The sequence below is a fragment of the Rousettus aegyptiacus genome, unplaced genomic scaffold (genome assembly GCF_014176215.1).
Source record: "Rousettus aegyptiacus isolate mRouAeg1 unplaced genomic scaffold, mRouAeg1.p scaffold_m13_p_1, whole genome shotgun sequence".
NCBI lineage: Eukaryota > Metazoa > Chordata > Mammalia > Chiroptera > Pteropodidae > Rousettus > Rousettus aegyptiacus.
The window spans coordinates 120,490,273-120,634,451 of NW_023416284.1; the positions used below are offsets into that span (position 1 = coordinate 120,490,273).

At 33.5% G+C, this 144,179-nt stretch overlaps 1 long non-coding RNA gene and 1 pseudogene across 1 annotated transcript; both read left to right on the top strand.

The window, feature by feature from the left end:
• The first annotated feature begins 32,208 nt into the window (after positions 1-32,208).
• On the top strand, positions 32,209-96,950 carry LOC107509277. The gene is made up of 4 exons (XR_001596489.2): positions 32,209-32,341; positions 41,868-42,036; positions 77,340-77,643; positions 96,829-96,950. It is a non-coding gene; the product is annotated as an uncharacterized LOC107509277 (long non-coding RNA).
• A 9,520-nt stretch (positions 96,951-106,470) lies between these two features.
• On the top strand, positions 106,471-106,589 carry LOC118605496 (annotated as a pseudogene).
• The last annotated feature ends 37,590 nt before the right edge of the window (positions 106,590-144,179 follow it).

Consider the following 144,179-nt stretch of genomic DNA (forward strand, 5'->3'; position numbering starts at 1 on the left):
TTTAAAATGTTGTGTGGAAGAAGTCGAGGCTATTTGTTAGAATTCAGATGACCTTTGTCTCTTAATAGGTCCTGAGTTTAAAACATTAAACTTGGCCTGTATGGCAGAGAAATGTTTTAGGGGAGTATCCTTTAATTAATTGAGGTCTTTTTATTCCAACATTTTATAACTACCTTTGGTTTAGGAATTCTTTACAAATATTTCCCAAGATAAGGATTTTTGTATGTGTCAAAGCTATAGAATATGAATTTATGTTAGAATATATGAAAATATTCATGTCTATCGATATAGATATTAATTACATATTTACCTCTGTTAACTGACTAAAATAATGGTAGAGCAGGATTTTAACAAAATATATTAAGCATTATTTGGGCGTCTAAGAGAGTCAGAGAAAATGGGTGGAATTCAGTATTCCACATTCTATCAATTTATATGTCGAATTACACCAAATGAGGAGATGCAAGCCATCTCAAGGCAGAGCTGTCTTTTCTCCAAGAAACATGTCCACCAATCTGTTCTTTCTCGGAGTTCAGGAAAATAATTTGCATTTGAACAATCATACATGTAGGACTTCATTCTTCCACCCTGAAAAACAATATAAGCACTAGATTAAAGTTAAAAAATACATTCTGAGCCACTTCCTATCTCTTTCTCTGTGTTCTCTAGGCAAATGATGCTGAGATAGAAATAAATATGCTTTTAAGTAGTAACTCAGGCACCTGTGCCTTTTTTTTCTTGGTAATTGTGCCTTTTCCCTTGGGTACCAAACATCCTTGTAAGAACTTTAAGTTCTATCTCATCTGATATATCATATCACATAGCCTTAGATGAGGTAGATCTTTTACCATGCCCATCTTATAGATGAAGAAATTGAAGCCTAAGGTTAAATAATTTAGCAAAGTCCATACGACCAATAAGTGGTGGTACTGGAATTTGAACCCAGGTTCTCTGGTTACAGGGCTATGCTTTTAACCATTAAGTAAATGATGAAGTATCCTTTTCTATTAAAAACAACAACGACAACAACCAAAAAATAAAACAAAAACCAAAACAATATTGTATATTACAGCTCTCAAATTTGAGGCCTTATTCTTTAGGTACACCAGATATAAAGATGATTCAGTGATTTCTTTAAGAAAAAGTTCAATTCAATTTATTTAACTGTTCATGATTCGATCCTTATATTTGGCAGAATACTGGCCTCCCAAACATAACCAATTTCTAATTCTTGGAACTTGTATCTATGTTAGACTATATGACAAAGGGAAATAAAGGTTGCAGATGAAATTAGTGTTGCTAATCAGCTGACATTAAGATAGGGAGATTATTTTGGATTATCCATGGAGCCCAAAATAATCAGAAGAATTCTATAAAGTGGAGGAGGAAGGCAGAAGAGGTCAGATTGGTGTGTTGTGAGAATAGCTTCACCCTCTATTGCTGGTTTTAAAGATGAAAGAAGGTGATCACAAGCCAAGGAATACAGTGGCCTTTGAAAACTAGACAAAGAAACAGAATTTTCCTTCAGCCAACCAAAGGATTGCACCTCCATTAACACCTTGATTTTAGCTCATTGAGACCCATTTCAAACTTCTGACCACTGGAACTATAAGGAAATAGTTTTGTTGTTTTAAGCTGCTAAAATTACAATCTGTTACACCAGCAATTAAAACTAATGCAATTTTACAGACAAACAAACAAATAAATCCCTAAAATATTTTCAATAATGGGATTTGCCTAAAAGAATTTACTCAGTGGATAAGAGAATTCTTTCAGAGACTCCATTCATACTCCAATGTTAGGGTGTCTTATCTTATCCTTGGCCTTACAGCTCTCTCCTGAAACTTACACACCTTAAGATCAAACAGAAAGTACACGTTTGGATTGATTACCTGTGATCTCATTTAATCTTTATCTAATCTTCATTTTTTCTCTATATTAATTAGCAACAGCACAGAGAGTCTCTCTTACCAACAGGTCTCCTCAAGCCAAGATTCGTTCTCTTGAGAATAACGATTAATTGAATATAATAATTAGGGAAAATTGGCCATCCTTACTGATGATATTATTTCATAGGAAATTTATCATATGTATCATATCCATCATCATTCCACTAAAAAGCTATGAATCAATACATTATAGCTGAGCTATTTATACTAAAAACAAAGGTTATAATCAATTTATGGTCTTAAGTCTATCCACATGAATAGAATCGAAAACTTTCATCAAATTATTATTGCAAATATCAATGATTCATGCTAGCTACAGAAACATAATAATAAACTATTTCATAGATTTGTCTTATTTAAATCACAATATTATAATGGTATATAAAAGGAGTCAGCAAAATACTGCTTATGGAATCAAATCTAGCATATCACCTGATGTTGAAAATAAAGTTATATTGGAACACAGCCACATTTGTTTGTTTACATATTCTCTATAGCTCTTTTCATATAACAAAAGCAGAGTTAAGTCATTGTGGTAGAGGCTATATCTCACAAAATCTCAAATATTTATAATCTGACCCTTTATGGAAAACATTTCAGACCCTTGAAATATAGACATAACAATCTTACAGATACCATCTTATTTTTAATCTTAAAAAATTAGTTATAATTTAGATTGTGAATTAGGCTAATTTCTCCAACTTCTTATGTTAAAACTCACTTAAATATTCACAATTATCAAAAAATGAGAAATGCAATATATTGACCAATGGTTTGTCAATTTTCATGAGGAGTCAACCTGACTGTAGAATTAATATGCTGGAGAAATGATCTTTGGTTGGACTATGCTTAAATCTCTGGTATAGAAAAAAAAAAAAAAGACCACTAAAGAAGGAAGCAGAAGTGGGTTTTTTCACCTCCCCCAAAAACCCATTATCATCTGTATGTCTCTAAATACAACTGTTTTGAACATATATGTCAACTAACAAAAAGATGAATGTGAATAAGAAATTCAAGAAAGTAAAAGCATCATTGAAATAGGATGATAGCACTGTTAATACACTGAAAATACAAAAATAAATTTACAATATACTTAATGAAATAATGATTCAGTGATGATAATCAGGTCTCAGTTTGAAATTAGAAAGTAGAGAGATGGGGAAAGTAATAGAATGTTGAATAGTATTGATATACAAGTGGTTGTCAAATTTATACTCATTTTGATAATTAGAAAAATATGAATTAAAAGTTGTTTCTCAAAAACTTGAACATTAGTACTATAAAATTTTAAAACATATTATTTTATGTACATATTATTATCTTTGGAGATGATTAAAGTAGTTAAATCATAGTTAATACAGGAAAAATAAGACAGTAGCAAATGAATTTTAAAATTCAGACTGCCTTAAAAATGTACTAAGCATTTGTTATAACTGTAAGGCCCTAATATAGTTTAATAAATGGAGATAAAGATTTCTTATATAAAAATATATAGGACAAAAAAATTAGCATACAGAAAATAAAAAGATTCCTAAATCCAAAATGAGGCTATTTGAGGAAAAAAAAAACTACCAATGACACAGAAAAACTAATGGAAAGTATAATAAAATTAGGGAAAATAGAAAATAAGGAAGAAAAAAACTATGAAAGTTGAAAGAGAATGTAGAGCAGTTAAAGAGATCTGTCAAGTTTAAGGAAAACCATGTAATAGTTTTTTCTAATTACTTTAAAGAAATGTGTGAAATATACGGGCTTACTATAAATTAAAAATACTAAAAATTATCAAAATACATCAAAATGAGAAAAAAAGGATGTAGCAGATCGACAAGTAATCATGCAAATAATTAAAGTTTTCAAAGAATTGTGTATAAAAATAACTTCAGGTCCATTATAGGATATTCTTTCACATTTAAATATGATATAAACTCTCCCAAAGGGATAAAAAACAATGTAGAACCACTAATCTACTTTCTTGAATCAACACTGTTATACTAAAATAATAGTATCATATTTGATACTATTTGACAATAGCAGAAAAAAAGAGAAAATTATAGAGGAAATATACTTGTGCAATACAATTCTAGATAAATACTTAATTAGCAAATTTCTGTGGTTCTTAGAGCTATTTACTCTAATAAAATAGACTTTATTCTAAGAGGTAAAGAATGGTATCATATTATAAAAATTTTGGTATAATACATTGCTATAAATTAGAGAATTGTAGATACATAGTAATTGCAATAGATTTTTTTTTGCTCTTTAGTGATGAAATAAATGCTGGTTCAATAATTATATATATATATATGTATGTATGTATGTGTATATATATATATATATATTCCTAAAGAAGGAGTAGAAAGCTTCATACTTAGGGTAATAAACATTATCTTCAACTAATAGTCAGAGTCATACTTAAAGAGGAGCTAGCCTAGAAGCTTCATTGTTGACGTCGATTCTGAAAGATAGTGTCCCATACCATTGAGATTTTTGAATATTTTAAATATTATTCCTTATCTTTGTCCTTACCAAGTCCCTTTGACTTTGTATGTTCACTAATATTTTTTCTTTACTTTTATAGTTTGTAGCATACTTGGCTTTTAGTTCCATTCAACTGTTTATAACCTGTGATCTCAAATAAATTAAACCACGATGCTTAATAAGTATCCTGGATTAGAGCTACAAATGATTCTCTATTATTTTAATTGTATCTGTTATGCCATGTACATCAGTTTCACAATATGTAATTCTTGCTGACTCTGTTGGTAAACTGACTGGATGTTAGCATACATACATAGTGTTACAGGATGATAAATTATATAGTTATCAGATTTTTAGAGGTTATGCTTATCCTCCATATACACAATTTTTTAGGAAATTGTTAAGCTATCACTGGCCCTCACTATATTACTGAAATGTACCTGGGGACAATTTCTACCTAGGGGACATGGTAACCCAAATGTCATTGCTTTTAAAAGGCAAAAATAGGAAAACTTGGAAGTATTGTCATACAGTGTTTAGCTTGTTTTTCAGGGAATGAATGCTTTGAAAAATATCACATATCCATAAAATGCTGGAATAAAATTCACTTTAACATGCTCAATTAAATTTATAAACCAGAAGACAGAAAGTGTTATGTTTAACTGGCCAGACCGCCTGGTGATCCATAGCTAGTTCTGGACCAGGGCTGCACATTTGACACACACAAAAAAATGTCTCTTTGGACACCTCACTTCGCAGCATGGAATGTTAATGATGATTATCTACCAGATGTGTGAATTATATACTGCACAGGAACATTATGAAACGTATATTATGAAACTTTTTTCCAGAGAGAAAAGGATGCTAAAGTTATTGTAAATAAATATATTTCGAAGTATATTATGGTTACATTAGAGATTAATAGCCTTAAGTTCAGTTTGATAAGAGGTACAAATTAATTGTGGCCATGTGCCTACTTCTGGCCAACTGAATATATTTGGCATTATAGGTGGCCTCTGAAATTGTCCCTTGATTCTCTACTGGCCGTCTCTCTCCCCTCATCTCTTGGCCAGACTCATAGGGGCCAATTAAATACTTGGAATGGCCACTATATGAGTGGAAGGAGCCTAGGTCCCCAAACCATCTGGTTGGCCACCTGCCAAATAATTAATTGACATGAATGAGAAACTTACTTGTGCTAATAAGTAAACATATATATTCATAATATTTAAAAACATGCTATCTATAATAAAATATAGAACTCTACAAATGTCAGAAGAAAAAGAAGCATCCTGTTGGACTTGAATGTAAAAGAAAACCCATCTAGAGTGGATATAACTCAGGAGAGACACTCTTCTAGGAAACATTGTCTGATAACTCAGACTTGATTGGAGCCTGTCATCTGACCCTGTGTGAAGCCCACAAGCTTACTGGTCTGATCCCTATTTGTATAGTCAGCTAACTACAACAGGCCCATATTTTATTTATCTTTGAATTCTTAGTACTTGCTCAGTGCCGGAGACTTAGCAATCTTTCAGTAAATGTGTCTTTAAAAAGTAACATGTGAAAAATGAGAAACACTTCAAGGTTAGAGAGTGCAGTAGAAATGAAATAACAGAATTCTGATGGGTGGAGACTGTGGTGAGAAGGATATTTTCCAAGCCAAGGAAACAGCATGAATAAAGGGCATAGAAACAGGTAAGCAATGCTGTATGATAGAAAATAGGCTTGAAGTCTTTGTAGATATAACAGGAAATGGATCTTTGGCATTTTATTAATATACAGAAATTCACATCCCCTCGTGATTACTAGTATGATGAGTGCAAGCCTTGGTCTACTTGTATTTGCCTCCTTATTTATGTGTATGGCTGTTAATGTGTATATGTGAATTTACATGATAAACACAGAGAACATGGAAACATTCTAGACAATAAAACTATGTAAAATTACAAGTTTCAAAATGCCAATGACACCTGCTTGTAGAAGTTAGTGAACCTTCCTGTATCATTAACTCTCTACTCTGATAACTGATAACTAAGAAAAAGGCAAATAAAACATAATAATACTGTAGATCTAAAAATAATATACCAATAAGATTAGCATTTTGTTAAATTAAATAGCTTACTTTTTTACTAATAAATCATGTAAAATCACTTATTTGTACAAAGTATATTTTGTACAGATATATTAAGTATGTATTTATTAAGTGTATATAATGAGTTAGGCACTGTTCTGAGTGCTATTTATGCACTAGGAATAAAATAAACACAGTCCCTGCCATATTCTGAGAGTATAGTATGGTAGATAGAAATAAAAGTAAATAAACAAATGGTATAAAATGATATATTGTGATGAGTACTATGAGAAAAAGTCACAGAGTGCAGAGATATAAAATAATTGTGGAGATCTTGGACAGAATCAGTAGAAAAGTCTTTTTATCAAGGTGACATTTAAGATAAGATACATGAGGCAACAGCCAAGTGGGTAGACGGGAGATGTGTTCTTAGCAGGGTAGGTCATAGATATTATTTATCCCAGATATTGGTCAGAGTAACTGTCTTTCCTTCCCTCCCTGAATGTTTAGGGTGCAGCTATATTAGGTAAATCATCGTGCTTAGTACTTAAAGAGATAGAAAGGTGGCTCGGACACATTTATTATCTTCAAGAAGCTTAGAGTCAGTGGAGGGAATATATAAATTTGAAGTTATGACTGACAATGGTATGCTAGAACCAGCTCTACTGACTTTTCAGAGCTGCTTGTTAAATACTCAGAAATTTTGCAAGCTGGTTATTAAACTGTTAGTAGCTTGAAATTGGCCGTGGCAAGAGTATTTACAGTTGGCTGCTCCCCACTAATCATAGTGCTCCCCTCACCCCCAGAGAATTTGTGATTAAATATTTACCAGCACTCCACTGGTTACGAGCAAAACTGACTTGGAAGAGCAACTGGAACTGTTCCTGGACTTTAGACTTTTGGATTTTATCAGCTCTTTAAATGGAGTATAACTCGATAATGCAGAGTACTTCCAAGATCATTTAAGGTTAGAAACCTGAGACTGTAAACTTGATAAGATCACAGACAATGTGACTTATTCTCCACTCCACCCTTAGCATCCACTATACTTGTGACCACAATTCACCTGTGTTTGCTCTCTCTGGAGTACTCTCCCATCGCAACCAGCATTTGTCCAATCAGGCTGTCTTTCTTACAAGTATGGAATAATACTCCCATCTAGGAAAAAAATTCTCTTTACCTCACATGCCCATCCTTCAGTAACTACATTTCTTCATTCCTCATTCTTATAAGGATAATTTATAATCTATCCTAAAGTTATTATTTGATATTCTTTTGAATCTACTACTCCACTAAAATATTTCTGTGAGTGACAGAGAGTACAATGGATGATTTTCAGTCCTCATCTTCTTGTCTTGCAGTAGTATTTGACACAAGTGGTAACTCATCCTTCCTCAACTACTTGCTTAAGTGAGAAGCACATTCTCCCCATTCTCCTCCTTCCTCTTCAGCCAATCTTGAGTTTCCTTGGCTGTATACTCATCCAGATCCCAAATTCTAAATTCAGGAGTTCCCCAGAGTTCATTCGTTGAAAACCGTTCTTCTCTATTTACTTTCACTGGTATCTATATATAGATGTCTAAAATAAACTTATTTCTAGACCAATCTGTAGTCTAAGTTCCCAGTTTTTGGTGGAAAAAATCTCTTCCATGTTCTGGCCTCTGCCTAGTTCTCCAACATCATCTCCTGCTCTTCTTCTGACTCTTCATACTCAGGCACACAGAACTTTTTATTTGTTTTTGAAGAAATAAAGCAAAGTCTTTCCACAGGACCTTTCATTTGAGATTTGCTCTGTGTAGAATACTCTAGTCCTATTTCTTTCATGATTTACTGTCATACTTCATTCAAGTTTCCACTCAAATGTCACCTCTCCGACCACCTCATCTAAGACGGCAACACCATTATCTTTTAACAATTTATTTTGTTTTTGTGCTCCTTAGTATAATATTACATATGTCATTACTTAATATAGTATATGTCAATATACTTTCTGAGATATCAATCAACACAGTATGATCTAATATACAGCATACCATATAGCATAAAGTGGAAAAGTATACTTGACGTATAATTGATATAATAATATAAATCACTAGAATGTAAGTTCCTTGAGAACAAAAAACTTTACTTCTATAGTTCCATCAGCCATAAACAGTTCCCGACATGTGGTAAGAACTTAAAACATGTTTTTGAATGACTACAAAAAATTACCTGAAAAATCAATGATCTTTTATTCTATTTACATAGTTTTTTTTTCACCCTTCCTCACCCCTCTTCTGCCCTCACCCCCATCTTTTTTCCATGGAAGACGCAAGGCTTACCTCTAGGCAATACAGCAGAAATTTATAGGGACCAGATCTTGAACGTAGATCTTTTCACTACTTTTTTTTACTTCCAACTCACTTTTTTCCATTATAGTACTACTTCTAATTATAATATTTTAAAGAATAAGCCCATTTATTTACCATATGGTTCCCCATTGGCAGTTTCAGCCAAAGATTTATTTATCAGGAAGATCTATCAAATATCTACTATGACCTAGCCTATTAGTGCTTGAGATTCGAAGACAAATAAAATACTGCTCTTGCATTCAAGGAACTCTGTCTTACAAAAGTAAGCATGCACAAAAATTTTGCAATAATTTTTGGAAAAATTATGTATGATGTGCACAACAAAAGCTAATACTTCAACTTAAAAAATTATGTCTGCAGGATGAATTTCTCCACACCTCCACACACATGCTATCACACATACATACATGCATACATACATACATACATACATACATACATACTTCATAACAATCTTAAGTGTATGGATATTTGATATTAATTTTTCTATTCTTTGAGTAACCTTCAGGGACAGATATGACCACGGAAACCCTTGACCTCAGCAGAAAAATCATCTCGTCTTTTTATTTGTCAAAACGTGGGTATCAAAATCAGAAGCTAGCCTAGGCAACAGCGGTTTCACTTGCAGGTATATCTACAGTTCTTCAAAAGAAAGTAAGTGAAAACAAAAAAGCAAAAGCATTTTTGGTTATTCATTTTTTCCAACTTGGAAAATTTTTAAATACTTGTTCTTCACTCTGGATATCAGCCATTCCTTTCACTGACTTGCATTATCTTTCCATATACGCATTTTTTCCAGGATCATATTTGGCCTGTGAATGACCTCACAGGTAATTTATTTTGCAAGCAGTTCATGTTTGATCTATGTGGCATGACAAATAGTTTTCATATTATTTAGCTGACTAAGATGGAAGTTTGAAAAGGAAATTCTATTCGACAGTTTTTGTCTTTGAGCTGCTAGTGCATTTAATGTGTTGGAGTGCTAAGAGCAGAAACTGTCTGCGTAAGTAATACGACCGGCATTCCCAACTTTTCAAAGGCTATTAAATTCTTTTATCCTATTATAATCTAACTACCTCTCTCTTTTTAATTTTTAATTTTATGCTAGTTTCTGATGTACAGTAAGTACATTGGTTAGACATTTATATAGTTTAAGAAGCAGTCCCCCTGTTGTCACCCATCTGACTCTACATATAGCCATTACAATCCTACCCATTATATTCTCTATGCCGTACTCTATGTCTCCATGACTATTTTGTAACTATTGATTTGTACTTCTTCATCCCTTTACCATTTTCACTCAACACTCAACTCCCCTCCCCTCTGGCAATCACTAGATTGTCCTCTGTATCTGTGAGACTGTTTTTGTTTAGTTTGTTCCTTTTGTTTCTTAGATTCTGTATATAAGTGAAATCGTATGGTATTCATTTTGCTATCTCTTAATAAGCATGGTGTTGGCAATATGTCCTTAAATATATCAGAATGTGTATAAGTGTTGATTAAATAATCTCAAGCACTTAGTATTGGTCTTTGTAAGAATTTACTTCAAAAAAAAGTATGGACTTGAGATTGTTTTCATCCAAAAAACACTGAAAGTTTTTATTATAAAATTTGATATCTAGCCTCTAAAGTTTATGTTGCAGTGATTTGTTTTTGTTAACATTCTGAATGTAAGAATTACATTAAAGATTAAAGGTTTAAGTCTTTTTATTTAGAAATATAAGAATAATACTAAAATAATAGTGGCAATAATAACAATATATTTATACCATCGAGTACTCTTTAGGAACTCTGGGGACTTTAAGAAATCCTTTGATCAGAGACTGTATAGGTGATGTGTACATCCTCCATAGATACAAGCTTACAGAAAAACTTCTGTGTGGAATAGAATTCCCCCCTCCCCCGCCATACTCCTTTTCACCTTAAAGTAAAGCAAGCTGTTCTACCATGTACAGAAAATAATGAGCAGACAGAAAAATGTCAACAGTTCTTGTGTGATGTAGAATAAATAATAGGGCCTGCATGATAGAAGACTAGATGGCATAAGGACTTTGGGGAACTGAGGGAGAAGAAGGGGTAATACTAAAGACTGACTATACATACCCTATGGTCTATGTGTACCTCAAAGAGATGTACCAAAGAAAATAAATTCATTTGCTATGCAAATATAGCTTTGAGCTAAATCCACTATTCAATGCTTCAAAAAAAAATTTGCTGCCCATTAAGTCCCCCTTTAAGATAAGTTCTGAGCAGTACTGGGAGGAGTAGGCAATACAACAATGCAGTGTCACTGTTTAAATCATTACCATCTAGAAGCTTTTGGTTTACGGTGAATAATTTTTGCACAAAGGAAAGTTAGGTATAAATCCCAGGCCTCTGGAATCTTGAGGTAACATAAAAGTAATAAATAAAATTAATGAAACTTAAGGATTATCATGGACAGCAGAAAAAAGGAGATTTTATAAGCAAATTCAAGTTTCAAAGTGATCAATTCAGCTTATGTTTAATTGCAGGGAATATTTTATTTTTTGTGATGTGAGAATAACTTTCTGGTAAGAAGATTCAGCAGTTCAGGGCTTAATTAGATTCTATTCTCGAATAGAAGAGCTAAGAAGTTTCCCTAAAATACAGGAATACTTGACCTCAATGGCATAGTTCCCATTCCATGAAGTTTAATTTGAATACGAGGCACCAATTTAATAAAACTGTTCATTTAAATTGGTTATCGACGAATCATTGTCATTGTATTTTTAAATTTTACCTGGTTCTTTTGGGATCTCTACATGCATAAAGTTGATTGAATTTTGTTTTTATGGAACTTTTTCCTCCACAGTTTGAACAGAATTCGTTGTGATCACAGCAAGTTATAACTGGTAGCACAAAAACTTCCCATAGGAGCAGAAGATAAAGTGATTACCAAAAACAAAGCAAAACGAAACAAAAATGGGGGAAAGGTGGATCAAATTGTTAAAAAGCTTTGTACAACACTCAGAAAAATTAATATAACTTTATTAATTGGACTATATTATTCAAATATTTCATGCTTTCATGTTTTTAAGCAAGATGGGCTCTGCCAAATTTTACCTTTAGTCAGAAAAGCTTCAAATTCCCAAAGACTCCCTTTCACTAGAAAATTTGTGTGACATTTCAGTAGTGGATTTCAGTTTATTGTGAAATGCCATGTGAACTGATCATCTGAATCCCCGATTTTCCTGATACACTCTAGCATGTGATTTGAAAATCTGATTCCATTTGAAATTTAGTCAACAAAAGTGATTAACAAACAAAACGGTAAATGCCATCCCACACAAAGGATGACTTGTGAACGAAATAAAGTTTGCCTCCTAAACCAGACATTCGGAAATTACCTGTGGTGATCAATATACTATGCAAACTAATTCTGTATATAATTAATTTAGAGATCATTAGACATACAATTATATTGTAATTTAATTTTTTTTAATTAACTAATTTGCCATGTTAGCAAAGGGGTGGACAACCTATACTTATGCATCAAACCTGATGTAAATTTTTATGGAACACAACCACACTCCTTCATTTCTATGTTGTCTATGGCTACTTTTGTGCTGCAACAAAGTTGAGTAGTAATTGCAGAAATTGTTTGACACGAAACACCTAAAATACATACTATTATGCCCTTTAAAGAAAAAGTTTGTTAATTCTAGTTTTTGTCCTTAATATTTGTTAGATAAACAGATTTAACATTTATCACAATGAGAGCCACCTACCATTTATTACCTTGCAGGTACTGTGCTAAACCCTTATTATATTTCTTTCTTTTTTTTAATTGAAGAAATTATTTAAAATTTTTCCCCTCGTCTACCTCTTCTCTTCCCCTCCTCCTACCTCTGGTAACCACTAGTTTATTGTCCATGTCCATGAGTCTTTGTTTGTCCTGTTCATTTGTTGCTTTTAGGTTTATATCCCACATATAAGTGATATCATGTGATTTTCAACTTTTTCTGTCTGGCTTATTTTGCTTAGTATAATTATTTCAAAGTCTATCCACGTTGTTGCAAATGGCAGTATTTCATCGCTTCTTATGGCTGAATAATATTTCACTGTATGTGTGTGTGCGCGCGCGTGTGTGTGTGTGTGTATTACAGCTTCTTTAGCCAATCGTCTATCGTAGGACACTTCGGTTGCTTTCATGTCCTGGCCACTGTTAATAATGCTACTATGAACATTAGTGTGGAAATATCTTTTCAGATACGAGTTTTCAAGTCTTTGGGGTAAATACCCAGTAGAGGGAATGCTGAATAATATGCTGGATCAAATCTTAGTTTTTTTAGGAACCTTCATTCTGTTTTCCATAGTGGCTGTACCAATTTGCAGTCCCACCAGTGGTGTAGGAGGGTTCCTTTTTCTCCACATCCTCTCCAGCATGTGTTATTTCTTGTCCTCTTGATTATAGCTATTTGAACAGGTGTGAGATGGTAGCTCATTGTGGTTTTCATTTGCATTTCCCTAATAGTTGGTGATGTTGAACATCTTTTCATATATTCCTTGGCCATTTGTATGTCCTCTAGGGAGAAGTATCTGTTCAGGTCCTTTGCCCATTTTTGATAGGATCATTTTTATTTTTTTTCTTATTGAGTCATATGAGTTCTTTGTATATTTTAGATATTAGGCTCTTATTGAAGATGTTGCTTGCAAATATATTTTCCCATTCGGAGGGTTGTCTCTTTACCTTGTTGATGATTTCTTTTGCTGAGCAGAAGTTGTTTAGTTTGATGTAGTCCCATTCATTTATTTTAATTTTTACTTCCCTTTCTTTGAGGTCAAATTCATAAAATCCTCTTTAAGTCCAAGGTTCTTGAGTTTAGTTCCTACATTTTCTTCTATGCATTTTATTGTTTCAGGTCTTATATTCAGGTCCCGAAGCCATTTTGACTAAATTTTGCTGTGTGGTGGTAGACAACAGTCTAGTTTCATTCTTTTGCAGGTAGCTTTCCAGGTTTCCCAACATCATTTATTGAAGAGGCTTTTCTTTCTCCACTATATGTTTTTTTTTTTTTTTTGTCAAAAATTATTTGCCCATATAAATATGGGTTTACTTCTGGACTGTTGATTCTGTTCACTGGTCCATGTGTCTGTTTTGCCGCCAATACCATGCCATTTTGATTACTGTCGCTTTGTAATATAACTTGAAGTCAGGCAGAGTGATGCCTCCAGCCTCGTTCTTTTTAATCAGGATGGCTTTGAAATTCTGGATCTTTTGTGATTCCATACAAATTTGATGATTTTTTTTTGTTCTATTTCTTTAAAAAACACTGATGGGATTTTGATGGGGACTGCATTAAATCTGTATAATGCTTTATGTAATAAGATCATTTTAACTATCTACCCATCCAAGAACATGGAATATCTTTCCATTTCTTTATATCTTCAATTTCTTTTAATAGGATCTTATAGTTTTAATTATATAGACCCTTAACATGATTCATTAGATTTATTCCTGGGTATTTTATTCTTTTTGTTGCAATTGCAAAAGGAATCACTTTTTCCACTTTTTTCTCTGACACTTCTTTATTAGAGTATAGGAACGCTCTGAATTTTTGAATGTTAACTTTGAATCCAGAGATTTTACTGTATTTGCTTATTGTTTCTGATAGTGTTCTTGTGGAGTCTTTAGGGTTTTCTATATAGAGAATCATATCATCCACAAATAGTGACAGTTTGACTTCTTCGTTTCCCATTTGGATACTTTTTATATTTTTCTCTTGTCTCATTGCACTTGCTAGGATCTCCAATGTTATATTGAATAACAGTGGCAATAATGGACAGCCTTGCCTTGTTCCTGATCTTAGAAGGAAGATTTTTAGTTTTTCACCATTAAGTATAATGTGGGCTGAGGGCTTGTCATATATGGTCTTTATTATATTAAGGTATTTTCCTTCTATGCCGATTGTGTTAAGTGATTTGATCTTAAATGGGTGCTGTATCTTGTTGAAGGCTTTTTCTGTATCTATTGCCTCTGAGATGAAGCCCACTTGATCATGGTATATAATCCTTCTAATATGTTGCTTTATTTGGTTTGCTAGTAACTTATTTAGAATTTTTGCATCTGTGTTCATGAGAGATATTGGTCTGTAGTTTTCTTTTCTCTGTTATCTTTACCAAGTTTCAGTATCAGGGTGATATTGGCTTCATGAAATGAGTTGGGAAGTATTGCCTCCTCTTCAATTTTTTGGAAGAGTTTGAGGAGAATAGGTATTAAATCTTCTTTGAATGTTTGGTAGAATTCATTGGTGGAGCCATCTGGTCCTCTACTTTTAATTTTGGTAGGTTTCTGATGATTGTTTCAATTTCCATACTGCTGATTGGTCTATTTAGATTTTCCAGATCTAGATTCAGTCTAGGAAAGTTGTAATTTCTAAGTACTGGTCTATTTCTTTTAGGTTATTAAATTTGGTGTTATATACTTTTTCATAGTATTCTTGTATAATCCTCTGTATTTCTGTGATGTCAGTCTTAATTTCCCCTCTTTCATCCCTAATTTTGCTTATTTGTGTCCTTTCTCTTTTTTCCTTAGAAAGTCTAGCCAAGGGTTTGTCAATTTTACTAACCTTTTCAAAGAACCTGCTCTTTATTGCATTTATTGTTTTCTTTTAATTCTTTTTTTGGTTTGTTTTCAATTTTATTTATTTAATGCTCTAATGTGATGATTTCTTTCCTTCTGCTAACTTTAGGCTTCATTTGTTCTTCCTTTTCTAGTTTTATTTGTTTGTTTGTTTGTTTGTTTATTTATTTTTAAGATGAAGTGTTAGGTTGTTAATTTGGGCTCATTGTTGTTTTCTGATATAGTCCTGTAATGATAAGAACTTTCCTCTTATGACCACTTTTGCCATGTTCTAAAAGTTTTGATATGTTGCACTATTATTATCATTCGTTTCTATGTACCTCTTGATTTTTCTTTTTATTTCTTCCCTGACTCTGTTATTCTTCAGTAGCATGTTGTTTAATCTCCATGTATTTGTGGTTCTTCCTGATTTTTTTTTTTTTTTTTTTTTTTTTTTTTTTTTGCAGTCGATCTCTAGTTTCAAAGCATTATGGTCGGGAAAATATGATTGGATATGATTTCAACCCTCTTATATTTTTTGAAGCTATCTCTGTGGCCCAGTATGTGGTCGATTCTTGAGAATATTCCATGTCCACTAGAGAAGAATGTGAAAGCAGCTGTTCTGGGATGGAAGGCTCTGTATATGTTGATTATGTTCAATTGGTCTAATGTATCATTTAAGGATGTTATTTCTTCATTGATTTTCTGTTTGGATGATCTGTCCATATCCGACATTGGGGTATTTAGGTCCCCAACTATAATAGTGTTTTGGTCTGTTTTTCCTTTTAGTTCTGTCAGTAATTGCTTTACATATTTCGGGCCTCCCTGATTGGTAGCATACATATTAAGAAGTGTTATGTCTTCTTGGTGCATGATTTCCTTTCTCATTATGCAGTGTCACTCAGTATCTTTATTCGCCTTTTTGATTTTGAAGTCTATTTCATCTGATATTAGTGCCACTACTCCCACTTTTCTCTGAATGCCATTTGCTTGAAATATCATTTCCACTCTTTCACTTTGAGTCTATATTTGCCTTTGGAGCAAATATAGATGTGTCTCCTGGAGGCAGCATATGGCTGGGTTTTATTTTTTGATCCATTCTGCAACTGTGTGCCTTTATTGGTGAGTTCAGTCCTTTTACATTTAGGGTGATTATTGAAATATGAGGTCTTCTTATACTTATAGCCATTTTCTCTTTTGCTTTCTTGTAGCTCGATGTTTCCATTGCTTCCTTGTCCTTGTGTTTCTGTTTTCTTTATTTTGGTTGGCTTTTGTGGGTTTTGCCTCTGGTCCTTCTTGTTTTCTGTTATATACTTCAGTTCTGAATCTTTGGCGTGTGGTTACCATTATGGATATGTAAAGGGTAATTATGTATATACAGTTGTTCCTTTTCTTCTGTGTGTGCCTTCTCTCCATTCCCCTTTCCAAATTTGGATCTTTGAATCCTCCTTTTTCAGTCACCGTTGTCTCAATTTGTCCCTATGTATGCTGAACGTTCGTTATTATCTTGCTATAGCAATTCTCTTCTTATTTTTAAGATTATAATGGCCTTCCTAGTAAGGGTGCACTCCTCTGCTTCTATTAGTCTGCTAGTCACCTTACTCCTAATTATGTAAATTTTTTTTGTCATTTTGTTTTAGGTGAGCTGATCCCTTTCAGTATCTCCTATAGTGCAGGCTTTGTAGTAAATTCCCTCAATTTTTGTATGTCTGGAAAGGTCTTAATTTCTCCTTCATATCTAAAGAAGAGATTAGATAGATACATTATTCTTGGCTGGTAGTTTCTTTCATTTAATAGTTTGAATATTTGATTCCACTCCTTTCTGGTTTGTAAAGTTTGTGCTGAGAAGTCCAATGATAATCTAATGAGTTTTCCTTTAAAGGTTACTGTCCTCTTTTCACTGGCTGCCCTGAGAATTCTCTTTGTCATTAATTTTTGATAATTTTAATACAATGTGTCTTGGTGAAGGCCTTTTTGGGTTGAGATAATTGGGTGTTCTGTTGACTTCTTGAATTCCAAACTCAGCTCATTCCTTAATTTGTCTGAAAATGCTTTCTAATCCTTGCTCTTTTTCTTCACCTTCAATAATGCTCATTATTCTTGTTTCCTCTCCTGATGGAATCAGCTAGTTCTTGTATTTCTCTTTCACTATTTTTCACTCTTCAGTTTCTCTCTTCTTCTTTCTGATTTATTTCTATATTTGTCTTCGATATCACTGATCCTTTCCTCCATTTGGTCGACTCTATTTCCCAAGCATGCTATTTCATTTTCAACTCTTGCAGTGTGTTCTTTATCTCAGAAAATCTATTCATTTCTTTTTAAGGGTTTCAATTTACTTGCTAACGAACTCATTCTGCTTATCTAGTTATTTTTTTCAGTTCTTGAAATTGTTGATATGATTTGTTTTAGAACTCACTGAGTTTTTTTCAGAAGTACTATCCTAAATTCTCTGTCATTTAAGTCACATATTTCTATGTCTGTAAGCTTATTTGATGGAAATTTTTCTCTTTCTTTCTAATATGCCTTGTCACCTTGGTTGTTCATGTTGTTTAATGGACTATTTATTTGCCAGGGGACTAATGGAAGTATATTCTGATTTTTTTTTCCAGAAAGAAGATTTATTAGATAATGGTACCTAGCCCGTTGCAAAGAAGGTGTTTTTCTCTTGGTTTCCAGTAGGCAGCATCTAAGCCTCTTGAATCTCTGCTGTATATAAAGTCTTAATAATGTTTTTTTCTTCTTCTTATAGATACTTAATCAAGCTTGCTACCCACAGTCTCAGTTCCTGTCAGTGTTAGCGACAGTTTCGATAGCGTTTGCTCAGATTCCCCTGAGGTTCCGTGATGTTCCATCTCAGAGGATATGGGGGGGAGGGGCCCGCTGGGTTGGGGAATGGGGGCTGAGGCTCAGCCTCTGTTTTGCAGCTGTGGCTGGTAAAAATCAACTGTTGTTTCTCTGCCACCCCCACTTTTCTGCCGTTCTCATTTCTCTGTCTTCTGCGCTGATTACTGGGCTCTGCTGCCAGCTACATGGAACTCACTGCTTTCCCAGGCAGGGCTGTTCAGGAAAGTCCCCACACCTTTTCCTATCCCCCTCCCCCTGCAGAAAGATCCAGAGGCTGTGAGAGGCAGCTTCTTATTTCTCCTAATCTGCTGTCCAACACCAAGGGTTCTGACCTGTGGTGGCCCTTATGTGCAGATCCCACGCTCAGACATGCTGGTGTGCAGTTTTTGTGTATTTGTTGAGTTTTAGATGTTCAGCTTATTGTTGTTTCAAGGGGAGAGATCTGGGGACATCTCTCACTCCACTATTTTTATGATTTCTTGTCCAGAATTTATTTAAGGCTGATCTCCCTAGGTATCAGGATGACTACAGCAGTTCTAGGAATCACACGTATATAACAATGCCCAGAGTCTATTATATTTATTTTATCTCACTACAGTCCTATGAATATTGTTATTGCCATTAAAGGTATGATGGAGGAGAAGTTTTGGAAATTTAAGTGCCCTACCTATGTAAATGTTGGAACCAAGATTCATCCTCAAGGCTGACCCACAACCCATGGTATTCCTCTTCCAGGCGATCTATATGATTTACCTATGAGAAATAGTGCCAGTGGATTTAACATAAGCCTCTTAGTCACCTGGATGTGAAATTAAGTTTAATATAGAACAGAGGGAAAAAATAGCTTTAAAAGTTTCCTTGAAGGGTAAAGAGTTCAGTCTAAGTACTCAGGTTAGTCCTGCAACAGTCTCTTTCAAAGCTTTCAAACTAGCCTGTGTCTGGGAGTCACAGTTTGGTCATTAATTAGTAAGTGGCTTTTGGCAAATGATTTACATGACTTATCTGAGTTTCTGCTTCTTCTTATTTTAAGAAGGAATGAGAGCTACAAGGATGCAGAGTTATCACTAGAATACCTACATGTGTGTTCTGTCCTGTCTTCTTAAGAGGTTATCCTGTAGGTCTACTCTTTATTCCCGGATTCTCCCTTCAGGTTTTTGACATTATACAAATTGACATTATACAAATTTAACCATTTCTAATTTAGAAAGGTTAAAATAATATTGTCAATAATAAAATTATATTGAAGAGCTAAAATCATTATATAACCTGAGGTGATATTATTAGTAATCATCTTTTCCTTCCTCTTCTTAAAAATATAAACTTAATAGTATGGTAAAAGGAAATTAAATTGTGGAATTTAGACATAATAATAAAGTTATTTTTCTCCAGCCATGAAGTCGACTTCAACATATAGTTAAAATAAAGTAAAATAATTAATATAGTTAAAATAAAGTAAAATCACTTCTAAGTGATTTTTTACATCCTAGCAAAAAGCCTGGTGAAAACAAGCTTTGTTTATAGAAACAGTTATTTTCTTCATCTTTTCATCTTTCTTTACCCTTCCCTCCAACCCCAACTTGCTGTCCTCCCTAATTGGGTTCCCTTTGTGTCTCCACCCAAGTGGGAAATGTTGTTTCTGAAACATGGAAACGGAGAGACTGAGATCAAGAGATTTCTGGAATTGTTATTTCCATGCTTGAGGATTCTTTGCAACAGTGGCAAAAGTTCAAATAGTAAGTGATACATTTAACATTATATTGACAGAACTCAATGAGCATATTTTCACTAAATGAAAAGCACAGGTCTCTTAAGTACATATTTCTTCATTTGGTTCCATTCCTCAGACTAAGTTCACATTATTTTTTTCAGTGCTAAATGTGCACAGAGCTTCTAGCCAGACTGTGACACCCCACTTGCATGTTCCTTCCACAAGTTAAGTCATTAAGGACATTTTCATGCTCGTATTCATCATTTACGTGTCCTTCTGGTATTGCGCTTGATAGTGGAAAATATTATCGGCATATTATTTCTGTTTCTTTGGCAAAGCAAATTCTCCTTAATAGTATTCTATTACACACATGGTGTGAGACCAAGAGACTTGCAAACTTTTTTCCCCTGTTCTCCCTGAGTCATCTTGTCTGGCATTTCACAATACATTCCAAGAGGCAAGAGTGGGAGAGTAACCGCAACAGTAGCAGAGGCAATTCTTTGGAAGGAAACGCCTTCGTTACAGGGAAGGGAAGAGAAAGAGAAAAAGGAGAGGGAGGCTGAGAGAGGGGAAATCAGCACTGTTAGAGATTAAGACAATAAGGAATATAGGTTATTCATTATTCACCTCCTTATAGGGTGTTTCTGACAACTCAGTAAGTGAAATACAAGAAGAACAAAGAGATTTAGGGTAAGAAAATTATGAATAAAAACTTAAGTCTCGATCTTGATATCGGTTTGTCTTCTATCCCATTATGCTGGGGTTCTATTATGGGATAGACCAAGAAAATCTGTCATGAGCATGTGTATATATACACGAATATGTGTAAATGTGCATGAGCTTCCAAGTTTAAGTTTTAGTCTTTGATATTGTGATAATATTCAGTCTAAGGGTTTTTCTACTGTTTTCAATGGCATTATATGTGAATGCCATTTGACCTTCCAAAACGATCTCCAGGTGAGGATGGCAGCAACAAAGTTTCTGTTAGTCCAAGAGACATTAATCTAATTTTAAAGGAGAATCAAGGATGACTTTTTTTTTATCACCTATCAAGCAAAGTTTCCATTACCTAAATAGCAGAAAGTTTTACAAATAAAACTTTGTTTCATAACAGAAACAAAGGTCCAGAGTTTGCAAATATAGTTAAGCTAATTATTGAATTATTTTAATGTCACACGGTTATATGACTGCATGGACAGGAAATGTAAAGGATGGTATGAGCAGCAGGGAACAGATGTATATTCTCAAGCTGTTCTATACTTTCCAAAAGATGTCCAAGAATTGCACATACTGGCCAAAATGTTTTTAAGACCACTATCCTGACATCTTTCTGAACTTATGTTTCTACATTTGAGTTTCGCAAAGACAGCATAGTTAGAATTTCCCCTACTTTATATGAGATATGCTTTGTATAAAAATAACATCTTACAGAAAAGCAGACAAAAGCCTGGAACTAGCTCCAGGGCAATTGCTCAAATGGTTATGTTGCCCTTGCCTGGAATACTTTGGGTTAGGGTCAGGAAGGGGAGGCAACTTCATCTATTGGTTTCATTGCCTCCCATAGTGGAACATTCTGTGATTGTGGCTATGCTGTACCCAGCCATAAGAAAAAAAAAATAGTTATCCTATAATAATTTCCCAGACATATGGGGCTTGAGGGCAATAGGAACCAGTAGTAGTTGAATGCACTCACACGGACAGGGGCAGGGAGCAGAAATGCAGACAGTGATCCCACACTTTCTAGTTTATTCATTTGCTTACATTGCAGAATGTGGAGCTAAGGAGAGGCTGGTTAACAAAGTTTCACCAGGAGGAATGTGCAGTGATTTGTCTTTCTACTAAAAGGAAGTTCTCGAAGCATTTATACTGTTTTTAAGCCTAACCCCCAATCTTCATGGAATTGGAGAGAGGCAGAAATGTAGGATCTACTAACAATCATTAGGCTGAGTTAATTTTCCCACCCAGCCTTGAAGGGGGTAGGAAGGATAGGAGAGGGGAGAATGTTGTGCCCTCGAAGAGCCATTATATGAGGTTGGGGGCCCCAGGAACATTCTTCACTCTTTCTGAGTAAAGTCCTGCTTCCATCTACGGCAGAGCAGAGAGGCATTTTTAAGGGGAAAGTTGTGAGTAATTTAGTAGAAGGCAGGAATAGCTTCAGCAGCACCCTAATGGCAGTTAATAAAACTCTCAATGTTGACAGAATTTATTAGTTACTTATAGTGAAAATAGTATTGGATCACAAACTCCTCCAAACTCCATGCTAGGGCGACTCCACATCTCTCATCCTTCAGCAGGTGAGCCCAAGTATATTCTCAGGGCGGTGGCCAGGCATAAAAGGGCATAAGTGTTAACAAATACTTACTTTTTAATCCTCTTGTAGTATCACGTTTGTTAACATCCCTATAGCCAAAGGCAGTCACACCTCCAAACCACACAAAGGACATAGATACAAAGTGGGTGAAAATGGGGGCTATTGGTGCAGGCTTCCACTTGAGGCAGACACCTTTAGGCAGCTCATGGATCCTCAGCTTCATCAGAGTGATAAGATTCTGGCAAGAGAGTGATAGAAGTGAGAGGTAAAGAGTTTGAAAAGGAAAGAATTGCTTTCGGTAGAATTAGAAGAGCCCTTGGCCATGTAGGAGCAAACCATGAAGATTCGTGTGAAATCACCTGATATTTAATTGGCAGGGCACCAACACCTGAGCTGGCTATTTAGACAAGGAAGGAAACATTTTTTGTTTGTTTGTTTGCACCTACTACATGTATATCTAGAGCCATGTTAAGATATTTGTATTTATCATTTGGTTAACCCTTTTAGAATTTCTAATTTTTTTTTTTGGTGTGATTATCTTTTATAAATGAAGAAATATGCTTAATTTCTTGAAATAACAGTGCAAGGAAATGTGGAGTTGCCTTTTTCTGACTTCTAAAGCTTATACTCTCTGTATTCTGCCATGTACCCTTTGATTCTGCCTCTCTCTTTAGCTATCATTTTTGTTTCAGTTTTCTCTCATTTTAAATATTTAAATATTTGGAAGAGGCCCTTGTACTTGTTGCTCCGCTTGCTTATTTCTCATTCATCAGAGAACAGTAGAGTTTGGTAGTTAAGATGGATTCTGAGCACAAATGGTCTGGTTCAAATCCTGACTCTCCTACTTTTCCTAATCTGTGTAATGTTCATAAATTAACTGTCTTAACTATACTTCATTTTCCTCATCAGAGAAATGCAGATGATAATGATAGTAGCACTGACTTTATAAAGCAGTTGTGAGGATTTAGATGCATTTATACTCAAAGAAGATGTAGAAAAGTGCTTGGTACTCATAAATATGCAGAAAATGTTAACTATTACTATTAATATTTTTCAACAAATGAAAGCGTTTGGCCTTGTCAGTCTATTGAAATGGCTCTGCCAATGTCATTAGAGCTCTAAATGTTGTCAAAGACAAAGATATTTTTCCAGTTACATCCTGCTTGGTTCCAGTGCAGTTCTTTGCCCAGATTTCCAGTCTCATTTTATGAACCTCTCCTCTTAGCCCCGCAGCAATTATTTTTCCTCTGATTACATATTAAAGGTTGGTTCTCTGTGAGATGTAGATCAATATTTAACTACCTATGAATATTTATACAGATACCTGAAACTTAGCATGTCCAAACTGAGCTCACTGTGTTCACTTCCTGGAAGTCTACATTCTTTTTCCAGATGCTGTTTCTTGACCAACTGTTCAACTAGATCCACGGGATTCAAAGTTGGGAGCATTTCAGATTATGTCCTTTCTTTCCAAATTTTACATCTTACACCAAGTTTCTTATAATTTCCCTCACAATCATGTCTTAATCAACATTCTCCCCTTGATTCCAGATGTTACTTATTTAGTTAAGATTCTACCAATTTTTTCACTTTTATTCTTACAAAATCTTCTTAAGGGTCTCTTTCCCTATGCTCTCATCCACTCCAAATCTATTCTCTACACTGAAGGGAAATTTATCTTTCAAAAATGTGAATTGATAAACATCACTCTCTTACTATAAATACTTCAGTATAAAGCCCAAATTCTTTCATACAGCCATAGCGTACTTCATGATATGCCTACCTCTCTAGCCTCATGCTACCCTTCCCTATGATCCTGTCAAAAAAAAAAAAAAGGATTAATGAAGAGTTGGGTAAGTTTGGAAGTGTAGGAGAAAGAAGTAAGTTAATCCATGTGTCTTTACCATGACACACAATAACCTAAGTAATGTGTCTTACTCTTTTTCATTCACCCATTTTATCAACAAATATTTTCTGTGAGCCTCCTAATAAGGGCTAAAGTGCTACAGATCTAGCAGTGAAAAAGTTTATCTAGTTGCTAGGGATATATTATAAAACAAAAGAGACAAATTTCTGCTCTTGCAAGGGAAGAATAACAGTTAATAAATATATAAACTAATAACATAAAGGACAGTGACACATGCTGTAGAAAAAAAATAACAAGATAAAGGAGTTACAGAATTTTGGAAGAGGTGATTGGGGTGGCTATTTTATATAGGGCAGGCAGAGATAGCTTCCCCGAAAAGGTGATATTTCAGAAGAAATCTAAAGAAAGTAAGAGAGAGCAAGCTGTGCAGATATGTGTGGAAAAGGTATTCCAGGTGTAGGGAACAGTAAGTACAAAGGCTCTGAAGTAGGATTAGGCTAAAGGTATAGTCATCAAGTTAAGACATAATTAGAAGGAAGGAAGGAAGGAAGGAAGGAAGGAAGGAAGGAAGGAAGGAAGGAAGGAAGGAAGGAGGGAGGGAGGAGAGAGAGAGAACAAGAGCAAGAACATGAGAGAGAGAGAGAGACAGAGAGAGAGAGAGAGAGAGAGAGAGACAGAGAGAGAGAGAGAGAGAGACAGAGAGACAGAGAGAGAGAGAACTTAGGCTATTGTGACTGGAGCAGAAAAATTGAGGGGAGAATAGTCAGAGGTAAATTCAGAGCAATGTCCAAAGACAGACCATGAAATCTGAAAAATAAGGATTTGGGTTTCTATTAAGAAAGAAATGGGGATTTTTGAAGCATTTAGATGTAGGAGTTACATGATCTCTCTGGATTTTTTTTTTCATATCTTTTCTTCCTAATACACTAATTACTTGAAGTTCCCCATTTTTCCTTTCCCTCTAAATCTCTATGTGTGCTGTTACCCTACCTCTGCCAGGAATATATTTCCTACTCATACCTGACCATATCAATCTCCTAATAGATGTTCAAGTTTCATCACAGATATTACTTCTATACAAAGCCTTGAGTAGGTCCCCTTCCTAAGCTCCCCCATGACATTTTTTTTTCAGCCATGATACTCCTGAATGCAAATATCAGAAAACCTAAATATCAATGGCTGTGAGATGTGTAGAGGTAGACAGTATTGTCTACTTACGTATATTCACAAAGACCCAGGTTCTTTCCATTCTTCTGCTTTACCATGATCATGATATTGGCTTTCATCCTCTACTTTGTCTCTACTGGTTGCAAGGTGAACCCATTTTATCCTCACAGGCATCTAACTTCAAACAATAGAATCCAAAGTAGGGATAAAGGGGAAAGATTCCAAAAGCTTTCCATTTGCAGTGTGCTTGCCTTTCATCAGGGGAGATAATCTTTCCCAAAAGTCTACTAGAAATTTCTTTATGTCTAATTAGTCAGGACTGGGTCACATATTTTTGTAGGTGCCTGTTTACCTGTGTCTCATGAACATTGTATCCTATCACCTAGCATAGACTATGACACAGAGTAGGTATTCAATAAATATTTATTGAATAAAAGTTCAATGCCTTTTATTTTCTTTATAAAATAGAATGTGAGGTTGAGGGGTGAGAGTTTTATGAAAATAACACGCTTCTCAGAAAAGAACTGCAGACTAGAAATCAGTTAAAGAATTTCTAAATCAATTGTGGTTTCAAATATGTTAAATAGCAAAATAAAAGTTCTAGTTTTGTACTTTAGAGTTTCCAAATAAAAATTCACAAATCCCCAAAGTGCTGAAATTAAGTTCTCATTATCTAAAACCATGGAATTTAAACTTGCTTTGACTATTTCTTCCACCCTAGTTTTGGTTCATTGATAATGATCTTTTAAAAACCTTCCCTGATTCTCCTGAACTACACCTGAAACTCACTGGTCAATTACAGACCAGGAGCCCTGAGATATAGGACAAGCAAAAACACAAACACCCAAGAAGAGAACCCTGGAGAGCTAGTTGTTGATGGAGAAGTGTGGAATTTCTAAATTGGTACAGGAATGAAGGATGTTTAATAGTTCAACAAAGGAAGTGACAGAGAGTCAGTGACTTTGGCTCAATGAAACAGCATTTTGCAGTTATCTCTTGCTAAAAACTGGTGTCCATTCCTGCTCAGTCTCCATAATGGCTCTCTTCCATCCATGAGCAGGACAGCAGGTAGACCATGAAAAGTTCCCTTAGAAGCAGTCTCCAGGCTCTGCTTTTTACTTTCTACTCCAAACCCACTTGTTCTGACCTGGAGTCCTGATTTCCTGTCTGGTTATGAGTTTCTCCCCATTTCCTAATGCCTCAGCAGAAAAAAACCACTTATTCTGATCCAAGCTTCTGCTCTAGATCTCTCATAGCTCCATGCTTTGGAACCCCTGGCCAGAGCAGCTCCACTCAGACACCAACTCAGGTTCTAAGAATAGCAGCCCAGATATAATACTCATTTGTCATTTTAGAGTTTTAGGAGCAGCTTCTTAATCTTTTAGAAGGACCCTTAGGGCTCTGTAGAAAGGCCAACAAAGGGCCTTAGACAGACAGACAGAGAGAGAGAGAGAGAGAGAGAGAGAGAGAGAGAGAGAGAGAGAGAGACCTGGGCTGGCTTAGGTCACCTACCACTCAATAATGATGTAGAGAATGAATCTGTTCAAAGTCAAAAGGAATGTTGCAGGACTCACTAAAGGAATGTAAACCTACTTATATACCATAGTTTTAAGGATGTCTAGTAGCAAATTAGGAAGAACAGCAACTAAAACTATCAAACAAAGTGATAAAGAATCTTAGACTTAAATTATGAACCAACACAGAAATCAATATAATGAGTTTCTTAGCTCTGATATGAGAAAGTACTTCTAATGTAGATGTGAACTAGTGTGAAAACAGATAAGCATCAACAAATTACATAGAATCAGTTCCAGACAAATATGGGATGAGTACATGTTTTCTTATGCAATACTAAGAATTTCACCAAATTTCCTAGTAGTAGTAATTTGGATTTAGTACTAGAATTCTGTAACTTATTATTTGTTTTGTGATTATATCTCAGGATATGTGTGTATGTACATCGTGTTTAATAAGTTATATGCAGTACCTTTATTCTCTGCTAGAATTCTTTCATTGACTCCTAAGTTAAAAATCCTCTCCCCACAGCAAGCATACACACCTGTCTTTAAATATTATTGAAGAGTGGTATCTGAGTCAAGAAAGACCCAAACTTCCATTGAGCAAATATTCTACAGCCCAGAGTAGGCTGCCATGAAAAATATCTTCTTTTACAGAATTCTTCCTTAACCAATTTTTTTCATGTTCAAGTGGGCTATATATTACAATTAAAAATTATGATATCTCATGTTTTAAAGACATTTGCGACAGCCTAAGACATTTTATAAAGTGTCTTCTGATTTGTAAATCAAATTGGCAATTTTTAAATTATCAAGTCGTCTCTGATTTGAGCTAATTTATATCATTTAAAAAAAACACAAAATATTAAATTATGATTTTCTTTGCTTATTTTGTTGTCAGATACACAGAGCTTATATATCCCTTTGATACAGAAATTGATTTTATCACACGAGATCATATTGAAATAGAAAGATTATGTACTATCTCTAAAGGATTTCTTTTGAGAATTTTGACTAAAGATTAAATGAATGGTTAGAATGCAAGTAATATGCACTATATGTCAGAAAAGACAAATAAATTGAGTCTGATCTTTTAGCCATTCGACTTTCTTTGGCTTATTAAACACACCATTGCTAATAAAGTTTTCATGTCAGAGAGTTTTATGGCAGCCATTCAGACACAATACATGATATCTGTTTTCTCTTCTTGCCTGTCTTTTATGCTATGAAACCCTGTTTAAAGAAGAAACAATTATAGCATATTTAAATACTACCCAAATATGTTCCACATAACAAAAAATTCTCCATTTAATTTATAAAATTTTATGCTTTCCTATACTATAGTTTTTATATCATTTTTCTTTTCATATCTTATTTTAGCATGCTAACCTTGGACTCTATATGATGGAATTTCTATGTTACCAATATCCCCCAAATAAAATATTTTTTCTTTTGATTAACTATTATTTTAAATTCTATATAACATTCTGTTGTGAAAAATAAATTTTGTCATTTAAATAACATAATTAAATTAAATTAAACTTTATTCAAGCATTACCATTACCTGACTTAAAGTATTTAACAATAAGTAAAATAATATTTACACAAAATCGTGGAGTGATTTATAAATTTAAAAAAACAATGTAAAGTGAAACTATGACATTGGCGGCATTCATCTCATAGTTGACTCAGTTACCAGTTTTATAACTATATATAGATTGAACTAATTTCCTTGAAAATCAAACATGATCCAGCTTTAGTCGATATATTAATGTCACATTTAGTTTTCAATTAATTCTCCCAATTATCTTGTGAAGGCAACTTTGTAGTTTTTATCTTTATTTTATAGTTTGCAAAACTTGAAGCAGAGTGATATTATCTTTAATCATTTAGCCAGATTTTTTTAAATGGGCTAAAACATTGATTTTTTACTTTTTTATCAAGTTAGTTGAAAGTGTTCTTAATTAAGTTGCATCTATTTTATGAAAAAAGTAAACTAATTTTTATCTTGCTGATAAAATTTACTATTTCCTTTTACTAAGTGATAATAGTTTCAAATTTCACTATTAGTAAAAAAGACCAAGACTATTTTTATTTAAAATCTATGTAACATGGTTTATGGATATGATTAAAATAAAGTTTAGTGTACTTTCATATTCCTATAGTATATTGATCTCTATCTAAGAAATTATAGGTATGAACACAAATTTAGTCAGGTCATAACTTGAAAAACTAAAAGCACTTGGTTTTTCTGATTCAATAAATTAATACTTTTTAGAGTATTTTTTTAAAATGAGAAACTACTTGTACAATTTTATACATATGATAATACAATTTCTATATCAGCTTTATAAACATTTCCGTTATACTAAAATTATCTAATTACTGTTCCTTTTCTCTATTAGAACATATTTTTGCTACATGTGATTTAAAAAAATCCCAGAAAAAGCAGTCTATATTCTACCTATTCTGTATAAAAAAGATAGTGTAAATGACTCAATAAGGTAAGGAATTTGAATATATCTGTCTGATAATAAATTAATTATTTTTAATCTTAAGTTCAGCTAAGATCTTTGACTATATAAGTTTGCTATATTTATCTTACATTCCTTTTGGTTTGAATTTGAAGGAATATTCTATTCACTATTCTTCTTTGGCTTATAATTTACTCTCCTTATGTCAAAAAACAATATTTTGCTCTATATTTTTGGGGAAAATAACTACTTTGAGTACTTGTAATTGATAATTATTTTGGTATGAAGTAAATAATTATCAGTACATTTGAAAACAAACCAACAAAGCCTTGTTAATTCTGCTGGTTAAGGATGTATTCTTAGTAATTTCATTTTTCAGAATATATTTTTAATGAGATGAATTAGGTTATTTTTAGCTAGTTTGTGTACCTATGAATATTTATTTTAGCATAAAATAAAATTTATTATAACTTCTTTTTCTTAGTTTTCATAGATATGAGATGATAGAGAGATAGACAGACTGATAGACAGACAGACAGACAGACAGAAAGACAGATGATAGATAAGTAGGTAGAGATTTATGGAACTTGTTCACATCAATGACTAAATAGAAATAGAAAGAATTTTGTTATGGCATCACCACTCAATTCTTTGAATCCCTTCTAAGTTATTTGACAAAAAAATCACATCAAAACTTATCCAAAATGCTTAAGTTGATGTTCAATTAAATTTTTCTTCAAATTTGTTTAAAAGTCTGGAAACATCTGATTTGCAAAAGATTCTCTTACACAGTAAAAGTATTCGTCTTCTGGGAAGTATATGAATTAACATAACTTTGGAAATAATTATTGATTATGACCTTTTCTTCACTTAGAGGCATCTCATTTAACAAAATATATTCAGAAACAGTTGGAGAAATTTAAATATTATTAAGTTAAGTGTATTTTTGCCAAGATAACATTTCAAAGAAATATTTTTGCATGTCGAACCTTCCAAATGAGGCCTATAGCTTTATTTAATATTCCAGCTCACACTTTGCATTCCAATTCCAATTTTACTCTACTTTTCCTTTCAAATTTTTTTTTGTTTTTGTACCTCTTAACAGACTATATAATTTGCTTATTTAGTATGTTTATAGTTTACTTTCTGTCTTCCCCAGAATGTAAGGGCTCATAACCTCAGTCTTTTTTTTTTAACTGATGTATCTAAAACTCTTAGAATAATGTCCGACATGTAATACATGCTTAATAATTGTTTTTTAAATAAAAACTGGGACTGCATGTATATTTTATTCAGTTATGAAAAATGTTTCCATCATAGCTAATTGCTATCCAAATCCATCTTGAATGTAAAATATCAAGATTGAACCCTAATGTAAACTATAGACTTTGGGTGATAATGATGTTTTATTGTAGGTTCATCAGTTGTAGCAAATGTACCAATCTAGTAGGGGATTTCAATGGTGGGGGAAGCTGTGTATGTGTGGGAGCAGAGGGTATGTGGGAAATCTGTACTTTCCACTTAATTTTACTGTGAACCTAAAACTGCTTTAAAAATAAAGTCTACTAAAACAAAACAAAATAAAACAAAACAAAACACACATCAGACAAATCCCAATGGCAGAGCTTTCTGTAAAATATCTGACCAGTACTCTACAATACTCTCTGGGTAATTAAAAATAAGGAAATTTGAAAAATTGTTGTAGTCAAAAGGAGCCTAAGGAGACATGATAACTAAATGCAATGTGATACTTTAGATGAGATCCTAGAACAGAAAAAAGACACTAAGTGAAAAACTAAGGAAATCTAAATGAAGTATGGACTTTAGTTAATAATAATGGATCAATATTAGTTTATTAATCATAAAAAATATGCCATACTAATATAAGATGTTAAGAATAGGAGAAACTGATGACAGGTATATAGGAACTTTCTATGTTTTTCAATTTTACTGTTGATCTACAACTATTCTAAAAAAAATGAAGTTTATTTTTTAAAAACTGAATTCCCCAAACTGGTCCCAATTATCAACCAAACAACTAAATCTGGCTTAAGTTCTTTCCAAAAATGTCTGATTTTATATTTCCTTTCAAATAATTGTGTTAAGTAAAAAGGTTGGGGATAGGCAATTCAATAGATGGCAGTGAGGGTAAATGAATAAGGCTCAGAGCCTTGCCTAGAACTGGTCACTTAAAGGGACTTGGGTGCTGCCACTTATAACATTTTTTTTAATTAAATTTATTGAGTGGCATTGGATGTGAAATTATATAGATATTAAGTGTACAATTCACTAATACATCGTCTGTATATTGCATGCCGTGTTCACCACTCAAAGTCATATCTCCTTCCATCACCATATATTTGCCCCCTATTCCTCTTACTTACCTCCCCTTTTCCCCCTATTTGCTTTGCTTTGCCTACACAGGGCCCTTCTTCTAGAGCACTGCATTCTTTGAAGGCAGTCCAAGGATAGAATCAGTGAGGGCAAGAGTAAGACTTCTCACTACTCTAGGCATTCAGAACATTTACACAAATAACACGATCCCAAATTTCTAAAATCAAATGTTGACCTTTAGGAGATGCGTATAAAGCAGAGAAAAACAAGATGCCCTGGCTTAGTTTTCATCAATATTTTGAATTGTCCCTTTATTTGCTGCCAGATGGTTTTTATAACTTCCACTCCCTCTCTTCTCTAGGACATTGTTTTTAGTCAGATTGAAAAGTGAAAGTTGCAGCTTTCTTTTCTAAAGTGGGAGAATTAAGACTGGGAAAAGGAGTAGTATGTAAAGCAATGTAAGACAAGCTGCAGAATTTGTGAAGCTGCAAAATAAAAATGCAGGGCCTCTTCTTAAAAAATGATTACAAATTTCAAGAGCATGACAGCAGGGCACTGAATCAAGCATAAGGGCCCTATGCTACTGCACAGATCACATCTGCCTATGAAGCCGGCCAGCCCTGCTTGAATGCCTTCATCATAGACATTTCAGGAGCAAATCAGTTTTGGGAAAGACTACCAAAGGTGAGGACTTAGAAAATAGATTCCCTTACTACTTTGGATATTTGCTAGTCCCTTAGAAAATCTGTGTATATACAGAGGTATGTGAACCCCACATTGCAAACATGTTTTTAACTAGTTTTTAAGATCCATTTTAACCAGTTTGAGATTTCCAACTAATTAAATATTCAGCTAAACTCAAAATTGCACAATGCATAGAAGTGTTTATTTTTTTTGTAGACATTTATGAAATCAAGCAGTTTGAGAAAATACATTTATAGCTCATTATGTCATAATTACTTCCTAACATCAAAAAGCTCAAAAAAATTATTTAGTTTTGTTTTGAGTTATGTCTTTTGACTGCATGGAAAAGTTATAGCTCTATGTAGCCCAGAGTGCATTCCTTATTTTATATCTATGAAATATACAAGATAGGAAAGCCAACTAAATCTTAACAGATACAAAGAAAATGAAAAGCAACAGACCTCAAGAAATCCTATAAATATTGTACACATGTGATTAAGGCCTTTAAATTTATGACCATTATTAAAATTTTCCAGCATTAAAAATTGCTTTAAAAGGAATGCCACATGTTTGAAATCTTCTAAAAGAAAATAAAAAAGTAAAACTAAACAACAAAATAAAAATAGAGCCATTTGAGACTGAGATCATGGAACAAAACTGCAATTCTAAATGGTCACTTTGTGACCTAGATTTGTTAAAAAAGACTTGGATAATTCTTGAAGATTTACAGGACATCATTCTGCAAGCTAATGTCTGGGCTATATTAAAACCTGAACACTAGGTGTCTGGGCCTCTACTTTGAATGATTACTGCCCTCTGGTCTCCAGAACTGTCCAATAGTTTGTGAAAATTAATTTTGTTCTGTTATTCCAATATTCTATTAAGTTCATCTAAGTGAAAGAAGCTTAGGTTGAGGTCCTTGTGTGTTTAGTGCTTCAAAACTTAGAATCTCAAAGGATTATGCAGTGAACATTTTATCTGAGCTTTTTTAAAATTGGCTTCTTTTTTTAAGTAAGATTATGACATTTTTGAGCCTTAGAACATATATGCTGTATGAATAACATTCGAGCTGGCCTAATTATATCCTGGGCTATTCGTTGATGCTATTTTGACTCACAGAATTCAGAAGGCACTGTAAATAATATATAAGCTAACTTTCCTTACTTCTTATTTTGCTAATGAGTATATCTAGACTCAAAGAGCTTATATAATTTATAAATGGTAGGTCTATACAATAAATATCTATTGAACATACAAACAATGTGCTAAAGCTCTGGAGGACCCATTTCGAACTCTGTTCTGTTATCAATTGATAATTTTCCATTAGGAGAACATGGTCAAAGCTGTTTTTAAGGAAAATTAATTGGTATTTAGGATGATTTAAAAATAAGTATTACTCTGGTTATTAAAATCCTCATGGTTATTCATCAATAAGATTTTTTATTCATGGGACATAGTATAAAAAATTAAAATAATGGCTTTGAAAGAAATTTTACAGCTCTCTATTCCACATTCCTAGTTTTATTATAGCTATTTGAAGAGATCTGCTCCCAACACCCACGAAGATTGTAATTTCTATGACACTGGCTAATTTTGATCCCTACCTACTTTTCCACCAATATCTCTTCTGCCCTATAAAAATCTTATGTTCTTACTAAATGAGAAGGTATGACATAACCCGGATGTTGTCCCTGAAATCCCACTCTTGCTCATGTCGCTGTCTCATCCTGAAGTGTCTTCATCTGATCTATAATCATTCAAGTCTTATCATCTTTCATCTTCTCCATAAACTTATAGCTAGTTTGTTTGTTTGTTTACCTTGACCGTGGCATACCTCGAAATTACTCTTTTCTTTCTCCAAGTAGTTATCTAATTTAATCTTGTTTGGTGCACAGAACATAGACTTTGAGATAAAGATTTACATTTAAGGCACAGTTCTGAGTATAACATCTGTAAATCTCAAAAGATTATCCTGAACTTTATAAAGCATTGCTGCAAAAACTGAATTAGGTGATGTGTATTAAAACACTTTGCAATACGAGAAGCTCTACACATATACAAGTGACAGTTGGCAAACTGGTGACTCAAGAGAGCCAATGGGGTCATTCCATTTGAATCTAATAGCCTGAGAACCAAGTGAAAGATTTCATCTTACTTTGAAGCTCAGAGACAGTCAGGAAAAGAGACTGTATTCTCTCTTATTCTGCCTTTTTGTTCCATTCAGGCCTCCTATGGATTGGATGAGGCCCACCTACCTTGGAGAGGGCAATCTGTTTAACTCAGTCTACTGATTCACATGCTAATCTTGTCTAGGCACACACTCATGGACAGACCCAGAATAATGTTTAACCAAATATCAGAGCACCTTGTGGCCCAGTAAGGTTGACACAAAAAATTAACCATCATACACAATATATACAAGAACTGATCTTATTTATTTTTGCAGCTATGAGGGCAAAGACTTTGCTATATTTTTTCTAGAATCATTAGCACTTAACACAATGCCTAACATCTTTAGGGTTAAATAAATCTTTACTGCTCAATTACTTGGTTAAAAGATGAATTGAATTAATAAATTAGTAAATGACCAATTAAATCAATTAATAAGAAGATGTTGAATCAATAAATACAAAAAATGCTTTCTTCCTTCCACTTTATTTTTGGCCATTTTTATTAACAGTTGATTTTTCTTTTCCTGAATAATTAATAGTACCCTCATCTGTATTGTCATAGTATTTTGGAAAATAACTTTAGACATAGTTTTATTATTTATTTATTTATTTATTCTAGACATGGTTTTAGATTTGATAACTTTTCTTGGCATGATTTTTAATACTGATCATATTGAATAATAACTGCTCATGTTAGACTGAGACTATTTTTTGTTAACCTTAGCATTCTCATGTGTCAAAAACAAAATAGACGTTCAATAAATTTTGCTTCATTGCATCAAATTAAATGTGTTTCTTCGCTCCTTTATTATCATTCTGCTCTCCCTATTGTGAGGAACCCATTCAGTTTCCCTGCTCTTCACGTTTGCCACCTGAGCCCTGGCAGTTCTGAGGAGACAAATAGGGAAGCCTAGAAATTCTGTTTATGTCTTCCAAAGCAGTTCTTCATGTGAGGTGTATGTGTGAGAGTGAAGTGGAGTCAGGGGAAGAGAATGAACCCTTTCTATGTTTATGTACTGTATTGTGTGATATCAATTTGACATTTTTTTTGCCTCATTTTACAGTGAAGAACACATTTTAGATTAACTGGCTTTCTAGGAGATCAAACATCTGGCATAGGAAAATCTAGTCATGTGCTCCCCTAATTAAAACACTTGCCATGGTCCTAGGGATACAGTCCAAATCCTTTAACTATTTGCAAAGCCCTTCTAGACTTGGCTGTCTCTTATCTCTAAGTTCCAGTCACCAGCAACCTCTTATAGACCCTTGAATCCACTATTTCCTTTTACCTAGCCCCTGCCTAGAGTAGTCTAGAAGTCCCTTTCCCTTGCTCACTCCCTCCTGACCTTTGGAAATGTCTATGGGCTCCCAGTGGGAGACTTAGAAGGAAGCTGATGTGAGAACAAGAGGCCCAGAATGGAAGCTTCAGAGCAAGATGATTAGTTACAGAAAGTATAGGTGACCCAAATTTTTCACATTCTGAAAGTTATAACAAACTTATTCCTCAGATATGAGCAGCTCATCAATGTCAGCAGCAAGCTCATGAACATTGAAAAAAATTTTTCAATTAACGCTAGTCTTCATTGGAAGAATTCTTAACTAAAGGACTCCTTCCTTCTTAATTTAATTCTTGCATTAAAATCATTCCTTTCTCAATCCTTTTCTTTCACATACAAAATGCAAGTAACCCAAACAGTTAAATAAGCTTGTGTATAGAAAACAAAATATTGACACAAAACACCAGTTTAAATCCATTGGAAAATGCTGAGAAGGAGAGAGAAAGGGAGAGAGAGCAAGGCCTGCTCCCAGCCACAATTTCTTTTACTGTTGTCTCTACTGCTTGTTACCAATGAGAGAATTTCATGTCACTTTTCTTTTAATCTGATTGCCATTTCTTACTAAGACTTGGCAGTCAGGATTTAGCTCACTTGGATACCAAGAAGAAGCCTATCATTTGGAACCCATGTAGAAATGGGAAAAGAGAGGCTAGAGTTAACCTCAGGTCACTTGAATTTTACCCCTTTCGAACATGAGAAGGTCCGTTGTTGGGGAGAAAGGGGAAAAAAATTACAGCATAATGGTGTCCTTTAAAAATGTAATGTGTTCTAGAAGTTGATCTTATAAATGACCTACCTCTTATTGTAAACAGAACTCCCTCCCTGACATCCTGAACATGTCAGAGAGAATTCTTGCTTGAGGTAAAATTAATAACATTTTATTCTTATGTTTCTCTTTTTCAAATGTATGTATATACATTTCTCTAAAGAGAAAGCACATTTTCTGTATTATTACCATCTTTATTATAGTATAAAACTTTGATTTTTATTCAAAAAAACTTAATTATTTCTTTCTCTTAAGAAATTATTCATTGGCAGCAACTTTTACTTTAAAAACTTTTGTCTCAAAAGTAAGCAAGTAAGCAAAGGAAGTAAAATCCCTGCCTTGAAGCTTCTTAGGTATGATCAGATTATTTGGTTTTGTCTTGCTCAAAAGTATGGACTTCCTCAAATCTAATAAAATAGAATTGTTTTAAAAAGAATTAATACAAAGGGAAGAAATCCTAAAGGAATGAAAATTATTTTACTCAGAGATTTCTCTGCATCAAACCACCAACTAACTATAGACCAGAAATAGACACAATGATTAACCATTAGTGGGTGAATAAATAAAATTGCAGACATCTTTTACATCGTTATAGACGTACAAAAGCTTCTGTGTATTTTTTCTTCTTCACAAGCACACAGTCAACATCTCTGCAGTCCTTTGCAATTTGCAAAGGGTTTTCAGATCTCACATATCCTGAGCCTTATAACAAAGGCTCCTTTCAGGCCAGTGCAGGTGCTTCTACTAAGACATTTTTATCAAAACATTTCTACTATTCCATTTCAATTTTACTCTTAAAACTTTTTGTGATAACTTAATTTTCACTTTCTTTTAAAAAATTAATTAACTTATCAACCAAATTACCATTTATCGAAAATTTTTCTTCATAAATCACCTTGTTGGTTCTGAAGTAAAAAGATAGACAATATAATCTCAATCTGAAAGAGTTTGTATTCTATTTGGATAAAAAAGAAAAAAAACTAAATATTATAAAACTATGACCTACTTAAATAAAGGTTTATGATGCTTAGATAGTAATGGTAAATACTTAAAGTATCACACATAAATTAATTTATGAAATCAATGACTAAAGAAGAGGTTCTGGTCTGATTGCCCTCAGGCCAAGGATGTGCAATACATATATTTGATCGTTTGAATTTTTAAGGTCCAAGACTTATACATTAGAAATTTCCACATTGACATGGTAAAATTTTTTTAATAATCAAAACTCATAGCAACATTGGGCCCACATTTCTATGTAGCACAAGCGAGTGGGTTGAAGAAGCGGCTCTATTTAGGTGAGATTTGTTCAACGTCGAGGCTCCCTGTAAGGGGCTCTCTTGTTAAACCCAGCCCAGCTCATTCCCTATGATCCTGGGCTCTGTATACAGCTAAGTTTGCAAGCTATGTGGTAAACTAATAGTTGCTGTGGACCATTGGAAGAGAGATATTATAGGCTTGGGTTCTAAGATCCCAAAATAAGATGTGAGGCACTGAGTTTCAGGGGATAGAAGATAGGATGGCATGAATAAAAGCTCCAACACAAGAAAGCAGAAGGTGTGTTTCATGAGAAATAAGTAAGCCAGTTGTATATATCATTGTGTTAAGTGCAGCCTCCACAGTTTCTTAAGGAGGATAGTGACAATGATATTCTCTTTTATCTCATCTAAACTGCTCTCTAAATAATAACAATTTGACTACTGCCGGTCAGAACTTGCTTTTCCTGCTACTCTGTTTCACCTTTTCTTACTAGTCTGCTTTACCTTAAAAGTGGCAGCCCTCGGTGATTTCCACCCAGGCTAACTTATCTGCAGCAGATGTGATCTGCTTGACATGGCCAGTGACTGGCGGTCAGAGGCACCACTAGGGTAATACGCATGCACTCCTATAGGGGATAAACAAAGAGACAATACCTTTTCACACAACTGCTCCCATAAGCCCTTCTGACAAAAAGTTGTTAAACGCAAACGTCTTAAAGTGAAAAAGTATGTTTCTGGATAATGCTGAAGTTGAGAGCACTATATCTTAAATATCTGAGTTTTTGATTATATAATAGGAAAAACAAAATACATAACAGAAAATTTTAAGTGAGCTTAACTGTTCACACTTTTCAGAAAATTTATTTTGCTGGCTTAATTAATCTTACCTGAAACTAAAAGATTAATATGAATAAAGAAAAGAAAAATACAGGAAGACTATTCTTTTGTATAAAGACATGATCCTTGAATGGAACTTGTGAAAACAAGACAAAAAGAGTACCTATGAGGTTGCTGATTGCTATTAAATTTTTCAAAATACTGAAGAATGACAGTCTATAAAAATTAATTGCTTCACTTTTGAGGTAATTCAATTGTCATGTGTAAGTTATTGAATACAATGTCTCTATAAGTGACATTAGTCTATGTGGAAAGAAGTTCAGTGTGCACTTTTGGAATGTACTGCATCTCTTCCCTTTGAAATTTCATGTGGTTCAAGTTTCCATCTGCTCTTAATTTGATTTAGTGGCAGAGAATGAGCTGAGCTTCTGTACTCAAGCTGAAGCACGCACACTTCACCAGACCTGCTTCTTCATATATCAGCTAAAGTTTGCAGAAAACTTTATGTAGACTCAGAAACTTTATGACTTTCTGTTAATAACATCAAAATGTATTTTTGACCTCTTAGCTGTCCAGTTCACTCAAAGCTGTTATGTGACTTTTTAGATAGTTAAATAAATAAATAAATAAATAAGAGTTTCTGTTATAGCTCCTATTTTATATTATTTTAGTTTTTCTTTTTACATCGGAATCTTTACCATAAAGCAACTGAATTACTTGATTTGAAATAGACTGAGTATTGTCTTTAAGGTCTCTTCGAACTTTCTAGTCTCTTCAGTTCAATTCATCTAATATGTAAGGATCATTTCTATGTTCCAGGCACTGTGATAAGCATCGGCCTAGAGCAGTGAATACGACTGACGGAGCGCTTACCTCCCCTGAGTTTTCAGCTTTTGGAGAAGACAGAGATTAACCATGAAGACCTAAAAACCCAGTCTTTATAGTTCAAACAAATTTTTTTTTTTTTTTTTTACTGCTTGCCACTATCCTGTACCCACAGTGTCAAAACAGAACTGGGTGTGATCTGCTCTGGCTGTATTCACCACAAGCATCGAGTGGTGTGGATGCTCCCCAAGCAACAATTTTGGTTCTTAGCCTTCTTTTTCCATTCAGACAAAAAGCCATCTATCCATTTGAGCCAGAGGTTGGCAACCATGGCTTGCAGGCCAGATTTGGCCTGTTGCCTGTTTTTGCATGGTCTAAAAGCTCAGAATGATTTTATATTTCTTAATAGTTGACAGCAAGTCAGGAAAAGAATATTTCATGACATGTGAAAATGTTATGAAAATCAAATTTCAGTGTCCATAAAGTTATATTCAAATAGTTATGTTTATTCATTTGTATATTGTCTATGTTTGCTTTCTTGCTACAACAACAGAGTTGAGTAATTACAACAGAAACTGTAATGGCCCAGCCAGAAATATTTACTATCTGACCTTTTACACAGAAGTTTGCCAACCCATGATCGAAGATGCTATATTATCTCTTTTCTGATTGTTTCCACCCATTATTCACTGTAGACTGTGGACCATACAATATACCATCTCCTCGTCTATCGTTCTCGTTCCTGAATTTTTCTTCAAACAAGTGCATGACAACCTCACTTTACAAAAAGTCTTATGACTCATGTTCAAAACAAGGAGGGAAGATGACATGCCTCTAGCAAGCCAGAGGCATACTCCCCCTGTAAATTTAACTTGACTTCTTTAAGCCCCATAACATGACACAATCATGTATCTATGCTTGGGGTGTTTCAATTTTAAGGACAAAAACTCATTTTTTTACTTAGCTTTCCCATACCACTACTTTGAATAGGCTGATTCTATGATATGGTTTAATAAAACATTTTGGCTTTCTAATTTCTAAAATTATCAGGGGTTAAGTTACATAATTTTAAACAAATTTAGCTACCAGATTTATTTTATAATAGTTGTTCTCCTCTAAAATTTCCAAGAATTTCTATAATTAAGAATATTTAGATAATCCTCATCCTTCTTAGGCATGCATTCTTGGGCCTCAGTTTCCTTTGTCCTTGAAAGGTAAATATTTTGTGACTATTAAACTAAATAGCACACAGAAAGCTTACTTTTACAATTAAAGACAATTTGTGTCTGCTTCACAGTATAAGTGCAATAAACAGAAGTGATTACTTAAAAAAAAAGAAAAAAAAGAATACCCAATAGTTGATATATTCTCCAAATGGCAATGTTAGATGAGTATAGCTAGCTCTACTAAGTGCTTATTTAGTTATCTAGTTATACTATGTACTTATTGAAACTCCCTAATGTATGGCAGTGATAATTGATCCATGGGAGTAGATTATACTATTTAGAATCAATTTCTTCATTTTCCATATTTATCTCCATAAAATATGCATGATTGATTATAACTATCTAATATTTTCACTTTATTATTTTCCTCACACAAATAATTATTGACAATATTTTCTTATATTATAATTTTACATGCCATTTAAATGCTTACTTTAAAATATACTACACATTTCATCTGATTCTTAGTTCCAGATTATATTGCAGCAAGTTGTCATTTAAACCATCTTTATTAGATTCTTATTTTTGGCAAATAATGTTTCTTCATGAAGTAAAACAGTTTGGGACCAAGAGAATATTGTTATGCTTAACCTAATTCTTTGAATAATATCCAAATGCTTTTACTACCTTTCAAAGATACTTCTCCAATTGTTAATGTTGAGTGCAATTGTATATTTTTTTAAAAATGTGTGAGCAGCAGGCATCTTATATTTGGCATATGAGGAAAGGAAAAAAAATAAACAGTAAACTAGTTCCTCAAAAGATGAAAAAAGCAAACTTACGGATCTTGGTAATTTTTACAACATTAGTTAGCGGGAGCTAGGTGACACTGAACTGTTACCTCTGCCAAAAATATTATTTATCCTTGAAAAAACTAGAACAATGGGTCTCATTTCTGAAAAGCATCTTTGAAAACCAATAATAGCTAAAAGGTAGAGCTTTTTAATCTGTGCTTCTGCCAGGTAGTTTCTGAGACTGAAGTGGGTCTTGAAAGCAGCAGTCTGGCCATGCTCTATGAAAGAGCTGATCCTGTAGAGCGGAACTGATACTGACATGTCACAGAGATGGAAGTTGAAACCCAAGCATTTATGTGCTTTTCCCACAGTTTGTGGTTAGTTGGTATCCGAACCTGGATCTCGGGGATCTTCTTTTGCTAAGCTGGGACTAAGACCAAGAGGATACACGGCACAGTGCTCTTGACCATCTTGACCAGAACCACAAAGAACTGGAAATGTCTCAGGAATGGATGTTCTCTACTGATTTCCAAACCATAGGTATGTCTTCTTAGGTAATTGTTAGGAAAAATACGATGCTTCTAAAAAAAGTTTCCAAGCCACAGAAACTACGTAGAACTGAGAAAATATTTGGCCTTGTGATCACTTAATTTGTGAAACATTGATGCCTACTTTTAAAATTCTGCATCTTTAAAGAATGCACCTCCTTTGCCCTCAGATCGTTAAGGAGCTTTAATATACAATTTCTCTAGGATGGAATTAGAGGGAGAAATATCAAAAGATTAACTAGATTCTTGATATTTTAGTAATTGTACTAAATGACAATACCACCCAATTGCAGTATTCAACATGTATTTGAATTGTTCTTAATATACTTGAATATTACTTTCCTAGAATAAGATGTTAACTCTAAACTTGTTTTAGTGACTATAAGTTCAGTGTGAGTCCTCAGATGTTTCTTGAGTACCTGCTACATTCCAGACCCATGCTACACATGGAGGTGAGTGAATTATGAGTTATTCACAGCCTCTGCTCTTCAAAAGCTTATAATCTATTGGAAGAAATAAATTTCTAAGTAAATTAATTTAGTATTATATAATGCAGGCTAACTGAGAAGCACTAAGGTTGTGGGAGAGATACTTAGCTTCATTCCAACAAGAAGAAGGCTCTAGGAAGGAGAAGGTATGTAGCTGTAAGTTAAAATAAAACTAAGCTTTATTCAGGGCATATTAGGAAGGAGAAATAGCCTGAGCAAACCCTTTAAATATGAAATTGCATAATGTATACATTCTACAGTATACAGTGAAATATGGAAGGAGAAAAAAGATGAGGCTAAGGAGCGAGGTCAGGGCTAGGTCACAGAGGGATTATTTTATGCTACGCTAAGGAATTTGATTCTATAGGCAGCAGGACACCACTTAGGAAAGCTATGTGGCAATATCTTCACTTAAGCTAGATTTCTTAGGTTATATCATAGAGAGTGGTTCTAAAAGGTGCAAGACTAGAGGAAGAGAAAAAGGTAGGAGGGTATTGCACTACTCAGACAAGAGATGGCAAGAATCTGGCATAGGACAGTGATAGAGAGCAATGTTGGAGATGGAAAGAATAAGATATGAAAAATATTTGGAAAACATAGTTCCTGGAGTAAAGTGATTGAATTTGATATGATTGAAGGAGAGAAGTCTAGGGCATGCTTCTGACTAAGGAACAAATTGGATAGTCAAAAAATAAAAATAGAGGAAAAGGAGAAGTTTAGAAGATGCATGACTAAAAAGATAAAGAAATTTGTCATTGTTCTATATAGATAGCAACCAATATTTATATTTTGAAATATTTCTTTTTGTCTCTACTTTTCATATATTTTGTATATAAAGTTCATACTATATTTATTCTGCCTTATATTTGACAAAAATATCATTACTTGAAAAAAGCATTTTTTCATAATATTAAAAATTATTTCAAAATAATTTTCAATAATTACATAATATTTTTGTTGATGAAGTTGCTATATTTTCTTAGTATTAAACACCTATGAAATAAAACTCTTCTAGAAATTAATGAGAACTCCTTGCAAAGGCAGTAGCTATAAATCACATATGACAACTGAATGGATGTTACCTAAAGATTTAGTTAGATTGAAATACTTATAAACTGTACCACAAAGAATAAGATCAATTCACTTAAAAATGAATAGTTCAAAAGAGTCTACAAACACAGTTTAAGATTAAAATATACAAATCTTTCTATTGTTTTATTTAAAAGATCAAAGTTCACCATTTATACTAACATATATTCTGTTTAGAATTTGGCCTTGGAATTTAAAAGGATATATATTCAAGAACAAAAGCAGTGAGATTTGTCATTAACCTTTTTCATGTTTTCTCTAGTGGTATGGTTCAGAGAAACAAAATTTGAAGATAAAAAAAATATTTCACTAGAGCTGATCTGAGGAAAATCCACACTGTCAATCGCATGGATAAAATATAGACTAAGCTACTTAGTGTTTTTCAGAATGGATAATAAATGAAACACAAGAAAAGAATATAGCCACACATTTATAATTTTCGCTTCTTGGCATAATCTAGAGTTATTAAGTATGCAGACAATGTTTCCATTATTCTGGGCTTTCTTCTCTTTTTTTCCATCTTCTCAACAGGGGATTTTGGTATAGATTTTTTGCCCTTGGTTTCATCTTTTGGTAGCTCATGAAAAATGATACATAGGTGGTTTACACTCAGTGCCAGAATCAACACTCCTTCTGTTCCGAAAAGTAAGGATTTGAAAGCGTTTTTCCTGCTCATAAGGATTTACTCAAGTATTTATATATCCTGTAATAGTTGGCGTCAGTAATATTATTCCTTCATAATTTTGGATACTTTTATTTAGCATAGCATTCTTCACAACCAGAAAAGCAAACTACTTATAAAGGACTGAATGCAATATTGTTTCCAATTGTTTTTCTTCACATCACTGTGGAAGTTGTATTTAAATATACTTCATGTATATGTCCTATTTTCCTCAAGTTGAAATTCTAGTAGTTCAATGGGAACATAATACATTTAGACTGTTTAATCTTTCACTGACTGATGAAGATCAAGTTCATTCCTTATATACAAAATATTGGTCCATTGTAAGTTTGGACTTAGCAACTTATACCTTTAAAATCTGATGGGGAGATCAGCTGTTACAAATAGACACTTCAGGTACTTTTTATACAAAAATAAGTGGACAGAGAAAAAAATCTTTGCTGCTCAAAAGCATAAGAGTAGAGCTATGCTGTAGAGCACATGGTGTTTCTGTAGGTTTCAGCAGATGGAGGCTATATGATCAAGATTTTTCTGCAAAATAAAAGAAGCTAAGATTTTCAATAATTCCTTTTTGTTGGTTAAGGATATTTCCTGAGTGCAAAGTTAGCACACATGACATAACAAAAAAATAGAAAAGTGCTTGTGGGGGAAACAGGGCAGAGTATCTTCAATGGTACCCTCATAGAAAACTTCAATATAACCTGCAGTGCAGGATCAGGGTATATCCAATATAGATTAAGGCACTTGCATTCTTAACTACAAAATGGCAAAAGACATTGGAAATGACCAGTAATCTTTGATATCTGTGAATCAAGCATCCAAAGAAGACAAAGTATTCACAATTCTACAACACAGCCCATGGAGTTTGCTCAAATTGGTTTGTTGTCTTTCATTAGATCACATATTGTTGACATGTATGATTGGTCCATAAAACTTGGGAACATGTATTAGCCATCCACATTAGTCTACCCCTGTTAGTGTGAGGAAAATACATGAGCCACAGAGACACTTAAAGTCAGGAAATGGAGAAAATTATGGGAAGTTACTATTTGAGTGAGCCTTTAGCATAAAGCAATTCTCTGATGCTTTCTGGTTACCTAGTGACACATATAAAATATAAACATTAAATGTTCATTATTATTTAAGCCTCCTGTGTCTTAATATGGTTTTGTTAAAGGCCACAGTGCTTACAACATCCATCATACATCGTTAGCCTATGGCCTGGGCTCAGTGCCACTGGCTCCTCCATTCTGGCAAAAAAGATGTCGAACACTGTATAAGGAGAATTTGAGTTTCTTGCTTGACTAAGTTAGCTTCTGATTCATACATTAAGTACTTTGTTCTTTTAAGGAATAAAGCATACATTTCTCAGTATTATATAAGCATCGTCTTGAAGATATATTTATTAAAGAAGAGTAAATTATTTTTTTAAAGTTCTGGTAGATCTACCCTAATAAAATTTATGTTGGATCACAAATGTTAACACTATCTAGTAGTCTCTTGATGAATAATGGAATATGTGATGAGTCCTCACCATGGCATAGTTGACTTTATGTTGCCAGAAAAAGTGGATTTTTGACTCTCAAAGCTAAGTCCTATGCAAACAGGTGACTCTTCGTCAGCTTATCAGAGCATGGCAGGAAATGGCCTCCTGTACCTATCAGGCAGAGCACAATTAATAGTATGTCATCAGTCAGAGGAAGCACTGCTCCACTTTCTCAGGCCTTTGGTACTATTTATGGAACTAACCTATACTCAGGAACCTGTTTTCAATTATTTTAGGTTTCAAGAAAAACAAAGTGTCCTTTATTCACACCAAAGGGAAGTCACAAGCCTGACGTGCAAAGCTGAAAATGGCCAATTGATTTAGCTTACTTTCTGTGCATTTGAGTAGAAATATCCTGACAGGTAACTACTAGAACATGGGGGCCATTTAAGATAGTATATCGCCATGATTACGAACAGCAAAATACCTTGTTTTTGTGGGCAAGGATATGTCCAGAACAACTTTTGAGTACCAAAATATCTGCACCTTTTGAGAAATGAAACAAGAAACTTGCATGGTGTTGGGACCATAGAAACAATCAATAAATAGTTATTGAACAAATTAATGTATAAATAAATGTGAAAATAGAAACTCTGTACAAAATTAAGAAACTCATTTTTTTTTTTTTACATTTGTGTGTATGTGGTTTTAATTTCTTTTTAATAGCTTTGTATGGTAAAAATTTAAGTAGAAAAATGCAAAAGTCTCTTGCTGTACTGACTTGCTCCTTTCTCATCTCTTATTCTCTAGGGTTGTTACTAAAATTTTATTCATTTTTAACAAAATGGATCATATTTTGTGCATTACTTTGTACATTGTTTGATTTCACTTATTTTTGGAGATTTTTTCCACATTTACCCAGATTACTTTTACACACACACACACACACACACACACACACACACACACACCCCTATTCCATTATTTTAAAATTTAATCTAAATATTCTAGTCTACTGCTTGGCTTAACAATAATTAATTTCTAGCTCCCAGCTAATAGGCATTAAGGTTGCTTGCAGTTCTTTTTTTAAATAGTAATTATAAGTAATAATGAATTGAACATCCCTCTGTATGCATGTATGTGTGTATGTATATATATACATATATATATTTTGTGAAATTATTTCAGAATAATTGTAGAATAAATTACTAGAATTGAAACAGATGAATCAAAGGAATATGCATTTTAAAATTGGGTAGCTACTGCTAAATTGCCATTCCACTATAGACCTATGAGAATTCTTGTGTCTCCACATCTTTGCTAACTGGCTAGTAACAAACTTTTAACCTTAACTAATCCGATAAATGAAAAATACAAATTTGTTATCTTAATTTGAAGTTCTATCATAATTATTCAGGTTGAGTACTTTGTATTTATTGATTATGTTTTTATTCTGTGAATTACCCAAGAATGATTTCCTTAAAGATATCAGATAACAATCTGTACTGTATGTGTGATAAGATGCTATAACTGAGAAGAAAAGCACCTTCAAACCCAAGATGGAAATACTTTCTTCTTTTTGTACAAGTATTATGCATTTTTGAGCCAATTTAGGGAACTCTGTCCGAAAGCTACAGAAAAGTAGAATGTGGATTTTATCCAGACAACTTCAATAAAATACAGAAGAAGGAAACTTTTTTTTGCTAGTTATTACCCCCAAAAGATGAAATTCCAGAAATAATATTGTACATTTATTATAGTACATGCTTTTTATTTTTATTCATTAACTTTCAGTTATTGATGGCTTATTATGTACAAAACCATCAATATACGAACTAGAAGGGCAAGTAACTATATAAAATAGAATAAGAGAGTGAATTAAACAAAAATCTTTCCTCATAAGGCATTTATAGTGTTTTCGAGAAGAAACAGGAGAGAAAAATAAATAATAGGTTAGGGATCTTACATGAGTACTAAAGAATTTGGACTGCACTTGGGGCGATAAGAAGTGACTGCAGATAAGTGGCAATACTCAAACTTCTCTGTAAGCAAATTATTCTGAAAGCAATGTGGATGAAGAGAAGAGAGGGGCTAGTGAGGGAAAAATTAATTAGGAGGCTATTACCTTTTATAGATAACAAAAAGATCAAGACTCCAACAGTGGCAATGGGAATGACGAGCTGGGAATTATCAATTAGATTTTTGGGGGGTGCACAATTATCAGGAGTAGACCCTGGATATGATGGAACCATCAAAGCCAAGGAAGGGATGAATCCCAAAATGAAAGGGACATCAAGAGTGTAAGATGCTACAGACTAACAAAATCCTTTACTGTAGCATATCTTTTTTCATCATGTGGTAAGAAAGCATGTCATTATTATCTTCATCCAATCAGTGAATACTTATTGAATTCCTGCTGTACCAAATACTGTAATATGTTGTTGATAAAATGGTGAGAAAAATTAGTAAAGTCCTTATTTTAACGTAGCTTAAAACTCCCAGAGAGAGCATTGAATTTAAAGAAATAATGGCACCTCCACTTTGCTCTGAGAGAGCCACCCCTTCATCATTGTGAGATACTATGCTTTAGGTAAAATTCACTTTCCCCAGCCCCCCAAAATAGTGTATTTAATTAAGCCCAGACCCACAGAACAAAGAGAGGGTGACTTCCTCCCTCTGGCCACAGTGATTTTTCAAGGATAGCATAGGATCCGTGGTAGCCAATCATAGCTGGTAAGACTTCATTCTGGGTCATTTATTTCAACTATCAGAAAAACAGACTCTCTTCCTTACACAATGGGAGCCTGGAAGTGTGAAGTACCTGAGCAGTGGCAGCCAACTTACAGCTATGAAGTCAATCTAATCTGTGACTTGAACAATAATTCTTTATAATAAGTAGAAGGCAGGGTCAAAAGTTACAGAGAAAAATCATATTCTGATGATATCACTCAAGTCTGGTCAAGCTCTGACCAAAGCTAGATTTATTCCTGAACTTTTGGGTTAGGTGAGGCAATAAATTCTATTTTGGTTCAAACCAGTTTGGTTTGGATTTTCATTCACTTGTAATCAAAAGAAGTCTAACCATTACAACTCAGCTCTGAAAAAATGTCCTGTCCCTTTCCCCCAGACAGCAAAAGTTTTGTAATTTCTTTTCTCTAAACATTTTGTTGCAAAACTATGGTATATTACAAAAAATTAAAGCATGTGAAATCTAAGAACAATGATATTTCTGTGGAAATAATTAAATGACTATCTATGGAAAGTTATAGTATCTTCCAGTCTGTTTTAAATTATAGTGTAAAGTTCACAGATGAATGTTCTTCAATTACCAGAATTCAGAGAAGTCTGCTATTTAAGTTGTTATAAACCTACATTTATTTCTCATTTGAAATAGCAATAATATTACTGAGTAATTATTTTACTGGAAAAAAATTGAAGTTTACTGTTTATTTTTAGGTAAAATATTTTTAAAATTAGGTAGCTCTTGTTTTTGACACTCTCTCTCATTTTAGTAAAGGAGGTAAACTCATAAAACCACTAAATGTATTAAAATAAGTGCATATGCTGCCTTGATTTTTTTTATCTTCACATTATAAGCATTGTTCACTTGGGATGTCTTTCGTCTGGAAATAATGACAACTGTATTGGGTATTTTGAGAAATTTTTTCATACCATATATGGTCGTCATTCAGAATCAGTGTGGAAATGCCATATTAGACATAATCAGATTTTCAGACATAAGTAAATTCAGTGATGCTTTCCTAACCCAGAATTTCCCTCCTATACAATTAAAATTTACAGTCTTATACAGTGTATATTTTCTGAGCAACCACAAAGATTTCAATTCCACTATTCTATATTCTTTCCTTTTGTGGGTCGTTAGGAAAAGAAGGTACCAGAACTTGGCCATAAAAAGGGAGCATAACCCTGTAGAGTTTTCTTTTTTCTTTCTTTTTTTTTTTTTTACTAATAAAGATTTGAGAGATAAGAAAATTGAAAATAATCACCCAAGTTTCTTTTAACCCAATTTTTAACATACTAATTATGAAAATACTACCTTTCCTAACTACCTCATGGGTATATCATGATGAGTAAATAAAATAATTTTTATGAAAGTGGATTATACATTTTCACGTGTTGCACAAAGTTAGTCAATACCTCCTGTTTGGGTTCCCTAGGAGCAATGTGTGGTCAGGGCCAGTTGGGCAGGCTCTGCATTGCACAAGGGTGTTATAGTATATCACATAGATTTCTATATGTAAATAATTTTCAACAGGAAAGGGTATCTTTTCAAAATACTCACAAGGATCCTTTGTATGGTGACAGAGGAAGCATGACCCTGGCCTCCTTTCTCTCTCTTTCTCTAATCCAATATTCAATTATCAGACTATAGTCTGATAATCGGCCATTCCTATGTCCTCTTTGGAGAAATGCCTATTCAGTTCCTTTGGCCATTTTTGAATTGGATTGTGGGTTTTCTTTCTTCTTTTTTTTTTTTTTTTAGATGATGCGTTGTATGAGTTCTTTATAAATTTTGGATATTAATCCCTTATCAGATGTACCATAGGCAAATATCTTCTCCCATTCAGTAGGTCTTCTTTTAGTTTTATTGACAGTTTCCTTTGCTTTTTAGTTCAATGTAATCCCGTTTGTTTATTTTTTCTTTTGTTACCCTAAGAAGTCATACCAGAAAAAATATTACTAAGAGCAATGTCTGATTTTATTGCCTATGTTTTCTTCTAGGTGTTTTATAGTTTCAGGTCTTACATTTAAATCTTAATCCATTTTGAGTCCATTCTTGTATGTGGCGTAACAAGGTGATCCAGTTTCTTTTTCTTTTTCTTTTTCGTATTTACCTGTCCAGTTTTCTAACACTATTTATTGAAGAGGTTATCTTTACCCCATTGTATTCTCGCCTCCTTAGTCGTAGGTTAAATGACCATAGAAGCATGAGTTTATCTTTGGCCTCTCTGTACTGTTCCATTGATCTATTTGACTGTTTTTATGCCAGTACCATGCTGATTTGATTATGATAGTCTTATAGTATAGTTTGATATCAGGTAGTGTGATGCCTCCAACTTTGTCTTTCTCAAGATTGTCATGGTATTAGAGGTCTTTCATGGTTCCATATATGTTTTAGGATTATTTGTTCTAGTTTTGTGAAAGATGCCATTGGTATTTTGTTAAGGATTTTATTGAACCTATAGATTGCTTTGGACAGTATGGAAATTTTAATGACATTAATTCTTCCCGTCCATGAGCACAGTACATGCTTCTATTTATTTGTATCTTCTTCAATTTATTTTTTCGATGACTTATAATTTTCTGAGTACAGGTCTTTTACCTCATTGGTTGTATTTATTCCTAGGTATTTTATTGTTTTTGATGCAATTATAAGTGGGATCATTTTCTTAATTTCTCTTTATGATAGTTCATTATTTGTACATAAAAATGCAACCAATTTCTGATATTAATTTTGTATCCTGCTACTGAATTCATTTATCAGTTTTAACAGTTTTTTTTTTTTTTTGGTGGAATCTTTGGGGTTCTCTCTATATAGTACCATGTTATCTGCAAATAATGACTGTTTTACTTCTTATTCAATTTGGATGTCTTTTATTTTTCACTTGTCTGATTGCTTCGGCTAGAACTTGTAATACTATGTTGAATAAAAAAGTGGTGAAAGTCGACATCTTTGTCTTGTTCCTAATCTTAAGGAAAATGCTTTTAGCTTTTCCCTGTTGAGTATGATGTTAGTTGTGGATTGTCATATATAGCTTTTATCATGTGGAAGTGTGTTCTCTCCATTTCCACTTTACTGAGAGTTTTTATCATAAATGGATGCTGTGTTTTGTCAAAAGCTTTTTCTGTATCTATTGATATCATATAATTTTTACCTTTCAATTTGTTAATGTATCATATTAATTGATTTGTTGTTATTGAACCAAACTTGCATCCTAGGAATAAATCCAATCCTACCATGGCATATGATCTTTTTACTGTATTGCTGAATTTGGTTTGCCTAATATTTTGTTGAGAATTTTTGTGTCTATATTTATCAGGGATAACCGCCTATAATTTTCTTTTTTTATAATGTCTTTGTCTGGATTTGGAGTCAGAGTAATGCCAGCCTCATAAAATGAGCTTGAGAGCCTTCCATCATCTTAAAATTTTTCAGATAGTTTGAGAAGAATAGGTATTAATTCTTCTATGAATATTTGAGAAAATTTACCTGTGAAGCCATTGGGTCCACGGTTTTGTTTTTGGAAGTTTTTTGATTACTGATTCAATTTTGTTGATAGTAATAAGTCAGTTCAGATTTTTTGTTTCTTCTTAACTTTATCTTGAGAGATTATATGTTTTTAGGAATGTATCCATCTCTTTTAAATTGTCCAAATTGCTCATTGTAATTGCTTATAAAACTTTGTATTTCCGTGGTGTCGGTTGTCACTTCTCTTTTGTTTCTGATTTTATTTATTTGAGTCCTTTGTTTTTCTCGATGAGTCTAGTTAAAGGTTTATCATTTTGCTTATCTTTTTAAAGAACCAGATTTAGTTTTATTGATCTTTTGTATTGTTTTTTCTTTGACTCTATTTCGTTCATTTCTGCTTTTATTTTTCTTATTTCCTTCCTTCTACTCTCTTCGACTTTGTTTTTCTTTTTCTTTTTCCTTTAAGTGTAAGTTTAGATTCTTAATTTGAGAGTTTTCTTGTTTCTTGAGGTAGGCTTGCGTTGCTATGATTTCCCTCTTCGGAATGCTTTTGCTGTGTCCCATAGATTTTTAATGATTGCTATTTTATTTTCATTTGTCTGAAGGTACCTTTTGATTTATTCTTTAATATCATCGTTAACATATTCATTGTTTAGAGCATGATATTTAACTTCTATGTTTTTGTGTATTTTTCAGGTTTTTTCCCTTGTAATTGATTTCTAGTTTCATGCCATCATGGTCAGAGAAGATGCTTGATACAATTTCAATTTTCTTAAATTTATTGATACTTGTTTTGTGGCCTAAAAGGTGGTCTATCTAGGAAAATGTTCCATGTGCACTTGAAATGAAATATTCTAAAAATATTGATTAAATTCATCTGGTCTAGTGTGTCATTTAAGGACACTGTTCCTTGTTGATTTTCTATCTGGAGCATCTGTCCATTGGTGTCAATGGGGTGTTAAAGTTCCATGCTATGACTGTATTAATGTAGATCTCCCTTTAGTTGGTCAATATTTGGTTTATATATATCTAGGTGCTCCTATGTTGTGTGCATAAATATTTACTGGGGTTATGTCCTCCTATTGGATCGATTCATTTATCATTATGTAATGTCCTTCTTTGTCTTTTAGTATAGCCTTTGTTTAAAATTCATTTTGTCTGATTTAAATATGACTGCCCAACTTTTTTTAAATTTCCATTTGCATAAAATATCATTTAAATCTCTTTACTTTCAGTCTTCATGTGTCTTTTGACCTGAAGCTGGTCTCATATACAGCATTTGTATGGCGCTTGTTTTCTTATCCATTCAGCTACCCTATGTCTTTTGGTTGGAGCATTTATTCCATTTACATTCAAGTGATTATGATAGGTACATACTTATTGCCATTTTATGTTCATTTTTAAGTTTTTTTCCCCCCTTATTTTTCTTAAAGAAGTCTTTTCAAATTTCTTGTAATACTTGCTTGGTGGTGATAAATTCCCTATTCCTGTTGGGGAAGCTCTTTATCTCACTTTTAATTTTAACTGATTGCTTTTAGAGTATTCTTGGTTACAGGTCCTTACTTTTCATTATTATGAATACTTTCATGTTAATTTGCTCTGGCCTGCAAAGTTTCTGTTGAGAAATCAGCTGACAGTCTTACATGAGCTCCCTTGTAAGCAATTTGCTGCCTTTCTCTTGCTGCTTTTAGGATTCTCTGTCTTTAACTTTTGGCATTTTAATGTTAATGTTAATCTAATCTATTATTGATTCCTTCTAGTGCATTTTCATTTCAGTTATTGTATTCACTTCAGATTGGTTCTTTTTCATGGTTTATATATTCTTTTTTTATGCTTACAATCTCTTTGTTGAAGTTCTTACTGAGATTATCTATTCTTTCTCTGAATTCATTGAGCATCCTTATAACCAGTGTTTTGAACTCTGTATCTGGTAGATTACTTGTCTTCATTTCATTTAGTTCTTTTTCTGGAATTTTCTCCTTTTCTTTCATTTGAAACGTGTTTCTTTGTTTTCTCATTTCAGTTGCCTCTCTGTGTTTGTTTCTATTATTAGGTAGATTTGCTTTGTCTCCCAGTCTTGGCCAGGTGGCCTTGTATAGTAGGTGCCCTTTGTGGCCCAGTGGTATAGACTCCCTGGTCATTTGCACCGTGCTCAAGGAGTGTCCCTAATATGGGTTATGTGTGCTCTCTTATTGGAGTTAAGCCTTGATTACTGTTGGCACATTAGTGGGTGGAACTGACTCTAAGTTTGACTGGCTATGAGAATTGGCCATGACCACAAGGTATGAAATGCTGTGTGGGCTGTCCCCACAGAGTGAGATTCACCCCAGTGTGCTCATGTGCCTGTTGAGAGCACCCCTTAAGAGTGGCTCCCATGCAGGCCATGGCCAGCCTCTGCCTGAGACCACCAGGATTACCTAGTAGGAGCTGATAAAGCAATCCATGGTTAGTTACTGCCTGTGCTGGACCTGGAGACACCTGGAAGAGGCCAGGTGGTGAACCAAGGTCAGCTGCCACCAGTTCCTGGAGAAGTTTAGCATAAGGTCCAGGGTACCCCAATGCCCTTAAAAGGGATGTCTGGTTTTCAGCTGACTCTCTATCCCCTGGACTGTTAGAATTCCCACTGATTTCCACAGTCAGATTTTGTGGGGGCTCCTCTACATGGCACTGGAACTCTGGGCTGGAGAGACCCATTGTGGGGCTGGACTCCTGTTAACTGCCTCATCAGCTAAAAGAGTTTTGGGTGGTATGTGAGTTGGGTAGGGCAAAGTCCCAGGAAGTCAGCAGGGTGAGGCAAGTGGTGTTCCTCAGATTAGTGCAGATTCAAATTTGGTGCCAGTGCTGAGCCTGTGACCATTCACAATCATCCCATATCACACCAAGGCTAGCTGCTGTCTGCCTTGGGCCCGTAGACCCCTGAGATTTGTTCAAGAAATATGGTAGCTTGAACTGAGGCTGGTTGCCCACCACCTAAATTATTGCTATAGGCATTCAAGTCACGGCCTGTTGATTGTTCCTAAAATAGCCTTCTGATGAGAGAGATCTGGGTGGGGCTGGTTACCCAGCCAAGAATATGGCTCTGGAAATTCACAAGCTGGGGAAGGCGGGGTCCTAGGGAGTCACCGAGGTGGAGCTAGCAGGTCTCACCAGGCCAATGCAGATTCAGATTTGGCTATATAGGGGGAGGGCTTAACACAGGCAAGATGGCACACACCTGTAGGCTGCACATGCAGAGGGCTCAACACAGAGATAATGTTGGCCTTTCCTTAAGCCACACATCTCAGTCTTTCTCTGTATGTCTCTGGCATCTCCTGACCTGCTGTCCCTCCGCCAGAGCAAAGGGTGAGTGCCTGCGAGTGGGTGAGTCTGTGCATGGGCCCTTAAAAGGGATGTCTATGTTTTCGGATACCTTTTCTCTCCCCTGGACCATCAGAATTCCCACTGATTTTTAGTCAGATTTTGTGGAGATTCCTCTAACAGGCACTGGAACGCTGGGCTGGGGAACCCCAATGTGGGGCTGGGGCCCCTGGCTCCTCCAGGAGGACTTCCTCAGCCAAAATATAACTCTCAATGCTCAACTGCCACATGCAAGTGAGGAGCTAGCCTGTTTTGTATCTCTGTTCCTCCTACCTGCCTTGATGTGGTCATCTCTTAGTATCCTTACTCATAGGGCTTCTGTTCAGCTAGTCTTCAGATGGTTCTCCAGGTTGATTGCTCTATAATTTAGTCACAATTTTAATGTCATGGGATGTGACAAGCACAATGTTTGCCTACCCCACCATCTTGGCTAGAACTCAGTTTCCTTGCTTTCTTATAAGAAAGATAAGGACAGAAAAAAGATAAAATAAGGATGGTTGTGAGGGGAGCCAATTGAATACAGGTACATTTTTTTCCCATTGGAGCTCTATGTGGATTGATAACGTGTGTTATTTCTTTTAAATCAGCAGAGAGATCATTTGAAAATGTAAGATTTATTTACCATGAGATGGAATCCCATAGGCAGTCATTAGAATATCTCTCTTTCATACCTTCAAGATCCTTCCATATAATTCACCACCTCCAAGTCCAAGTCTGGAGAAAAACTAATAGATACTCTGATTGTTTTCTCTTTAAATTCACCTTTGTGCTTCCAGACAATCATACCATTTTCCCCTAAATCTCCTGCTTTCTGACTTTTTCCTGTGTTTTCTTCTCCCCTAAAACTTCTAACATCTCCACCCACACTTTGGGGTGAATTTTTTTTTTTAATTTTACTTAATTTTAATTAACTATTTCGGCCTAACAAAGTTCTCCTAACTTACTGGCTTGAGAAAAAATTATTCATTATTTCTTACAATGGGGCATAAGGAATTTGGGCAAGACTTGAATAGGCAGTTCTTCTGTACCAAGTGTAGCAGTTATCATTATTTAGCAGAGAACCATGCTGGCCTAGATTTCCAAAATGACCTCTCATCCTACATAGTTCTGCAAATGTCCCCTATACATTAAGTAGCCTGGATTTCCTTAGAGTATAGTAGCTGGGCTTTGAGAAGAAGCAAACAGAAATAGCCAACTTCTTAATGTCCAATACATCACTCCCATCTTATTCTTATTTTGTATCTTAAAGTAAGATACAAAACAAGGTCAGGTAAATTCAAGAGAAGATAAATAAATTTAACCTCTAGGTATGTGAAACTATGTGAATACAGAGTTGGAAGAACTATTAGTAGACATAATTGAAAACTACAACAACTAATTAAATATTAGTTACCATGCCCTCCCACTGTATCTACCATCTTGCCTATACCGGTGTCCATACATCCATGCTGCCTCATGTTACTTTTGATGAACTATCTCACATCTTACAAAGGTCAACTCCTCCACTTTTACATTAGAATCCACTTTTACCTACTCAAGGCCACTGTTTCCATCATTTATTTCTTTCCCCAGCATTATCAATTTTTTCTTCTCCACTATGTAATTCTTATTGGCACACAAATGTATTGCCATTTCTCTCTTCTTAAAAAACAACCAAGAAACCAAAATTCCCCTCCTGAATACTTATCTTTCTCCAAGTATTTTTATTTCTTTTCCCCTTTATTACTAAACTCCTCAAAGTTATCTCTGTGCACTGTCTTAAATTCCTCTGGATCCATCCTCTCTTCAACCCACACCAATCGGCTTCGTTCCAGTCATTCCGCCAAAACAGCCCTTTACTCTATAACCATATCTATGCAAAAATGCAAAATACAATTTTCTGTTCTCATCCCACTTGACCTATCAAGAGTATTAGGCTCAAATGATCTTTCCTCCTTGAAACATTTCCCGCTTTCCCCCTTGACTTTGAAGATAACACTCTCTTCTGATTTTCCTCCTACTTCACTGGTGGCTCTTTTCAGTTTCTTTTGTTGATTTCTCCTCATTTCCTCAGCCTCTGTTCTGAGGTTCAGTCCTTGGTTCTCTTTTCATCTTTTTTTTTACTCAAGTCTCAAGACTTTAAACACTACCCACATTCTGAAAGCTCTAATACTTATTATCTCCAAACCAGATCTGCCTCCCTAAATGTCAGACTATCTCTAACAACCCACTTGAAATTTCCACTTGGCTAGCTAATCAAAATCTCAAACTAACATGTTCAAAGTGAACTGCTAATCATATCCCCAAATGGTCCTCCCACAGATTTCCCATCTCAGTAAATGACATCTCCTTCTTTCCAGTTACTCAGACCAAAAGCTGAGAACCATCTTGGAATCTCTTTTTCTCAAAACCCTCATTGGGTTTGTCCTGAAATCCTATTGGCTATCTCTTTAAAATGCATCCATAATCCAAATACTTATCAACATCACCTCTCACCTAGATTTCTCTAAATATTATCCTCTCTTGCTTCTTTATGATCTATTCTCACTACAGTAGATAGAAATATCTTTTTAAAATGTTAAGTCAGATGATTTCACTCTTCTACTTACAATGCTTTGGTGAATTCCTGTTCCACTTAGAATAAAGTCTCATGGCTTCCAGTGTTCTACAGTCTGCCCTGATATTATGTCATTCTGTGCCTATGATCTCATTTCTCACCATCCTGACCCTCACTCATTCACTCCAGCTACTCCAAAGACCTTGTTGCCCCCAACTCGCCAGGGATGCTCTTGTCAAAAGGCCTTTGTACTTACTATACCCTCTGCTTATAATGCTCTTTTACCCTTGACAAGCTTTGACTTTACTTGTCTATTTGTTATTGCATGTCTCTCCCCATCACAATATAAACTCCGTAAAGGCAGAGACTTTTAGTTTCATTTGCTGTTGTATCCCTAGCACCAAGAATAGCACCAGCTACATGGTAGGGACTCTGTAATAGCTGTTGAATTAGTGAACTTCCATTTCTTTTTTTCATCTATTTCTTCTATTTTTAAACATAGTTAATTCCTTATGCCCCTTAAAATGTTTTTATTTTATATTGAAATGTGAGATAGAAAATACTAACCAGTTCTTGCAACACATCTTTGTGTGAGACTAAATTATGAGCTTGTTTTATTCCATATTCCATTACTAAATTCTATCTGTTCCTTGCATTTATTTCATGTTGCTTGAGTTAATAATTTATTAATGGATTTTAACAAATGATAGAGGAAGTCACTCCTTTTTTTTCTCAGTCCCAAGTTTCTCGTTCTCCCTTGCTTATTCTTAAACATCCATGGCAAACTGTTCAACAACTACATCCTGGTTAGCTGAGTGACAAGAAGCAGAATCTATTTTAAAGTATTTCCTCACATCTTTTTCTATCTATTATTTACCACTAACATTTTATCTCAAAGTCTAGGATTCAGGATTTGGGGAATTCTACTTTACTTTGCCACCAATTCTGCCTGCCTTCCTGGTATTGAACTTTGTATTATTACACAGTTGCTAATTCTATTCGATCATCTGTCTTTGGAGTCTGCCACTGTCTTAGTTTAGATATTTCCCCATGTGAGGAAGAAGCCCTCCGCATCTTCCCAACCCCAACAATGATTCATGGTGCCCAGGCTTTGGACACGCTTTTTAGAAATGTAGCATATCTGATTATTCCAGATGAATTTGATACTTTTTTGTCATTTCTGCTTTAAATGTTTCTTTGAGGTTATGTTAGTATTATATTATTTTATAAGTTAGAAAGAATTGTTGACATTATTTTTAAATAAGAGCATTTTATTTCTTATTATTCAAATTTTCTTGAAAATGCTCTGCTAAAGTATAATTTTCTTTAACTTGGTAACATGTTTCTCATTAAGGGTAAGACTGGGTATTTGTATATTCACTGCTATTGTGAATAAGAGATTTTTTTTCCATCATGTTTATGGGTCATAGATGAGATAGTAAGTTCTGAGTTTGGGGGACTTGTGGGGACAGGTAAATTTATTTGGCATCTGGGCATCTTTTAAAATTCTTCAGTATAAAAGCATTTTAAAATAATGTTACGGATAATGCACATAATATTTATGCCTTGTTTATGTGTGCTATATAAGAGGGTTTTTTTTTTATAGCAAAGAATTATATAACAAATAATTCTGTATAACAAGGATAACATAGAATTTTGTTAAGGTTTCATAGAAACATGAGCCTTGGTTTTAATGAGATGTATTCTAATATTTTATGTGTTCTGTGTATATATCTGCCAGTTGGTCTAAATTGTAGGACGTACACATATTACCTATGTTACTTCATTACTTCCTTAAACACTATATACTATCCCTACATAAATGCATACTTTAAATTAGAAATAAAAAAATGAAATGATTTAATGGAAATAAGATTAAGAATAATGACCTTTTTCACATTAGTTTTGTATTTTTTTAATCATTGTGTCAAGGCATGTATTTGGAAAGAATCCAATGTGCAGCCTTTTCCTGGAGCATTTACCTTCACTCTCTGGGTGAGAGATGCCTCCAGGAGAAAGGTGCTTTGAGATAGCTCTGAAGAGATGGAACTAGCATGAATACGCTGCTCCAAAGTTGAGAAATTTTATACCTTTTTGTGACACTCAAAATGGAAATAGTTAAGGCTGGCGGCAGAAAAATAGCATCTCGCAGGTTTGTACTTTTTCTGTTAACCTGAGAGTATTGGGGAAAAAAATTGGTGCTGCTGGAGATAAACTCATAATCAGAATATTCCAAATAGAAGTGGAGCTACTTATGAGCCACCCCACCAGGGAAATGCTAGATTTTCTCATTAAACAATTAATATATTTCTAAGAACATGGTTTACTAGGTATGGAGAAAGGGATTGAAATAAGTATCCACTATGATGCTTTTATAGGAAACGTTTCTGGCCCACATGTGCACACAGAGATACATACACACAATCATCTCGATAATTCTGCATTTGTTAAACTAGGAAAATTGCATTCTTTAAAAATGCAACACTTGATGATGGAGCCAGATATCAAAAAAACATGTGGCATTGGAGGAAGATACATTCTTAAGATTGAATATCTGCCATGGAAAATCCAGATACAGATCAAGGAATTTTTCTTTAAAGAAAAACCTACAACAAACTATTGTTTATAGTATTTGGAAGACAAGATATTATAGGTTGTGGAAAGTCACTGATCTGAAAATAAGATTGATTATAAAATCCATTTCTTTCTCATTACTACCTATATTAACAATAATCAATCGATTATACTGGCATTCATATTGTCAAGTTAAACATATACATTATCCAAACTCTTTCTCCAGTTCTGATAATGTCACTAAAACCACTTTCTCTAAAGGCTAACTGACATCATGAACTGAGGCCCAAATATCTGTCAGTTTCACTTTAGGTTCTTTATCAGTGTAAGAGAGAATTTTATTTTTCATCTTAAAATACAACTTGAATACAACTTGAGTTTGAGGAAAACAGAGGGTTTTTTGGATCGTGTGTAAAGGAAGGCACTCATTAATAAACACACTTCATTTCAATATTTTAAGGAAAGCTATCCAAAAATTACAGCACAATGATAAGCTGACACATTGTTTTGTCAAAATAAATCCATGTGTTGGAGTGTCGATTCTAGGATATCTTCCAAAGCTACAGACCTTTGCTGTTGCCCTCGTTGCGTGCATGTGCATCTGCTGAGCCAGCATGCTCTGCTGCTTTGACTCAAAAGAGTTGTCCACATCCAGGCATTAAGTCACTATACCAAACACACACCACTGGAATGCTGTGACCTACATACGGTGTATGTGGTTTACATTTTCAGTAACTGGGAGGCAATTTAATTGTCTGACTCAATTACAGTAAGTGAGAGGCAGACTGCCAACTCTTCATTCACCTCACTGAAAACGGACCCCTCCAAGTCAAGCCAAATTCTCAAAGGAGAAGCTGGGTTAGCAAGGCTGCTGCTGAAGCACATGTGTTCCAGTCTGTATCTTGAGGAAGCTATTGGTTTTCCTCGATCCTTTATTGCCAGCTCTGGCTCTCTGAAACTGGTCAAACTCTAGGATCAACAGTACAATTGAGATTGACTCTAACAGAGTGGGGATCCTAGTTTGGGCCACTGTTGCTTAGATTAAAGCCAAAGGAAACATTGCCCAGTAAGAGGAACCTTAATAAAACTGGGTTTTGATTAAGTTGGAAGTGTACATTTTCCAAGCAGCACTGATACACTTGGAATTCTACACTAACCTTAATCTCCACGAGAAAGGGGAGCCTGGGCTCTGGGGGGCTATACAACTTCATGTCCTCTGGGGTCAACTGCCTGAAGATTGATTTGTCAAATGACTCATTCTTCGACCTGCAAAAACTGGCTTCTCACCAGAATGTGCAGTGTGTTTAGCCAGAGAGGTGCCAGTTAGTGAGAAACACCCAAATGTCCACTGAGAAACAATTGGTCTAACTTTTAGTTCCTAATGAAACAAAGAGAATCTGTTCAAGTCTCTTTCTTTGGAATGTGCCAAGCAGTAGGCATTAGATATGAAGTCTTCCCCTCTTTGGTAGCCATATTAAAAGAAAATGGAGACAATTCTCAATAGGAGTGATAATCAAGCCCAATATCTACTATGAAGAATCCTAGAGAAATGCAGATAAAATTCTAGTAAGAAAAGTAAAGCTAGAGTGAGAGGAGATCCTTTTCTATCCATCACCTCTGAAAACAAATTATCCTGCAGTATTTAGAGGGACTATGAAAATGCCCACACTTGGCTATAAGCGGGTAGGCCACCAACACTACTTAGAACCACTGCTAATTTTCATGGAAATACGTTTCTCTTTTCCTCACAAGGTGAGTTGATATAGCAAAAGGAAGGCCCAGAGTGAGTAGAAGAGAAGGCCGTGAGAGAAAAATCTGATCTGTGACTGATTTTTTTTGTTTTTAATTTATTTTATTTTAATTGTGGTAAAAGACACATAACATTTACTATCTTAACTATTTTTAAGTTCAGTAGAATTAAGTACATTCACATTGTGCAACAAATCTCTAGAATTCCTTCCACCTTGAAAAACTAGAACTCTATACCCATTAAATAATACCTCGCTGTTCTGTTTTTAGGTTGACATTTATTTTTTCAGTGATAAATCATCAGTGAGTACAGAACAGAGGATTTTTATTTTTTAACCTATTAAGATATCTATAAGTACAGTGGAAGACTTTTTAGCTACTAACTGCTTAAATTATTTGAGGAGGTTAAAATATTTATAAAATGGAAGTCCAAGAGGTGTTTTTTTGTTTGTTCGTTTATGTATTATCAACATCTTAAGATCATATGGCTATGTTTGAAAAACCAGTGGGCCAGAAATTACCATAATTTAGGCTCCATGGCATTATGTCTATTTAAAATATGCTCTAGAGAGATGTAATAAAGTATAGTAAACTTACAAAGCAGATATGTCATTGCTCATCATCTCAAATTGTTGAAAACTGTTCTACTTTATGAGGAGAATACTAATCAATGCCCATTGGCTCTTTTAGCATTTTCATTTGCTTTTTCATAGAGTATAATTTTTCAAGAATATCTTGTAATTTATAAAAAAAAATCATTAATGTTCTTTCGCCTTGAAGTATATTCTTAAAATAAATAAATCTACACAGTTGTTGGCTTTACAGTGGCAGAGAGTGGGGAAGTGCGGGTGAGTGTAGTGGCCCTGGCACTGGATGAACCTGGCTTTGGACCCAAGCTCTGCCATTTTGTAACCATTGGCTATAACTTTACTATTCTATCCTTCAGTTTCCTCTCTATAAAATGGTGTAGGGGGAATATTAATAAAATAATCCACATAAAACTGTTAACATAGGGCATGGTTATATAGGAAACAGTTAACAAAAGTTATCGATTATCATTATCTTAAAAACAAGCTAATCAGCATGTACACACATACACACACACAAACACATATACACACTGTCCTTTATTCACCCTTCAGTATTAGAATCTCCACATAATTCTTTAGCATAAGGACTTGTAACATTCTTGTTCTTAGATACAATTTAGAAAACACTGAGCAAATGAAGTAAGGGACCATCTAAAGAATGTGATTTAAAGGTGCCTGGAAGACCCTTCCTCATACGCTGAGGGCTAATTTTTTTGAATACTATCAGCTTTATCTTATTCAAATTAGTTGGTTTCATTTAACTCTATATTTAGATTTAAATTTAAGCAACTCCTTTCTTTCTCTTTCCCTTCTTCTCCTTTTCCCTCTTCCTTACCCTTTCTCTTTCCCTATCTGGACTGTCTCAGTGAACTTCCCAAAGTCCCTGTAGATGGTAGGAAGCTGGTAGAACCTACCCAGAGTCCAGATTCACTAAGCAGGCCTATAGAGTCAGGGCTACCATCTGTTAATTATTCTTTAGTTTATCATTAAGATGAAAATGTTTTCAGAGGAATATACTTTAAGTTCTGGGTGATAGCAATGTCTTTATTTTCTTCATTATTTGTGTGTTTGTTCATTTATTGCAATTAACGTATATTACTTTCATAATTAGAAAAAATAAACTTTCAAGGAAAAGGAAGGAAAGAAGGAAGGAAAGGAAAGGAAAGGAAAGGAAAGGAAAGGAAAGGAAAGGAAAGGAAAGGAAAGGAAAGGAAAGGAAAGGAAAGGAAAGGAAAGGAAAGGAAAGGAAGGAAGAAAAAGAAATTTGATAGCATAATTTAGAGAATTCTATTCTAGGGCACGAATCAATCATTTGTTCCCTTTTTGCTGCTTTTACCACAATTTCTAAGGACCTTGTGTGTATGGAGAAATGATGACTTAGATATATGGGTTATGTATTTTATTGCTCTTCTTTCATCATAACATTTGACAGTTTTCTTTAGGTCTAAAAAAGTCTAGGAAGTACATTGTCACATAACATATATTTATATTTCCTTCCTGGGGTTTTGTACAGCTTGTAAATTAGATTGCAAATGTGAAAATTTGTTTCTAATTTTATCTGCTTTTTGGCCTCAAAGTTTTCCTCACACTTTTAGTTTTTCCTTCTCTGCATATTACATTCCAGAATGTTACATGCTTTAGCTTTTATCTCAAATTCTATGGAACCCTTCAGTATGTCAGACCAATTTCTCAGGTTCGTATGGAAGTATATTTTAGTAGAATGGCACATGGATTTGCACAATGAGTAAGAGTAAACACTTAAAGCATTATCTGAAAATAATGTGCATAATAATATTTACAAATATACCTTTAGAAATTAACTTAAAGTAGCAATTTCTCTGGTACATAGATACATTTTTTCCTTGAAAGTTTTATAAATTCGTGTCTATCCATTTGAAGAAACTGTGAGAGAACAGTTATGATTTCTCTCAGTGAGAAAAAAAATTGCATACATCAGTTCTTCCATAGGCCTGTGTTATGTCAAAGTTTTAACATTTTATTGATTCCGTCTGGTCAGATATCTCAGGAAACACATCAGCTTAAGACACTCAAGTTCAATCCTTGAATCCATTTTCTCACATGGCTTTGAATTAGCTTTTCCTTTGTGAGGCTGAAACATGAGGGTTTCAATTAGCCTGACATTAAAGACATTGAGGATGCTATCAGTCAGCATATGGGCCATCACATCGTACAGGCTTAGAAAAAAAGTAGCGTACTTTTCAGACTCAGAAAAACTCTTTCAATAATAAAAAAAAAATCACTGTCACACTGACAACTTGAATAAAAAAGTGGCACAATATTTTTCAATGTACTGAAAGACATCAACCCAGAATCCTAAGTCTAATGAAAACATTCTTCATTAATGAAGAGACAATCAAGACATTCTTCAGTGAAAAAAGACTAATATAATTTGTTACCAGCAGACCTACTAAAATAGAACAGCTAAAGAAAATCTGCCAAAAGTAAAGAAATTATAACAGAAAAGATCTTTAAATATCAGGAAGCAAGAAAGAACAAAAGAAAAAGTAAAATTATGGGTAAAAATAGTATGCTTTCCTTTTTTTATTGAGTTTTCTTATTTATATTTAACGATTTGAAGCAAATTTTATTACATTGTCAGATGTGATTAAAATATGTATAGAGGAAAATTTTTAACATAATTATATTATAAATGAGAGTGAGTGAAGGAAAGTAAAAGGACATAAGATTTCTAAATTTTACTTTGAATGATAAAATGTTAACAGTAATTGACTATGTTGAGTTATATATGAACAATGTAATGATGGAATGATGATATATATGATATGATTCCACTTACATAAATTCTTGAAATCATGAAATTATAGAGATGGAGAACAAATTAATGGTTGACAGGTATTAGGGATAGTAGAGAGAAGCAGTGAGTGTTACTATAAAGGGGTATCAGGAGAGAGATTTTTGTAGTGATGGAATAATTTTGTATTTTGATTGTAGTAGTAGTTATGTAAATCTACACTCCATAAAATGCATAGAACAAACACATTCATTGTACCAATGTGAATTTCCTGGTTTTGATACTATACTTCTGTTATGTGGGATGGAACCACTGTGGGAAACTTGGTTAACTGGTACACAGGATCTTTCACCACTATCTTTGCAACTTTGTGAATCTATAATTGATTCACTATAACAAGATTTAAACAAAAACTTGTATCATCTATCAACACAGTAGTAAATTAACTAACTTTTGAGAATAGGCTCAGAGTGAAGAGACTAAAAATTTTGGGGGGATTTAGGAAGTTTAAAGCTCAGTAAGCTGGAATCATTCTAGAAGAGGTATTTGCATGTAAAGCTAACATTGGGCTGTGAACTCAGTCACTCTACCTTGCATTAAAAGAAATAATGTACCTGTTTAGTTTTGTTTTGTTTGATAAACATGATACTGGGCAGCAGAATGAAAGTCATATAAAACACAGTCCCCTCCCCCTGCAGAGCTGAAGACTAGTAGGGAAATATAGGCACTCAAGCCATCTAGGGTCCTAAAATGCTATGGACTGTGTATTCTTTGTACAGAATTAAGAATTCAAGGGAGCTGTAGCAGTATTAGTGCTTCCTAGGCATCCCCTAGCATGCTTCCTGGATGAGGAAATCCTCCAGCTAAGACTTGAAAGGTGAATAGTTCTCCAGATTGATAAGGATGGAAAATATGGCAGACTATTTTTCTGTGTAAATTTAGCATCTAGAACCAATACTACTATTCAAGAGGTACTCCATAAATGTGTGAAACTGAGCAATCAGGATCATATGAGAAGGAGGGAAATGGACTTTAAACATGAAAGGTAGAAAAAGAACATTTTGTTTTTTTTTCCTGAGGAAGACTCTGTCAGGTTCCATGATAATTTCTAGAACCTATGGGTGGAAATAGACCAAACCTAAGATATTCCATCTTTTTTATTCACACATAAACATGGAGATTTTGAAAAAGATTTTTCCATCATTTTCCAAAGATGACTTTGGCTTACATATTATTCTGGTGCCCTCAGCCAATTCATTGACATAAAAGTCTAGAGTTACCATAATGCCTTTTTGGAAATTTGTGTATGAATTTAGTAAGTGTGTTATTTTTTAATGCACTTGAAGTTTATAAATGAAGCTTTTAAGGCATACATAGCCAATGTTTAACTTTCAGATTCTGGACTAAAACTAAAAAGGCTATTTGACTATAATGAAATATTATGTTGTAAAATATTTAACATAAATCTTATTTCATAACATAAACAAATGAAATTTGCTGAACTTAAATTTTCCATTGGCTTTTGTATTAAAAAAATTTCCTACTCTTCCTCAGCTTTTAAAATGTTATTTCCATTATTGTCTCCAAATCCAATTATATATTTTGGAAGTTTCTCTCTAATTCAGCTCACCCCCATTTTCTTTCCCCTAAGCAAACCCAATAGCTGGGGGAAAGAACAAAAATAAATGATATCTATATGAGTTGACCTAGAAGGAAACTCTTTTTCTGTAATATAAATTTAAGTTAAGAAAAATATATACTGCTGGTGTTGACAGAGTTGGTGTGTCCTAGAACACCATTCACTTTTATATTTGCTATGAGCCTTGGGAACTCCTTTCAGGTGTTATGTAGACACTCCAATGTTTTAAGCTAGATTTATCTTCTTTTCTCTCAAAGTATACTATAAAGCATTTAATTTCGAATTTATTTAGTTATTATAATCCATTTAGATCATTTACATTATGAACTATAAGATAAGCAACTTCTGGAGTTTTCACATTTTTGGAATTATATATGTGAAATAATGAGATATATATGTAACATTCAATTTTCATCACTAGAAATGACATATAAATGCACATAAAAATAAATATATGCACAACAAATGTGATATACATGTATATATGTGTGCATATATATATAACACAAATATATATGTGTATATTATAAATAGGTGCCTTACTTATGTATGCTAATAACTTCTTCCTCATGCCAGGCACTCCACTCAAAATTGTATTTTCTCATTTCATCTTCATAAAAACTCTATGAGATATATAATATTATTATCACTATTTTATGGAAGAGACAACTGAAGGTCAAAAAAGTTGTGACTTATTCAAGTTCCCCAGCTAGTAAGGGGCAGAGCCAGAATATATTTAGCTGGCCTAACTTACTTTAGAACCCATACACTCATTACTGGGTACCCCACCCCACCTTAAGCTTATTTAGTTAATTTTTAAAAAACAGTCTATATTTTTCAAATGATGTTTAAATTTATTTATTATTGAGAATTCTTTTCAAAAAGTATTTCACAAATATCCAAAATGAAAAAAAAAAGTGATATTTTCAAGGAACAGAAATTAAGCAATCCATATGGCCATGTTTCCCCTGGAAATGACATGTTTTGGCTCAGTGCTGGACCATGCATCAGAACTGGGCAGGCTCTAACACATGTCCCAGAGCCACTTGATGATTGTTTTAGCAGGAGGCACTTGAGCAGAGTTAAGCCAGGCACTTGTGCAAATGAGCTCTGGCTCCTCCTCTGTGAACAGCTGATAGAAGACAGACTTTTTGTGTTCTGCTGTGGGAGAACTTCAAGGCATGACATGGTCTTCTTAGTCACATGTTCACACATTAGCTGCTTCACAGAATGAAGGCTCAAAGACAGGCAGATAATCAAAGGCAGAGTTAGGACGGGAACTAAGGTCTCCTGACTCAAAATACAGTGATTTCAGCCCACTAATATCAGCTGAGAAGTATTCTTTTCACTCCAAGTATGAAACTGTCTAAGTCAAAGTGACTGGAGTTTAAAGGAGGTATTGTTGGTCATGTTAGTAAAACAGCTACAACAATATCAATAGGAATAAGCTTTTCTCTCCATCCTTCACCAACACTTTCCTTATATTGATTTCATTCTCGTATTTCTCTCTGCAGCAAGACTTTCTCTCTATAGCAGCTGTAGTTTTAGCATCCTCTTAGAGGAAATGAGAATTTTTCTTTCTCCAAACAATTTCAAACTAAAATCTTGAGTCTGACTTTCATAGGCCAGAGTTAGATTTGTCCCTATTCCTCAAAAATTACCAATGCCAGGGCAATGGGATGCACAGGTTGAGTAAGGCAGGGTCTAGGTTACATGCCCAGCCTCAGAGCCCTTTTAAAACTACACGACTGAGATTAAGACCTAGGTATTTGTGATGTTTTCAACAGGAGAAATGCAAATGATTGGAGGATGTGAAAACAGTGTATGTATGTTATATGAATGTAAATAACATAGTTATAAAGTGTGGAAGTGACTAGTGACTAAAAAGCCAGAGTGTATTGCAAATTATTGGGAAGAAGAGCAGAGAGGGAAAATGTTATTTTACTCTTACAAAGTGGAAATGCTGATAACATGAAATCAATACTTATTTACCCTAAAAATTCAAATGTTCTTCTGCCAAACATTTATCACATTGTATCTACTTTCCACATTTAACATGACATCTTTTTTCCTGAATATTCTTTTTTATTTTTCTGTAATACCATAATTTAACAGATCACATAGTAAATGTTTTTGTTACTATGTTCCCAGCTAGAATGTAAGCTCTCAAAAGGCAAAGGTCTTTGTCCTTTTCGTTGATATATCTAAATGTTTAGAAGAGTGCCCAACACATAGTAGTCATTCATTAAATATTTGTTTTATGTTATAGCCTACTATGGTAGTCATTAACCATGGGTGACTATTTAAATTTTCATCTAAATTTACTAAGATGAAAATTTAAAGTCAATACATCAGTCACAGCAGCCACATTTTTAATGCTTAACTTAATAAGGCTTATGTGCTAAAGGTTACCATATTAAATGGTGAAAATACAGATAATTTCTATAATTTTAGAAAGGTCTACTGAATATTACTCATTTAATGAATGAGCAAATATTCAGATTAATGAAAAAGACAAGTGGATACCATTATAATAATTGTTAAGCTATTGAAACTAACATTTAAAAGTAGATTGCTATACCAAATTCTAAAAGACCTTTGTGGAAAATCAGAAACAATTAAAAGTATCAAGTTAGAGAAGTTTTTTGATAAAATGTAAATATGAATTTGATTTTAGATCAATTATGTAAAAGCTGAAGAACTAGATGATTTAGAGACTTATCTGAAAATAGAAATTAGCAAATCTTATGTTTTTAGATGAAGTACTCAGAATTTTTTATTTTAAAATAATATAAGTAAAACCTTTCCAGCCTATTAACCTCATTAAACCCACTTTATAAAAATAATAAAAAAATACACAATCTCTATTTTCAATGAAATTATTTGACATTGTAAATCTGAACTATAATATATGAGCATCGAGAGCTAACAAAGGAATGAGATATGACACGTATCAGCTTTTTAGTGTTTACTTTTAATTATAAACAGACAGGCAACAAGGATCACCAAGTACTTATAGAAAACCTCTACCATGGATAAAAGAAGCCAAAAAAAAAAAAAAAAAAAAAAAACTTGATGAAAAATATAATGTGGGAAACAGACAATATAAAGAGCAGAAAAAAATTCTCAAAGAAAGGAGATGATATTACATCCACGAAACAAAAACATGTTATATAAAGGAGAAAGGAAGAAAAGAAAAAAGGAAAGGAGGAAGAAAACTCTTTGAAATTAAAAATAAGATGACAAAAGTTTTCCAAAAATTAGAAAAAAAGAAAAGGTGGGTACAGAAAAAAAGGGAGTGAGGTTAATTCAGGAATGCTAAAATCCAACTAATAAGATTTCTATAAAGAGTAAAGGGGAGATAGAGGAGAAAAATTACCAAAGAAATATTAAAAGTAAATTTCCCAGAACCAAATGCTCCATTAATATGAAAAGGAAAATGAATAACAGAATAATAAAAAATCAATAAGTAGTAATTATATAATCGTGATAATGGATTCTGAAATGTGATATAATAGCATTGAGCAATGAAAGGAAGGAAGGAGTAAAGGTGGGCTAAATATTCCATCTTATGAAAGAGAAAACTCGATAGAAAATCTAAAATTGGTAACTGGAAAAATGGAACTGTGTGCATATTACTTGGAAATATGGTAAATTGAAAAAAACATTTAAATTAATTGGAAAGTGAAGGACTATTGTTTTGTTCTTTTTAATATAAAGTTCTTATTATTTTTAATTTAAATTTTTGCTTTTAAAAACTATCTGCTTGTAGTGATTAGAAAAAATAAGAAACAGTAAACATCAGATATAGCCTATAAGTACTCAAGAACTAAAGACACATTATTCTTTTTGTTTTTTAGCTCATTTTATAGAAAGTTTAATTTTGCTTAAGCCTCTACATTTATTCTATAACCACAGAAAACCTCAGCGTTGCACTTTTAGGGCTGTAGATACATTTAGGTGGTTCATTATTATTATTTAAATGTTTATTTCTAGAGAGTTGTAATAATTATAGGCCATGGAATGGAAGAAAGTAAACTATTTATAGTGCAAGGTTATGTATTACATAAAAATCTCTTCCATTATTCTGTAATTTCGCAAATATTTCCCTGTTGTCCCAATAATTAAAAAAAAAAAATGACCTCTAGCTTCCTACTCAAATTTAAAAATAATTTTTCAGTTAAAATATTATTCATCCTTATTGATTTGTAGAAACCTCCTTCTCCATATGAAGCTGTGTAATGATTTCATTTTCTTCCAGTTAGTGTTTAGCCTTAGTGTTGCACTTTTATGAGGCTTTCTTAGAGTGTGCTCCATAGTCCAGTGAGATCATTCAATTATGCATATTACATACTGTACACGCCTTCAATAAATGCTTACCAAGAGCTCACTGAAACTACGTCATCACTCACTGATAGCTTTTTCAAGAATATCACTAGAATTTAAGCTCCATAAGAGTAGGGTTTTTGTCCATCTTCTCAACTCCATCTTCCTTGCACCAAGACTAGTGTCTGGTGTGTGAAAGATGTTCAATAAATGTTCGTGGCTGGTGACTGGCTCATAAAGGCAATAGAACTTAGTGTTTCAGAGTCAGATGGTCCCAGATTAAACCTGGGGTCTTACACTTACCATATCCTTGATCTAGTCAAATTTCTTAAACCCTCTGTATATATATTTTCTCATTTATAAAATGGAAATATGGTGTATTATATGTAGCTCTTAGGATAATTAAATATGAAAAAAGTGTAAAATGCTTAGGTGGCTAGCACAAAGTAAACTCATTGTATGGTATTTGTAACTATTAAGGCAGTTAACTTTATATAAAAATTGTAATTTATTGATAACAATAAGAAAAGTAAGGCTTACTAGAGCAAAGATATATGCCGGTAAATCCAGAAATGCAATTTCTTAGAGCTTTCTGATTGGATAATTGGCTGAAATAAAATTTCCTACTTTTAATATCAGTTTTATCCTCTTTAGAAGAAGAGTTGGCTAAATTAATATTGGTGACATTTTGAATGCTAAATTTTATAAGTACATGATGTGTCTTCTTATGATCAGAAATCACTCATATCTATCTCTTTAAACCACAACAGTATCAACTAGGAGGTTTGCTAAAGTCAACAATAACCAGTCTCAGACTAACCTTTGAAAAATGCTGCCTTCCAATACCTCACACAAATTTCAGGCAGCCCTTATGAAATATCTGGCCTGTATCTAACTATTTGCTCTGGTAGATGTCCATTCATTTCTGTAAGATGTTAACTGAAAGCTTAAATTAAAGCATTTGATATAGTTTGGGTATGACCTCCCTAAAACAGCATTTGAATAATTCACATTTAGTGAGTGTTAAAAAATAATCAGAAACACTGGGCAAAATCCCCTTTATCTTTTTGTCAAAAGATTGAAGAGGACTTATGCTTTCCTTAATTACAGTAGAGAGATTTGGTTGGGAGACACACACACACAAAAAAATATAATTGAGAAAAGTTAGTTATAAACTAGAAGAATTCTTCATAATATTCCAACTATTCTTTTCTCACTTAAACTCATGCCTAACCATTATAACCATTAAGAAGATGTTTAAAAGTCTAAAAAAAATTATGAGGAAATTATTATATGGCTGAGTCTATATTGATTATAAATATTTATATATTGCTAGGTTTATATAATATTAATGAAAGATATCATCAATTGAAATAGACACAGTAGTAAAAATAATAACAGTTAATGACATTTTTGGGGGGGCGGAGACATTTTATATCTGAATGGATTAAAAAAGGTGGGGGGATTACAGTAATATAGAAATTACCCATAACCTAATCTAGGAACAGAGTCTGAAATATAGAAGAAAATTCTACATGCAGTTTTACTAAAAGAAAACACAAGAATCATATAAATATAATGACACAAGAAGACATCAAAAAACCATAGAATGAAATGAGTCAGATTGCAGTGGAAAACTCTAAAGACCAAGAATTTACTCAAAACTGATGGTAAGTTTCTAAATAAATTAAAAATAACAATGGACATAATAGAGCTGAAATGGAATTACTTTAATAGAGGAAAGGATCAAGAAAGCCAGAGTAAATACAGAGAGAAAAATAATCTATATGAAGAAAAGTTCCCTGAAATGTGGGAAAAATTGCATCTGCAGAATGGAGAGGCATACTCTCTTCCAAGAAAAAATTAATATGGAGAAACCAACTTTCAGGCACATGAGTGAATTAAGCTACTTCCAAGATAGTAATCCATGTAGAAAACAACTCAGAGGAAAAGATGAGGACAAAATAAGCTAGCCTCAGACTTTGTCCCAACCACATTTAATGCGAGAATACAGTGGAGCAATGTCTACAAAGTGTGTGAAAAGGCTCCAAAAGAATCACGTTGTTTTCGTGCTGTCATTCAAGTTTAAAACCAAGAGGCAGACACTTTCGAATATGAAAGAACTCAGAAACCAAAGCACTTTGAAGCCCTTCTTGGTTAAAAAAAAAAAAAAAGTACCATATGATTAAAATAAGCCAGTAAAGTCATTAATGGGGAAGCCCCAGTGAAAGGCATTCAGTATCCTGAGACCATAGAACAATGTCTATAAAACTCCAACAGAAAGCAGTGTGATCAAATTCTGTACTTGGCCATGTTATTCTTCTATTATGAAAGCAATAGGCAGAAACTCTCAAGACCGTAAAGACTCAAGGAATATAAAATCCTAGAGGTTTTCTTTAACAAATGGTAAAATCAATCGAAAGAACATTTAAATTAAGGTCAGAAATGAAAAAGGCACAGAAAGTCTAACTGCAGTGGAAAATCATTGATATATAAATGTATGTAAATGTTATCATGCCCTTTACCAACTTAAAAAGTATCTAACTAACAAAATTTAGGTTTAGGGAACAGAGGTTGGTCTGAGGGAATATTACTAGTTTCCTCACCTTGATACTGGGAGCCAATTGTTATTATCTAAAAATAAAATATGTAGTTAAAATATAACTATGTATGTATTTTTTATAATTTTTTTAAACTTGGAGGGTCTTTTACAGATTAATATCTCTTTTGCAGAACTATCCACAATTAATTCAATTCCCTCATCTTAAATATAAACTTAAAATAGTATTTTTAAAATAGTATGCCTGGTGACATACATTCTCATAAATGTATTTACCTTTCTGTCCATAGGTATGTGTATACACATAAAGATGTTTGGAATTAGAATTATGTTTATCTAATGTTAATAATGTATATTTCAGGTAGTGTGATCTTAAATTTCCTCCTTTTTTTCTTTTATATATTGGTTAAAATTCTTATAATAAGCATATATCATCTTTACAAAAACCATAATATCATTATTCTAAAAAATATATTGATAAAGGAGAAAGGGAAAAGAAAGAATCAAAGGAGGTCAGTAACAAAGTTAGACCAGAAGTCCCCAGGTCTGCAGGTGCCGGTTCAGGTTAATCATTTTGTTTACCTAGGACTTCATTCATCAGAGCACAAAGCAACCATATCCTCATACCCCAGAGAAGGGTCAATACCTACTCATCTCCATTTCTGGGAAAACCAAGCTCAGACTTTTTCTCTGGCATCCAGAGAAACGCTTTGTCCTCAAGTCACCAATACCAGATGTGTGCTGTTTGTCGCATGTATCTCACCACGTGTTTTCCCCTTATACTTAATATAGTTTTATTAATATTTTATTTGATAATTGTACTCAGAGAAAATTAATTCATTCTTTTAACATATCTATCAAGTGCTAACAAAAACGAGGTACTAAATAGTGAATGCTAGCATCATAAGCTTATTGTCTTAGGAAGACAAATGTATGAGAAGGCCATGAGCATCATTAATGATTTGCCAGGCAATTGAGAAACACTGATTTTCTCAACTTGTGCTACCATATTCTTAGACCCAGAGTTGTTCCTTCAAATACATTAAGTTCAATGCCAGCTGGATGTGATATTATTTTTTTAAATATATGTTTCGAGTGTTTCTATTTTGAAATGTGTTGGGAGCATGTGAATAAACTATATATTAAGCATTATTTATATTTTCCTTTGGCAAAACAAAATTCACTTTTTAAAATAATAAATGCTGCAGTTTACCATATGGTCTTTTACAGCATTTTTTACTATTTATGTTCAGTGCTATTCAGTGTATTTTTAAATGGATTTTCCATTGAAAGCTTAAGCTGATGTCTAATGGAATTAATGCATGAAGTTAGGGTCAGACAGCATGAATTATTCATTGTGTTCTCACACTTGCCTTTATGGTTAAGTCATCATAATATATCATAGTTACCATGGAGAATGTTAAATTTTAAAACCAAAAATTATTACTCCTCTTGAAGTACCTTTTATATTTCTTATAAATATATGTGTTTTAAGACTCATTATCAAGGACTAAGAATTATTACATTTTGGTATCATAACTTTAAATAAAATATAATTTCTAATTTTAATGAACTCGGACTTGTACACATATAGTCTCATAATAAATAAAATCCTTTTAAAGTTTTCATCCTCTTTAAATACAATAAGCTGCCACTAAATGTTTGTAAAATGAATTAACTAGGATTATTTAGAGCAAGGGTTGGCGAACTTGTTCTGAAAAGGGGCAGATAATAAGGATTTCAGGTTTAGTGAGACATAGTCTTTGTTTTTCTTCTTACCTCCTTTCCTTTCTTTGGGGGGGGGTGAGGAAAAAGAGGAGGAAGAAGGAAGGAAGGAGGATAGAAGGAAGGATAGGATGAAGGAAGGAAGGGGGGGAGGAAAGGAAGGCGGAAGGCAAGGGGAAAGGAACAGGGGAGAGGCAGGGAGGGAAGGGAGAAGGGAAGGGGTGAAGTTGGGGAAGGAGGGCAGGCACTTTTTCCTTCCTTCCTTTTCCTTTCCTTTCCTTTCCTTTCCTTTCCTTTCCTTTCCTTTCCTTTCCTTCCTTCCTTCCTTCCTTCCTTTCTTTCTTCCTTTCTTTCTTTTTCCTTTAGAAAATGTGAAAACCACACTTATGCAGACTTTTAAAAAAGACAGACATACCATGGAATGGATTTTGTCCATGAGTCATAGAACATGGTTTCCTGACCCCTGATTTAGGTAGCTTGTTGTACAGTAGATTGCTACTGGAGATGCCTGAATCAGACTCTAAAGGCTAAACCTAAGGAATCTGCATTTTCTTCAAGGATATCAGTAGGTTCTTAACCACTAATAAATTTGAGAACTAGGGAATTGAAGTGAAGTGACTGCATATAGTAAAGATACTAGGAAAGAAAATAAAAACAATAAAATTAAACTAAGCAATAAGTCTTTTTTTGGTAAAATGTTAAATAATGGTTTAATTTTTGTAAAAATTTTTATATTAATTGACTTTTGTATCCATATCTCATAAGGAACAGCATTTTACCTACTTTTTTTAGATGCCCAGAAGTAGAAGTTGTCTATTCTATTCCATTATAGAAGTGTTATAAATTTTAAACTTAAATTTAAATGAAAAAAAAAAAAGTGCTTCATTCTATATCTATTTTCAGGTACCAATACTGGATGCAAAGTCAAACTCTTTGTTTAATAGAAACTTGATATGGAATTGCACCACTAAGAAAGAGAAGGCTTTAAAAAAACTTTCTTCAGAAGGCTCTTAAATTTTCTTAGTTGATTGATGTGGTAGCATTTCAGTAAAACGCTCCTACAAAGTGACTGTTCTCACTGTTCTCACTTTCAACACAGTAATCCTTCAGCATAGGCCTTGCAAACATTTTTCCTTTTACAGACTTTTGTGTCAAATTAATTTATTATTTACCATATGTTAGGACCAATGTGAAACATAGAAAAATAATTAAAAGTAACAGCTCTAATCTGTTTTTGTTTGGTGTGTTTTTTTACCAATAATATTCAATCCTAACTATATTTTCTCGTGATTTAACTTCTAACAGTTCTATTCTACAGCTTTGTGATTAATATAGCTTATCACTGTATTATTTATTTTTATACTTTTATTTATTAGTAACAATTATACATTATTTATTTATAAAGCTTATTTTAAACATTAATTATGTTTCAGGCACTGCATAGGGCACTGCCTAGCATGATCTGCTCTAATCCTTCCTTCTGGTTTATACTGCCATGTTCATTTTACAGATGAAGAACCCAAAGGTGAAAGAAGATTAACAAGTCAATCTAGACCACACCCCCAGGAAATGGTGGAGCTGGGTAGGTCTGAAATAGGCCAATAGAAGAAGAAAAGAAGAGAAACAGAGTCTGGACAAAAAAAAGCAAAGGAGGAAAGAGGATAAAAGGGGAAAGGACAAGTAAAAATTAAGCAAAGCTTTATCTTGGATTCATATCATTTGGTAGGACTTCTCAAGACAGTGACAAACAATAGAAAACAGCACTTCTCTCCAGTATCTTCTGTTTCCTGACTTTTTTAACTTCAGTGTGAAAAGTAAGTATTATTACGCAGCTGAATATGAGATGCATCTGATCATTTTTCCTATATTTTGTGTATTTTGAAGAAAGACTTCACCAAAACCAAAAAAGAAACCATACTTACCCAAATCAAATTTACAAAACTTTTATCAATTCAAGATAAGTTTTACCCTAGAAAATTACCAATTAAAGTTTAGATAGATAATAAGCAATCTAGGCTGAAAGTTTGTACATGATTATGAAGTATCTGGATTGAACATCCACTCTTCATGGAGAGTTTCCTCAGAAAACAAGCCACTTCATAATAGTTCCTCAACATGAAGTCATGATATGCTAAGAGGCCAGAATACAATATGTAAAGTTGATTAAAACATAGAGAGTCATGTACATGATTCTGCATGTATGTGTGCGTGCGCGCGCGCCCACGCACGCACGCGCGCGCGCGCACACACACACACACACACACACCCCGCTTTCTCTTCAGAAAATATTTGAAATGTTTATTATTCTGTTACCACATAAACACATAGAAGCATGTTTCTATGGATATGCCAATGATTTAAAAAGCTATCATTTTATATTCAATGTCAATTTTCTAAAACCATGAGCTACTTATTATAAGAAATAAATGATCATAAATAATTGACGTTCTACACCTCTGAAATTTCTTTACTTCAATTAGGAAGAACTTTTATATAATAAAGAAGTGATGACAAGCACTTAAGAAGCTATGACCTACAATTCTGAAGTTAAAGCATTTTGGCATGTAATAATCTCAAAAGCAAAGATATATATGGACACATTAGAATCTCCTTAAAAGCCATACAGTACCAAAGCTTCATCTGATTAAAATACTGTGATGCAACCCCAAATCAGAGAGTAACAAGGGTGACCTCAATGACAGTGTAGCCATATTATTCAACAAATTGGAATAGAAGCAATGACTTTTTTTTTTTTTTGATGATGAAAGGGAGTTACTAAGTAAAATGAAAAATCAGATTACTCAAAAATAATTTCAAGGTATTTATTTGACTTCTGTAGCAATTTGTATTATTATTATTACTATTAATATCTCTAGAACTAGAAATTGTTTAAATTATTTAATGTCATCATAGGATAATGAAAACCAATTGATAATTATAACTAAAATGATTTAGCATGAACATACAGATCTATATTTCTGATAATATAATAAACTAAATCTTGACATTTTTATTTTTATAAAATCTTCAACATATTAAAATCTTTTAAAATTGAATAGCCTAGCTCACAGGAAGGTAAAGAGAATATTTAAAAGGCAAAAATAAAGTGAAAAAGCCAATCCACAGTGGTTAGAAAGATGTTAAAACCCAGAAGCTTGTCCTGGGGACATTTGCTGATTTCCAGGGGAGCTATAAGTCTTAATGGAGCACACAAGCAATGAGAGACAAAGACTTAAAAGTAGGGAGTAAAATTAGACATCCTTTACATAAGGCCAGAATCCTCAGAGGACTAGTACCTCAGGGAAAGGAGAAAACTAAGGAGAAAATTGTCTCACAAGTGGAAATGACAAAAAATCTAGTCTGACAAAGCCTTGACTCTCAGAAAAACTGCAAAGGGAGGATATTAAATTCCTGGGTTAAAATTTACAGTAACTTCAAGATACAAACATTCCCTTCCCCCCACAGATCTTTAACGGATGTTAGTTTGCAGACCTCTAGGTATCTAACAAAGGCAATTATTTTCTAATGAAAAAAGAAAGAAAGCACTTTCAACTCATATCCCACTGATTCGTTACAGATAAATTTCAAATAAAGTTGAAGTCATACAAAAAATACAAAAAACAAAATAAGGTATTGAGATTAAGAGTGAGCAAAAAATAAAGAAAAGAAGACTTTCAAAGACTTAAAATATTGGAATTGCTTTTTAACTGTAAAATTAGTGTGTTTGATATGCCTATAGAAGTAAAGGAGTGGGTTAAAAATATGACTAAAGAATGAAAGGCTGTCACAAATGGTTACGCAAATGTAAAAAGAAATAAATGTAAAATATAATTTAAAATGTAAAATAACTCATTAGAAGAAATAAACAGCAGATTGGAAACTGTTCAAAATATTCAACAAGTTGGGAGACAGTTCTGGAAAAGTACTCAGAATATATCAAGGAGAAACAAAAAAATTTTGAAAAAAATCAGAAACATAGTCTAAGCAGCTTTAGCATAAATTCAACCAAAATTCCTAAAGGAGATAATAGAATTATGGAGAGACTTAAAGATATAATGGCAGAGAATTTGATAAAAGAAACATATTTTCAGATTTAAAAGTACAATGACTTAAACGATATAAATAAAAGAAAATTTATGCCTAATCATTTTATGGTGAAATTGCACAACAAACACAAGTAGCTTTTAAAAACATCAGGAGAGGAAAGACAGATTATCTACAAAATAGCAATAAATAGCCAACATCTCAAAATAAAAATGAAAGCCGGACAAGAATAAAATAACATATTTTAAGGTTTAGAAAAAATAAGTTGACACATGATTGCATACTTACCAAATAAGAATGAAAAAAGATACTTTCAACAACCAAAATGGAGCATTTGTCACCAAAAGAGCTCCACAAGAAGAATTTTTGAAATATGTCCTACAAGAAGATGAAAAATTATTCAAATGGAAGGTTGAAAATGCAAGGAGAAATAAATGAGAGAGAAAAAGACAAACATAGATAATTCTAAACAAACATTGGCTATAAAAAATAATGATAACAATATTTAATTAGGAGGCTTAGATATAGAATTAAAATACTATTCAACAGGTAGCATGCCAGTTAGTATAGGAGGGTAGGGTGTTATCAGGAGTTATAAGGTCTTGTATTATTCAAAAAAAGAGTAAAAAGATTAAATTTAGACTTAAGCAAACAAGTTAAAATATCACAATAACCACTAAAATAAACTAATTGAAATGGATTTAAAAATTTTGAGTGAATAGAGAGAAAATGACAGCATAAGAAAAAAAAAATCTTAATGTAAAAGAAAGATGCAAAGTTGGAGAAAAGTAACGCAGGAAGAATGTGACAATAAATAAGTAAGTAAATAAATAAATAAATAAATAAATACATACATACATAAATAAGCAAGCATAATTTAATCAAAATAAGTTCCAATTATTAATGGTCATAATAAATCTAAATTAATAAAATTCACTATGTAAAAGATAACAATAATCAGACTGAAATGAGAAACATGCAATCAGATATTTTTTAGAAGAGAGACAGAGAAACAAAAAAAATAGAAAAATATAACTAATAAAATACTAAGTCTAAGGTAAACTTCTCTAAATAATTATTATCAAAGATTTTTAGGCAGAAAGCATTATTACAGTTAAGAGCCTCCAGTAATGATGAGTTTCATTTTATCAATAAAAGAGAACAATTCTAAAGGATTCACCTAATAATAGAAGTTTCAAAAAGGTCCGTGAACATGTTTTGTTTCATTTAACTCTTAAAAATTTATATTCGAATTAAGAATTGTGTTCAAACACATCATAAAAAGTTAAGATAAATTGCCAATTAGAAGAAGATACTTATCCATTGTATAACCAACTATTAATACCCAAATTATATTAAAAATTTTTACCAATCAATAAGAAAAAGAAAAATATCCAAAATGTAAAAATGGATAAAAGTAATAAACATTTATTTTACACAGTGTCATACACATTTGAATGCATGCTCAGCCTCATTACTAATGAGGAAGATGCAAATCAAAAACATGGTGATATGTAACTTTGTACTCTAAATTGCTAAAAAATTTAAAGTCTGACAATAATGTGTTGAAAAGGCAATAGGCATTTTTCATAAACTGCTGATGGAAGTACAAACACTTTAGAAATAAATCACCACCTTACTAAATTTTGAAGGTATACATCCCCGTAGTCCAGAAATTCTTAGATAAACATGCAAGGAATGACTAGGAGACATGAATAATTTTCAAGCCAATGAGCAGTATTGCTGTAGAAAAGCAATCACAAAAACAGATAGCAAAATGACTTCACTCAGACTTCCAGAGTTGTTCAAAGACCCTTAAAAGGGATAGGGTGGGGAAGAGATAATCTTTCAGTGTTAAAATTTCTCCTTCATTCACCTAGAGTTTGTGTTGATGATTCCTTACCCTCAGAAAGGCTACATTCTCTGTAGAAAAAAGGATATAAACAGATGATTACAAAATATAAAAACGTACTGAAGCAAAAGATCGTGATAACTAGGAGAACAAAAGAGAGGGGCATGATTTAGATTTGAGGATTCTTTGAGGAAGGACTCAAGAAATGATAACAAAGCTGCAACCTCAAGAATAAGTAGAGAAGAAGTGAGAAGAGCATGCCAAGGAGATAGAAAAAGACACGGTGAAAATATTTGAGAGCAGGAAAGATCATGACACATATAGAAGCCAAGGGCTGGAGCAAATCAAAGTGAGTGGATTTTTTAACTGGAGATGGGAGATGAGATTAGAGAAGGAGACGGGATTCTGACTGTGAAAAACCTTGTAGGCAAGATACAAATTTTGAATTTTATTCGAAAAGGAATGGGAATTAAATGCTTTTTAATAGTGGGTTAATGTGATCTGTATAACATATTTAGATTTAGGAATAAATCAAGAATCTAACTTGGTACATATTGAATTTGAGAGACTTTCAAGTTGAAGTGGCAAGTAGGCAATTATACCTGCATATCTGAACTTGAAAGGTCTAAGCTGGAGCTCTAGGTTTGGAAATTCTCAGTACATGGATGGTGTTAAAAGACATGTGGATGCATGTGGTCTTTTAGAGACAATGTTGACTGAAAAGAAAAGTGAGTCTAAGAATGAGCCTCAATAATATAACATTTATAGGAGGTATAGAGACTATCAAAGGAATCTGAGAAGAAGCGCCAAGGAAAGAACAGAAAGATGGGGAGAGCGTTGGTTAATTAACTAACCAAACCACAAGTATTCAGAAGTTCATCTTTTGATCAAGTTAGCTTACTTTCTAACTTTAAATTTCAATCAATAACTTGAAGCAGACATTAAAACGTTAGGGTATTTCCCCTACTATTTTATCCAAAATATTTCTTTCATTTCATACAGAGCACTAAAAATTCTATATTTAGTGAAAACTTAAACATATTTATACAGTAAAAAAGATATTGCTGTGGCAATAACTGCTTCTTTCCTCCCATAAGCATTTTCCGCTTCTTTAATAAGTGGAACCTCCATAATTTTAATTGGGCACATGGACTACTGGAAGACTACATTTCCTGTCCTCTCTTGTACCTAAATGTAGCCATCTGGCTAAGATTTGATCAAGGGAGTAGGGAAAAAATGTATGAAATTTCCAGGATGTTTCTTTAGATGGATGGGATTTGGCTTTATTTTACTTTACTTCTGGAAAGGCGGTGTGATGGTAGAAAGAGGAGCCATCGTGAACCACATGATGAAAACCTATTTTTGAATAAGACGGACAAGATAGAAGAAATATTCTTTGGCACCACTAGATCTCCAACAAAGCCTTGGTCTACCTAACCAGATCTTAATTAAGGATAAATTTCTATCTGCTTTAAGTAACTGTAGATTTGTCTCTATTAATTACAGTGGCCTAGCCTGTATTCAATTACCACACAGCTCTAGCCACTGAAATACTCTTCCCTACCTCGATTACCTAGAGATTGGTACATACCTCAAACACTCCCCCAATTCAAAGTCCATCTTGAAAAGCCTCTGCCAACAAGCTCACCTTCTTTCCAGCACCTCAAAAATGACTTGAATTTATTTTGGTTCCCATATCATTTTATATAGCCATTGCATTAATTGCAGTTGCTATTAGTAGCCCATTCTCCCCTTTTAAGTTTGTTCCCCCTCAAAGATAGAGACTTTATTGAATTTATCACTGCATCTTAAGAACCAAGCATCATAATATGTGTGTTAAATTAATATACTGAATAAACAAATGAATATTTCTGACCTTCCCCTATTCAAACTGTCCTCTCTCAAGCACTTTGCCATTTCTTCTCTTTTGTAAGAGGAGCCGTTGATCAAATTGCTCAGAATATTAAACAATTGGGTCACACTCAGTGATATATCAATTTATTCTCCTGTATGGGTAACACTGTCTTTCTCACCACCTCTTCTACTACCAAAGCATCAGGCTTTGTTTTCTTTTCTATTTCCACCTGGACAGTGCTTATTCTGGGAGATGTCTGTCCCTTTTTTCTTTCTGATCCCATCCTCACATGAGGCTGTATAGGTAAATAGTTTTGGTCTCTTCCACATTATTACTGTCCAATAACTAACTCTCTCCTTCCATAAGCCTGTGTGAGCATGTGGGCTTTAATATTTAGATTCAGGATATTCAAAAGAAGCCCAAGTTTGATATGATATCTAGGCCATGCTCAAAAATACAGCCTTGCCATATCTTTGTTCTGTTATATTAAGCACTTTCGAAGGAACTCGTAACATTTTTATGTTGTTTCATGTGTAACTTTTACTCTGTGTGCCACCTTCTCTTAGCTGAGAACTCCAAAAGTGTAGGATGATTAATAATAGCAGCATGTGGGTACTCGAACTTTACTCTAAAACTTAACAGATATTTCCTTACACACCTCTCCATACTCAAAGCAATACCTTAATATTTTTGTGTCCTCCTTCTTGTCCTTACAATAACTATCCCCTTGTTTTTAAGAATTTATTTAATAATTGGTAGATATAAGGAAATAGAAAATGTTGATTTTAGGCCAAAACTCGATAGTAACTGTATAAGGACTGACTGACCTTAAAGTTTAACCTGGGAATTCAGGGTAAAAGAACATCAGTGAGGTAAAGAATAGTGAATGCTGAGAGAATTGATTTTTTGGAGGTCCTAATAGGACTGCTCAATTGTTGCCATTGGGATTCTGGAGAGAATGAGCTTAAAATGTCAAAGGTATCGATTAGTAATTGGTATGCACAGTTAAAATTATATAGGAGTTCAGTTATCAGTAATGGCAAGATCTAGGGAATTGACATGGGAGCAAGTAGCTAAGGAAGTGTGAAGAACAAGAGTACTGGAGAAAAGAAAGGGTGCTAGAAAGATAATCTACTTACATAATAAGAGTAAGAGTGGTATCAGAAAGAGTGAGTATGGAATTAAGATCATAAATGAAAGGCAATTACCTGAGGGTGAATAGTAGTAGCTGGGTATTGATCTGATGACCCGAGATTCAAATACAAGTGGTTTTAGGGAAGGGTGTGAGAAAATCAGGGATAGTCAAAAGAGATACCCAGACAATAACTAAGCCTGGTAGAATAAGAGATATAAGGGGAAAAAGAAAACAGAATGACAAATAAAAACAAGCCACAATTTGAGAGAGCTTTAGGGTGACAGGGGACTCTGGGGAGAGCCAAACCTGGCTTGAGGTTAACAAAAGAATTCTTGCTTAAGAAGGACCAAGACATCCAGAGGATGGAGGGAAAGAGTTAGAGTTGGAGAGAGAAGAAAGAAGGACATGTAATCAGGCATGGAAACCTTGGGAGCCAGGGCTTATCGTGAGGCTAACAATAGAGAAGAGGGCATAATGAGGTTTGGCCTATTGGACTCTGGATAGAGACTGCTGGTGGTCAGGTTGTGAGTGTTGTGCAATAGAAAGGAGTGGGTTTCTGTGGCACTCTCGTTACCTAAATGTCTCAGTTCCATAGACTCCTAATGGGAGAGAGATGAAATGACTCTAAATGTGCATGCTCAGTTATGGCCATTACTGAAACTTCTGGAGAAACAGGAGTCAGACCCCCTTCTCCAGTGATGATGCAGTTCCCAAAGATGACCATTGACCCTTGAACAGCAATATGATCTTGGGAACGATATTTAACTTTTCTGAGCCACTGTTTCCTCATTTTTAAATGTTAGTAATAGTTGTGCTAATTAAATGGAGTAACATATAAATCACTTGGTTTAGATCATGGCTTTTAGTAGACACTTAGTATATATTACCTGTTACCCATAGCTTAAGACGACCACTTAGGAAAGAAGATCAAAGCTCATCATGCTTCAGAAGCTGTGCCAGCTCTAGGCTTTGGATGCCCAGAGAAGCTACCTCACTCTGCTGCCTCAGGTTCTCTCAACATTCTCAAACATGTGCTGTGAAGCAATGTCTCTCCACTACAGAGTGTATTTCATGCTCTCTTGAGTTTTACCCCAGAGTCCTCCGCCTCACTCTCTGACTCATATTTCTCAAACTCACTTTAGTGTCCAGATTAGCTTTATATAATTGGTTTTTAAAACATTTCCTTTGTAAATTCTTTAGCTTATTTTCATATCTGCATTTTACTTTGTATATTTTTTATTTTGCTATTTTTTAACAAGTATAAGTTTATAATTTAGAAATTAATGCAAGTGAACAATGACAACAAGAAAAGCAAAATCTTTGTCAACAGTATTTAATTCTACAGACAGGTCATATAAGATAAAGATTGAACAGAATTCAGTCTATTTTAAAAATAAGCACTTCAGTCTGTTTTCCAGACTTTATACATTTACCAAATAGAATATTTACCAGCATAGTTTGTACTGGAGAGGTCTATTCTATTATTAAGTATAATTATTTTAAGTTCATTAATTGTAATAATTTTGCATATAATTACATGTTTGACATAATAAATAATTTACAGCCAACTACTAGAAATTTTACCAAATGGATTCAGGAAATATTATATCTTGGATATCAATAAACTATTTTGTAATAATTTAAATAGAGTATATACCTTCATCCCATTCTTCTATTTAATATATGGAACATACTTCCAAATGTCATAGCAAAATAGTCATTTTTGTTTTTGTTTCATTCCAGACAGTGAAATGACAGTCAATTCTGTTGAAAAGGTAAAGGCAGACTCTAAATGTAATATATTTCTTTCCAGTGGATGGAATCCAGAAAAATATTTTTTAATTTGTACATTTTTAATATTTAAGCTTTTACCACTTTATAGTTAAGAATTTCATTAAATGTATAAATCATGTTTTAGCTATTGAAGTAAATATTTAAACAAGAATTAAATTATTTTAGGGAAATATATGTTGTTTTTATCCTACTCTTTTTACTTCCTATAAACCTTGACTGACTTTATGTAAGGTTTTAACTTTTTTTGAATCTCTGCATTAGTGGATTATTTTTATTTTGAAATAGTCACATTTTAAACATAGTCTGTGATAGGTTTTCTATTCTGACATTCTTACATGATTATCTAAAAAATATAAAATATAGAGAAGTAATGAAGATTGAGAAAATAATCCTGTGCTTAGTACCAATGTAACTTTTGCCAATACTATGGCATAGTTTCATTCTGAATTATAATTTCTTTTTAAAAATGTTTTCTAATTTTCTTGAACAGTGTTCTAATAGGCTACGAATTATAATTTATCAACATGAAAATATTATTTTACCACTGTTTCTCAGTTAAAGTGTACAAAAACAGGTGTACCATGTAGCAGTTATTAAAAGGAAAGAGCTGTTTACTTAGCAAAGTTGTTGAAACAGTCTGTCAGTGGTTCTCCTGGTATATTTCTCAATAATAAAAACCTGAGAAGATCTGGGCTCCCATCCAACTGAATCCAACTGACAGTTAAACTTTTGTCATATGGTAGTGTGGCAAGTTCTTTACTTGAGGACAAGAACTACGTCTTATACATTCTTTTGTACAAGCCAATGTTTTAATTCAATATGTAGTTATTGAGTATTTGTTATATGACAATTACTCTGTATGTGAGGGAAAAATTAGGCTGCTGTAACATCTCCAGCCAAACTGTGCCCCACTATTTTTAATGTTTATTTCAGTATAATATGTTCAATTGGCTGCTGAATTGAAAATTGTATAATTTGGTTAATTTACTTATATAGCAACTATTTTAAGTAATTCGATTTCCAGCATTGATTTTTTTATCTTGAATATATTATGTTCAATAGTGAGATTTGGATTTCATACTCTGGTTAATACTTGTTAGCTGTGAATATTTGAACAAACTATTTAAAACTTCTATATTTACTCTATTAAATGAGAATAATGCATATCTCATAAAGTTGTAAGGAATAGTGAAACAAAATATATAAAGTTTCTATTAAAATATCTGGATTAGAGTAAGTGTCCTTTAAATATAGGCTAATATTATTACCGATATAGTTATTAATATAACAATAATCTTTCTTAATTGAAGATTAATAATGTGATATATATTTCTTCAATATTTAAAATATTGTCTCTTTTGATTACTTTATAATTTTGAATACATATAAATTTTGTTGCAAACTTATTTAACTAGTATGTTAAAAATCAAGAGGATATTGGACAGATCTCAAGTAAGGACTCTTACTAAATCTCCTTTCTGACACATACACTTTAAGAGTTCTGGCATGTCCCTTTTCAAAAATAGACAGTATATATATTTATACATATATCAATATTTCCAGAAATAATCTTGGCAAGGACATTTTAGTTGAAAGACCAGTTTCTAAAGCAAATACAAAGTCTGGGCAACTAGACAAATTACATGATTCATGAAGAGCAAACGCACTCTAAGAATTATTTTCTGCACATTTCTGATGACAAGTATTTTAATTGTGATTCTTGACAATCCAGGTACATATGTTTTTTTTTTTTAAATCTACTATTCCAAATTCCAAAGGGTTCTGAAAACAGAAAAACTGGTTCCTAACCAATATATTAGCAAATGCTGAAATTATCTAATTCTAATTATCATCAAAACTAGCAAGAACTAACTTGAGGGTCTATATAGTCTCAATTTGCCCATGCAATATAAATATTTATAAATATAGGCTGATATAATAATGAACTATAAACAGAAAACGCTGTTGTTTCCATTTAAGTTTATTATAAACTATAAGAATGTCTGATTATTACTGAATAAAATATTTTATTTCATGCATTCTAAAATTGTTAAGTTATATTTAAAACTGTATTTTTAACATCAAGAAAATATTGTACCAAAATTTTTTAAATCAAATTTATTGGGGTGACATTGTTTAATAAAATTATATAGGTTTCAAGCATACAATTCAACAATAATCATCTGTACTTGCCATCTGTGTTCCCCACCCAAAGTCAAATCTCCTTCCAAAATTTAAGTTTTTCTATTTGTAATGTCAATTTCAGTTGGTACTTTCCATACTTGAAAGAATAAATTGATTAATTTTACATCTGTGGTTTAGATTTTCCTTTGAAGATCCTCTTGTCAAATAGAAACATAGAATGCAGTAGCTTTTAAAATAGTAAATTAAACATTAGCCCTCCAGTTGCTGTACCAACTATAATTAAAATACAAATATATGTAAAATGAGTTTTACGGCCTACTACTATTAGCAACATTAAAAATATGTATCTTAAAGTCAATCATTTTATTGTGAACTAACAAATTAACATAATTTTGTACATTCATCATATTTTTATCAAAGATAATGTCCCATATTAACATATTTACATTAATAAGTCAAATATAAAGGTTTTTTGGCTCACACTGATATTTAAGATTTGATCATATTTAAATGGGATCGATACAGATCATTTTATTTTTGCATCTTATTGTTATTTTTATTATTGTAATATTTTCTTATTGTATAAAAATAAAATAGTACTGAACAGTTCAAAACTAATTTAAGCAGTCTCTGTTCCCTGATACATTTTACTCTATCCATTAGCTCTGCAGAAACAATGAATTTTAACTCTTGTAGCTTTTTCTTCTGTGGTTGTTTCTGATTACAAGAAAACAATCACATGTGTAAATTACATAAATTATATTATATATGTAAAATCTAGATGATTTATGTATTTTTATATATAATTTTTTGCTTATTTTTATTTTTATCAGTGTGGCATTTTCTCATATTACAAAACAAACAAAATCGATCACTTCTGGGCCAAGTGTTATATTATGATTATGAATCATGTCTTGAGCAATTTATATCGATTTTCTTGGAACTGATCATTACTTAATTATTTTCTTATACTGTGTTTTAGTTTTTTCATCAGATTGCTCTCTAAGTCACTATTTTGCAACATTAGATTGCTTTTTCCTAGGTCCCATGTCTTTCTCCTTGGGTCATCCCTCATTTTGCTAGCTTCGGACAAGAGGTCACTATGTTTGGAAATGTCTTTATTCTGCTTTCACACTTGACTAGTAAATTGGCAGCGCATAGAATTGTGGGTCTCAGTATATTTTCTCTTGAAAAATCAAAGGCATCGACCCCCCAGCTGCTAGCATTTTGTAACTCAAAGTGTAGATGAAAGGAGGAGGAGCAGCAGCAGTATCTGACAGTTTGTTAGAACAGAAGACCTCTGGTTTTACCTCAGACCTACTGAATTAGAATCTGCATTTTAACAAGATCTCCAAGTGATTCACGTGCACATGAACGTTTGAAAGTACTGGTCTAACTGGCAGTGTTGCCATTTCTTTGTACATAATCTCGTTTCATTCTTTTGGCTAAAGATGCAGTGAGTCACTGAAAACTTGAGAATCATGTCCTTTGTTCCTGGGAAATGTCCTCCCATAATTTTTTTATAATTACTTCTCTGACATTTTGTCTCCCAATTGGTATATTTTCTAAATTCATGTGGAACCTCTCTATTGATCCTCTAACCGGTGGTCCCCAACCTTTTGCCACCAGAGACCAGTGCTCCTATGAGAATTTAATGCTGGTGGAGCTGAGGCGGTGATGCTAGCTAGCTCTGGGGAGCCACTCAAATACAAATGAAGCTTGGCTTGCTGGCTGGCTGCTCACCTCCTGCTGTGCGGCCCTGTTCCCAACAGGCCAAGGACAGACCAGTAAAGTCCGCAGCCTGGGTGTTGGGGACCCCTGCTCTAAGTCCTTATCTTTTCTCTTCATTTTTTCATCTTTTCTTTTTCTTTCTAGAAAATTTTTTACACTGTCATCTTCCAATTCCATTGATTGAACTTTGTATATCAGCTATCATGGTTGTGATTTCATTGGGCTTTTTCTTTTTCCTCATTGTCCTTTTTACATCTCGTTGTCCATAACCTAGTCAAAAGGCACACCTACTTGCATGAGATGTATTTTTTATCCCAGAAAGAAGTGTGACCTGCTAAAAATCAGTATTCTGTTACTAAGCAAAGGGAGAAAGTATAATGTGGTTGGCAAATAGACACCTCTACTCAAGTTCCAAATAACTAACTTAATTCAGATGAATTGATAATGTTTCAACTGTTTTTCTGTTTGATTTACAACTGTCTGTAAACTTTCTGTGAATTAGAATAAATGATGAGTAGTAACTGTTGTTGAAATTATTTTAAATGGGATAATTATTTGAAAACAAAACAGCTGAAGTAAATACCAATTTAATTTTAAAATTCAGAATAAAACTTTAATTTAATCATTCCTTCTAAAGCATAAGGACTGTTAATATAATCAAATTATGCTTGTACCAAACTGCAATCAGAGGGCTGATTCTTGTAGAGGTTATAACAGACCAGTTATAAAGTACCAGATACTTTTATTTCCCTGACCAAAGTCTCACTCCTTTATTAGTAAAAAGATCGTACTCTTTAACTTCTCAGATTTGGGAAGGACACATGTGAAGTTGAGCAAGGAAGGATAAATTGTCTCGTAAGTTTTATTAGCCAAACCAACTTCCGTCCACCACATGGTGACAGATGCTATAGTCCCTTCACCCTCAGTTATTCCTGAATTTATTCAGATTACATTTCTCTCCATATGTTTGGTCAGGTCTTGACTAAAACAACAGAAATCCTAAATAATTTACATTTAATACAAAAATTTGCTATATGGCAGTGAGACAATCCTACAACCCTAAAAATTAAACTTCTCATTGAAGAGACAGTATCAGTGAAAGATGCAAATACAATTATCATTTGAAATCTCTCTTATTATTTCTAAATGCAAAACCCTTGTTCTCAGTATGCTTATTTTATATCTGTCATTGTTATACGTGAAACTTGTTCCCTCTCAAAATTCACATAAGCTCCAAAAATTTAGAGATTCAATTCATAAAGTTTAGCTTTGCTTAATTTATATTTATATTTCTCTTACCTTTATAATTTGTTCTATACAACAGATGTCTTATCTATTCTACCTATCATCTATTTTGTTGCAGATAGAATGATTCATATATTGAAATCTCATGAACATATAGATCTTTAGTTCTATCCAGTCTTTTTGAGACATTAAAAAAAGAAGAAGAAAAGAACTAAGAGGTTCACCCATATTACTAGAAGCTTTTGTTCCTGGCATAGCAATTAAAACCGATGCTTGTGACTGCCAGAAATAATGACATTTTGTATTTATGATGAGGAACTAAGAATTACACCCCTACTTTATTTTTAAGGGTCAAAGATTTACAGTCGATGAGTTTTGACCTGCTCTAGTGCATTTATTCCAGAAATGTGGGAGTAAAAGAATGTTAGCGCAAGGCCAAAACTGCTATTGTGTCCAGGTGGAAGTAGAACAATAAAAAGGAAGGTACTAATTGGGCAATTTATTTTAAAATGCTTTGTGTAAAATGTATAAAACAGCTCTTCAGAAAGAAAATAAAAACTTAAGTTAGAGTTTTATATTTATGTCATCATAAATTTATCTTTATTTTTCCTACAGATATTAAATCTCACAGCAAGTTATTCTTCTTCATTCATCTCTTATTTCCCCAGTAAAGCCAATTTACATTAAAAATAATGTTCAGAAAAATCTAGTCCCTGCTTTCTCTTTTTTTCCCACCCTCCCCACCCCGCCTTGTATTCTTGCCATTCTCCTGACATTTTTATTTGCAGTACAGTTTCTACTTGAACATTCTGTATCTCAATAACCCTGCCTCTTCCTCTGAGCAGGGGAAAAAACTAGACAGCTGTAATAGTTATTATTTAATTATTTTCTTTTTTCTCACATTTCCAGCCTTTTACTTTTAACTACCTTTGTATTGTGGCAAATAAATTTGAGTTGTTTTTCAGGAACTATTTTCTTCATCTGTCTCTGATGCTACCTGGGTTTTCCTAGATGTTAACAATAATGGCAACCATACATTTCGAATCAAGGGACTCAAGGACACAGTACTATAACTCCTACTCAGAGCTTTTATAGAAAAAAAGTCTCTTCTTTATTTTTACCTTTTATGCATATTCTAATGATGCTAGAATAAAATCTCTCTTAAGCCAGGTACAATTTTATTTGGGAAATACTAATGGAGTCACACAAGCTAACATATAGATATAGATAGATAGAATTTTTGAATCAGTAGACAGAGATGCACTGAAAACTGTCACATTTTTTTTCTTCAATCAAAGATTGGTGCAAGATTCAAAGAAATCCAAAATATTTCTATCAAATTGAATGTAGGTTTATGTCATTATTAATGAAGTTCTCCATGCTGCCTTTTATTTTAAATTTATTTTATTTTTAACTTTACTTTAAATGAATATGTAAAGTAACATGTGTGTATATATAGGTATACCTACATATATACACGTGACATATACCTATATAAATATACTAAAGTGCTTTTCTATGGGGCATTTTTTTATTTGCGAGATTCTTGTCATTACATGTTCTTCCCCAAACAGAAAAAGCTAAGCTTCAGAAGAGAAGGGTGAGGCAAAAAATGCAGATGGGACAAGAGCCTGTGCATTCCTCCTACCAGTGATTGAGAGCTGCAGGGGACTAAAGCTGACTTATTCCTGGAAAACATGGGACTCCATTGTAGGTGAACGGCTCAAGGAATCCTGCTGGTTTTGCCAAACTTGCTTTACACTCCATAACAATCTCAGATATCTCCATTCAATCTCCACCTTCTCCTTCACTTGGGGTCAATTTGCATTTTGGTTTCATATCTTTCCTGGCATTTTCCAGCTCCATCCTTATTTTCTTTAATATAAGCCTTTTCTCTAATAAAATCTTTGCACATTTAATCATATCTTAATGTCTACTTCTCAGAAGACCCAAATACAGGAGTCTACATGTGTGGCTCTACCAGCTAGTCCATGGCTCTATGCTTCAATAGCAGCTGGCTTCAGAGAGCTTGAGATGAACTGCATGGTACTCGAGTGGTGAACATACCTATAGGCATTTGTCAAATCTCCTAAAGCTATACATCCCCCCAAAATGAATTTTAATGTATGCAATTAAAAAAATCAATCAGAATGTTGGGGATTTTGAGATGGAGTTCAGACTATGACAAATAAATTTAATTGTATTATAAATGTATGACACTACCTCACTAAAGGAGGTGAGGAAAGAAGGAGCTGATAAGTAAATTTGGATAAAGGTGATTTGACTGGAAACTATAAGGACACATATTTATTAGGGTTGAACAAATACGTCGATGGTGAGTGGTGAGAACTAGGTCTCTCACTTTTGGAGAGAGAGGTAACAGAAAGACAGACAAAAATAATTATAGATATATGTGTACACATAGGTTGGTTTACATACCTGTATTTCCTTACTCTTCCCACTGAAAAGCCTAGAATAGTGATACTGCAATAGCAATAAGCACACTTAGCACTGAGATCTTTATTTCTCAATATGGTTTCCAATGAAAGGAAATGGAGCTCTTTAAAGAAATGACTAAGTCTAAAGCTGGGCAGAGAATATACATGATGAGCCTGGATCATCAGGTATTGCCTCAAAGAAAGAAAGTGCTTAAATAAATAAATAAATAAATAAATAAATAAATAAATAAGATAGGGTTATAAAGTAGAAATGGAATTATTTATCTTATGAGAGAAGTCAGAAAAAAAAATTAAGAAAATGCTGTAAAGTATATGAAAAAATGTTACACTTGCCAAAATTGAGTTCATGGCTAACAGATGGAAATGAATGTAGTATCAAACATGGACTAGATTATGTTAGATTCATGTTCCCATAAGGGAGCACGCTTGGCTGAAACTCATGATCACTCTAGGATTCCGAAGGATAAAAAGAGTCATTAAATTCCTAAAAATTAGGATGGAGGGGCCCAGTATTAAAAGGAACCAGAAAACACTAAAATAATAATGATTGATCAAGGGTTGTAAACATAGACGAATTTAGTTTCTTATGGAGAACCTTGTGACTTGAGAAACAATTCAGTTAAGATGGGAATTCCAGATCCTCACAGGCTAATGTCATGATATCCCATTGTAGCCTTACCTTAATTAAACTGGAAAGTCAAGACATACTTTTCATGAATTAGTAATTTCATCCACAGTAAAGAAATATCAAAAAAAAAAAAAAAAACCCTACATATATTGTTACAGGCTTTTACCAAATTCTATTTCTGTGTTGCATATTATTTAATTATTGAAGATTATGGTTAGAGAAAGTAAGGACTCTAAAAATATCATGTTACTGAAAAAATTTATTTCCTAATTAACTTCTGAAGAAAATAATTTAACCGGTAAGTAAAATCAAGAATTTCCTAAATTCCCATCTTGAAAACTGACCCAGAGATCATAAATGTAACCTAGAAGGAAAATTAAAAATTTCTATGACATGATTTTGCTGATTTCAAAGATTTTCATTCAAAATGTAGTTTTTAATGAAATATTAAGTAATTCTTTTATGCGTGCAACAGGCAGGGAGAAGGTGGTGATGGTGTAGGCCACTTTCCTAAGATATACAAAGGGATTTTTAACGGTCTATTTTTTTATTCTTCCCTTTTGATTCTGTTAATCAAAATGTGCTTTTAACAAAGTTATTTACAGAATCATTAATAATTTTGGAAGGTCATCCATTTTCGTTAACTGCAGAAAGTTGTTCCAAACCTAATCCTTTTGTTTAAAGTGTCTCGTATCTATCAATATCTACCCATTATCAACATTAAGACTTTGGAAAAATAAACCCTAACTGACAAATCGTTTAAATTTGCATATATACATAGAAGTTAATTTTAGATATTTCTATCACCACTATATTTTATTTATTCATTATTTTCTTAAGAAATTAGAACAATATTAATTGGAATGCCAATAAGACACTAAAAAATGTAAATATGATTCTGTGCTGAAGTTTTCAGAATGTTTTAAATTTAACTGATCTGTTTCATAAACAATCCTGTTAATTTTCCTTTGCGAATATGTATAAATCATACAAACTTCACTTATTTCTTTCAACTATGTCAAATGCTTTTAGACTAATAAATGGTTCATGTGAGATAGCCATTTCCAAACATGCAGCACAATTCCTAGAATATCTACCATGTGATAATGACTTATTCAAGACATTTCCTTTGTTCTCTCATTTAATTCATTTTTCATCCCTCTACTTTCACACATTTTTAAGTCTTATCAGATATACATTTCTCATATGAGAAATGTGTGTTTATCTACTTAAGGAACTATGGATCAACTCATCACATCGAACTTTCGAGTTTAAAATTAGGAACAGAAGATGGTAAAATTTGGCTGCATCTTAAAATGCTCCAAAAAACTTAGCAACTATCTTGCTAAGATTTGACTAATTATTCTAAAAATAGATTTAATTTTACAACTAACATCATGAGTTCCAAATATTTTTACTACTCCCATTTGGAAATATACCAGAGTCTGAAATAAGTGTCTTACACAATCTCACATCTAAATTTGCATTTTAGAAGGGTCAGAAAAAGACACAAGAATAAAGTAGTATGACATTAAAGAACATGACCCAGTGGACTTTTGTTCTCTGGAGAACCTTTCCTCTATTGCTGTTAAGCAAGGTACGGGTTTTACTAGAGGAGTTCTGTACTATTTCTCCCACCAGACATTATAAAAATGCTTTTTCTTGTTCGAATTTTATGACGAGCTCAAAGTCTTTTTTTGGAAAAAAAGATGGCTTATTGATTTCGAGAACATTCCAGGGAACATAAACTATGATGTAAAATGAAAGTGTAGTTTTTCCAAATACAAATGCATCTTTTTCTCCGTGTCCAAGAGAGCAATGACTATTGCAAAAATATGTGCATTTAACAGAGGAAAAGAGGTAAGCCATAGGAAGAAATCTGTAATAGTGGAACTTCAGACATCACTCAATAAGACATGAGAGGCCTTACCTGGAAAAACAGTGATGTGGTAGAAAGAGCCCACTGTTAAGAAAGCCATAGCTTGGAACCTGGCTCTCTCACCTACTTCCTGATTAAGGACAAGTTTTCAACCTTTTTCTGAACCTTGGTTTTCTTACTTGAAGAAAAGACATAATAATAACTACCTTATATGGTTATTTTGCCTTTCAAGTGAAATAATGAAGGTGAAGCATGAAACAAGTGTCCAACGCTAATTTCTACCGAAGTCTACTTGACAAGCTGGATTTACCACCATTAAAGTGTGGGGTGCTCTGTCAAAGCCTTGCTCTGGCTAAAAAGGCAAGTATATGTAACTCAAAGTAGCCTGTATGTTCCTGGAAAATTATATTTTAAGGGAATTGAGGGAAAATAAAAGGAAGATCATACGTTTACTGAGTATCTGACAAGTGTTAGGCTCTATTTCCACAAACTTATTTAATGATAATTAACTTAATCTTGAAAAGTGCTCTATGAAAAAAAGTACTATTTTAGCCCTAGTTTTCTTAGCATAGGAATGGTAAGTAATGTGCCTGACCTGAGATGATTGACAATAAGGTGGAAACTAAATTTAAAGCCAGGAAGTCTAGTCATTTTCTCAAGGAATAATATTTATTTTAGTACAAAATTAAAATGATTTATTTTTTAAGTTATTTTATCCTTTGAACATATTCCATTAACCCATTTCCCATTTGCCCCAAGAATACTTGCCAAGCGGTGCTTATGGCTGCAGTAGTTACCCCAAGATAACTCACGGATTACAGTCCTAACCTTACCTCCAAAGTTTGCCATATATCTCCCATGCATTTCAGAGAATTACTTCAACGCAGGACTGATGCAGTTGGAACAGCTCATTTGAACAGAAAATAGATGCCAAATGATGTGGAGAAAAAGGAGCGCAAAGGGGATGACTCTAGTCAGATTCTATGGTGAACTTATGGCACTGAAAAGGTGTGACAAGGAGATGACAATGTTGTCAACATTCCACAATAATACTGTAACTGAAGTAGACAACAGAAATGGAAAGACAGCTAAGAAGCCATGTGTCATCGTGGGTTGTAATGAGAATATGGAAGCAGTGGACTCAGCTGATCAGATGCTAACTTCTTATCTGACTGAGCGCAAAAGGCACAAGTTGTGGTATAAGAAATTCTTTATCTAAACATTACAGTGCTGAACACCTACATCCTGTTCAAGAAGATGATCCTGAGCACACAATCAGCCATGTAAACTTAAGACTGATGTTGATTGAAAGAATGCTGGAAGAGCATCACAAGCTAGGATAGCAACGTCTTAGAGGTCATCCTTGTTCTGATGATGTCACATTTCTTTGCCTGTCTGGAAGACATTTCTCCAAGAGCATACCACCAACATCAGGGAAACGGAATCCAACCGGTCACTGCAAAGTTTGCTGCTTGCACAATCACAAGGATAGCAAGAAAATCCGGAGAGAAACACAATATTTTTGTGCAGAATGTGATGTTCCACTTTGTGTTGATCCATCCTTTAAAATTTACCACATGAAAAAATATTATTGAATACTGATCATCATGTATTTCTGTTACATTAGGATTGGAGACGAGTTCTGTTTAGAAATAACTCAAAAAAAAATTTTATATTTTATTTTCACACATAAAACCGGTCATATTTGCTTCAGCTTCAAGGAATGTGTTTAAGTAAAATTAAATTAACACTGACAGTGAGCTGTAATTTTTTTCTAAACAGAAAATGGCTTAAAAGTGTATAGTCAAACTACTATATTTTAAAATCACTTGAAATATTATTATGTTGTTATAGTACTGACTAAACTGTTATAACTGTTTATTTTTAAGGACTTTTCTTTCATTTATTTAATTTTATAAGTAGGTAAAATATTTACATAGTCCCCTAATCAAGAAAATGTATAATTAAAAAAATCTGGCTTTTGTCTTTTTCCCCTTCAACCTATTCCATTTTATCCCTTATAAGCAACATTTTTGAAAATTTTAAAGAAATTAATATTTTACTTACTTTTAATCCTGTTTGTCATTTAAATATAAAATGTAAACTAATGGTTAAGTAGATATTATAGAGTGATTTATGATGAGAGTTGACCTTTCCTTTCATGTATTTGTGTAGGCTTGATATTTAGATCAATCACACATCTATCTAAAATGTAATAGGCTATAAATAAACTACAACACAATGTTCATTCTTAAAAATTGACTCAAAATCCACAGATCAAAATTTAAAGAACTAATAAATGGTACTTTCTCAATTACTAAAGGATTTCCTTAAAACTGAGGTCTCCCAGACGTCCACAGTATAGTCTTAAAGATTGTTAATTACTCACCTTTTAAACAATAGTAAAAATAATGAAGATACTATTGGTATAGGTCAATACATTACAAAAATATGACATTTTAACTTTCCATTGTCCATTTTTATTTTTAATACGGACATGTCTATTTTGACTAAACAATAGGAAACTAAACACCTTTTTTTTCCTGTCTTGCCTTTTTTTCTTTTGGATGGCTGTACTAACATTTATCCAACTCATCCCCTATTGATAGACATCTGGGTTGTATCCAGTTTGTGATATTACAAATTGCTCTGCTTTGAATAGCCTTTTACAAACAAAGTACATACTCTTGGTAAAATATCTTTGAGATAGGTTCCAACAAATAGAATTACTAAGTCAAGAGGTAAATAGATATGTAAGTTTTCTAGATATTTCCCAATTTCCCAATATGATGATTGGGAAATCATTTTACGTTCTCATCAACAACTTACGAGAGTGCTATTTCCCCACAGGTTCTTCAACAGAGTATATTGAAGTATTTTTAATTTTTGATTATTGTGAGAAATGATATCTCAGTACAGTTTTTCTACTTTTTTGAGTGAGTTTGAGCATTTTTTCCAAATGATTAAGAGATGTGATTTTTATTTTTATGAAATGTTTATTTTTTCTTTTTCTGATTTTCCATATTTTTTCTATTGAATTGTTTTTCTTCTCTACTCTTAGAAGCAAAAACTAATAAGCTTTTCATAAAGTAATATTTTTTTGAAAATTTTTATTGCATGTTTACTTTGCATCATGAACTATACAAAGTACTGGGGAAAATTGCTCAGTTTTAATCTTACTTTCCATTCAAATAACCTTCAATGAAAAATAGGAAGGAGCTTAGAGTTATTTATCAATCATCATTACAATTATATACCTGTACAAGAAATTCAACTTATTTAAATCAATCGGTATTCTCGTAAAAGTAATATATTTGTCCAGATAGGTTAACTTAGGCACCGGTAACAAACAAGCCCTCTATCTTACTGGCTTAACATTACAATGGTTTATATTTCACCACTATCACAATACACACAGGTAGAATTGCTATCTTTGGTGATCTTCTTCTAATTGGTAACTCAAGGACTCAGTTTCCTTTCATGTTGAGATGCTATTATTTTAAACCTGTGGTCCCTAAGTTTGCCACAGAAGAAGAAAGAGCACATGAAGAAGATTTATAGCCAGGTCTAGAAGGGACATACATCACTTATACTCTCATCCTATTGACCAAAACTAAGCTCAGGAGGCTAAGAAACATCTTCCTGTGTGTTCGAAGAGGAAAATTAAGTGGAATTTTATGGCCATGAAGTGTTTTCTCTACCAATAAGTAATCTTAGATTAGAACAAGATTTTTGTGTGTATGTGAATATTACTAATTATTTCATTTGCCATTCACTACTTGAAGAAGAAATGAAAAAGCAGACATTTAAAAATGACTACATCAGCACTTCCACAGTTTACTACATTTTCTTCCTTTGGAAATAATGAACATCCAGTCATTCCTCTGTTACTCAGCAGGGGCATTAACCTTCTAGATCCAAATGTCTGAGTGTTTTTTTCCAATTGGTATATAAAGTCAGACATTATAAATTTAGATTATCCTTCAGTCATCTCCATCTATTTAAGTATATTATTAAAGCCTATTTTTATTTTTGAATCAGAATTTTTGTTTTAGAAATATATAAATCACTTGTTTCTTGTTTATTGTTATACTCTTCCTATAATGTATGACTGGCTACACACAGAGAACAACGAGTTACAGTGTTTAGATGCAGTGTTTACATGTTTAGTCTTTTACCATAACAGATCTCTAGGGTCAGCTAATGAAGAGACTATTGTTACAGATTTCCTGTTTAAGAAAACCTCAAGTGATTGCCTTGGAGGTAACAAGATGATCATCATGCTCTCTTAAATTCTCATTTCTTGAACTCACATTATTTAAGTCTGTTTTTATATAATTTTTACATTACCGTCAAGTTCACTAAATATTCTATTTGTCCAGAATTGAGGTGAAATCTTACTCAGAATGTAGTAAATCACACAAAAAGAAAACACTTGTGAGAGAACATTTTACATTCACATGTTTAGCTTTTTTCTAAGCGAAAATATGCCCTGTGTCTCAGGATATTTTGTTGAGTTGAATGTACTTCGTTTTACTCCCAGAGTACCTCATGCTTATGTGTATCATAGTGCTTGCCACCTTAAATTACAACTATCTCATTGAATTTCCCTCACTAGAATCAAGGGCGTGGGCCATGTCTTTAATGCCAAGAGCCAGAACTTTACACTTACTATGACTGGCTCATAGAAATTGATCAATAACTGTTTGTCATAGTAAGTGGCAAGAATCAAATTTCTTTAGAAATTTAGGTGGTTCTGTTTCACAACAATGCCTTCCTCTCCAAATTTGGGAAAATATCTTTTGGCTCAGCCCAGAAAAAAAACATTTATTTCCTTTCCGTGTGTAGGGAAAACTAACTAAACACATCTTTTCAAGGAAGCCACTTATGTAGGTCACTCAGCCAAAGAATAATATGACTGTTTCCCTGAATTCTCTTTTCCTCTCTGTAAGGAAAGCACACATAAGGCCCCGTGAACCAAAGAGAAGAGTTTGGTGTGCACATTAGTCATCGAATCAAACAAGTCCAATCTATAAATGTAAATGATAGGGACTGTGTTTACACAGATGTTCCACATACACTCAAACTTCTAAACTGGGTAAAATTCTCCAAAATTTTTTAATTTGTGTAAGAGCTGGCTCTTGTGCTTAAAAATAATAATCTATAAAAATAAAAAGTGGAATGGCTGGTTATGATTAAACTGAAAAAGGAAAATTCGGATAGACTCTCTCTGTTCAATGTGGCAGGCATGTGGCAGGCTTTTTCACATGGAGTATCTCATTTAAGTTTCACAACCACTGTGAAGTAGATGTTAGTAGCTTCATTTTTGGAAAGAGAAAATAAGATTAAGTGAGTTATTTATTTTATAATAAAACTATATTATTGATTGAACTGCAGCCCCCCAAAAGATACATTGAAGTCCTAATTCCTGGCACCTGTATATGCGATCTTATTTGAAAATAGTGTCTTTGCAGGTGTAGTCAAGTTTAGATGAGGTCCTACTGGATTGAGGTAGGCCCTAAATCCAATGACTAGTGTCCTTATAAGGAGAAAAAGATTTAGAGACACTCAGACACACACAAAGAGAAGGCAGTCATGTAAAATAATAGAGGCAATGATTGGAATAATACAGCTATAGCCATAGAATACCAAGGATTGTGGGAAACCATCAGAAGCTAGAAAGAAACAAGGGAGCATTCTTCCCTGGGGCCTTCAAAGGGAGCCTGGTTTTGTGGACGCTTTCATACTTCTGGCTTCGAGAACTGTGAGACAATAAATTTCTGGTTGATTTAAGCTCTCCAATTTATGGTAATTTGTTATGGCAACCCTAGAAAACTAATGCAAAAATCCATTTATTTAATGCCTACTAGGTTGCAGACATTCTCCTGGTCATCTATTATATTCTACTTAATTCAATCCTCACACCAACTATCACTTAAATCCAATTTACAGAGAGAACACCAAGGTTTAGAAAGGTTAAATAACACCAATGTTACCCTGTCTTCAAGTGATAGGGCCAGAATTTTCAAGTTCAAAATTGTTTTCTGCATATGACCAGGATTAGTAAAGAAAAATATAAAAGTACAATTATTCATTGTTTATCTGAAATAAAATGTAGAAATATAATTATGCACTATTTATATGAAATTCAACTTTAACTGGTATCCTGTATTTTATCTGGCATTCCAACTGAGAGGATGTTCAGAAATTAAGTTTTTAACTTGCACTTCACGTGGTTTTTGTCACAAGGTCTTGAGTAGAGGCTCTGAGCAAAAGTGCTGAGGAGTTTCCTTTTAAACCGAGCCTACCAATCACTTTACCAAATGGCCCTTAAAAATGTTAAAGTCAGCTGTACGCATGTCATCGATCTCATTGTTAGTTACTATTTATGATTCCTTACTATGTCGTTTAATCATATTGATAGTCGGCATATGTTAATTCACTTTGTTCTATCCTCTGTTGATTACAGCATTAAACCCTGGACTTATAGTTGGTCTTCACATTTTGTATTTCATAATCATTGTCTCAATTTTAAAAATTAGAAAAAAACGTTTCACAGGTCACCCTGGAAGCTATATAAGTGGGTCTTTGGAGGTAGAATTTAGCAGGTTTGTTTGTTTGTTTGTTTGTTTGTTTGTTTGTTTTTAACTTGAATTTATTATATCATTTGAAGTGAGCTGCTTAACGATGTGATGTTGTGAAACTTGATTCACCATTTTGTCCTCAGAGGAGCCTCAACTCTGGAATGTGCTTCTCTTGGTCCAATGAAACATGAGCCTCCTGGCTCAGAGGATACCTTCAAGGGCCAATTGTTTACAAAAACATTTGCATAAAGGCTCGAAAGTAGGGGTCCAGATGATAGATGGCATTTTATATGCATTTACTATGTATAAATCCCAGGAGGATTAAATTGTGGAAACAGTTCAAAAAGTAATGCCAGTAATTAGTTATGTTGCTTTATGATAAATTAGTCTCATATTCTTTGAAAGTTTGACATGCCAATGATTCCCAGATTTCTAAAGTCAAGGTGTGAGAAACAAACTGCCAAAAATATAGAGATGGATTTAATAAATATAAATCTCCAGCTTCAATAGCCCAGAAGCCTAAGAATATTTCAGGACTGGATTTCTCAGTACTTCTATGATTTTTGGGAGCCTTCCATTGAAGAAAAATGAAGCAGATTTGCTGTAAGTAATTCCAGCTTTCGGTGATAAATAAAAGAAATCTTTCACAAACAGCAAATATCTTTGAAAGTTTTTATTTTCAAAGGCTTAAATGTTCTGTAGGGTTTTAAAATTATTTTCATAGCTTTGGAGAAAGTTTTGGCTTCTCGGGGCTAATACTCTGGGAAGAAGGAAAGATATGCTGGGAGACCATTCCTCTTGCAAAGCCTTTGAAATGGAAATAAGATGTAAGATTTAAATGGGTGTCTTTATTTGGGTCAGATTAGTACTTGAAATTCACTAAGATCTCATATGATTGTACAGAATGACTGGCCTCTGAAATTCTCATTCAACTTTTTACCTTTAAACTTTGTTAAAACTTTGTACCACATCTCCTCCCATCCCTCCCGCCCCCAACCTCAAATGGCTTAACTTCAGCAGGAGAGAACATGATTACTTTCGTACGAATAATGCCTCAGGGCTATTTTTCTTCTCCACTGTACACTAAGGATTCCAATTCTCCATTATGCATAAGAATGCAGAACTTCTGAGCTGAAACCTCCTTAAGGGTATATGAAATGCAAGCTAGAACTTTAATAGTAAAATGACAAATTTCTGAGATGGAGTATTGTGATATCTTTGGCAAACTTCCTAATACCATTGGGCTTCTTTGATGAATGTTTGTATTATATAATCTCTGAAATTATTTCCGGCCCTAAATTTTTATCTCTCCTTAACCATACAAGAGTTGTACTGCAGCTTTGGTGGCTCTCTACTTGAAAAGTTTCATTGGAATTGTTTTAAATAATAGCTCTTTGCAATAATAATAATAATAATAATATAATAATAATGAACAAATACAAAACGATAAAGAAATTAACACGAGATCAGCCTAAGTCTAATGTATATGAAGAGATGGGCTCAATATGTCCCTTTCTAACTGTGAATGTAATTAATTTTACTTATGCAGGTATAATTTCAAGTTACTACCATTTGGTCTTCCTGGGTGGTTTCCCATTCAAGTACTAACCAGGACTGACCTTGCTTAGCTTCCGAGATCAATCGAGATCAGGCGTGTTGAAGGTAACATGGCCACAGATAGGCCACATGTAATTTATATCAAATAAGTAAATAAGCCTTACGCAAAGGAAATATTTTAGAATGTCTCACTCACTTGGCAACTACCAAAGATTTCTAGTGACTGTCATCATCCTTGGAGTGATTCTGTGTGTGGTGTGTGTGTGTGTGTGTGTGTGTGTGTAAATATCTGAAATAGATCTGATTGTGGTGGTAATGAACCAGTGTTATAGTGAATAACTGAAAATGAATATAAAAAATAATCAGCATATTTTCTGAGGAGTTCATCCAGACCAGGAATCTCTTGTTTTAGCCATCATGGTGTGCCACAGTACCTGGAAGACTACTTTCTTTGTGTTGAGGGGACATTTCTTGAATTGTCTCGGAATGACTTCTGAAGAGCTTTAGAGAAGATAGGATAAACCCAGCTGGTATTGTACTGGCAGTTTGTAGTGTCTATAAGATGTCCAGGGAGAGATGTGCTATAAATAGCTTACTATACAGGATTGGGAGCTCACAAGAGAGGTGTTCTGAAAAACAGAGAGTAGGAGATATCACGCAGTAAGAATGAAACATAAGGAGAGAAGAAGGTTGAGGACATACTGCTGGAGATTATATCAAATGTCAAACACCAATTGACTCAAATGCACCACGATGGGAATGGAGCTCTCTGGAGTAATGCAGAGCACAACCTGCCCACTGTACCTGGCACTCCTTAGCACTGCACAGAACACATAGGAGTTCTATGAAAGCATTCGAATACAAAGAAAGAAAGTGAAAGAGTGGCCAGAAAAAAGAGAGAAATATTTTCATTGGAAAACTGTTCGATAATAGACTCTATTTTTCAAAAAACATAGGCAAAACATATAGTGAAATATTTTTACTATAATATATGTACTCACTTTTCAGATAAATGTGACCCCTTTCCCTGGGGGGGGGGGATAAAACAAAAGTGTCAACACTATAGTTTAAAGAAAAAGAAATTCTTATGCAGAAAAATTAAAAATCATTGTGTATAAAAAAAGAAAGAAGTAGTACATTAGTTACTTTTAGTCAAGTCACACTATTTATTATGAATTAAGAGTTAGGGATTAAACAAATATAAAAACTTTAAAATGAGTTCCTCAAATAAAAATTATATTAATAAAGAATAGTGAAATAGTCATGAAGGAGAAAAATATTTACCCATGAGTAAATAATGTCTTTTTTTAATATTAACCTATTCAAATAATATATTTGGATTGTTTTAATATACTATTTAAACTATCCATCTCCATCGTCGCTCACTACACACTTATTTCTTCCCTTTTATGTATAATAATGTACCTGTGTATATCCTTTTCTTCCTAATGAAAGGCGTTTGTCACTTTGACTTTTCTTCAAAAATATAATTGACTGCTATTTGTCACCACACACAAAGGTTAACTCAAAATGGATCAAAGACATGAATGTAAGACCTGAAACAATAAAATGCATAGAAGAAAACATAGGTATTAAACTTAATGACCTTGGTCTTAGGATCATATAAATTTTTCCTCAAAGTCAAGAGAAATAAACATAAAAATAAACAAATGTGACTATATCAAACCAAAAAACTTCTGCACAGCAAAAGAAAACATCGACAAAACTAAGAGGTCTATAGCCATGCTACCCTGAACAAGCCTGTACCTGTCTTATCTCGGAAGCTAAGCAGGGTTGGGCCTGGTTAGTGCGTGGATGGGAGACCACCTAGGAAGACCAGGTGCTATAGGCATAAAAAATAAAAAAATAAGGGTATGTAAGCTGACAAAGTCTTTGCAATCTGTGAGGTCAACCAAGGGTTGCCTCGCCTAAATAAAAAAATTAAAACGAAACAAAAATAAGAGGCATCCAACTGAATGGGAGAAGATATTTACAAACAATGCCTCTGATAAGGGGCTAATATACAAACTATATAAAAAACTTTTACAACTCAATAATAAGAAAAAAATAAATAACCCAATTTTAAAAAGGGGCAGAGGACCTGAACAGATACTTCTCCCAAGAACACATACAAATGGCCGAAAGGCATATGAAAAGATGCTCAATTTCACTACCTATTAGAAAAATGCAAATCAAAACCACAGTGAGATACCACCTCACACCTGTTAGAATGGCTATTTTCAACAAGATAAGTAATAATAAGTGCTGGAGAGGTTGTGGGGGGAAAAAGGAACCCTCATACATTGCTGGTGAGAATGTAAATTGCTATAGCCACCACAGAAAACAGTATAGAGGTTTCCCAAAAATTAAGAATAGAATTAACATCTGACCCAACAATTCCTCTTCTGGGTATCTACCTCCCAAATCTGAAAACACTTATCTGGAAAAATGTAAGTGCCCCAATGTTCATTATAGTGTTATTCACAGTGGCCAAGACATAGAAACAACAAAAGTGCCCTTCGGTAGATGATTGGGTAAAGAAGATGTGGCACATGTATACAATGGAATATTACTCGGCCATAAGAAAAGATGAAATACTGGATCTTGAGACTACAGTGCTAGTAAAATAAGTCAGACAGAAAAAGTTGAGAACCATATGATTTCACTCATATGTGAGAGACCAATCTGAAAGCAACAAACGAACAAGACAAACAAAATTTTATAGACACAAACAACAGTTTAGTGGTTAACAGAGAGCAAGAAAGGAGGGCAGAAGTAAAAAGGGTAAAGACAATAAAGTACATGATGGCAGAAGGAGATTAGACTTTGGAAGGTGAATATACAATGCAATATACAGATAATGTATTATAAAATTGTACACTTGAAACCTATATAATTTTGTTAACCAATGGCACCTCAATAATTTAATTAAGAATAATATTTTGTCAATACTCGACCACTAATTTCCAACTTTTCATGGTTGATTTTTGTTATTTTCCAAATTTTAATCCAGATTTTTTAATTTTTTATCTGGATTTTATGTTCTCTAAGCTTCCTTGATCCTAACATATACTTTCAAAGCACCATATACAAAGAAGAAACAAGTATTAATCATAAAATGTATGTGGCCTTTTGATTTAAAGTTTGTCTCTTCCACCAGACTGAATACTCTGATGTCTAGATCTATCTAATATCTTCATTGTTGTGTCCTTGGCACCTAGCAGAGTATCTGGTATGAAGAAGATGCTCTGTAAATCTTGAATGAGGTAATTAAAGAGGAATAAATGAATGAAAGAATGAATGAATGTATCTCAAATGAAGGATCAACCATTTGGTTGTGGGTGAAATCCCTGATGCAAGTTTTTCATGTTAACAAGGATACAATCCACATAAAGAATGATGATGTTGAAAGTAACATATTTTCCTAACTGCATCAGTCGCTGTGTAAAAGCAATAAACAATCTTTAAGCAAATAGTTTGGTTGTTCAGAATGGGGAGGAGCTGCCCACTTGAATGTTTTAAAATGAAAATGATGACTGTTTTTTTCCACAAGGAGCGTGCCAACTCTGAGAAGACCTATGAGTTGAGTCACTGATTTTATTTTTATTATAAGTGTCCAATACTATGTAAATCAAAGAAGGAAAAACCCTAGACATTCTGGACTCAGAACCATGTATTTAATTTTTAAACCTACTTTAAATTTTGCAAAAAATCTTGGCTTTCCTAATACACTGATATAGTGTTTATTTCATTTTGCCAGTTTTACAGAAGGTCAGTTTCCTTGGCACTATTTCAAGGCTTTCTTTGAATGTGAATGGTCTTTTCAATGTTTGACATTAATTCAAAATATAATGAAATCTAGCAATATTTATTTATCACCAACAGTTATTTTCTATTGATTTTTACTACCAAATTGTTTCTCTTTTATGAACAGTAAACTTAAAATTTGGTTGTCTCAAGCCTTAGAAACTTGTTCTACCTCAAAATCCATTTCACTTATTTTGACTCAGTTTATTAATGTGAAATTTTATGCAATAAAATTCACTAATTTTAAGTGTATAATTCAATGAATGTTGGAAAATATGTGTTTATATACACATATGCTTTTATGTCACTTTATAGTCAATTTCTTTTCTTCAGCCCTAACCCTTGGCAAACTCGGATTTGCTTTCAGCCACTAAAGCTTTGCCTTTTCTGGTTAAGTTTTATGTTTATATTTGGCTTTTTTTCACTTATTATAATGATTTTGAGATTCATTCATGTCGGGTGTGTCAGTAGTTTGTTCCTTTTTATTAATGAGTAGTATTCCATTACATAGATGTATCAAAATTTGTTTACCCATTACTAAGTCGATGGACATTTGGGTACTATCAATGATTTGACTATTATGAACATTCACATACAAATATATATGTGGACATATGTTTTAATTTCTCTTAGGTAAATACCTAAAAGAACGCAGTTAGAGATTGTTGTATCTTATGGTAAGTGTATGTGTAACTTTATAAAGAACCTTCAAAATGTTTCCAAATTGGCTGTAGTATTTTTTATTTCCACCAGCAATGTATGAACCTCTGCTAACACGTATAGAAAGAAGAAAGCTACATTGAATAGAGTTTTCATAAGAAGAAAAACCCATCAATTAATATTAATTTTTTAAAAAAACCTGTCATTTCTGAATATCTTTTTATTAATTATTTTTTGTCTTGGTTATGGGTCATATTTTTCTGCTCTTTGAATAGCCTTATAATTAATAATCGGATGGTGAACAATGTGAATTTTACTTTGTTCATTGCTAGATTTTGTTACATTCCCTTAAAGAGTACTAGAGTTTGTGAATGTAGCTAAGTTACCTGGAAACAATTTGATCCCTTGTAGTCTTTAAGGTAAGGCTAATTTAACTCCATTACCAAGGCAAAATTCCTGTGAGGATTCAACCCAATGCCCCAGATATTATGACATTCTTCTAGTCTTATCTGAGGGAAAAAATATTTTCATATCTGTTTGGATGACTTATTTCCAGTGTTTCTTTCCAGATATGAGTGATTTCCTAGTACATGACACAGATAAGCACTCGAAGACTTCAGCAGCCACCTCTGCAGACCTCTGAAGTTCTGATTCTATGCACCTCCCTCCTCTCTGTCCCACAAATTCTAGCTGTTATGGTTTCCCCAACCCCTAATCTTTGTCTCCACAGATTATTAGGATTTCTAGAATCTTATTGAGTTTGTTCTCAGCTCACCACAGCTGGTTCCTGTTACTCCATTCAAAGCCAGAAGTGGAAATCCTCTCATTTCACTTCTGGGTTAAGAAAATAAAATGTAGTTATAAAATAATGTAGTGAGTTGTGAATAATATAAATATAAAATAATTATGTCTTAATTATTATTACACAATATATTTTTCCAAATTATTCATTAAAAAACTGAGACAGATTATTAAAGTGTTCACCTGCTTGTTAGATTTCTCAATGTAGTATTTTCAGAAAAACTCTAATTTGTGTTGCAATAGATTTCCATTATTGGCATTCTTCTTTAACCTTCGTTTCTTTCCAGAGATTTTTAATTTACAAATTTAGGAGGGTTATAATTCTTATATGCAATTATTATTATTTTATAACCTATTCTCTTTAATTGACTGATACAAAATAGTCAAGCTATCCCTAAGTTTTAACATCTAAAAGTGAAGTTCTACTCTGTAATAAATGAAGAAAACAGTACCTGGCTCATTCTGACTTTTCTTCATGAGTTCTTTTAAATTTTTCTCTATAATCTTTTTTCATCTATTTATTCTTTGACTATTTTTTTTTCCTTTGGATCCCCTATTTTTTTTTCCTTTAGAGTCATTACAGAACACTAACAAATAAATTGGCTTGAGGAAAGACTGCCTGGACTGCCTCTCAAGATTTTTTTAGTAGGTTTTCATTCATAGAATAAAAGTATTCTCAGTAATTTCTTAAGTTTCCCTCACATATATGATAGAAGAGACCAGTAGAGTTGAAGTTCCAATGATTGGGAAATGTTAGTTTGTGAGTCCGAAACATGCATCAGCCCCAGTACAAGATAGGTAAATGGTTAGGAGGTGAAAGATTAGCAACTTTAACTACATTCTATGATGCATTAATTTTCTACTCTCTTGAGATCTGAAATACCTTTTGCTTCCCTTGACTATGTCCCCAGTAAGAACTCTAAAGTATCAGTCAATAATAACTTAAAATGTGAATATTATCAATAATAAAAATCTCATTAAAAATATTTCCAATACCACATACTTTAATGGGATACCTACCTTTAAAATAACATATTCAAATTGCAATAACCCAATTTAGTTAACTGTATTTTAAATGAATATTATTTCAGCATTTTATATTTTGATAAATGGAATGTTTATACCAAACAAAAAATACAAATCAGAGATCACAGAAAAAAAAAAATCAGGTGTACATGAAATTTTGATTTATGACTGATATCACTCCAAATTAGTAAAAGAAGGCTAGAGAATCTTTTAAATTATATGAGACAATTCACTACTTACACTGAAAAAAGAAATATTAGAAATTTACCTCATGGTGTAAAAAAATGAATAAATTCCCAGGTCTACTAAAGAAAGACATAAATATGGCAAAACTTAAAACATTTTAAAAATGATATTAATTTGGGGGATAGAAAAGAATTAAGAAAATAAAATTGCACATATATACCAACTGTGAAGCATAAAAAAAAGTTCAATAAATTTTACACTAAATTACACTAAAATTAAAACTTCAAAACAACAAAAGCTACCATATACACAGATGAAAGACTTGAAGGTCTTTAACCTAAACAAAAGGCATGTGATCTCCCTTGTAGCAGGAAAAAGCCAGTTGAAGCCACAATGAGTTACCACTTTAAAAACATAAAATTAATAAAGATCAATAAATTTGACAGTGCAGAATGCTGGTGAAACTATATAGAAATGAAAATTTCCTTACACTGTTGCCGAAAATATAGATTAGAACAATTACTCTAGGTATCAATTTAGCAATACATCATAAAGTTAAAAAGTGTTATTCAATGACCCAGCAATTTCACTTATTGTTAAACTCTGGAGGAACTTTATAGAATATGTTAAAAAATAAAGGAGAATATTTTTTATAACCTCTTTGTAAATACTATTGTTTATAATAACAAAAAAATATTAAGTAATCCAAATTCTTATCAAAATGATAATAAGTAATAAATAAATTAAATAAAGAATTATTCATAGATAAATTAATAAGCAGAATTTATGTCTTTAAAATATATTAACTGAAACCTGTAAGTTGTAGAAGGGTACAGACTGTATGTTAGCATTCTTTTTCCTATTAAAACATAAAAAACACTAAATATAAATTATAAGAATATGCAAGAAGATGGTTACTGACATTCAGTTTATTTCCAGAGAGCATCTCTAAAGGGATTGGTGATGGTGCACAGAAGGTTTGAATTATGCTGGTAGTGTCTTTTTAAAGATAGCTAGTGGCTAGTATCTGTCTTTTTAAAGATAGCTAGTGGCTAGTATCTGTAACTTTATAAATGCTTTAAAATTTCATAGTAAAATTAATTTTTAAAGAATAGTGTGAACAACTATTTTAAATGATGTCATGAGGTCAAATATAATACAGATTTCATTTAATACATATCACTAGGCTGTAAAGTAGCTTTCATTAGCTCTGTCTTATAGATGAATAGAGTGATGTTGTCTTAGGCACAATCAGTTTCTTGCTCAAATTTATATAATTATTTAATGAAGAGAAAGGACTTGAGCCTAGGTTTCTATTATCCTGAACTACATTTTCTTGTACTATATTCTGCTGCTTCCCTGCAAGGATCATTATTCATTCTGTAACCACCAAGCTTCTACATCAGAAAAGGATCTGGGAGTACTATTGGGGCTGGAAGTTGAAACAGATTTTTAAAAAATTGGGTAAAAACTAATAACTCAAATAAATTATACAGTTTCATTAATGACATATCAGCATTGGTTTATTATTCTTGACAAGTGTATCATAATAATGTAAAATGTTAATAAGATGGGAAACTGGATGCAGACTGTATGGGAACTCTCTATTTCACAAATTTTCTGTAAATTTAAAACTTTTCAAAAATAATTTTTTTTAAGACAAGACATTTCAATCTTTGTGTTCTAAGCCCAAGTAAAGATGCCTCCTTTATTCATGTCAAAATGTGGCTTAATTATCAGGAAGTAATTTATATTGTCATTAAATGTTGACTATGCCTTGAGAACACATATAAAAACTCTCTTTTGTGGAGTTCCACTGTCACTGAAAGGACTAAGGGAAATTTACTAAATTACAATTACCTGATCATTAGAGACCCACGATTATTCATAGAGGAGGTCAAGGAGGTGTGTTGCAAAGCAAAAATCAAAATCAACAGATAAATCAATATTAGCAATTTTAGAATGAAGTTCTAAAGTAGGCCCTACAGAACTTCTTTCTCTCTATCTTCTGTAGTAGCAGCAACTTTAATCATATTTAAAATATTTTAAACTGTTTTGATGGAGCAAATGAGTAGCTGATAGCGATTGAGGAGGGCAACAGTAAAGGTCAGATGAGACTAGATAGCAGGCCACAGCTGGAGAATGTAGATAAACTGAAAAGATGATTCATTCTCTGGGTGGAGGTAGGGGGGATATAAGAACACAGGGCTAATGGACCCAGAACAGTAAACTCTTCTACTTTCACTGAGGCATCTAAAGGAGAACACAGATGAAGAGTAGGGAGTGGGAGAACCATCCTGGTCCTTCTACTGCCCATAAATTTTTCCAGATGATCCAGTGGAACCTACCTCCCACCTTCTACTGAATTTCAATCTTATTTAGCTCAGTATTAAGAACTGTACTGTGTCGTTCAAGGTTATAATAGAGGAAAACCAGAAAATGTACCAACAATACTAAGTAAAATTTATAACCTTTCCCAAAACTATTCTGCTGACTTTCTTTATCTTGTGCTGTCCTTTATTAATCTTTCCATTTTTATCAGACAGCTAAAAAAACAAATTAATAATTTTCTATTGCATGGCCTGACACATGAAATTAATGTCTGGCAATGGTATTTTTTTAAGCTTTTAATTACATGCCTCACCAAGGGCAGAATTTATTATGTGTTTTATGAAAACTAATGTTTTCATAATATGTTCTTCTTACAGTCAGTATAAACATTGAGGATTTTGTAATACATTGTTCTTTAAACTGAACCTTTCAGAATGGAATTCTATTCATCTTAGAGTTTAAAGGGGAAGGGTAAGAATTTTATCTCTTTACACTGGTATGTTTTGCCTTAGGATGAGCCAAATGGTGTTATAAAAGTATAAATGAGATACAATATAATTTTCATGGAGTACTATATACTCTATGATTTTCTTTTTGCTTTTCTACTTTTTTCCCTTTTCTTTTTTTTCTTCCTTCCTTCCTTCCTTCCTTCCTTCCTTCCTTCCTTCCTTCCTTCCTTCCTTCCTTCCTTCCTTCTTGCCTCCATCCCTTCCTCCCTCCCCCTCCCCCACTTTCTCTTTCTTTCTTTCTTTCTTTCTTTCTTTCTTTCTTTCTTTCTTTCTTTCTTTCTTTCTTTCTTTCTTTCTTTCTTTCTTTCTTTCTTTCTTTTCTAATTTATCTAAGAGGACAAATAAAGGGAATATAATATAAACTTTCTGTTGAATTCTTTAAACAGCTTTATGAGTTCTATCAGCATACAACATATGTATATAAAGTTGGCAAATTGCTAAGTTTGGGTATAAGTATAAACCAATGAAATCATCATTATTAGTAAGATAATAAATGTATTCATCATCTCCAAAAATTTTCCTTTGCCATAATATAATTTTTCCTACCTCCTAACCTCCTATTTCCAATTAATTACTTATCTGTTTTCTGTCACAGTAGATTAGTTTTCATTTTGAGTGTTTGGTATACATGAAATCATAAAGCATGTACTCTTTTTTTTCCCGGCTTTTTTCACTCAGTGTAATTATACTGAGGCTCATCCATGTCATTACACATATCAACAGTTCATTCTTTCTTATTATTTGGATGCCACAGTTGTTTTTCCCTTCACTTGCTAATCTATAGACAAGTTTAGACAGTCCAACAGATGTGTAAAAGACATTGAATCATTAATGAGCAATTCTCTGTCTTTGAGTTAATCATTAGCCATGTCAAAGTTGCTATTACAAGTCGATAATTTTTTGAAAATCTAAGATCATATTTTTAGTGTATTTATAGTTTTAAAGCTGCAGATTTACGTTGAGAATTCTTGCATCTATGTTCATCAGGGATAGCAGCCTATAATTTTCTTTCTTTGTAATTTCTTTGTCTGGTTTTGGAATCAGGGTAATGCTGGTCTTGTAAAATGAGATTGGGAGCCTTCTCTACTCTTCAATTTTTTAGAATAGTTTGAGAAGATAGATGTTAATTCTTCTTTGAATATTTGGTAAATTAACCTGTGAAGCCATCTGATGCAGGACTTTTGTTTTTTGGGAGTTTTTTTGATTAGTGATTTGATTTCATTAGTAATAATTGGTCTGTTCAGATTTCTTTTTTTACCCCTTGATTTAGTCTTGGAAGATTATATGTTTCTAGGAATTTATCATCTTCTTCCAGATTGTTGAATTTGTTATCATATAATTGTTCATAGTATTTTCTTATAATCGTTTATATTTCTGTAGTGTCAACTGTCACTTCTCTTTCATTTTTGATTTTTATTTGTGTATACTCCTGTTTTCTTGGTAAGTCTGGTTAAAAGTTTATCAATTTTGTTTATCTTTTCAAAGAATCAGCTCTTGATTTCATTAACCTTTTTCTATTTTGTTTATTTCTGCTCTGATCTTTATATTTCCTCCTTTTACTCTGGGTTTTGTTTGCTGCTCTTTTTCTAGTTCCTTTGAGTGAAAGGTAAATTGTTTATTTGAAATTTTTCTTGTTTACTGAGCTGGGCCTGCATTGTTGTGAATTTTCCTATTAGGACTGCTTTCCCTATGTCCCATAAATTTGAGATCATTGTGTTTTCATTTTCATTTTTCTCATGATATCTTTTGATTTCTTCTTTGATCTCATTGTTATTTTATTGTTTAGTAGCACACTAGTTAGCCTCTATGTGTTTGTGTGTTTTTCAGTTATTTTATTGTAATTGATTGTTAGTTTCATACCATTGTGATTGTAGAAGATACTTAATATGTTTTCAATGTTTTTAAATTTATTGAGACTTGTATTGTGGTGTAATGTGATCTATACTGGAAAATGTTCTATATGCACTTGAGAAGAATGTATATTCTGCTGCTTTGGTGTGGAATGCTCTAAAAATATCGATTAAATCCATCTGGCCTAATGTGTCATTTAAGGCCACTGTTTTCTTGTTGATTTTCTCTGGAAGATCTACTCATTGTTGTCAATGGCATGTTAAAGTCCCCTACTAATTGTATTGCTGTCAATCTCTCCCTTTATGTTGTTCAATATTTACTATATATATTTAGGTTCTTCTGTGCTGGGTGCATAATTGTTTACAAGGGTAGTATCCTCTTGTTGGATTGATCTCTTTATCATTATAAAATGTCCTTCTTTGTCTTTTATTATAGCCTTTGTTTTAAAATCTATTTTTTCTCATATAAATATTGCTACCTCAGCTTTTTTTCATTTGCATTTGCATGAAATATATTTTTCCATCCCTTTACTTTCAGTCTATGTGTGTCTTTTGATCTGAAGTGATTCTCTTGTAGAAAGGACATATATGGGTATTGTTTTCTTATCCATTTAGGTACCTTGTGTCTTTTGATTGGAGCATTTATCTATTTACATTTAAAGTGTTTATTGATAGGTATGTAGTTATTGCCATTTTATTATTCATATTGATGCTATTTTTTTCCTTTCTCTTCTTCTTAAATAAGTCCCTTTAACATATTTTGTAATACTGGTTCGGTGGTGATGAACACCGTTAGCTTTTTTTTTGTCTGGGAAGCTGCTTCCATTACCTTCCCTGGGTTCACTTAGCCAAAGGCACAGAGGACCACGAGACCACCGAAAGAGCCTCAGATGGTATAGAAGATGGGTGAGGCAGAGTCTCAAGGTGTTACCAGAATTGGGCGAATTGTGTTCACCCAGTTAATGCAGATTCAGATTGAGTGCCAGTGTTGAGCCTGGAGCCATTTGGTAAGAGGCATATGCACACCAAGGCCAGCCACTGCCTGCCTGGGGCCTGTGGGCCTTTGCAAATCTTTAAGAAAGACTGTAGCACGATCAGGGCTGGCCTCCCACCTCTGAAAGAGCCTGTTATGGGCCAAGGCTGACTGCTTGCTGCTGAAAGAGTACTAGTAAAAATCTTAAGAAATATTGACAAGTCAGAACCACAGTTCATGAGATTTATATTATACAAATATTAACATTTTAATTTTATTTTGTTGGTTTGTATCATTCTTGCCTCATTCTAAAATGTAAGTATTTTGAATGGCATAAAATAAACATTCAATTTTATTTAAAATTGTCTCATTTTGGCACTTATAATTTCATCTTCCCAGAACATTTCTATCCCCCGTAATTATCGTATCACATTGTGAGTACAAGATCATATTTCCTGAAATTGATTCCTGACTCTAAAATAGAATGTTGTGATAGTGTCCAGAGATTTAATGTTTTTGACAGACATATCTATGAAGTGGAATAATATTTCTCAGCAGTATTTTTAGGAATGCTTAGCTAATGTTTTTGAAAAACACCCTAGTGATTTGTAGAGGGTGACAGTTACCTAGTGGATGCTTAGATCCAAATGTGGCAGAAAAAAATCTTCCATTATTATTACCAGTACTAATGCCACAAAGATTAAATTATAACTACCAAAAGCTAATATTTTCTAAAAATTGAAAGTCAAAGAAATTTTTATTTAATTTTAAGATTGTATTTTTGGTTGATATGTAAATAGTTCAATATTACAATTCACTCAGAATGAGTGAGAGTAAAACATATGTTCATAGAATTCCATAAAACATTAGATATTTATTCTAGACTTTATAAGCTATTTAGTTAAAGTGTGAGATAAATATTTTTAAACACATTTATATATAGTTACTATATTTAATCTCTCATTCTTTTCTTGTTAAAAAAGTTGTAGTCATTAATGTCACTTTGTTTTATTTCATTTTGCTTGATAATATTATACTTCAAATGGTAATTTTTAGGGATTCTTATGGTAGTAACCACAATGCTCCCTTCTGTACTCGCTGCACCAAAGTGATATAGAACTTCCATCTTCTCTGTAGTTTTATGAGAAATTAGGTAGCATGCACCAAGCATGAACACTTTTAAATGATTGGAAATCCCCAAGAGTTCCAATCTATACCTACAAGCTAATTCAGCCACCAAGGTGACATCGGAGACGTCCTCGCAGCAAACACTGCTGCTGACACTTCACTTCATAATACACACTCATCACATTTAAAGGGATGCCTAGAAGCCTTCTTTTCCACAGTATTTTCTGATTTCTATATTCTCTGAAACCAACGAGTAGAGTATGGATTTTAGAAAGATGTCACATGAAAACACACTTTGATATCTGAAGGGCAGCATTCAAATCTTGGCTCCAACACTTCTTTATTAACAGTGTGCTCTTGGACAAGTTTCTTAACTTCTCTGAGCATTTTTATCTGTAGGATGTGGGTATCAGTACCAATATCACAGAGTTGTTATAAAACTTAAAAGAGCTAAAACTTCTATAAGTAAGACAATGAATAGAAAATTTTTCTTTTGGAAATACATTATAGGAACTTCCTTTAGCTAAAGTAATTTATATGTGATCCCTTATGAACAATACTATTCATTCAATAAGCATTTATTGAATGCCTAATACATGCCAGGCACCAGTCAAGAAGTGTTTCAAGGGAACCAGTCAGGGAACCAGTCGAGAAGTGTTTCAAGCATAAAACTTGAAATTACCTTTAAATTCAAATGATACCTACCAGGACAAATAGGTCCAAAGTAATGTCTGAGAAAGTACAATTTCTTTGCATTTTTAAAAGGCGAATGGAAAATTATTTCCACCTAATTGGAGAAGACATCTGTAGAAAGGTATGCTCTCAGCAGCGGCATATACAGCTCCATCTCTAAAAGAAGCTGCATGGAATTCAGTGAGTAGGCCAGAGGTTTATAAGCTTGGGCATCCAACATGAAATCTAGAAGCCTAAGGATTTCTCTTTGTTTGGAGTGGTAAAGGCAAAGGATTAAGAATTATAAAATATGGTACAATGTCAAGTGAAACAAAGCAGAGCACAAAAGTATTTCTGCTGTGGTTACAACAATATTTATGTATTGACAAACTAAAAAAGAAAATGGAAAAATGAAGGCAGTTGATATGTCAGCATAAGGACATTGTGAGTAACTTTTTCTCCTATTTCATGTCCTTTACTTTTGCAATAATGTTTCTTAGGGATAAATACAGGTCAAGAGAAAGCAAAAATAATGACTAAAAAGTAAAGAAGTATTGTAAAACTGCCATGAGCACGTGAGAAAATGTCAAATTGAAACAAAGAGTTCTTTATTTAAAACATTATTATGAAATACCATTCAAAATAATCCCTAACATGTGGAAAGTCAAAAACATGTTAGATCAAAACAGTGTTAATTAATTCAACAGACATTCCTCCTTTACTACTGACATCTCCTTCTCCCCACTGTAGAACTTCTTCCCTTCACCCTGAGGCCCAGGGTGTCCAATGCTCTGCCCCCTTCTCTTTCCTCCCCCGGGCCCCTCTCTGGTCACCAGTTCTGCATGATATCTGTTTGGCCCTTGTATTTTCACCAGAATGCTGAGTTCTGGTGGAACAGGACTGCACTCTGTTCTTATGAACACAAGAATGATAGTTGTGTTTTGTGACTTTTGCATTATAGGTAAAAAGAGAAGACTACATAGGGAAATTACCTGATCTAGATGCAAAATCATAGTACTGCAAGATCCTTTAAATAAAGTTTTACTGGACTAAAAAAAATTCTAAACTGTAACCTGTTTTTTCCAGTTTTCCTTTTATAACTTTTTTATAACCTAGGTAATTACAAAAGAGAGTAAGTATAGATTGTGGTAATAATTACTTTTTGCCTGCTAAAAACAGTATGGAGAAATGTAAAAAAAAGAAAATTCAACTGATGCTTTTACTTCTAATACAAATGCTAGTCCATTCTGGAAAGTTCTCCAATCTAAATTTAATTAGCATTTTTGTTCCTAGGACATTATTATGCATTTCCTTTATACATGGTTATGGAACTGTTCCCTAAGTGTTCTATACCTATATATTTAACCTGTCAAATTCTTTTGTTGATTCTTTCCAAAAAGTGAGCATGACTTTTCTTACATTTGCACATTCCCTTTGAAACGGTTCTTAAGTAGATACTTGATTAGTTTAATTAATTAAATAAAAAATAGCGGAACTATCCGTATAGTTTATAAAATTGTACTACTAAAAATAAAATATTTCTTGGCAAAGATACTAAATTGCATTAATTTGGATAGTCATCCCTATGAGATGGTGTGGCTATTTGACTATTAATAATATGTGTGCCACATTGACTATTAATAATATGTGTGCCACGGCACCTGCTGTGTTCTATCTTGTACATGCTGCAAGCACAGGCAGGACGCAGGCATGGTGACTCGCCTAGAATCCCTCATTCCGCAGATGCTGGTACTGTTGCCTGCTGATAGTGCATGGCTCTCCAGAAATTGCCCTAGACCACAAAGATTTGCCTAAATGAAGGCTCTTATCCCCTCCCCCAACAGCAGCCCTTTTTACATCCTTCTTCAAGTAAGAACAATTATGATGGACCTTCTCTGCTCCCATGAACCCGATGAGATCAGCTATGCCTTCTTTTGTATCTTCATCACAATTCAGTCTCCTACACTCACACATGCTTTCCTCACTCCCTTACAGGAGTGTTTCCAAGGCACTATTCAATAAACCCCTGCGCATAAACATGTTTGCTGCCTGAGAATATGACCTGTGGCAATCCTGTCTTATGCCTCAGGAGAAAATATAACATGAGAAAGAAAAACAATTTGCCCACAGGCAAATTTTGCTTCCAAAATAGCTGCACCTGGCATTCTGTGTTTCCTTAAGTAAGAAAGAACAGCAGCTAAAATGTTTCAATCCTTTTATACCTCCTGTGGTGGCTCAGCCTGGGCACTCCCTTGTCAGGTATGAAAGCTATGTGAACCCATTCAACATGACTTTAGAAACTCCTTACCCATAATGTATCTGCCAAGAGAAATGTACTGCTATCCATCAAGCAGAGCTAATGAACATTTAATGAGACATGTAAAGCACTATTACATGATGAAAAAAAACCAAATCCATGGTAAAAGATATCGGTAATACTTCTCTTTGTCTTATTTGCAGCATAACCCAGAATTTGGAATAAAAATACAATTACGTCAATTCATTTTTTTCCAGCTAACTTTTCAAACTCCAAATTGCCCTTATAAGCAGGAAGCCCAAATGAGGCTGGGAAGGCATTCAAAGAGAAATTAAACTATAACATTTTATTCCTTTAGCAAAAGTCTGAAGCAAATAAGATAAAATACTAATATGCATTAATTCTGAGAAGATGTATATCTGTATTACTTTTAGTATTTATCTATATTCATAAAATTTTTCATAAAATATAGATTAATAGCTCTATAGTCAGTAGAACAAATAAAATCCTAATTCACTAGGCACCCAATAACATATGGAGGAGATCATTTTGTTTATCTTAAGTTGATTTATTTGAGAATGAGTTCAGCTTAAATTCCTCTTCGGAGCCCCTTAGCGTTGATGGCCTGAGTGTGTGCATTGCCAAGGCATCATCACTGTACCACAGACCCAGTGGCTATGTCCCCTTTCACTGACCTGGCAACTGAGACTTATTTACTCTTTATTTTCCCATCAACACAGCTACCTCTTCTTATTCTTCGGAAGAATGACTTTATAAGGCCTCGCTTCTAGTTACGAGGGTCTCCTGCTCAGAATAAATTCTTCCTCTCTTTCAGTGCTCCCTCTTTGTCTTGCTTTTCATCAGTCCTCAATTTGAATGTCAGGGCCAAAGTTTCCCCTATTTTGATCTACTCAAGATTCTCTAGAGCTTCATTCAGCACGTTTAGAAGTGTGCAGATGTCCTAACAAATGAAAAATAATTGTTAACAATCTTTATAAAGAGCGATCATAAAATAGTAATTGTAACATGTAGAATCATGCTTGCTTTGTCCAGAACTTGGGTGTTTGGCATTTAAGTTTATCTGGAATATATCTCACACCTAAAACTTAAGCCAAAGGGAAAAAAAAGCCTCTGAAAAGTGAGAGGTCATCAAGTTCACATATTAAGTCACATATTTAGCTTGCTTAGAAGAATATCCCTCAGCCTGAACTAAGAAAGTGTTTGCCTTATTTTAGATACAATTTTACTAAGCTGATCATCTGGGTTTCATGCCCTCCGAATATATATTAAATTAGATGAGTTAAGAAGGAAAAAAATAACAATAACAATAACAATAATGATGTTAACTAGACACAGAAGAGACTAAAATTTTCTGAAAATAAATAATAGAAATTTATAAACAATAATAACATAGGGCCACTTAATACAGACTCGTGTTTTTTTTTCTTTTTAAAAAAACTTTAAGTAGACATTAAAGACCTCTCTATAATGAATGCTGCATAGTAAGACATAGAGAAAAAAAAAGTACTGATAAGATAGTTATTAGTAAATCAAAGGAGTCTAAAGTACATATTAGAAACTTTTCTACCCATCCAAAATGATAGAATTAAAATGGATACTTAAAGCTTCCTAAGAAAATTGGCTATAAAACAGTTCTTTAATCAAGTTCAAGGATGTCACTCCTGCGCTTAATCTTTTTTTTTCACAGTTTCTATTTCTACAACCATGGTCTCTAAATGGAGGTGCATTCACCTTAAGGGGTTAAAAAACACAATCCTTTCAAGTGTAAGAAGAAAATATTGAATATTTACATTTATTACATTATATATTACATTTAAAAAGAAATTCATTATGCTGTATTGACATTTAATATGTAGGTAAGCCCAGTGTCCTCCTTCAGTTCCACTGATAAGTGAGCCCATAAAGAATTCAAAAGCAGGAGTTGGAGTATCAGAGTGCAGTTTGATGATGACGCCCTGACTCATTTACTTTCAATGTATTGCAATGTACTGTAGTTTATAAGTATCTGCAAGTGAATTTATCATCTGTATTACTAAGTCTTTACAAAACCTCAGAAAATAAGCAAGTTGCTTAAGAACATTTCCTCAAAGAATTCATTGAAGACGACACTAATGATGTCATACAAAAGAGCCATTAAAAATATTATAAAACTGAAACATCTTCCCTTAACATGAGTATTTCCCATCCACATTACAAGGTAAAGAGGATGATCTAGGAAGACTTGAGAAGATGTTAGGCAAAAAAATTTCAACATTATCAAGAAGGTTATTAGAAATACTAATTTACATCTGCTATCATTATACATGAGCTTCAAAGCATATACTGTACCTTGAGATACCAGCTAAAACAGTATAAAGCCATCTCCATTAGCAAACCCCTTAAAATGATATTTTAGCACATCCCCTTCTTACTAAACACTATCTGTGTTTAGTAATGTATATCACTCATTTCACAGCTATTTACTGAGTCCTCTCTGTGCCAAATACTGTTATGAACACTTGAGAAATATTAATAAGTCAGATGTCTGAAAAAAGATGTTTTGAAACACTGTCATGTAGTTCATATGTAATTATAAAAATAAATGAATGTACATATAGTGAAGGAAATTTTTTAACAAATGGTACGTATAATATAAGAACTTTGGATACTTTTGGCATCCAAAGGAATGATTTATATTGCATGCAAGAATCTTCCTACATATGTGACTTTAATTCTTACCATTTATAGTCTCAAACTTCATTCCCCTAAAATTTACAATTCATATTTTTTTAAACATTTCATTATACTACTGCTCTCCTCAGTGTCTGTGTGTCTCTCCCCTCTGATCCGAGTGCATCACCTACCCCTATTTCTCTCACTTTCTTGTTTCTCACGTCTTCTTTTTATTTTGTATCATTCAATGCCCAGCTCAGTCCCTCTCCTCTGTGTGTGTAACCTCATGTAGCTTTTCTCCAGGATGAATGAATCAGTTCCTTTCCTATGCCCTCCATTACAGTACATGGTATCCAAGTCCATTATTGCAATTATCACGCTGTTCTGACACCATTTGTTGACATAATTATGATGTTTTTGAGAAAGAAATTGCAATTTATCCTTTGTTTTATCTTCAGGCCTAGTTCAATATCTGGCACACAGTAGGCCTTATAAAAAATTTTAAGGAAAGATTATTAAACTAATCTTCAAGTAATTTTCAGGTAACTGAAATTTCAATTTTTTTCTATCATCAAAAAAATTTAATTAAAGGATTCGCCTTGTTGGTTTTTCAAGTGAATATGTATCTGGTCAACTTGAAGTTAATAGAAGTGTCTGTCATGTACTATCTTGATTTTAACAATATCCAAAAGCATCAACCTGCTTGTAGCTTGACAATGTTTGTTCCACAAACAAGATGGCAGTAAATGTGTGAGGTAGACTAATACGCTTACATTAGCAAGATTGCTAAAAGTTGCATGTAATTTTTTTCACTTCCAGAAAACAAGTGGAACTAGAGGGTCCGCGTGCTCCCAGTAGCATCTCACTTCCTTATTAATTTTATTGAAAAGTCACTTTGAAAAGATGAGTGACAGATACACTCTTTACAACTATGAAAACTCGTGAGGCATGTAGAATTGTAGGAACCGAAATTGTGCAGTTTACAAGACACCAAATAAATTTCAACTACCAAGGCTTTCATCTGGCATTTTGATGAGCTGTTTCTTGCCTCTGGTTACATTGTGCATTTATGGCCTTTACTGTCACAGACCTTGTGCTGCATGTCAAAATGAATTCCAGAAAATTCCAATGATCTATGCCTCAAGGAAGATAACACTGTGGGTGAGCCATGAAGAATATAGAGATGAACTTTGGTAATTTAAGCCACTTAATGAAAACCTATATCCACAAGTATAAGAGAAAGAGAGAAAATAGTAACGAGGTTCAGCTGCAATAATGGTTGCAATAAAAAGTATGCAGAAAGCAACAGGAAATGCCCAACAGAAAATATGCTAGGGAACATTTTTTTGTTCTCATTACTTCAACAATAAATCTTAATATTTTCCAGAAATTTGGATGAATACAATAAGCAACTATGTTTATAGTAATGTGTGATTATATTTGTTAAATTAGAAACAGCAAGAAGGTCATGTATCCTTTGTTATTTTGGGAGATGATGAACTAAAGAGACTGGTATCTATAGAAATTCCAGACTACCATTGGTCCCATTAACTTTCGTTATAGTCAAAATGAGGTCAAGATTATATGTTCTATGAGAACATCTTGACTAAGCTATTTTACTCGATTATTCTCTTCTTGGTATTGATTTAGTTCCATTGCCTCCTTAAAACTCTTTAAAATGCTACATCTAAAATGTGGATCTTCTACTCATCACATAAATTATATAAATATCTAATCACTATGTCATACACCGGAAACTAATATAATATTGTATATCAACCGTAACCAAAAAATAAATTTAAAAAATTTTTTTAAAGAATTACTTTCTAAAACTGACCTTTTATCATAGTCCAAGTACAGAGTACTCAACTATTTTTTTTAACATGTAAAAACAAGTTTTAAAGACAATATTATAATTAATGAAATAAATAACTCAACATGGGCATTTGCAGTGAATTATGTATACAGTGAAGGAAAAAAACAAGCTGTCATAACTTAAATCAGTGGCTTTATGCATTTCTTTGCTTTAATAGAATTCTTTTATTATATGACATCTCATGTCAAAAGCCACCAAATAAAATACATCAAAGCGAAACATGTCTGGTGGAACTTGACTTCGGGGAGCTAGAGCTCTTTCTCTTGAAGTTTCTCGCTCATCTCAACCATGTTTCCTGAGAAGCTGCCACTGAGCCCTATGCTCCTAGAAATTCAATGTAAAAATTACTGTTTTAAAGTATAAGATCTTTTAAGAAAATGGAACTAATACTTCTGTGCCAGGTAGTTTACATATATATTGTTAGTTAATCTTTTAATCCTCTCTGTAGATGGGATATTTATCCCCATATTACTTCTCAGGAAGCTGAAATTCAACACAATGAAACCATCTACCTAGGTATGCTGCTCATCAGTGGTATAATTACATTTTCATTTCACATCTGTCTATTTCAAAGGCCAACTTTCTTTTAGTCTAGCTTCTGCGCTCCTAGAAAAAATTAAAAGGAAGAGAAGAGACAGCAATCCTGTGACTCTCCTATAAGAATTTATCTTTGCATATTGAAAAAAAACAACTTGTTATTCTCTAGGTTAAAGATATTAAGTTGGTAAATTGGCATTTGAGAATCAAGCAGTTTACTGGGATAGGGTCTACAGGGTACACGGTTTATTTTTAACCAAACCTGCGTGTGTGTGCTGGGCTCTGACCAGGGGTGAAGTTGTTGGGAATAATTTTGTCACTGCTAAACTGCCGTGGGTCTTCAAGCCTGGCTGCCCATTAAAGTTATATGAGGAGATTATCAAACAAAATGATGTCTTAGACCCACCTAGGGATGGATTCTGATACTTGGTAGAGGGGAGAACCTAAACATTGGTGTTTTTATAAGTGATTTACAGGATAATCAAAGCTGATGTCAAGAAAGAGTTTAGTTGGGGAAAATTTAATTGTAGAGGTACACTATGATCTAAGCTGTGATGGAGGAGAGGTTGGAAGTCATGGGTGTGAGGATAAAGAATGTACCAAAGTTTAAAAGTGTCTTTATTTCTTTGTTGAAAAAAATAGAAAACTCAGTGAAGAATCTTAGAAGACCTTTTCCAAAATAAGGTCTATATCTAAAATGTTAACAAACTTCCAAACTCTTGCTATAAAGTTTCTACTTTAAATGTCTATGTGTCAAAATTTTAAACCAGAACAAGAAAAATTAGAAACTTACTTGTAGATTGAAACAATTGATTTATAAATTACAATTATAGATTTTCATCCTTATTTCAATCGTTTTAATTTTTATAATGTGAGAATATTTTAAACATTAGAAAATATTTTTAATAGTCAAATTACATTATTGTAGGAGAAACAAATGTTTTAAAAATTAGGTCAGCTGCTTTGAACTGATATTATTTTACAACATAAAAAGAACGAATTGTTCTGACCTTATTTATCCAATAATAATATTGGATGGCAATAAAATATATCTTTTCATCAGAAATGTCCAAACTGTCAAAGATTAATGGAGATAATGAGAAACTAATGGATTGCATGCAAGTCTTAGAACATTATCCCATTTAAACAAAAGCTACCTGAACGGCTTTTTCTCAAACATGTGCTACTTGAAAACGAGAAAATTTGTAAAACTGTCTCCTATTTAAGAAACTTGCCGAATCTGCTAGTGATTAGAACTAAAAATTTAACATTGAATATAACTAAGGGCATAAACATTTGACAAAAAAAAAAAAAAAAAAAAAAAGCCCTACTTTGCTTGAACCATCTAAGTCTGTGAGGAAGATGAGATTTAGCCAAATACTTCCTGGTTAAGGTTTTTCTGAACCTATTAATGTGCATAACGGCATAGGTATTATTTTCCAGATGTCAGATGTGTGATTCTTTTAAATCAAATATAAAAATGAAGTACTGATAATTTTCTTTCTTTGATTTCTCCTTAGCCTCTCTCCTCACTTTGCCATATGCTATTAATTGTTCAATTCCATCTGTGAAAAAGGGTCTTGCTTCCCCCGGTGCCACCACCACTAACAGAAAAACTCTGAAGTAGGGCTATTCCTCTGCCACTTATAATCTTTTTCTGAATCCCTTCTTAAGAACTTCTCAGCACTTGTACCATCCATGGGGAGAAGACTAATTTTCATCCCAATTAATTAATCAGACATTTGCTCTACAGAAACTCTTCATATAAATTAAAGTATGCTATAAACTCAATGGTCTATTTATTTTATAGAATTTAGTCCATTATTTCATGTCTTCCTCATTGTTATCAATAATACAATCAAGTTACACATAAGAATTAAACATTTGAAAGAATTCAAGAGCCAATTACTTAAAACAACTTAATGTTTGTTTTTCTACAATATGATTATTTTTATGTTGACTATGATTTTTCAAGACCTTTAACTTGGGCTACTTTAAGCAACTGGAAAATTATAGTCACAAAGAAAGGTATACTAAAATTTTGATTCTCTCATCTAATAGCTCTGTATCCTTGGACAAGTCACCGTTTCTCTGATCCTCACTTTTCTCATCAGTAGGGTGAATGTAACGTTACACCTGGTTTTCCCACTGCAAGGCATTACTACAAGAACAAAATAAAATTATTTTTGTAATGAAAATTAGTACCTAATTAAGTGGTATATAAATATTAGCATGTTGAGTGTACCATTTTTGTTTTGCACTGACTTAATGGATACACTTAAGATTTTTGTGTGTCCAATTGTAAATATAACTATGCTCAAAATATTAAGATTGTAAATATTAAGATGCAGGGGAAGAACTCCTAAATGAGAAATTATATATTTAATAAATATCACACTTTAAACTTTTTTTTAACAATTCATTTAGAATTCCCCAAAATTGAAGACTGAATTTTAAGGTACAAGGAAAGACAGTCATGTTTATCATATTGAGCTAAATATATTCATTCAATACTTTAGTTATTTTCTAAAGTTTTGGAGACTTCATATATAAGGCTAAACATCTAGAACTGATAAATTCTTCCCCATTTCATAGGTGATCAAACTGAGAAATAGAGAAGCTTAGTGACTACCCCGTGATGGAATACTAGGAGGTAAAGTGTGTTTGAAGCACCAGCCCCTTACACTGCCATTGTAGCCCACTATAAAGTGTCTTCCCAGTTTAGGCTCAGCCCTGACCTGATCCTTAACCAACGTGCTCTTTCCTGACATATACTGTAAGAACATGTGTTTTGTGTTTTAGTTAAATGTTAGTTTGCATATTGCTGGAACACTTTGTCTGCTGTTACATAATTAAACTGGAAGAAACACTGTGGGATATGGCATATCAGTATGACCCAAAATCATCAGAGAAGTCATAAGTTCTTTAATGATAATGTATATTTGATTAATCACACAAAGCAGTCTTGATTTTTTAATATTCAATTAATAATATTTAGGAAAGAGTATCTGTGCCTTATTTTTCAATTTTGCTTGTCTACAGCATACTAATGCCTAACAAGTTTGTATATTGGCATGAGTTGTTTTCTAAGGACAATACTGGGTCATAGAACAAAAGAGATCATCCTCATTGTGGATATATTGTTATAATCATCAAGACATTGGCCGAAAAAAACTGGTTGTATTTATAAATTTATTTTGTTTTAGGCAGAATAATTCCAATTGTAATTTATCACTTTGAATAGCAGGGACACTCTTGTTTACAGCCAGAATTTAAATGAAATGGGATTCCCTGAAAATTTCTCTCCTTTCATTTTAAAAGCCTTCAGAATAAGAATATTCTCTGTTCCAGTCCATCAAGTCATGGGCTTTCAGTAAAACACCAATGGAAGAAAAAAAAAAAAAGGAAAAAAATTGTGTTAGCATCTAGGGTTTCATGAATCTTTCCTATTAAAGATCCCCATTAACTTTTTGGTGTAAATACACTCAAATACTTTTTTATTTTAAGACACAAAAGAAATATTTCATAATGAATAGGGTCACATTCATTGCTACAAAACAGACTTCAAGATTTAAAGCTACCCTCAGGCAAACATTAACACCACCAAAAATAGCAGAATCAGGATGTACTGCTACTCAATGATTTGCTGAAGTACCCTAAGGGTTGACTTTGCTGGTTTTCACATGAACTCTGTCCTGCAAGACCCACTAGCTAATGCCAGTGGAGATTTAATATCACATGTTCGTGCTTGGTTGAGAATCCTGAAGTCCTTGGTTGGTCTCCTTGGCAAAACATGGTTGTTTATTCCAGGAGTTTTTCCTCTTGTTCCTCTAAAATTTTTCTTAACTATACTATAAGGAAAGACAATTTAACATTAACTGTTAAAAAGCATGAGTATACAGTGCTATGAAATTCTTGATGAATTTTAGTTTCCACCACAGATTATATACCACACAAACGACCAAGAAAAATAGTGGGCAATTGGCCTTACTAAGAAGAAAGGATCTGTGATCTTTCTCCCATTTAGGGTTAGAACCCACATACTTTAAGCTAAAGCTGGAATCTGAAAGACTGAAAATATGGTTACTTTGGATTTTTACTTGAGAGTACACATATATCTGAGTATAGACTCCCTTCTAGTGTACCACATCATACAGTATGTGTTTACGTATCACATGATATGATGCCAGATTTGATGATAGACTCAGAATCAGTTTCCCATCTTTGTTCTTCTTCTTATAGTATTATTACTTGAGTGATAGATTTGTAACCTTGACTTTCCCAAATGGATATGAGAACACATTCAAACACATTTTCCCCATGCATGTAATTAATCATAGGGTCATATTATTTTTACATACGATTCCTTCAGCTTTGAATTTGTAAATTTAAATTTATTTTAAACAAAAATTTGGAAAGCGTATTGTACTACATTACACAAGAGGAGGTCATGTAGGCAATAATAAAAGGCTTATCTGATCCTCTTATTAGGGTTCAGAAATAAGATATTTACACAAATAATAACAACATAAAGTAGAACATGTATTTGTTTCAATCAAGGGAATATATTTTGATTTTCCTTTTCTCATGTGACAACCTACTTTAACTTTTCCCAAATGTGTTTCCTTTATATATTTGTAATGTATACTGTGGCCTTTAACATTTATGTACGATTGAAGTGATCTAAATTGTTAATTCTTCAAAGGAAAATGTTTGTTTATACCTTCCAGTAATTTGACGTTTGAAGTTTTGAATTTTCCCTACTGAAAAAAAAAATTAAAGTGAAATTGCTTAGAAGATAATGTCTTTACCTCTCAGTTTCACAAAAAAATTCCTTTGCTATGTGACTACCATGTTTAAACTCAGCACCCTACTTTAGTAATTGAAAGTAAAAGGTAAGAAATTTATAGAAGATGACTACTAAGACGGTTTTATTTTATTTTTTGCTATATGATGTATCCTATGATGGTTTCACTTCAAGCCAGACATCGTGACCTTCCACAATTTCAGAAAAATTTTCTTCATAATTGCTTCTTGTTAGAACTGTAGTTCTTTTAGCACGTGTTTCCATCTGGAAATGAATCTCCCAGCGATCCACATGTGCCATTCCAGCTGAAGTCAATCTGGGGCCTGTCTCCCATGGCTCTGTCGAACACAAGGATATTCCAAGTCATGAGATGTTGGCTTTTCTACGTGATCAATGAGGATGATATTTAAATTTAATATGATATTTTAAGGTCAACATTTAAAACAAAAGGCTGTCATTTATCCTATTCTTAAAATGATTCGAATGTAAATGTGGATTAAAGTCGAAGCCTGCTTCATTTTGGAAAATAGATAATCTCTAATTTTCTCCCTTATCCTGATGAAAAAGAATTTTATTTATTTTTAATTTGTTTTTCTGATGGCAAAGAATTTTGTTTATTGAATTATCAAATTTTATTTATTTTTCCTTTACGATATGAATTTCTCCTTTATTCTTTATAATAAATTTTTTAAATCATTTAACAAATCAAAATAACCTAGGTTCTATCACATCTCAACAAACATACCTACAAAAGGACATGATAAGTTTAAGAAGAAAGTGATATTTTAGACCATATGGATGCACCAATTCTATTATTGACAATATTGGTGATCACAATTCTTATTGAACATGCAAATATGTTTGTAAATTTTATACCTTTTTTTACCAAAGGTCACTATCACTGAGGAGCTACTAAGTAACAGTAAGAATGATAGCTATAACTTCATTTATAACTCCAATACAAATAAACCTTAGAATAAAACATTTTCTGGGGGGAGGAGGGAAAGCATCTTCTTTATTCTTCCTCCTTTATCAGATATAGAATGTGAGTTTTGTACCATACATGATTCTTTAAAGCTAATGTACTGAATTAAAAAAATAAAACTCATAGATTTATTATCTACATTATATTTTGTATAGAGCGTATAGTATATATATGTATGTCCTCATCTTATATCAGTCTATATATCAATCCTTGTCTTAGCTTAGGTTCTACAGAAATCAGAGTCCGAGACAAGAGTTTGCATGGTCATTTGAGAAGTGATCCCATTTGTGGTAGTGAGGGACCTGAGAGGATGAAAGAAGGAAGGAGGGAGAGAATCAACATAGTAATTTGTTGATCATCACTATGTGGGAATAGATGCTCAATTCTTTTGGCACCTTCAAAGCAAGAGAACATAAAACATATCCCAGAATTATCTATTAGAAAAAAAATTAAGTAGTTATGTGTCAACTACATCCTCTCTGGGTTGAAAATTGTTCTATAGGCTATAACTACCACATACTTCAAGGTTGCACATGTGTGACTGAGTTCTGGTGAGCATCCCATGCTGTGTATCAGGAAAGCCCCAGGGCAGAGAATAAGAAAAGCTACTGCATGACTGAGGCGATATTCTTTTTGCACAAAGCAGGTTAAAGTTTGTGCAGAGGAGTTAACTGTAGCACTGTCTACAGATCAGATGAGACCCAGAAGATCTGAAGCAATAGATGGCCCAATAGAGTTTATTATATTTCCCAGGCTATTCAGTTGTAATTCCTTTAGAGTAGCAATGCCCTACATAGGTTCTTTACAATACATAAATAATAATATTTGCACTCATTTTTATGTTCAAGTAAACATGAGAAATAAAGTGAAGTAGAATTCTTCACTCAACACTTTCTGAATATTTAGTGTGTTTATGAGTTTGTGAATCTGAGGTTTTTAAATGATCTGCTTCCTAAAATTTTATTTTCATATCGAGGAAGCTTTTCTTCATGGAATACTTCAAAAGACTTAAGTGGTATAAAATAAAAAATTTTTTAAGTAATAGGTAATATATATTAAGATTGTATCATCTGTGGGGCCCTGCTCCAAGAACTTTACGTTTATTAATGTATTCAGTCTTTACGATTTTTCCCTGTAAGCCAAGAACAATTATTTTCTCCATTCTACAGAAGTCGAAATTGAGGCACAAAGAAAACTGTAAGAAATTTGCCTTAGAATTTTTAAAGATGATCCAAGACTAGAATGAATCTTTTGAGTACGTGATGTATGTGGGTTTGAAGATGGATTAGCATATTTATTTTCCAATCGTGTCCAAACTGGTGTGTCTATAAATTCAATAGTTCATATTTGTAGCTTATTCTAAAATATACTTTATACATTATAATTTAAAATATATTTTAATAGATTGATATACATCTCATTAAAATACCATAAGATTCATTCTCTTTTTCTCTGGTTGTCTTTTAGTTTTACTAAAAGCTTCTTATTTTCAATTCTAGGGGTAACCCTCAGTATTTATTCTGAAAAAAAGTCTTATTTTCACGACTAACTCTTTTAGTTACATTTTGAGTTTGCATGTAGTTATGTTAAAAATTAATTCAAAGTTGAGCTCGTTAAATTCTCAGGGAGTAATGCTTTTAAGAAAAAATGATATTTTGGAAATTTAACTGAATTCTCTACTCTAAGACTGAATAAATGTGTCATAAGACTAGACAGAAAAATCTCAACCTAAATTAATATCACTTTAGAGTTTTTGCTTTGGTAAAATGTCATTATATGTCATTTGTCTCCAAGTTTTGTTAGCCGACTTCTGTTGTTCTGTTCCCAAGAAAATCTCATTCACTTCTATGTCTTTACCAATAATGTCTTCAGATAATTATGCATAAAATATTATTAAGTAGAGTAAATCTTTAATAAATATAGGATGGATTAACGAAATTTCAAACTTTTATGTCTTGTTATAGTAAATATCCAATCCATACTCCGTATATACACAGAAGCAATACAACGTTTATTTCACACTTTATTCCAGACACTGTGCTCCAGAATTACATGTTCAATTCCAATTTTCCCACCTGAAAAATGGAAACATTGATATCTTCATCACTAAGTATTATAAAGAATGAGGAAACAATTTATTAGTATCAGTATTTGTAAAAATTAGCACTAAATAAGTGAGTTGTAGTCCTTAAACCAGAGGTCAGGAATTTACAGTCCATAGATAAAGCCAGGCTCATCTGTTTTTGTAAAGAAAGTTTTATTGGAACACAGTCGTAATTATTTGCTATTTATCATCTATGGCTACTATGATGGCTATTTAGCTGATTAGTTGCACAGAGACCATATGGCTCACAATGTCTGTAGCGTTTACTATATGGCCCATTACGGAAAATGGGGATGGGGAGCACTGCATAGGAAATGCAGTCGGCATTAATGTAATGGCTAGGTGGAGAGCTAGAGGAAAGAAAGAGCAATTGTTTTATAAACTATATAAATGTCTAACCAATGTACTTCATGCTTGAAACTAATTTAAAAAGAAAGAAAGAAAGTTTGCCAACTTGTATTTTCTAAACTTTGCAGATCTTAATACTTGTTATACATAGAAGCACTTGTTTTATAAATTCTCATTTCTTCCTGTGGATTTAGACTAAAGAGATTTGGTGTAGGGCAAGAATTCTACATTCAACAGGATACTCCAATAATGCTTATGAAAAAGTAAGAAGTAAATTTGGGAAATTTCTCTAAGGAATGAGTACTTACTTAGAGATAAAATTCAAGGTTCTGTGACATTTTAGCAGAGGACGACTTTTTCAGGGATGAGGGAGTCAGATCACTTAATCTGAATTGGCACTAAGGGAATCCTGAACTGAACAAGAAAGGACAAAAATTTATTAAAATACACATTCTAATTCCTGGACAGAAATGTTAGAAGACAAGATTTAACACTGAATATGGAATATCTCAGTAATAAACTAGTTAAAATCATGAAGAGAGGACTCAAATCATGAAATTCAGGACACCGAGGAGACTAGAAGACCTGCATTAAGGGAACTGAGTCGAATCATGACAGAGTTGTAAGCATTTTAAATCTGATGAAAAGACTTTCTCAAGAGTCTAAGCGTTAGTAACTAGGCAGAAGAGTAAAAAAAAAAAAAAAAAAAAAAAAGAACTAAGTAGAATGTACTTCTAAATGTGCAATCTTGACAATTTATGGAATATATTCCAATCAAATGTTGTACCTTTATTAATTGTACTGAAATTGAAATTGATCCATGTGCTGGCAGTCATGAAGACACTTGCTTTGAAGAACAGTGACAAGGGGGCTCAAACCTACCTTTTTATTTCTACGTGAGGACTTAGAGAATGGCATCCCAGACTGTAAGATTACTTGTTCTCTCATTAGGAAGAATTAAAGAATTAAACCTATTTTGGGTGAGAAGGCGCCATGAAACCAAGTCATGGTTGATGGTTGCTTGGATAGTTAGTCATTCTACCCCAAACAGGATTCAGAGGATCTTTCTCATAAAATGCTTGATAATAGTAAACTTTCTGGCAAATCCGAGAACAATATGGAGTAGAAAGAACTTATGCATACTGAGTCTTACTTTAGGACCAATGAGCACATGCTCTGTTTTGAATTTGCAGCTCTCCTTCTGAGATGTTTGGAAATAAAATCATTAGTAGGAGCCTTCACTCCAGCTTTGAATGTATTCACAACCACTTATAGACAAGCCTTAGGTACTTTTTTCACACTTCTACTTTTTCCATAACTTTTCTTGGACCTACCAAGTCCACTTCAGTAATCATTCACATACATACAGCTTAATTTAATGTCGAAGAAGTAAGTTTGTTTCCGAAGACGACATGCACAAGCAAGATGGAATCTGTATGAAAAACATATAAACTTTTATTTCTAATCAGGAAAGAATTTTCCTGGCAGTGGATTTAATTCACTCACTCAACCCCACCCTCCTTTATAAAGCAATGCCTAATCATCAAGTGGGTTTCTCTATTTATTTTGCCATTTAAAATTTTAACATCAACCAAGGATCTGCTTTCAATTTTTAGAAACCATGCCTTTTCTCTTTGAATATTTTCAAGTCTTTAAATAAAACAACATGGGAAATGAGTTTAAATAGAACCGTAGAGTGGTTTCGTCACTCAGATCTGACACAAATACGGTTGTAATGCGCATGCGCTCACTCCGAGACACACCCCTTCACCCCCAGTTACTTTGGAAACAACTCCCTGTACGTTTCTAGATTTAAATAGTCAAATCCTTTTAATCCCTGACATATGTTTTTTTGGTGCATATGCATACATATAAACTAACTTGCATATCACATATGCATGTGTTTTTGCCCTTTTCCACTTTCTAGCCATGGACACTCAGAGAAGCTCAGAACCAGGAGACGTTACTGGCAACTCAACGGGATGATTTTAAAACATGCATAGAAGTTTCAACACTCTTCTCTCAAGAGATTAGTGTGCTTTTGTGATTGTTTAAATCAGTAGATTTGATGAAAATGATGCCATGTGACTTCAGAGATCAGGTCGTAAAAGGAGATGCAGCTTCTGCCTGGTTCTCTTGGGACATTCACTTACAGTAAAGCCAGCTACCATGAAAATAATCAAATAAAGGCAGCCATGCCGTGAGGAAGCCCAAATTGGTGTATTTGGAAGATCACACGAAGAACAGAGAGATGCCTGATAGCATACCCTGCTCTAGTCCCACTCCTACTCCACCTATCTGCATTTGTCTGATAAACCTCAATCCTGAGACCACCCAGCCAAGCTCTGTCCAAAGTTTTGATCCACAGACACTGTGAGGGACAGTTAACTGATTTTGATTTAAGCCATGAAATTTGGGGTAATTTATTTCACAGCACTAAATAAGTGAAACACTCTGGTGAACTTGTACTTTTAATTACCTCTAGTTGTAGAAGATACCTTGGGACCAGGAACCTTCCATTTGCCTTTAGACCATAGAGGCAGTGCCACTGGAGGTAATGAATCACTTTATTAAGAGAATAATTAGAGTGATGTAGAAGGTTGACAATGTTCCCTACCCCTCCCCCCACCCAATTCTCTGTGTTCAATATTTTTACTGGATCCATTCATAGACCTTCAGAAAAACTCTGGAGACAGTGCTAAATTAAGCTCTCTGCTTCCCACAGGGGGAAAAAAGCATTGACTTGTAATTGTGGCAGAACCAGATCCAGTTGAAGTGATTCAATTGACTCAGGCTTTTGTTGAGTTTGGGTACAAATTCTGGCATACCTATGCATTTCACCATGAACCTGCTGCTTTCTAAGTGGGTCATTTCATCCAAATGTTCAGAATGAAATTTGAAGACCCAGAAACAAATGTTCAAACATGAGTTTTAAGGCAGAGTCACAGGCATGACGTAGTAGAGGCTAGAGGCTAGATTGGGAGATTTTACGGGATGGAGATGGGGAAAGGAGGGAGGCTAATGTGCAATTTACATTTAAGTTGTTAAACAGCAGTTAATAATATCATTGTGCATTTAGTTTCTTGAATTATTACTCTAATTTGTTTATCACAATTGTTTACATTAAAATTTTTTAGTAAATGTTTATACTGGTTATTTTAATCATTGCAGTTTTATAAGTTAGGGTAGATTGCGAATGCTGCCCTCCATGTTTGGGGAAATTTAATTGGTGGACTCTCAACACCATAAACCTGGTTCCAAACAGCTGTTTCTGTGTTGAATGATAAAATAATTGTTGTTTAATTGTTTAATTAGTGTTTACAGAAGTTCAGCATCAGCATAACTTGTCGTACTTGTTCAAAATTAAGATTCCTGGACCCCATTGTGGATGTACCAAATCTGAATCTCTAGGAAGGAGGCCCTGATATCTGTATTTTCAGGAGCTCTCCAGAGTAGCTATGAGAAAAACTATTGAAAAACTATTATTGAGGCCAAAGTGATAAGTGACTGTCCCATTAAAAGTGTTTGTCACCTCAGTTTTGCCTAACACACTCATTGTGGCTTGTCGTTTTACATTTGTGTCTCCTTGCTACCCTCCCTTTTATAGAATTCCCCTACATCCTTAAATCTTCAACTTCTCATTCTTCTTACACTCATTTTACGTACCAGAAGTAATTTCTTTTACTATATGGAGAAGGTAGAAGTCATTGAAATGAATTTTATTTGTATTCCCATTTAAACATATTCTCAGTCTGGCTGAGAACTGGATGTTTTCTTCATGTGATTCTGCTACAGCATGTCTGTGGCTGAAGTCAATTACTTTAATTCTCTCCAGTTTTCATTTTTCTCTACTGTAAAATGTGGAAATCTATCATATATCTCATAAACAAAATCAGAATTATTTACCTTTTCATAAGAGACTCTCAATGACTGGACCCCATATTCGATTTCCAGCTTTATTTCCCTTACACAGGTCTCACAAAATTTTGCTCCCAGTCTTAGACTTAAACTTTCCAGACTCTTCAAATTTATTTGAAGGTAATAGACCATGAATATGATACCTTTGTTTCTCCCCTGCTTGGAACATCTCCCCCTCTCAATCCCATTTCTTCATTTAGTAAAATCTTACTACCACTACCTGAAACCTCGTAAAGCATAAAAGCCTATATATAACTTTCTTCGTGCATTTACCATATTATATACTATCTACCTAAAGATATCTGTCTCCATAAGGGCAGACGGTAGGTTTCTTCACCCAAGTATCCACACAAATCAAATTCTATAAATCTTGATCAGCTATTAGATAGTTAAATTGTATATCTCTCTAAGTTTCTAGAATGAAGTGTTATAAATTCTAAACTCTAAGAGTCAATGACCATCAAACATGTGACAAAGAATCCTCTGTAGTGTCATATGGACCTGAGTTTGAGCTCTACTACTGTACTTCTACTCTGCTACTACCAAGCTATGAGACCATAGTCAAGATGATTAAATACTTTGAGCCTCAATTCCATCATCTTCAAAATACTTTTTTAGTTTTTTTTTTTTTTTTTTTGGAATAAAGTAGAATCTTATGGGTATTCTTAACCCCATAGAAAATGCACATCAAATACCTAGAACAATGTCTAACAAATGATTATCACATGGTATTGGAATCGATATATCATCAATTAAATGATGCAAATTGAATGATAGCAGTGTTTTTTAGTCACTTAGAATTTTTACTTTATGCATATAGTAATGGTTAATCTTTGGGGCCATGGAACATCCAGACATTTGGTATAAGTGCTTGGCCGAGAAGTCAACAAAGTTACCACCTGTGGAATAATAAAGTAACATTAAATTGGATCTAGCCAAATTTACTGACATAGACTCACTAAGCAGAGATTCCACATTTAATATTGCAGCTTGGGGAATCAGAAAGGGTTCAGACAATTTGGTCATTTGGGTAAAACATGAACCAAAAAGAGGACCACACTGAGCAAATTGGAAATGCTAGATCTGCCTTGATTTAATATAGAGAGAGGGATTCAAAGACTTAGGATTATTGGATTGTTAGTGTGAACTTGTCGCTTAAAACTATTCACACACACTGGAAGGGTCTGGGAGACATATCTTTCACTATGATTGTGAGAAATAATTTGTGAGGGGAGCCCTGTCATCTTTGAAGAACTCAATGATTACTCTTCTCTGTAGGAACTGTAGTCACTAAACTGGGAAACCTAAATGCAATAGGAGTAATTGGGTTCCAAGGTGACAAGGGTCAAGTAGGGGCACTCGACAGCCAAAGGCAAGGTGGGCATTGTTACTGGAATGGATAACAGAATCAAAGCAGCAATCAGATTAGTTTGACACACACAGACCTAAGTAGTTGACTATTTAACCATGGTTTTCCTAGAACTGAAACAGATAGGAAGCCTGTTAAATTTTTACTTGAGCTGTATATGCAGAAAAGTTCTAGGTAAAGTGAACAATACTTTAAACTGGGTTGTAAAAACAGATAGTCATTGTCCTTCAAGAAATCCCCAAACTTGAACAGTTTTACAAACCCAGAACCCCTTGAGTGAAAGAGAAGTTGTGGGGTTCCCTCTGGGAAGAATTTAGCACACTACCAAAAATGTATATTGTTTATGTTTATTTCAGCTTTCCACCAAAATACAAATGGCCTTTTATCAGAGTAACTGTGCTTTGAGGAAAAGAAAATAATTAGACTTTTCAGGGACTATTGGACACTGACTTTGAACTGACACTGATTCCTTGTGGTCCGCCAGGCAGAGGAGGGACTTATCGAGGTCAGGTGATTAAGAAGTTGTAGCTCTAGTCTATATCACTATCAAGGACCTAAAAGATGCAGAGATGGTGATTCTCACCACATTCCCGTTCACTTGTTCTATTTGGCCTGTGCAGAAGACAGATGAATCTTAGAGAATGACAGTGGATTATTGTAACCTTAAGCATGTGGTGTTTTCAACTATGTGACATGAACTGCCCATCATGCACTGGGTATTATGTAACCCACCAAGTCATGAGGTCGGAGATACATAGCAACACTCCCTCACCAAATAGAACTTATATATACATGATTGGGTATGAGCAGACTCTGAAGGCACAAGTAAGTTACATGAAGACATGGCCAAATGTTCATGGTTGAGGCTTCCGCTATACTGCCTCTGTCTCCCAGACCACATCTATCGCCTCGTGAGAACCTCTCTATGATTAGTTGACAAAGGAAAAAGAAAATGAAGTCCTCATTTAGAGAAGGTTCTTCATGACCTGCAAGCACCACTGGAAAGTGGACAGCTGCAGCACTAAGCCCCTTACTAGGATATCCCTGAAGAGCAGTGGTGAAGAGAAATCCTCCCAGTAGGCAGAATTTCAAGCAATACACCTGGTTGTTAACTTTACTTGAAAGGAGAAATGACCAGATGTGTGATTATGTAGCAGTTCATGACCTGTGACTAATGGTTTGGCTGAATGGTCAGGGAATTGGATGGAACATGATTGGAAAATTGGTTACAAGGAAATTTGGGGAAGAGATATGTGGAAAGACATCTCCAAATGGGCAAAAAATGTGAAGGTGTTTGTGTCCCATGTGAATACTCCCTGAAGAATGACCTCAGTGGAGGAAGATTTCAATTGTCAAGTGAATAGGATGATCCATTCTGGGGATACAATTCAGCCTCTTTTCTTAGCCAACCCTGTCATCACCCAATGAGTTTATGAACAATATGGCTATGGTGGCAGATTTATGCATAGGCTCAGCAACATGGGCCTCCTCTCACCAAGGTCAACCTGGATATGGCCATTATTGAGTGCCTAGTCTCCCAGCAGAAGAGACTGACACTGAGTTCCTGATAAAGCATCTTTCCCCAGGGTGATCAGCCAGTTACTTGGCAGTAAGTTGATTACATTGGACTGCTTTTATCATGGCCATTGCAAAGTTTTCTTCTTACTAGAATAGATAGCTACACTAGATACAGATTTTCCTTCTCTGTACACAATGCTTTGGCCAAAACTGATATCTGGGGACTTACAGAATGCCTTATGCACCATTATGGTCTTCCACACAGTGTTGCCTCAGATAAAGAAAATTGCTTCACAGAAAAAGAAGTAAGGCAATGGGCCCATATCCATGGAACTCACTGGTCTTACCAATTTCCCCATCATCCGGAAGCAGCTGGCTCAAAAGAATGGTGGCATGGCCTCTTGAAGACTCAGTTGCAGCACCACATAGGTGGTAATACCTTGCAGAATTGAGGCAAGGATCTCCAAAAGGCTGTATATGCTCTGAATCAGCATTCAATATATGGCCAGAATTCATGGGTCTTGGAATAAAGGAGCGGAAATGAGAGTGGCACCACTCCCTCTTATCCCCACAAACTCATCTGCAAAGATTTTACTTCCCATTCCCATCTCTCAGTATTACCATGTTCTGTCATTAAGGTCAATGGAAAACTACAACATTCCAGTCTAGGCAGGATTAATAATAGCCCACACCTTCAGGAATGAAAGTTTGGGTCATCATACCACCAGGTAAAACACACACACACACACACACACACACACACACACACACACACAACTAGCTGAGGTGCTTGTTGAAAACAAAGGAAATACAAAATGAGTAGTAGAAGAAGATAGTTATAAATACCAGCTATGACCACGTGATCAGTAACAGAAATTAGGACTATTATTTTTATGAATATCTCCCCCCCTTATTTTGTTATGAATATGTTGTGTGATTTATAGATAATCATACCATAACATATATTTATATATATATAATTATAAGATTTAAGCATTATTTATTGAAATCATAACAAAAGTAACATTTAAGTTACAGGATATCAAGGAAAAGAGAAAACATCACTTGAGTACTTTACCTTCCATTCTGGGGAAGGAGCTAATGAATTTCAATTGTATGCAAGAAAGTTATATCATTTTAGGGAGCATTATGATTTTGTTACTGTCTTTATTCGGAGATTAAGTATGCATAGGTGCAAAGGTGACAATTGGTGAACTTTTGATGGTTAATTTTATGTGTCAACTTGACTAGGCCAGGAGTAGTCCAGATATTTGGTCTAATATTATTCTGGGTATGTCTGCAAAGGTGTTTTTGGATGAGATTAACATTTTCTTTGGTAAACTGAGTAAAGTAGATTGCGCTCTCTAATATGGGTAACCTCATCCAATCTGTTAAATGACTGAATACGATAAAAATGCTGTATCTCCTGTGAATGAGAGAGAAATTTCTCTGCCTGACTGCATGAACATAGATAATTTCCAGCTTTCAGACTCAGAAGGAACCACTGAGTCTTTGAGTATCAAACCTCCTTTCTTTCAGACTGGAAATTATACCATTGGCTCTCCTGGTTCTCAGGTCTTCAAACTCAAACTGGAACTACACATTAACTCTTCTGGATGTTCGACTTGCTGACTGAAGACCTTGGGATATCTTCGCTTTCATAATTATGTGAGTCAATTCTTTATTTTTATCATATATATCTCTTTATGTAAGTGAAAAATACAAACAAAATAAGTCGGTTAAAATATTCAAAACATTCTGAATTACTTTTAGAATCAAATTTATTGATTCTGGTATTTTGCATTAAATATTCTTTCCAACGTCATTATAAGCATGGCTCATACAGCATTTCTTAAAAGACTTCATCATTGTCTCCAGGGTGCTAGTTCAGGTTAATGATACTCATTGTATATGTGTTTCTACTGTCCCTTTCTTAATGTTTTCAAAAGTCAGGTAAGACAACTGTGCCATGTCTACTATCTGATTGCTAACAAATATCTAAGACAACATTGAAAGACACAATCTTACATCAGATGTTAAAATATGGAAAAAAAAACCCATATAGTTTAGAATAGATCAAAGTTTTACAATTCTCAATACATATTCTTCTCATTATATTGATAACGACAGTGACGATAATCATGACGATGATGAATATTAGCTGGGAGATGTGTCCTTGTGCCTAATAAAGTATGTGTTTATGTATCTGGGAATATGTGCTTGATAATTGGTGCATTTATGAAGAGGAGAAAAATGAACATGAAAACCAGTGATCTGAGGTATCATCTGATAAAAATTTCTAGACCTGATAGTGACTTTTTCAGGATGTTAATAGTACCACCAAATCTCGCTTTCCTGCTGACATACAAGTTAAACATTTTAGCTGCAGCGCTAACACTGAAAGCAGAAGCTTATTATCGCTGCTTTTCATTTGCTGTGGCAGAATTTTTATGGGTAAAATTATTCATGGAAAAAAATAAGTTTTCCAATTCTAGGATTCCCATATTTCAGGGGCTCCTTCCTCTGGGTATGTTCTTTTACTTTCTACATGTAACTATTCTTTTTCTTTATAGTCCTTATTGAAAAATAGGGAAATTCTACTCCACAAGTAAAAACAGACTGAAATGGAGTGTCCAGACCATCAAGATGAAAGCCATTTAGACCTATTCACTTTTCAGCAACTAGGTAGCATTCCTGTACAAATATTCTGTATTTATTTTGAAGCTTGTTCAGTTAATATCATTGTTCTTCTATTTCCTACATATAATATACTTGTGCCAGTGAAGCTGAATCATACATTTTCCAGATGGTAAAACTTTCTGAAGAAAGTATTGTGGTGGTAGACCTGGCCAGCAGACTCTACCAACTCTTCCTTGTGCAGCTCCACTGGGAATAAATTAGATTAGGCATGGCCTCCAGGAATGCAGTCAAGGTCAAATTTCTCCTTTAATTTTGCAAAAACAACAGTTCTGAAGAGAAAGAATACACTGCATAAATGCTTTTCATTGGAAAATTTCAAATCATCGGGAGAATCTGATGTGGCTAATAGCAATCTAGAAGCAAACTCTAATTTTTATTTTGTATCAAAATCTCTAGCAAATTCCTAA